Here is a 144,179-nt window from a genome sequence, read left to right as displayed (position 1 = left end):
TGAGTCTATGAATATTATTTGCTTGTTGTACAGACAAAATTTACGTATAACGGAACCTTTAATCATTTAAAAGTAACCTTTATCCAAATTGATTTCTTTATCAATTATCAATCTTACAAACCTTAAGAAACATTGATCTGTTTGATCAGGACAAATAATATCTCTTATGTTTGTACGATCTGCACTACTGAAGTAGTACTACATGAAAATCAAGCTTAAATGGGTAGCTTAGATCTTACGCTTCAGTGACTTCGAGATTTGTGAGCAAAACAATACGGATTCAATGTAATGCAATTATTGGGTTTTAATAAAATAACTACAGTTTACAAAGCTACGATTCATACGGGGAAATATGCATATATATGTAGGAGAAAACAAACAATATGGTACAAACAAGGAAACATGAAACTTAACGAATAATAAAAAGGGAAGAAGAATTAACGAGAGAGAGAGAGAGAGAGAGAGAGACAGAGAGAGAGAGAGAGACAGACAGAGAGAGAGAGACAGCTTCAGTCTTTTCGCAAGAGCCCACAAGAAATTCATATAAATTCATAATTCAGACACCCTTTTTCAAGCAGTTTGATTGTGAAATAGAATACTTGCATTACTACGGCTTCTCGTGTAAGTGTCTGAGTTCGAATCGTCGGGGAAGTTCGCTAAGGATTTGTGAGTCCCAGGTGAACTTCTTTGAAGTTTAGGAAAGTCACTCCAGAAGTCTGCCGGTTTCTCTCTCTGTGCGGGGAGGCCTTCTCTCAGGGTTGGGAAGACCAGGGATGGTCTTCCCCTCCATGGCTAAAGGCCAAGAGGTCCGTTCCTTGTGGTGGCGAGAATGCAAAGAGCTGACGGTCGGTTCCAGTTTTTATAGAGGGGAAGGCCGACGCCCAAAGAGTTCAACGGTCCAATCTCTTGCGGCTACATGATGCGGTTCGGATCTAATCAGCGTAACACACAGGCCCTTTGTTTAAGTATGATTTGATTAGACAAGTCACGAGGGCTGTGAGGTGTTCAGACTTTGGTCTATCCTGCCACATGACTGATTGAATCATTACTGTTACAGTCCCCCTTTTTGTCAGATGATGTCCTATGGTCATTATCGGACAACCCCCATCACAATGGTCGGATGGCAGGTGAATCGGGACGGTTGGATAGCAGGTGTTCGTTGTGGCTGAGGAGCCAGCTCGATGAGGTTCGCATCTGCTTCTGGCATGGGACCCTCCCTCCGGGGTTTCCATCGGAGACCTCCAGACACAGCTGTCGTGAGTTTGGCTGTAGCGGGTTCTCATCTCGTTGAACTTCCTGTACAGGAGAAAGGCTATGCCTAGGGTTAGGGTATTGCTGATGATCATGGAGATACATAGCGCAGTGTCAGAGGCTTGCATATCCGCAATGTCATTGTTGGACATCTGCGGAGTTAGCGATAGCGGCTGCGATGTGGGCATTGTAGCCGGGGCCGGTCGCTTGCTGCGGGTTAGCACTGCAACGTTGGGGCTGGATGTGGGTACCCACATGTCGCCGTGTAGTGCGCCCGACTTGGCGAGGGCGTCGGATTGGTCATTTAAGTCTTTGTCGAGACCTGGTAGCTTCGAGTGTGCTTTTACCTTCTTCCAGTACACTGTCAGGTCATGTGTTCTTGTGATGTTGTCACATTCCTGGAACAGGTGTTGGCGTTTGACTGGCTTGTTGTTAGCGGTCTTGAAACCATTCTGTTTCCAGCTTGGAAGGTGGCACACGAAACTGAGTCTGGCATAGTTAGAGTCTGAGCAGATGAGCAGTTCTCTGATGTCGTGTTTTGATGCAATCTGTAGGGCTATGAGAATAGCTGCTATCTCTGCATATTGCGATGACTGAGGACCCAACTTGAAGTGTTGTGGTGGGCACGGCTGATCGTTCACCCACAGCACTCCTGCACCTGCCTTGAGGACGCCGTCGTGGTTGTAGGAGCACCCATCGACGTAAGCCGTGGGCATGCCCTGGCACGCATTCGGTTCAAAGTATCTTTGACAGGTCAGTTGTTGTTGTTGGGGTTCTTGTGCATCCGCTGCAGCAGCAGTCGTGTTATCAGAGCAGTTTTGGCATGCAGCCAGGCCATTGCCCAGTGCAGACTTGTGATTCTGTGCGTACTGTGCCTCAACATTGCGTCCCTGGAGGGCCATTAACCACGTGGCTATACGTGAGTTAGTGACAAGGCCATCTTGGATGCGTTGGCTGTTGAGGAACATTATGGGCTGGTGGCAAGTCTCTATGATAACTTTCTGTGCCCCAATGTAGTTGCAGAATCGCTGAATGGCCCACACCGTGCAGAACAGGGCTTTTTCACAGTCTGAGAACTTGCAGTCTGGTGCGAGAAGCGTCTTGCTGGCATATTCGACCACCTTCTTGTCTTGGTCATGTCGTTGATATAGGCCAGCACTGAGACATTGGTCGGAAAACCCGGCTTCCAGGTAGAATTCCTTCTGTGGATCGGGGTAAGCAAGGTATGAAGCTGTGCATAAATGTCTTTTTAGTGCCGTCATGGCATATTCTTGAGCGTCTGACCAGACAAAAGGGCAGTCTTTCTTCAGCAGGGCTGTTAGAGGTCTGGCAATGTCTGAGTAGTTTTCCATGAACTGTCGGGAGTAATTGCATACCCCTAGAAAACTGCGCAGCTCAGAGGTGTTAGTAGGAGGCTTGATGTTTTGAATGGCATGAATACAGTTTGACTGAGGTTCAATGCCTTGGGATCCGATTAGCAGGCCCACGTAGTTGACCTTGGCCCGGCACCACTGTCCTTTGTGGAGGGCGATCTTGGCACCGGCTGCGGATAGTTGGTTCAAAACATAGTCTCTTTCTTTCAGGTGGTCGGCCACCGTTGTGCTCTTCATGAGAACGTCGTCTACATAGATCAGGTTGGTCTTGAGAGGTGTAGCAGGTTCATCAGTCTCACCGACAGGCTGGTGGGAGACTGTGTATACTGCGAGGTGACTGTCCTCAGTCAGCTCCGTTCGGCACACCTGGTCTTTGGTCATCGGCATGGCAGACGTGATGGCAATGAATTTGAAGGGTGCAGTGAACAGCGTGTTATCTGTACTCCCTTCTGGTATCAGTGCAGGTGGAATGGGCCCGATGATGGGTGGTTCAAGTTCAAAATCATGAAAGTCATGGCTCACTAGCCATCCCAGCGGGTAGGCCTTGGGAATGTTGATGTCAGTTGCTGTGCAGTTGTTGAAGAGGATGTAGACTACACAAGATGATATTTCAGTGAGGGGTGTGGCTTCAAGTGTGAGTCCGAGTTCCACACATTCAGGTGAGGGTTGGAAGAAGCCCAGCGTGTGGTTTAAGGTTTGGCCACATCGCATGTTGAGCCGAACAGCGACCCCTTTGGTGTATGCTGGTATCACCGTTCCCTGTTCGTTGACTAGGGTGCAGACCTTCGGGATGGTCTGTCCTGCCATGAGGTTGTCATGACTGATGGAGACGTGTGGCTGTAAAGTCAGTGGGGTTTCAAGTCGACCTTGCCTGAGGTCCACAGCAGCAATTAGCCCCTGGTCTGATTCTGGATCAGAGTGTTCGTGAATTAAAACTCGTCGTAGCTGCCAGTAGTCTGCTTTGACAGTCTCTGGTTGACGGTCTAGAAAGCTGCGTACGTCCCGGTTAGAAGTGATTCTGAGTAGGAACAATCTGTCCCAAGTGTTCGCGTTAGCGACAGTCTGCAGGTGAAAGTCTATGTCTTGCAAGTAGGCGTCAACGTCGTCTCCTCCTGCAGGGTCTGGGCTAAACGTAGGGATATTTCTGGCCAGCTTGTCAAGGTCTTTATGAGCTACGTGGCTGCTGGCCCTGACTTCCTGGAAGTGTTTCCCTTCCTCCGCTGCTGGCGGGGGTTCGTGGAGGCTAGTGGGTGACAGTCTTAGCAGTGGGTTGTCACCCCCCTTTCTAGCTCTTGGTTCTTGGCTAAAAGGTGCGGACCAGCTGGTCGGGGGAAACTTTGTGTGGTGCGTTCCCCCTTCCCGGTCACTTTGCAGTTTATATGAATGTTTCAGTTCTCTGTGAACAAGGTCAAGTTCATCTTTGAGCTCATGTCTTTGCTGGACCAGCTCATTGATCTCGGCTCGGGCAGCCTGCAAGTGGTTTTCGGAGGCTTTGGCTTTAGCATCTCTGTCTTTGAATGCAGTGTTGGCTCTCTCTAGGAGAGCTTCGCCTCGCCGGAGCTGTTCGTTGAGTTCTTCCCTGGTGTCTTTCTCTGACTGCTCTCTGCGGTCTGTGTCCAGACGCAGATCTTTCAGGGCCTTTGGAAGTCTTTTTACTTCTTTCTCTCGTTCTGTGTCCGTTTCACCCTTTTTCTCGGTCTCTAGAAGTAGCTGGTCTAGATGACGCTGGGTGAGGGCCTGGTTTCTCCGGGCCTCCTCGGCTTGGAGCTTTAATGTTGCCGCTTCCTGTTCCAGGTCGGTGTGGCTCTTTTCTCTTAGCCGTGCCTGGGCGACAAGGTTGTGGGCGAGGCTCCCGAGGATCTTGGCCAGTTCTTTGTGAGAGTAACTCTGCGTCGGGTCGTGTGCCGTCAGCTTGTCTAGCTCTGTGTCCAGTTCCTCCTGGCTCAGCTGTTGCAGATCACTGGTGTCCTCCGACGGAACAGTGCTCGTCATCGCTTCCAGCCATACCGCTAGGCGATCCCAAGGGACAGCGGGACTGGATGAACGGGGCATACTGGGTCACTGTGGGCGAGAGAAACACAGCACACACACACAAAGAGGCCAATGCAAGTTTGTTCTAAGGTTAACGAGCTCTTGTACGGACTATGCCGTCGACAAGAATTTTGGCTAACTGATGTAAACAGTTAGACAGTTAGGCAATTAGGCGGGCCAATTTTTGGGTCGGCCTGAAATAGAGACTTTGACAGGTGGTAGCCCTGTGGGTCACCTGGTGACGCCGGCTGCTTGGTTGTCACTCTATTACTTAGCTTTCCTTGGGGTCTCTTGGTGAACTGAGAGAAACAAGATTACAACAGTCCGGACAGTGAAGGTAGGAAAGAAACAAACACAAAAATGAATTGGTCTGCAATAAAAGGAAAATAAGCGCGAACGCTGGGAGTGTTAGAGAAACACTAAAGGGGCTAAGCCTGCTACCTTTCGTGAGAGTTTCTGGGGCCTACAGCATGTGTGGCTATCGGGTTAGGAAACCTAGGAAGAGGGTGCGGCTTAGAGAGGAAAGGTGGGCCAAACGTTTAGGCTATACTCGGGGAGTATCTAATATTCGGCTTATAATGTGGATTTTATCACATTTAGTTTATCCGGGGCGAGTTGAGGTCGCTCAGGTGGAAACCAGCGGCGCAGTCGGCCTTCCGGGCGTTCCCAAACACCCAACTGCCGTGTCCTCGGTCCTTCGTTACTCTGTATCGCGTTACGCCCACTCAAACAGTTTAGACTTTAAACACAACCTGACAGCACCCACCCGTCAACCGCCAGCCAGCACAGCAAAATCGGCACGTTCCCTAGAACCCTCTTTTTCAAGAGTGGCTCCCTATTAAGCCATGGTTTAGATACAGGTGCCAGACATTGCCTTGTGTGTGTCAGCTGAACTGGTTGACTGGCTTTGGAGTGTCAAATTGCTGATGTCGCCACTGCGGGCCGCAACGGCGGACAGAGGTAAAAGAAACCGAGATTCACACACAGCCAATGCCGGTTGGACAACCTTGCTCGTGGAGACCACGTTGAGACGATTCTCAATTCACCACCGATGCTTGTGAGCCCTACAATAAATACACAAAGAGGGTAAACAGGTGAAATCAAAAATGAATTAAGACTCGCTTGTTTACCGGATCAAGTGATTTATGGTTGCAGGTGAAAAGGAAGTGGGAAAAGAGAGAGAGCGAGCTGTAAGCTGACTTAGCAGGGTATGGCCACACGGTGGCGTCCTTCCTTCCAAGTGGACTGTCAGTAACTTTAAGAACCTAATTTCAATTTAAGCTAGAGGAAATTCATTTTTCCTTTTAAACTCAAATTCAAATAAGTGTGTTTAATCGGCGAGAACGGAGACCTGGTTGCTGCCTAATGCTAGTAAAATTGCATAAATGAAAACCTTTCTATAAGTAATCAATAAACAATTCACATGCTCTTCTTAGGAAGGAAATTAAGTTTGTTAAAACAAAATTTATAGCGGAGAGTAGAACTATCCGAAAATGCCCACGAGATGGCGCAGTCGAGTCCACCCAGACTAGAGTTAGTTAGGAGGAACGCTCACCAGATGGCGCTGTTGCGCCCGCTCGGGATAAAGTTTTGGTGAAGTGTAATTCGAGAGCTGTTAGGTCGCGCCCTCTGGTGTCTAGCACGCAGAGTTGCACCTGCTCGTGTGACTTGAAGACCAAAAATCAAATAATGGCCGCACACAGGATTAACACAAATCACAATAACTTTTTTAGACCACGTCGGATCTTTTCGTGCTATATTGGCACAAACAAATTGGCAGGATTCATTCGCTGCACAAGAAAATGTGGATACAGGAATAAACATCTGCTTACGTCACATTTAAAAGAACTCCAATAGACATTTATCAAACTGGCTGACGGTCAGTCAGCATTTATGAGTCAAATGTTTTAGGTCTCCGATTTGGGTAGCTAATCCAATGTTAAACCAGGAGTTATCGTTTATCTTAACGATTTAATATTATATTAGGCCTATTATTGAAGAGAGGAAACTCGCTCTATTTCAATCTTCCGCTTGAAAGAAGATTTCTTCGTTCAAGTCAAGCGGGATAAAACAATATTACGCATGTACGGACTGTACAGAGATTTCTTTATCTCTGCAGGACATCTAATATTGCTAAATTAGCATATGTTAATATGCTTAAGCTGAGCTCGGCGTTGTGCCTAGTCAGTGAGTGAGTTCGCTTTGAGCGATTTGTCTCACAGTTCGAACAAACGAACGAAAACGCGCGTGCATAATATTAATACCCAAAAATACACATGAATATGAATATTAATATTGCTCACAAAAACAAAGTTTGAAACTGTCCGCATTCTCCACCACTGTAGCAACAATGAGTTTCGGGGAATAATTAACTCAAATGGTATTAATATTCATGAGTCTATGAATATTATTTGCTTGTTGTACAGACAAAATTTACGTATAACGGAACCTTTAATCATTTAAAAGTAACCTTTATCCAAATTGATTTCTTTATCAATTATCAATCTTACTAACCTTAAGAAACATTGATCTGTTTGATCAGGACAAATAATATCTCTTATGTTTGTACGATCTGCACTACTGAAGTAGTACTACATGAAAATCAAGCTTAAATGGGTAGCTTAGATCTTACGCTTCAGTGACTTCGAGATTTGTGAGCAAAACAATACGGATTCAATGTAATGCAATTATTGGGTTTTAATAAAACAACTACAGTTTACAAAGCTACGATTCATACGGGGAAATATGCATATATATGTAGGAGAAAACAAACAATATGGTACAAACAAGGAAACATGAAACTTAACGAATAATAAAAAGGGAAGAAGAATTAACGAGAGAGAGAGAGAGAGAGAGAGAGAGAGAGAGAGAGAGAGAGAGAGACAGAGAGAGAGAGAGACAGACAGAGAGAGAGAGACAGCTTCAGTCTTTTCGCAAGAGCCCACAAGAAATTCATATAAATTCATAATTCAGACACCCTTTTTCAAGCAGTTTGATTGTGAAATAGAATACTTGCATTACTACGGCTTCTCGTGTAAGTGTCTGAGTTCGAATCGTCGGGGAAGTTCGCTAAGGATTTGTGAGTCCCAGGTGAACTTCTTTGAAGTTTAGGAAAGTCACTCCAGAAGTCTGCCGGTTTCTCTCTCTGTGCGGGGAGGCCTTCTCTCAGGGTTGGGAAGACCAGGGATGGTCTTCCCCTCCATGGCTAAAGGCCAAGAGGTCCGTCCTTGTGGTGGCGAGAATGCAAAGAGCTGACGGTCGGTTCCAGTTTTTATAGAGGGGAAGGCCGACGCCCAAAGAGTTCAACGGTCCAATCTCTTGCGGCTACATGATGCGGTTCGGATCTAATCAGCGTAACACACAGGCCCTTTGTTTAAGTATGATTTGATTAGACAAGTCACGAGGGCTGTGAGGTGTTCAGACTTTGGTCTATCCTGCCACATGACTGATTGAATCATTACTGTTACACTATTAAATTCTGTTGCATTATTTTCCTGTTACCATTGTGAAGCTGCTTTTAAATAATCTGCTTTGTAAAAAGCGCTATATAAATAAAGGTGACTTGACTTGATCTTCAAGCAGAAGGAGCTGGATAAAATATTCTGAATATCAATCTACAATCTGACTTGTGATGCAGCCTTGAATTATTATCACACCATGTTCGTTCATTTGGCCAGAGGAGAACTGGCTCACCGACTGAAAGGATTTTTCTCCATTTTTGTCTCCTGAGGGAGTTTGGGTTCCTTGCCACTGTCACCTTTGGCTTGCTTAGTTGGGGACACTTAAAGCCACAATATGTAATTTTTCGCCGCTAGAGGTCACTTATTCAAAACAAAGGTGTAGCTTGATGACGCCTTGTTTTCGAAGAGCTTTTATTATGCCGCAGACGACCGCTTTTTTTGGGCATGCATACCCTGTGCTTTATGGTGCTTTATGTAATGCTATGTAGTGTAAATGATAAATCTCATTTAACATTTGTGTTGGCCACTGCATACAGGTTCTGTCAACACATAACCAGCAGCCATATCACCCTGTAGCCCAAGACTGGTTTCCCACTGAAGCTAAGCAGGACTGAGCCTGGTCAGTACCTGGATGGGAGACCAACTGGGAAAACTAGGCTGCTGCTGGTAGAGGTGTTAGTGAGGCCAGCAGGGGGCGCTCATCCTGTGGTCTGTGTGGGTCCTAACACCCCAGTATAGTGATGGGGACACTATACTGTAACAAGCACCGTCCTTCGGATGAGACGTTAAACCGAGGTCCTGACTCTCTGTGACTCTATTAAACACTGCACTGGCTCCCTATTAAACATTGCATACATTTTAAAATCTTGCTTATTACTTACAAATCACTAAATGGTTTAGCTCCCCAGTACTTGAGCGAGCTTTTAACACATTATACTGCGGTCTCAAAATTCTGGCCAGTTGATAATACCGAGAATATCGAAATCAACTGCAGGCGTCGATCCTTTTCCTATTTAGCACCTAAACTCTGGAACAGTCTTCCTTACATTGTTCGGGAAGCAGACACACTCTGTCAGTTTAAATCTAAAAACACATCTCTTTACTATGGCATACACATAAAACACCTTTTTCAATTAAATGATTGTTAGGCTGCATTAACTAAGTCAGCCGGAACCGGGAACACTTCCCATAACACCTGATGTACTCGTTACATAATCAGTAGAATGGCATCTACGCTAATGATAGTCTCTCTGTTTTATCCCGAGGTTTACTGCAGTCAGCCGGATCCAGGCCGTATATCCAGATCAGATGGTGGACTTGCAACCAAACATGACCAAATTACCTCATCGACACGGCATCCTCAATAAACCCGTCTCCGGCGTGATGACTCAGATCGTTCGAATATTCCTATTTAATAATTGTTAAATCGACATGTCATCCTCAATAAACCCGTCTCCAGCCTGACGGCTCCGATCTTTCGAATATTGCAATTTAAGGATTGTTTAATCAATACGGCATCCTCAATAAACTCGCCTCCGGCGTGATGACTCCAATCTTTCGAAAATTCCGATCCATTGTGACCTCTGACCTGTAATCATACGCTGTTTGTTAATTGGCCAGAGGAGAACTGGCACCCCGACTGACTGGTTTCCTTGCCACTGTCACCTTTGGCTTGGCTTGCTCAGTTGGGGACACTACATTTTTCAACTAAATATCCAAATAAACATAATTAGTAAACTAAATTAACCATATAAACTAAATTACTGATCTAATTACTAATCTAATGCACACATTGTTACTGTATGATAATTGAAATGAGCTGGATGACGTCATCATTTTCTCCGGAGCGGCTGTACAGCCGAATAAAATTCTGTTGCATTATTTTCCTGTTTTAACACTGTGAAGCTGCTTTGAAACAATCTGCATTGTAAAAAGTGCTATTTAAATAAAGTTGACTTGACTACGCTGTGCTGATTTATCATATTAGATACATTATTTGAGTGTTGAAAGCTATGTAATAATGCTACTCTGTGATTCTTTGGCTTGCCCTATTTCCACCAGCTAACTTTAATAAAGTCTTCACTGCATATTGCAACTGCATCTCTGTCTCATTTGTCCCTGACAGTTGAATCCAAAAATCTTGCATATTATGCCTTTAGTACTCAGTAATATAGGTTTCACTGCACTGACACCATTGGATGAGAACTGAGCTGAATGATGACATCACTGTTTTCTTCAGAGCTGCTTTATAGATGAATTGAACTCATTTCATAATTTCATAAACTTTACGTTTGAACCGAACTGAATCAACACTGAACTGACTTCAGCTGAATAATGACAATATTGTCTTTTTTAGAGCGGCTTTACAGCAGAATTAAACTCTTTTTACACCATCGGTCATTATTTTCTTGTTTATCACTGTAAAGCTGCTTTGAAAAAAAAACATACCTTCAAAAACTGTTTTTAGATGCGACATTTTGCAGGCAAAAAATCCATTGTCAAAGCAATATATAAAGCACAACTCAGACAGAAGTCACTTTCAAACCAAGCACCTTTCCAACATTACCAACTGAACCCAATGCACAATTTATGTGAATTTCCCGAATGTGTAGATTCCAATTACAAATCTGTGAAAATTAGCTAAATGTGACCGCACTTTTTGACCATTGTGCAGTATCACGCTCACGACACCGGTCCAATTCTAAAAATTGTGGCACTCAAGTTAAAAATGCATTTCTGAAGCCCCTTTGTGAAGATATAATCCCCACTGTTCCCTTCGTCTCTATTGCATCTCAGTTACAAAGCAACTTCACAGGCTGCACATAAAAAGATCTGGCTTCATTATGAGCAGAAATCAGAGGAGAATGTAGACAGCAGACAGATATTCCCCCAAGGCACAGACAAAGACAAGAACATAGTTATTAGAGCTGTCCATGCATCGCATGTATACTCCTTCCTGCGAGTTTGCAATCAGCGCCTCAAGCACGGCCATTTCAGGACTATGATATCAAGATGAAACGGATCTCCCAGAATATGTTTGTGGTGCTGCCACTTCTGTCTTATGCTATGAGACGAAAAATACTCCCAGTGCACAAAACACACAAAAATCAATAACCGCGACCAGGGGGAGATAGAATTTTTTTCTGAGATGAGGCCAGAGAGGTATGATTAGAGCAGAGAGGATGGCAGAGATTAGAATGAAATAGAGAGACGGCCACTACAGTGCACAGATAGCAACCGGTGTACAGTTCAAAATGTCCTTTTGGATAGTATGGTGTGAAAGCTATTAAAAGCCTGCCATGGAAGACGGCTTTGTGCTCCGAATACTAAATGTGATCTAAAGCCCCTGCAGATACAATCACATACCCAGCAATCAATGCATTTCTCCTGCCACCTTGATTTGCTTGAGTGGTTGGCAGCATGTCTGCCCACAATCCCTTATGTTCTCTCGTTGTACAGTGCTTGCAAGGCAGAACTGCGTTAATATTCCTCAAATATTCTGCTCAGGGTTTGTTCTTAACCTCTAACCCTAAGCAGCTTTTTCGTATTGAGTCCAATTAAACTGTTTTGATGATTATCTCAGTTGTAAGTGTGCGGCACTTTACCATCCGTTACGCTCAGAAACAAGCTCAAAGAAGCTATTTGTCTCTTTTAATTCCGATAAGACCCAGGTAAACACAATTCAATAACACGCTGCACAAAGGAAACCGATGTGCTTGATTTTAATCATAAAAACCAGCTTAAAAGTGAAACGCCTCATAATCACAGATTTCATACTACAGAGAATCATTCTCTCATTTCACAGAACATTTGAACATTAATTAAAATGTTTCATTTATCCATAAATGACTCATTCTGAACATAAATGTCTTGTTCTGAACATTTCTTTTAAAAATCAGCAAAAATGTTCTGTGGCTGAAGATATATATCATTAAAATGACAGTCTGTAAGATTTTTAAAATACAGAAAAACAGTGTAATATTGTAAAATATTTGTACAATTTAAAAGAACTGTTTTCTATTATAATACATTGTAAAAGGTAATTTATTCCTGTGATGCAAAGCTGAATTTTCTACATCACTACTCTAGTCTTCAGTGTCACATGATCCTTAAATCTTTCCAATATTCTGATTTGCTGCTCAAGAAACATTTCTTATTATTATCGATGTCAAAACCAGTTGTGCTGCTTAATATTTTTGTTCTATTCTTCAATTAATAGAAATTTCTAAAGAACAGCATTGATTTGTAATAGATATATTTTGTAACATTATAAATGTATCTACTGTTACTTCTCAATTTAATACATCCCTGCTGAATAAAAGTAATAATTTATTTTTTAAAATATGTGGCAGGAGTTTTGAATGAAATTAACATGAAGTAAAATGGTAATTAATGAATCCTTTTATGGACCAGATACGGTTGGTCTCTTTTTAAAACGCTCAACAGATTATTGCAGAAATGAAAGCCGCTTTAAAAATTGTAAAAGGATAAAAAGTTGACATTTAAGATTACTGGAAAGCAAATACTGAACTAAACATTTGTATTTTACACAAAATGTATATTTTACAAAATAATTTGGGCTATAAGATTGCGTTAGGAAATCAAAGCCATATGTCTAACCAAAGTTGTGTTGCAAATTTGAAGTTCCCGCTATGCCCGTAATGCAATGTCCAATTTCAAAATGGTTATCATAGGATGAATTTTGGTTGGTTTGAAAACAAATTTATGACGATTACTAAAATATGTCATAGGGAAAAAGTCAATAAAAAAAGAGCATCTAGTGACCCGCTACTGGGACACTGACAGGTAACACAGCTATAGATGGGCAGCTCACTATAGCTTTTGAAACAGAGCTATTGTCATCCTGTATTGATAGATGGTGCTGATGACGACCAAAGTGTTATGCTTCATAATCACTTTAAATACTTGTCAGTATTTTCAATGCTGATCTCAAACCTACACTGTAAACTTTTTTTTTTTTTTTTTGTAAATAAAACAAAAATTACTGGGGATCATTTTACAAGAAAATACTATTTCAGTCCTTACTATTATTACAAAATAAAATATAATATAAATAAACTATAACCAAATATAATCAATAGCCCCATTTCCACCAAAATTACCCAGAACAATTTGTCCCAGGAACTTTTTTCCCAGGAACTCTTTTCCCCCCCAGACCTGCTGCTGTCTGCATTTCCATCACGGTCTAAAGTACGGCGAAGATTAGTCCAGTGACGTAGGACTGCGCACGACTTTCCAGAGCCCACTGGATTTAGTCCTCTGCAAATAAACTGACTTTTAGGTTGAAATAAAATGCTGCATGAACTCAACCAATCAGCATGTTCAGCGCCCAAGTCCCACCCCCGGAAGTTCCTGAACTTTGAAAAAGTACTAGCTCGCAAGCAGGGCGGTTTTAAGGGGGAAATCTTTACCCAGAACTTTATTTAGACCCCGGTTCCTGCAGTCAAAACACACCGAGTACCACCCCAAAGTCCCTAGTTTCTGCACTGTAAAAAAATTATTTAAAAAGTTACCTGGTTGCCTTAAAATTTTGAGTTCATTGAAATTAAAAATTTGAGTTAATACAATGATCATCTGAGAATCGACATCACCCTTTATTCAAATATTATTAAAAAATTTTGTTAGTATATTGCGTAATTGTGTTTTATTTGTAATAATGCAGTGAAACATGCCAAATTGTGCTATTTTCATGATTTATCAGAACATTTTTTATTTATTTATGAGGTTCAGATACAATAATATTTTGAGTTTCTATTTATTATACCAATTTCCTTCATTGTATCAACTCAAATTTTTAATTTCAATGAACTCAAAATTTTAAGGCAACCAGGTTACTTACTTTTTTAAGTTAAACCAACAATAATTTTTTACAGTGCATAGGGAAAGTTCCCGCGGTGGAAACGCGGCTAATGTGTTACTTGCAACTTTGCAATTATTTGTGAAACACTTCAATTTCCAAGTGAACATTTTTTCTACAACAATATTTTTCAGTGTATAACAATTTATCAATTGATTATTATTGTTACAGTTTGAATACAAGCAGCTGTTCCGAGATCAGCGGGTCCATCCACAGTAACGATTCAGTGTTTTCGTCCATGCAGGAGACTGAGAACAAATTCACCGACTCCTAGAAAATAAACCACCTGTACGATGCCAAACAGCGGAGCGATGACCAGCGCACGACAGTACGCCCCCTTCAGGAACGCAGAGGGACCCTCGTGATGGAGAATCTTACTGTTGGGAAGATTACGAGATGTTCAGGGAATAAAATAAGAAACATAGTGATGAAAGACTTTTTGTGTTGTGGAGGAAACTAAACAGTTAGTGTCGGTTTACCTGATACAGTCTTTGATTCCGCTGTAAGTGTCATCGTGACGTCCACGGGCCAAAGACTGAAGCCTGGTTTTTAGCACTACAGCACAAACACACACACATACAAATGATTAGTTTGCATTCATAAAATTCTGTCCTCTATAACAGACTAGCTGCATTTACATGGACCCTAATAATCTGATTGTAATCGGACTAGTAGCATAGTCGGAATAAAACGTTCATTGGAATGAATTGGCCAAATCCGATTAAATTTCATTCAGATTGTAAAGGGGTGGTTTAAACCTATTTTATTCAGTTCGTTAGGATATGTAAACACTTGATCAGATTGGAATGTTTGCATGTGCAATGATGTAGAAGTGACATATGACGCACTGAACGAGCTGTTGTTGTTGAATATAGTGTCATAAATGCTGTGTCAATTTAATATTCTCCCTCCGCTCATCGTATGTGAAGTGATGCAGGACAACGTTGTCCCATTAGTCCTTGCTCGGGACTCTCATCCACAGAAAGAAAACGAGAAATGGTTGGAGGATGGTTAGTTTGTGCCAAACAGCGGGAAACTGTATATTCGTGCAGTGTGTGAATGTCAAAAGATCAATTCCAATTTGAAGCTTGTGACATATAGTGTGTTTCTCAAACGGAAGGCTGTGTTGTTGTAAGGCTGCCACATCATAAAGCCCCACTGAAGGCCATCTCAATTTGAAGGATCATTGGAAGGCAGCCTTCATTTCGCGACCTTCATTCAGTTCATTTTGAAGGATGCATAGAGTCAGGGGCGCAGCTAAGGGGGGAAAAGTTAGGACGATTCTAAGGGCCCACACACTTTTGGGGCCCCCAGAGATTGGTTTTATTAGTAGTAACAGTACAAGTAGTAATGTAATGGAAATAATAAATGTATAATCTACCAGAGTTACAAAAAGCAAAACACTCCACTCATGAACTGCTCACGGGTTAAAACAACATTTGCTCAAATCCCACTCCGACATGAAATTTCTTTGTACTGTAGGCTACTATCATTGTTGTAGCCATTAAAAAAAAGTTATTTAGTTTTATATTAATGTTTAAATATTATAGTTATTTTGTATGTCTATGTTGTCAATCTGTCCATCTATGTTGATTATGAAAAGTGAACAGCATAAGTGAGAAAGGTCACATAAGATGTGCAATGACAGGAGACATGGAGTGGGTCAGACATGATTGTGACCACTTCATTAAGTTTTGTTTTGTATAAATTGTATCTTAATTTTAATCAATGTTTCATTAGCCAATTGGGGCATTCTGGGTAAAGCGAGCAGAGCTTAATTGGTCAGTATTATTAAATTGCAGACAAAGATTTTGGATAGCTAGGTTGGTGCAGTAGGGGGCCCAACATCATATTCTTTCATAGGGCCCAAAATTGCTAGTGGCGCCCCTGCATAGAGTGTATCCTTAATATCCTTCAATCACCCACAATCCTTTGCACATATTCCAATTCAACTGTAAGACAAAAAATAATGTTTTCAGAGATGAAGGCATACATGTTATCTTTTGTTTTGGTGTAAAATGAATCACCTAACACTAAACTGCCAATAAAGTGTGCCACTGTGATAACACAGACGGTTGTCACTTACTGTATTGTATTAATAAAAATCCAGTTAATATAAAGATTTTTAATACAAAATCTATTAGTATTTTCGTGCTATGACCCTGTGGGTGGGAACATGTGTGACCTAGCCATGTGCACTTACTAGGCCCTGTCCCAAATGGCACCCTAAACCCTCACGTCTTCCTCTGAGTCCGCTAATGCCGCTTTGACTGCCGGGAAGAAGTCCGCTGCGTAACCCGCACCAGTGCGGGCTTGGCAGAAGTGAGCATCGAGGGCGCATATCGACCTCAAAGGGGGCACTTGCGAGCACCCTTTTGAGACCTAAAATGACAAATGGGACACCCTGCAGTCTCGTGGACTTAACGGACACGCGCACGCAGCGGCCATTGTAAGTCTACAAGACCGAAAGTGCACATGAAGTGTGCCATTTGGGACAGGGCCCTAGACATTCTCATTCTAGCGTTCAGTGCTGAGGAGGAGCCTAGAAGGACTGGTATAGAAAGGACACACTAGGATGCAGCCTTCCTTTTGATCACATCAACCCGACCACTATATAGCGTTCATGTAAACACTTTGTTCGAAAACACAAAGGTGTCTATGTAAACATGGCTATACTGGCATTGCAATATGGCAAAAATTTTGATGACAATTATTGTAAATTGTAGGTTACACCTTAGTGTATGTGGGAGTTTGAATGCAAGAGACTGGACAAGATTCACATTTATGCATTTACTGTTTGTACTGTAATTTGTTGACAGACCATGCCATTGCGATACAGAAAGGAAAAGACAGCACTGCATAGCACAAAGAGAAAAGAAACAGAAAAACAAAAGTAGAAATGTGAACGTCTAATGGAAATGTATAGAAATATGCTTGACATTTTATGACAACTTGTTCAACCATTTTGCATGTAAAGACTTATGCTATGGGCTAATGCTTAAATGTTGTGGGGGGTTTGAGTATTCAACAGAGACCCATTACAATACATTTTGATCAACATGACATAAGCAATTGATAATGTAGGAAACAGCAGAGAATTGTACATAATCATTTGCATGGATGCACACAAGCATTTGCAACTTGTTCAAAGAAATGAGAAACTGCTTTTTTATGTGCACAAGTGACACAATGATGTGAAGATTGAACAGGTAGCTTTGAGAATTTCTATTCTGATCTTAGAAATGTACCAAAGCGACTGATAAAAACTGTAATAATACAATGTTAGCTAACTGTGTGCTTTGTATACACATTTCTGAAATACACAACTTGGACACAGTCTCCTCTAATAACAAATCTGATATGAAATTGCTAGAAAATCAAAGCCATATGTCTAACCAAGTTGTGTTTCAAATTCAAAAGTTTCAAAAGTTGATTTCACAAAAATTTAGTCCACGAAAAGGTCTTAAAATAATGTTTTCAAATGCAATTATTCAATATAAATTATTGGCTGATAAACCTAAATTTGGTGCTAAATTTTAAATATTTGTTCTTTATATACACTGTAGACACTGTTGACAGACAGACAGACAGACAGACAGACAGACAGACAGACAGACAGATAGACAGATAGACAGATAGATAGATAGATAGATAGATAGATAGATAGATAGATAGATAGATAGATAGATAGATAGATAGATAGATAGATAGATAGATAGATAGATAGATAGATAGATAGATAGATAGATAGATAGATAGATAGATAGATAGATAGATAGATAGATAGATTTTTTTATTATAAATATTAAAAATACTTATTCAGAAATGAAGCATTGATCAAAAGTAATATTACAGTTTTGTACTGTTTTTTTAACAAATAAATGCAGCCTTGTTGAGCATAAGAAACTTAATTCAAAAAGATTTAGATTTAAAGCTTTTGAACCATATAGTGTGCATCTCATTAAATGCATCCATTCATACAATGCAGACTATCTCACCGTCCACAGGGTTGACAGCAACAGCTGCAGTGCAGCCTGCAAGACAGCCAGAGAGGAAGGAGATGTAAAATGGAGCTGAACCGTCAGTGTTCCTCCTGCCTAGGCTATTCAGGTGAGCAAACAGTGGGAAGTAGATGATGGAAAAGGGCACATCCCTGAGGGAGAGAGAGAGAGAGAGAATTCACCAGTGTGAGATAAAGGATGGAGAGACAGCACATTATGACTAAAAGCGTCCCACAGTTTGAGTGACTCTGTCAGACCGTAATAGAGTGGCACCCAGTCCCGTGTAGAGACCAGTGATGCCTTTGTCCTTCAGCAGATCTCTAGAGAGTTGGAGAGCTGTGGGAGACTTCAGCTGATCAACAATCACTTTGGCCCCTTCTCTTCTGCCAATTAGCTTGCTCTGGGCCTCTGTCAGAGACATTGGCTATGTTCAGAATAGCATATTAATATATTTTTCTGCAGTACACTACTGTTCAAAAGTTTGGTCAGTAAGACTTTTTTTAAACTAATACTTCTATTTATTTAGCATTAAATGGATCAAAAGTGACAGTAGAAACATTTATAATAATACAAAAGATACCTTTTTGTTTTATTCTATTTTTCAAATAATCCTGAAAAAATGTATGGCAGTTCTCACAAAATCATTAAGCAGCACAACTGTTTTCAACACTGATAATAAGAAATGTTTCTAGAGCACCAAATCATCATATTAGAATGATTTCTGAAGGATCATGTGACTGAAGACTGGAGTAATGATGCTGAAAATTCAACTTCACGTCACAGGAATAAATTAATCAATATTTCACAATATTACATTTTTTTCTGTATTTTTGATCAAGTAAATGCAGCCTTGTTGAGCATAAGAAACTTCTTTGAAAAACAATAAAAATCTTACAGATAGTATAATATGCAGATTGTCTATATGCATGAAATGAAATACAACAGACTTTAATGCGCAGGATAGCAGATCCCGCAATGCAACGCAACTTGACATTTGTTTAATTTCTAGTGCGTATATAATGAACTAGCAGAATATATTTCGGACCCATTATTTGATCTAAACATGATCAAACTAAAAGGTGTTTTTATACCAAACATTTTATTTCTAAGAATTAAACTAAATGCCACTTGCTGAATTAAACATGCATATATATATATATATATATATATATATATATATATATATATATATATATATATATATATATATATATATATATATATATATATATATATATATATATATATATATATATATATTTAAATTGTTAGATAAATCGTAAGTGTGACATTATAAATACAACATATTGTTTCCCAACTTAAATTGGCTATACTTAATGTTGGATGTATAAACCTGAAGAGGAACATTTTCAATTAAAAATTATTTGTATAAACAACTTTCACAATAAATGTATGTAAGCAGCTTACATACTATGTTACGAATACTGCCTTACAACCCCAGTGAGCGAGATAAAGGGGACTATAGTGAGAAAAACTCACTAAAGATACAAAGCAAACATACAATTCAATTATGTATACAGCAAGAGAGGGAGATAGAACTGAAACAGTTGAAATGTTTGGTAGACTTTATCTATTTTTGCTTTGTCTTTTTATTCTCTGAAATTTTCTGGGGACCCCTTAGAACCTTCTGGAGGACCCGTTTTAAAACCCCTGCTATATGTAGTATAATGAAGTGTACAGCATGCAAGGTTTCATGTTGTTCTATGCTACAGTGTTGTCACATGTCCACATTTCATGTTTAATTCAGCAAGTTATAATCTATGGTGGATATTGTGGTCAAGGTCTTTGTAAGTGCATTGCTTTGTGGGATGGAACATTATTGCTCTGTTGTGCACGTCACATTTTTCCAAATGTAGTATATCATCCAGTGTCCCGTGCATACAGACATTTTGTATGTTGCACACAGAAATGGTATGCATGCATCCTTAATCTACAAGACACTATCAGTGGACATGAGACGTGTCAACAATGGCAGAACGTTTCATATCTTTACCTATTCTGCCAGCATCCTGCAACTGGATCTTTAGCATCTCCATAGGAGTGGTTACAATCACCTGCCAAAACACAGACCAAGTAGAGAAAGAAGTTAGTTAAGGTAGTAAGAATGAAGGAATGTTTAGGGTTCGATATAATTTAAAGGTGCAGTATGTAAGGCTAGGCACCACGCCCCCTTCTCTTCAGACTTGATGTTCACACAAGTTGGCAGTTTGCGGACATGCAACAAAAGCAACAATGGAAGGTGAGGAGTCTCACACACTGTAAGTTGATGAGTTGATTTATTCACGTTTTAATGTGCTTCCGTTCATAGTGATTTTTAGATGGATGCCAAGGCTTTTTAGGATGGGTAGAATCTGCGATCTCTGACCCAGTTTGCTGGCTTCCACTGCAATACGCTGTGTTTAATTCGTTTTGTTTATTTTGACAGCTCCAGGGCTCTCGTGAAAACTGCAGACTATACTTCTGCATTTGTGTATCCCCGCCCAATGACAGTTGGATTGATGTCAGTTATTGTATGGGTAAGTTTATCACTGAATATTGTATCATGTGCATTATGGGTTGTGGCGAGGTTGACGAGCGAGAGACGTGGGAGGAGCGTCTCGAGTCCTCTCATGAGGGAGCACGGAGGCATTTAAGGACGAGTGACACTACTGAAGGACGAGAGAGGACCAGGCCTGGACTTTACGTTTTGTTATGGGTGTGCGCGGCAGTCGTCAGTGAGGGGCTGCCGCTTTTACTTTCAGTTTGTTTGTTTTATTGATTTTATTGAGTCTTTGAATGTTCGCCGGTGTCACAATTCACCAGTGTGAGTGCCCATGAGAACCACCTGAGGGCACTCCACTCCAGACTGTCACTCCATCAAGGACTATCTCCCATAATCCTTTGCCCGGACTCTTCAACACCCATTGATTACATCCACCTGCACCCCATTACCTAGTTAGCTCACCCTATATACGCCTGTTCATTCTGTCAATCATTGCTAAGTCTTGTTTGTTGTATATACTGCATTTCTGAGCGTTTCCCTGGTTTCATGTCTCTGGTTTTTGGATTTCTTGCCTGTCTCCCGGATTACCCTTTTGCCTGTCTCTCCTGCCTTGTTTGCCTGTGTGGACTGCTTGCCTGTGTATGACCTTTTGCTTGTTTTTGACTACGATTGTGGATTACCCTCTCAATAAAGCTGCGTTTGGATCCTCAACCTTCTGACTCAGAGCAGTTACAGCCGGTTCTCCTTCTTCCTATAACAACAAACTGTATTACATGGGTGTTAAAGTTTTTCTATACCTATTTGGCAAAATGAATAACAACAGCATTTTTCTCATTTTTCTCTTGTCAGGTAGCACCTCTTTCTTTCTTTCTTTCTTTCTTTCTTTCTTTCTTTCTTTCTTTCTTTCTTTCTTTCTTTCTTTCTTTCTTTCTTTCTTTCTTTCTTTCTTTCTTTCTTTCAGCCAAGTTTTACTGAAAGCCCATTTTGCCCGTGGTAAATTTCCCCTTTAAGTATCAAACTTGCTGTCAATTACAGAGATACATTTCAGAAATTGTAATAGCAGAAATGTGATGATTATTTCATTATTCCAAATGTGTTATTTGAGCTGTAACGTTGTGAAAGTCATGGAACCTACACTACCATTCAAAAGTTTGGGTTCAGTAAGATCTTTTATTTATTTATTTATTTATTTATTTATTTATTTTAAGAAACGAATGCTTTTTGTCAGCAAGGATGCATTAATTTGATCAAAAAGTAAACAGGAAAGACATGTGCATTGTTACAAAAAATATATTTAAAATAAATCCTTCATCAAAGAATCCTGGGAGGGAAAAAAAATCAGTTTCCAAAAATATTAAGCAGCACAACAGTTTTCAACATTGATGATACATTTCTGAAGGATCATGTGACACTGAAGACCGAAAATTCAGCTTTGCATCACAGGAATAAATTACATTTTAAAATGAATTACAACAGAAAATGAATCATATTAATTGTAATATCTGTAATAATATTTCACAATATTACTGTTTATACTGTATTTTTGATATAATGAATGCAGCCTTGGTGAACATAAAATATTTATTTCTAACAGCACTGGAAATTTCTAGATTGATCTGGAAAACCCAGACTTGGACAGTCTACCAAACATCTGATGCAATTACATATATAAATGATGACAGAATTTGCATTTTGGCTGCACTATTCCTTTAAGTTGTATTTGAGCCAGAAACATTACATTAGGAAAGTAATGGTGTGTGTGTGTGTTGTGTGTGTGTGTGTGTGTGTGTGTGTGTGTGTGTGTGTGTGTGTGTGTGTGTGTGTGTGTGTGTGTGTGTGTGTGTGTGTGTGTGTGTGTGTGTGTGTGTGTGTGTGTGTGTGTGTGTGTGTGTGTGTGTGTGTGTGTGTGTGTGTGTGTGTGTGTGTGTGTGTGTGTGTGTGTGTGTGTGTGTGTGTGTGTGTGTGTGTGTGTGTGTGTGTGTGTGTGTGTGTGTGTGTGTGTGTGTGTGTGAGAAAAATGTCGGTCCTATGAGTGCATCGAGAGTGACTAACTTGGCAGGTACCCGCCCCGCAGCCAGCTAACATTTCTCCAACCAACGTCAACTTCTGTCTGGGAGAGAGCCAGAAAAACAGAAAGATAAAGAGGGAGAGAGAAGGAAGGAGCATTATTTTTAGATGATGATAAGCCCGTTTCCTCTGTAAACAAGAAGCTCTGGGGTCAGACCCTTACCTTGTGTGATGACATCACACACCCAAACACACACGCACACATTTATTTGAATAATTTATCTGTTCATTGCAGTCTACTGGACTGTATAAATCAATAATTTAGCAGGCTAGCTATTAGTCACCACGGAGATGCTCACACAGATCCAGGTATTCAAGGTGTACTGAGTTATACCTCAATTTCTATCTATAATGCAGAAGCTTATGGACGGCTTTTATCAGATCAGCTCTGTTTTCAAAACTCTGTCTGCAAATCCAGCGATCTGGTGGATTGATTCCCTTAAAAAATAAGAAGTAGATCTGAGACTTCATCAAGCCTACATTATGCCCTCAGCAAAAAAAGAATAAATTAAAAAATAAGCATTCCTCTTTCTAAATCAGTGCAACTGTTAAATAAGTTATGAGACTTCCATTACGTCCCACTGCTGAGCACATTCCCTGTAAATGAGTCATGCAAATTAGCAAATTAATTCATTTAAATGAATATGAATCACTATAACTATGAAGGTTTATTCTGAAAGCTTGACCTTTGGTTGTACTAAAAGGGCAATTCCATAAATGTCAGGTTGTTGCAGGTTGTTATATGTATTTTATAATTACAATTTCCATTGGCCAAACAATGTATTTTGTATTGATATGTTTGCTATTTTCATTATTTGATGAATTCTTTGTCATTTGATTAAATTTAGCAGAAAAGTCCTTTAAAAACCCTAGTTATTCCTAGTTGTGAGAACTGGCTATTTTTTTGATTAGTATTGCTTATTTCAAACAAAGGTATTCTTCTAAAATTATGTCAAATGTGTAATGATTTACCCCATAGAGTATAGGGTCATTCCATGTCAACTCAATCAGAGGTCCCGGTTAAACATAGATTTTGATCATTATTTTTCAGTAGAAAGAAATGCATAAATGAACATATTGAATGCTATGGATGTATATCGTCTGGGTAATCCACTATTTTGTCGAGAGGGTCAAAATGACAATTTTCACCTGAGAATTGGAGCCAAATTACAGGGGGGTAAACATGACGCTAGAAAGATGGCAGAATAATGATTTACATTTTTACACAGAGATTGGTAGGTCTTTGAGTTAAATTGGTTGACTTTAGCAATCTTTGTTGCATTATGCCAACGGTGACAGTTCAAAAATGGGAAAAAGCACTTCTTGTGTTTTTTGCCCCAAGTTTGCATGACTATAACTCAAGAAGTATTAAGGATATCTTGATATCCATTAGATTCTGGTTCTTAACAAACTTTTCTTTTGGCATCTTCGTTTTAAAGGCCCTATATGGTTCAGTCCCAGAGATATAGAGATCTTAATGCAGCTTTGTGAGTAAATTGGTCAATTGTGCACATTTTCAGTGGTCAAAAACCAAATGTTGGTCACTTTGCATACAGTTGATTTTTTTCTTTTAAAGAACCTTTTTGACTTCTATCACCATTTATGTTTGTCTCATGAAAAATATGAACAAAATCAAAATTTTAGCCAGGGAAGTTTCCAAAATTTGGTTGATTTGACATGGAATGACCCTATAGCAGGGGTGTCCAAAGTCGTTCCTGGAGGACCACTGTCCTGCAGAGTTTAGCTCCAACTTGCCTCAACACCTGTCTGAAAGTTTCTAGTGTGCCTAACAAGACCTTGATTAGCTGGTACAGGTGTGTTTAATTGGGGTTGTAGCTAAACTCTGCAGGACAGTAGCCCTCCAGGAGTAGGATTGGACACCCCTGCCTTATAGTGTCAAACAGTGTTTGTTTATATGATGGGGGGGGGGGGGGGGGGTGTTCAACTGCTTTTTTGTAATTAAGAATAGTAAGCTTTATTACAGAAATGTATCTAAAAAACTACCCATAGAAATTTACAGGATACATAAAAAAAGAAAAAATATGCTAACCGCATATAGTAATATAATTATATACACCGATCAGGCATAACATTATGAGAGGTGAAGTGAAGAACACTGATTATCTCCTCATCACGGCACCTGTTAGTGGGTGGGATATATTAGACAGCAAGTGAACACTTTGACCCCAAAGTTGATGTGTTAGAAGCAGGAAATATATGCAAGCACGAGGATTTGAGCGAGTTTGACATGGGCCAAATTGTGATGGCTAGATGACTGGGTCAGAGCTTTTTCAAAACTGCAGCTCTTGTGGGGTGTTCCCGTTCAGCAGTGGTCAGTATTTATCAAAAGTGCTCCAAGGAAGGAACAGTGGTGAACCGGCGACAGAGTCAAGGCTCATTGATGCACGTGGGGCTCGAAGGCTGGCCTGTGTGGTCCGATCAAACAGATGAGCTACTGAAGCTGAAGATAATGCTGGTTCTGATAGAAAGGTGTCAGAATACACAGCTCTGTCAGGACCACTATCGTCAAAGATGATTGATTGACTATTAGCATATAGTTTGGATTGCTGGTAGGCTATGGTTCTGTTCTGGGCAAAAACTCCCTGCGCATCCATGCAGCCTAGCATGGATAAGAGCAGGGAGAGCAGCAATAACCCCCCTTATGGTACACAGAATAGAACCAACATAATGTGTTGCAGATAACATTAATGTTGATATTACACATACAAAGTGATTCAGGAATTTAGTCTGATTCAAGGGAAATCAGAATACCAAATCCTGACTGACAAGAGGAGGAGCTGGGGGTGGAGGAGGGTAAATGAGCTCTGGAGAAACGCGACAGCTGCTGATACTGAGGAGCCATATAATATGCATGCGGTGATAGACCTCATATTCCTATAGGTAGACGTGATCAGCTGACAGACAGCTGATGCGAGTTTGACTAACATGACCTGCCAGAACTGACGCTATACGCTTGATTGCATCACATTTTGTTGTGCATGGGGCTGCATAAAGCGCCAACAGTGGGTATGTGAGCATCAGAACTGGACCACGGAGCAATGGAAGAAGGTGGCCTGGTCTGATGAATCACGTTTTCTTTTACATCACATGGATGGCCAGGTGCATGTGTGTCACTTACTTTTGGAACACATGGCACCAGGATGCACTATGGGAAGAAGGCAAACCGGCGGAGGCAGTGTGATGTTTTGGGCAATGTTCTGCTGGGAAACCTTGGGTCCTGCCATCCATGTGGATGTTACTTTGACACTTACCACCTACCTAAGCATTGTTGCAGACCATGTACACTCATTCATGGAAATGGTATTCCCTGGTGGCTGTGCCCTCTTTCAGCAGGATAATGCGCCCTGCCACAAAGCAAAAATGGTTCAGGAATGGTTTGAGGAGCACAACAATGAGTTTGAGGAGTTGGCTTGGCCTCCAAATTCCCCAGATCTCAATCCAATCGAGCATCTGTGGGGTGTGCTAAACAAACAAGTCCAATCCATGGAGTCCAATGCATTGACAGGTCAGGGCTGTTTTGGCAGCAAAAGGGCGACCAACACAATATTAGGATCAGTGTATATTCTGAATATAGTAATAAAATATAATTCTGTTCCGAATTGAACTGAGAATGCATTTAATTTAAAGCAATTGCAAATTCCTGAATGTACCTCAATGTCTTAAATCCCAGAATTCAAATGAAAGCATCTAAACAAGAGATGTGAGAAATTAAGTTCTGTTTGTTTTTGTTTTTCCCCCAATATATGTATAAAAGTGTTTTTATTCTCACCCATCCTTGGAGAGCTGGTGTCTGAAGAAATCATTGGCAGCCAATTTGATGGCCTTTTCTGGAGTAACCAGAGTCAGATTAACCGCAGCGCCTAGAAATAAAAGTGTGAAGGAAAGATATCAAGAAGAAAAAGGGGATAAATGATGGAGTTTTTTCAAGCATGAAAACGTCCAAATTATTTAAACCAATACAATGTGAAACAGATTGTGATCACCTCTGTACATCCCACAGAATCCTTCTGATCGGATGGTTTTTATCAGACAATCAGACCTGTGAATGAAACACATCCACACACATATATGCATGTAGCTACACAAGCACGGGTGTTCGTTTACTCAGACAATGAGGAAAATAAAACATACATGCTTGTGTAGATGCGAGATCCGTTTTGCTGGTTTTGGAGGCGTGTTTTTGCCAGATCAATCGGAAACACGCAAGTGACGCCAATCAATCCAGCAATGCCTCCATTGATGAGTTTAGCTGACAGGCTGAAACAACTTTACAGATTAGTGTACAAAAGAAATCATGCCATCTAAAAAATAAGTCCACCCTATTTGTGAAAGAATTGTGTTTAAAGGCCACATATGAGGTTACAATTAATACTGAAACTAATTAAAACAGTTGTACTGACGCTTCATCTAAGTGAACTGATTTAATTCAACAAAATCGATAAAATTGAACAAGTTGTCAGTAAAAGTAATTCATAAGGGTCAAATCAAGTACACTCAAAAAATAACTCTTTGAATGAACATCAAAAAATCATGGAAAGTATTTCCACATGATTAACTTGTTTTATTTCAGCATTATGCAATTATGTTATTCCAATTTAATGTACTTACGTTGGGTCAACTTAATTTATTAAGGTTGATTCAACTTATTTACTATGGTTATGCACAGCTTAATTTAATAGTGTCAGCCCAACTAATTTGCAATGTTTTGGACCAACTCATTTATTTAAGTTAGCCTAACAAAAGTGCTTAATGCTGAAAGAAAGCCAGTTAATCACATGGAAATCCTTTCCATGATTTAATTACATTAATTCAAAGAATAGCTTTTGAGTGCACTTACAAAACCTAATACAAGATTTTCTTGGCTAGCCAGAAGATAGTTTTGTTACATTCATGGCATGCCCAGAGTAGTGATGTGTCGTTCATGAACGATTCGTTCATTTTGAACGAATCTTTAATATGACTCGAGTTGTCTCAGAGAGTGATTCGTTCATTTTGTGTTGACCGCGCATGCGCAATACGCTGAATCTGTACTGGAAAGAACAAAAATGATTAGTTTAACTTTTGAGTCTCGAGTCTCGAGTTCGGGTTTGAGTCTTTCGTTCTTCCTGTCAGTCCCATAGAGTCTATGCTGTCAGTAGCGGAAACAGAAAAGATTCGTTCTTTCGAGTCTCGGGTTTGAGTCTTTCGTTCTTCCTGTCAGTCCCATAGAGTCTATGCTGTCAGTAACGGAAACAGAAAAGATTAGTTCTTACGAGTCTTTCGGGTTTGACGTTTGAGTCATTCGTTCTTTTGCCACGTGACTTGTCATGTATTGAACACTAGTTCACAACCGTTTTACTAACAAGCACGTAGTTATTTTTTTATTTTATTTTATTTTTTTTATATATAATTCTCAGTTAATATCAGACATATACAAATATGGGAAATATATTGACTATTCAAGTCTAACATCACAAATTCAAGTCAATTAGACTATTACTCGTTTTGAATCAACTGTATTTTATTTTTCTCTATTGAGTTATATATATTTTTTTTTGTCCTTGTGTTATTAATGAATAAAAATAAGCTTAAAAATGTTACCTAAACATTTGTGATGTTAGACTTGAATAGTCAATATATTTCCCATATTTGTTTATGTCTGATATTAACTGAGAATTATAGCCTATATATATAAAATAAAAATAAAATAAAAGCATAGACTCTATGGGACTGACAGGAAGAACGAAAGACTCAAACCCGAACTCGAGACTCGAGACTCAAAAGTTGAACTAATCATTCTGTTCCCGGACCTGTGTCACATGGCTCGGCCCAGCCCCATTAGAGTCAGACACAGATGAGTCGACAACTAACATCTCGAGGAGTTCGAAGACACGAGAGACGGAGAACAAACGTGATAAATATGAAGTTGCAAAAGAAAGAATGTCTTGGATCAGGAGGTGAGGTGAACTAACAGAGTTAGACAGCAATAGCCTGACCCAACAACTAATCAATTAATTAAACGTTTCAGTTTCTTATCATTTGGCTTTGGTTGCAGTACCCTATAGTTTATTTTATTTTAGTTTTACCAATGTAATCAACATTTTCATAAGTACTAGATGGGTTGGGCTATTTAACATGTCATTTTAATTATATTTTTCTGAAATGAACGAAATGACTCGAAATGACTCGAAAAAAGATTAGTTCATTTTGTTGAACGAGACTCAAAGATCCGAGTCAGTAAAATGATCTGAACTTCCCACTACTAGCCCAGAGTAGAATTTTATTATTAAAACAACTTTAATATTTATTAGGTCCTCACCCCAAGCACATGCTGTACACTTCACCACAATGGTAACCTCCAAAAACACTATCATAACACAAACTTTTAAATACCAACATAACAAAAAATTAAGCATTAAAAAGTATCTAAATTTTCTCATCTTGTTAAAAATGCATCAAATTGTACTTTATTTAAACATTTACTCTCCGAATTCAGCCCCTTTGCAAAGCATGATGGGAAGTGAAAGTCTTATTTCTTTGGGTTACTTGATTGAAACATGTTATTTCAAAATGAAAATATCAAGTTATGTCAAAGAGTAAAGGTTTTCAGTCAGTTTAACATGAATCAATTACATTTTTAACCAGAAATCTAATGTAAAGGTGTTAAATCAAGATGAATTGCTTAAATAAGTGTAGCAAAAGCTAATGGCCTGACTCTACAAGTACATTAAAAAACATCAACACAAATGCATCTAGCTACACAATCTCAAATTCATATGTTGTGTTCCAGAAAAGAGAATCATGAGAAAGACGGTTAAAGTATCCAAAGGAATTGTTTTAAATATTTGATAGTTTTGATTTTATGAGTTGTAACTCCCCCTGTTTAGGGTATAAAAAAGGATCATCCACAGTATTGACAATGAATGGTGTTTCTATTGCGAATTCCAGGGTGACGAGTGAGGGGTCGGTTGTGGGTGGTGGGAGGGCTAGTAGAAATCTCGTTCCAGAAATCATAGATTGAGAGGGGGGCTGTGTGGACCCAGATGCCTGGAGGACCTATAAGTGTCTTCCCTAAGGGCCCCGGTCCTGGAACGAGATTAACTGACCCTCCCACCACCCGCAAACGACCACAATAGTGCAATGACCAGTACCGGAAGCCCAGTTTACCCTGAAACACCATTCATTGTCAATACTGTGGATAGTCCTTTTTTATACCCTAAAAAGGCCACATGAACTGGGAGTTATATACTTTTCAAAATGCGGTAAATAACAGCATGAGTTATATATAACTTAATTTTCTTTTTCAACATCTTAAGACAATGTTTACAAATAATATTAGCAGTTGTTTTGTATTTTTTTCTGAAAAAAGTAAGATTATATTTACTTATCTCAAAATCTGAATGTCCTGCACCAATGGCGCCCATGTTGGGTTTAGGACAGGCTGACTAATTGATCACAGAAAACTTGAAAAAAATCATGTGATCAGCATTCTTAAAGGGTTAGTTCACCCAAAAATGAAAATTCTGTCATTAATTACTTACCCTCATGTCGTTGGACACCCGTAAGACCTCCGTTCATCTACGGAACAGAAATGAAGATATTTTAGTTGAAATCTGATGGCTCTGAAAGGCCTCCATTGGCACAATGGCACGGTTCACTATCAAGACCCTTAAAAGGTACTAAAGACATTGTTACAAAGTCCATCTCACTACAGTGGTTCTAAAATAACTTTATGAATCGGCGATAATAGTTTTTGTGCGCAAAAAAACCCTAAATAACGACTTAGTGATGACGATTCAGTGAGCCGAATCATGATTCGGATCGCGTATCAAACCGCCAAACTGCTGAAATTTGCCGATTCAAACCGCTGAATCGACTCGCTGATTCATAACGCTTCGAAGCTTCATGATGCCGTGTTTTGAAATCGTCAGCACTATGTAAGTCGTTATTTAGGGTTTTTTTGCGCACAAAAACTATTCTCGCCGATTCATAAAGTTATTTTAGAACCACTGTAGTGAGATGGACTTTGTAACGACGTCTTTAGTACCTTTTAAGGGTCTTGAGAGTGTAACCACTTGTGTGCCATTGTGCCAATGGAGGCCTTTCAGAGCCATCAGATTTCAACTAAAATATCTTAATTTCTGTTCCGAAGATGAACGGAGGTCTGACGGGTGTCGAACGACATGAGGGTAAGTAATTAATGACAGAATTTTCATTTTTGGGTGAACTAACCCTTTAAGACAGACCAGGCTATGATAAATGATAAAAGGATTTGACGAAAACATCTTTCTAACGCCCCAAACAAGACACTAAAGAGTATATAACTCGTGGTTCACAATTGCCTGGGTTAAATATAACTAGCCAATATTATATTTAATATAACTGTTTGATTAACAGTTGAAAAAAAGTGTTAGAAATGTAGAAAGGTAATTTAAAAAGTAATCAAATGTAATCAGTTACATTACTTTAATAAAGTAATTGTTACATTTTAAATAGGGTACATTTCCAAAGTAAGCTTCCCAACACTGCCGTTACATCACAGTAATCATATTAAAGGTGAAGCATATCATTTTTTTCCCATGTTAAAATACTATCTTGCTTTTGTGTACTTGTGTGTTTATATTTCTGGTTGTAGGGTACCAACTATTTTTACTCTACAGTGAGTATTGACCATTTTTCACTATAAACAAAACTCACCTGATCTGCTTTTCGGCCATTTTAAAAAAAGCTATCAATAATGTCACAGGGCAGATTTTATCTAATTACATTTGTACATATTTTGAGTGTCAAAAACTTGATGGAAACTGAATTAGGTGTGGCTGATATTGAATTCCAGCACGTTTCTATTCCTGTTCCCGGTTTTGCAGCAGGGAGGTCCAACACAACCAGAGAGAAGATGGAGATGATCTGAACTTCAGGCTGCTTTACAGACTCTCTCTTAACAATGCCTAGAAAAGTCACAATAAACCTCACCATTAGGATCAAGCCAACATGCACAGACAACATCTCATGTGTTTCTCTGTATACTACTATCTGTATTTTAGCATATGATTTTATCCATTTACAGTAGTGGCCAAAAGTGATGTCTGGTGACATCTTCACCCTTTATTCAAATATCATTAAAAAGTTGTTGAAGATTTTGTAAGCATATTCCATTGTTGTGCTTGGAGTCAATTGTTTTATTTGTGATAATATCGCAATGAAACAAGTCAAATTGTGCGGACATAATTTTTGGCCAGGCTGTCAAGAAATTATGAACACATGCAAAAACAAGTGAGAACCAACTAAATATTAATAACTGATTATGTTGTTTTTTCTTTCTGTGAGCCTTTTTTTTATCAAATAATTTTGTCAGAGAGAACCCTTAACCAAGTTTAGTATTAAGGTTTTCCTTATTTTTTGATGGTTTAATCTAACTTATGGTGTGAAGTCTTTATTTATTTATTTATTTTTTACTGGTTTACTATTTGTTTTGTCAGTTTTATAGTTTATATTGAGGTGACATTGTATTTCCAATTTCTTCATTTTACATTTTGAACCTTTCTGTTGTTGAATCTTTTTATATTGATGTTAATTTATATTCCTATTATTTGTGTTTATGCTTGTGAAGCCCTTTGAGTTGCATTTCATGTATGAAAAGTGCTATACAAATAAATGTTTATTAATATTATTAAAACACACACACACACACACACACACACACACACACACACACACACACACACACACATATATAGTACATTTGAATTTAGTAAATGTATTTATTGTTTTAGGCATGTTTTCACATATATGTTTACAGGACAACAAGACAAAGATAGCTACTGAGATTTATTTATTTATTTTAGTGCTGCATGAAACTGTAAACTGCTCAAGGATATAGAGTGAGTTTCTGAGTTTCTGTGGCCATGGCAACTGCTGACTACACTACAAACATGATACTGGACTTCAAAACCATGTGCAACAAAGTCAGGAAATTGACCATTTAGAGCAGTATCAGTGGTGTAGTCGGGGCCATACGCACGCATTCGGCCGTATACTTACTTTTTGCCCTGGGCTGTTTGTGTATTAGCCAACGACTTCTTCTTCTAAAAAGTTGAAAAGTAACAACACCAGAACACAAATGTATTTTGTGAATGAGAAAGGTGGTGGTGGGGTGGGGTATTGATTCGAAGATGAGGGGGTTCTTGGAGTAAAAAAGGTTGGGAACCACTGTAAATCATTAAAAAAATGGCACCTTGCTAATTGGTTACACAATGCTTTGGTAACATTAGCACAGCACTTACACAATACAATACATTTAACATATATCTGTTCTCAAACTAATCTCACGCTCTACTTGTTACCATGATGGTAACCCTACAAAAAAAAAAAAAAAAACAGAAACTCTTCTAGCATAACAAAACATAAAACACTATAAAATCTCCCACTTAACGTTAATCTTACACACACACACAAACATTATAACACTTAATTTTGGCATTTTCTGGCACACTTTTGGTTAGAGTGTCATGGCAAAGCATGCTGGGAAATAGAAAACCCAGCCCAAACAAGTTCATAAAACTCAAAACAATGAAACTTTTAAGATTACTTAAAATGTGTCAGCTTTGAGAACTCAGAAGAAAAAGAAAGTTCTAAATACTCATAGAAGTTCATTTGTTTGAACTAATTTGTTTAATTTGAGTTGGCTCTACTCAAACCCATTAATTATTTTGAGCGGCAGGGTTTACAGTGCAGCTAAACCTTCAGAAAATGTTGTTTTTCCAACTTAGTATCTTGTGTATCTGTATATACAGAGAGAATGGTTGACTCAACTTTTAATAAATAACAACAAAGGCAATACAAACTTAAAACTTACCTTTAACACAGGACAATCGACGGAGAAAAAAACTTAAAGCACATGTTGAGCTAATTAACTGGAACAGATATAGTAGCTAATAAGAAACTGGAAATTAATAATGACCGGGAACACAGGTAAAACGGAATTAGGGAAAACAATAACAAAACACAATTAAACTAAATAGACTCGTAACATTAAGGTGGTCAAACTTAGTACAGACTAAATTGTGTTTATTGATAAACTTACAGTATTTCCAACTTACAGTATGTTACAAATCTGTTGGCAAATGCTCATATTCAAAGAGACTTCAAATGCATTCAAGCTATAAAATTTAAGCAATGTTTGGGAATGAAAGCCAAGATCTTTGCATTGATAAAGCCATGTTCTAGTTGAGTTAAAGGAACAAAACCAGCCCAACATGAATCTCACAATTCTCTCAAACTCAGTTTTGCCATGAGACTGAAGTCTGCAACCAAATGTCAGTAATCTCAATTTATAATTGAGATTATATATACATAATTTCTCATCAAATTCCTTTAAAACCAACTGATCTGACCTGCTATTCATATTACATATATAAATCATATATTCATTTACAGCTTTATACAAACATCTCATTTGTATCTATTTCTATTAATCCTGAAAGAATTATAGGAGAAACATTGAGACCAAGTTGATACTTACAGGAAACCCAACTGAGAACTCCATTAAATCTCCTGAGCTGTGAACGAGCAACTCTGTGCGATATATTTTTCTTTTGGGTACAGGCTTTGAGGTTTTTATTCTGTGCACTACAGCTAAAACAAGCCTGTTGAATGATGTGACAAATAAAACTCTGGCAAAGCCAGCATGCTCGCATTTATCCTGAATCCACAGGCAGTCTCCACAATGCATCCCATTGAGAGATTATGTTCAGAAACCCAAAACCAGTCATTGATAAGACTTACAGGAACAGAGGCTGCTAGTGTACAAGGCAGGAAAGAGAGAAAGTAAATAAGGGTGTTCAAAGAAGACAGACAGAGAGAGAGAGAGAGAGAGAGAGAGAGAGAGAGAGAGAGAGAGAGAGAGAGAGAGAGAGAGAGAGAGAGAGAGAGAGAGAGAGAGAGAGAGAGAGAGAGAGAGAGAGAGAGAGAGAGAGAGAGAACCCGAAGGGAAGATGAGAAGATGAGAGCAGAGCCCTAAAAGGGTCCCACAGACATTAGCCTTCAATGTTCTCTCTGCTTTTCTTTTCGTTACACGTTTCCCCCAAAAGAAGCACATTAAAGCATTTCATTTTCTTATTTGTGTTTGCAGTCTGATTCAATACATCTGGCCCCTAAAAAGGTCTTTGTACAAAATATCTGCAAGCAAATGCTGCAGGACTTTTTATCCGAACGTCACTTTTCTCCATAATTGTTGTGGGTGTCTTACATCACATTAACCGTGCACTTTAAACATTTGCAACATTCGGATAAACATCATCACGATACAGACTGTCAAAGTGCGATATTGCTTTTATGCAACAGTTTGTACTGACTTACATTTTAGACACACAAAATTCAGTTTTTGCTCCGTCAATGAAAATAGTTCCAAACCAATCCAAAGCACAACCGAACAAAAACAGTAGTGGTGTTTTGATTCTAAATGATTCAGTGGGTTTGAACGAAACGGTTGAGTGATCGGTGCAATGACGTTTCGTTTTTTGAACCGAATCAGACTTTTTGAAAGAATGGGTTGAATGAATGAGTCAATAATTCACTTACAAAGACAGGTTTTGTTCCTGAATGAATAATGAATTGAATAAATCGGTTGAATTGATGATCAAATCAAGACAGTCACTTGTAGTCTCCTACAAGTACTTTGTTAAATTTGCTTTGTTCATTCGACTTATGTTTCTTATATTGCCGTTTTGGATTACGTTTGCCTTCAGTTGTATATTGTGTAAATATTATTTGTACTATCAGTTAAAAAGAAGTAGGGAGTGTGACGCCATGTTTTTAATTTCACTTGTTCTATGTTTTGGGTTAAGGGAGTTAAGGAAGCTACGTTTTTATTTATTTTGATTTAGAATGTACTAAAACTAGTTATTTTTGTTTGTTATTTTGGCCAGGTCCACTCCTTAATTTGATCCCTTTGTTTCAGGTTTTCACTATTTTCTTGTTAATAAATCCCCTTTTGTTTGACATTAACATTGTGAGTGAGCGCACATTCATTTATGTTATGGCTGGCCCTAGACGGTTGTAACATTTAGTATTTATCTCCGCATATATGTATATTTTTGTACACTGTTCATTGTATTCTGTCTGGCCTCATTCAAGTAAGATTTCCATTATACTTCGTTCACAGTACTTCTCATCTTTGAAAAGAGCAGTCAGGTCATCCTGTCAATAAACTCCTTTTGCATTTCAAAGAAATAAAGTAATCTAGGTTTGAATAACATGAAGGCAAATAGACTACGACAGAATTTAAATTTTGGGGTGAATTATCCATTTATTAAATCTGTCACAAATCCGCACCTCACATTGACATCAGACAGTCTGATGTGCTCTTTACACTGCTCACAATTTCTTACAAATCTTTCTGTCTGTCAGAAACATTTTCGTATTTTACCACTTACACACTTGCATGAGCAATTAAAACAACAGTTCACCTACAAAAGAGATTCTGTGATTGTTTTTTTGCCTTCATGTTATTCAAACCAGACTTAATTTTTTATATGAACTGCTCTTTTGCACAATGAAGGAAGATGGTCATTATTTTTATACTGATCTGCTTTTATTGCAAATATATTTTCTGACTCTGTCCAGGTGTCTGGTTTTGCACAATACAGTTACTGTGACAAGAACGGCATACATGGTGAACGTCAGGGCCGTGCAGAGAGTTCTTCAGAGGCAGGGGCTCAAATGTAAAAAAGGGGCAATATGTAAATATATATATATATATATATATATATATATATATATATATATATATATATATATTAGGGGTGTAACGGTACACAAAACTGACGGTTCGGTACGTATCTCGGTTTTGAAGTCACAGTTCGGTACGGATTCGGTACAGCAGTTTTACAAAATTGCGTTTTATTAATTTTTATTCAACAGTGGTTTAATAAAAAAAAATTGTCTGTCCTTAAATGAATTCAATTATAACTAAAAGTTTCTTAAAGATAATGCTGTAAACTATATAGGGAGCCCTTACATATTGCTATTAAAGATTAACAACAGAGCCCAAACTATTAGCCTAAATTCATTTGCTATTTATTTTTAGATATAATAATCAACACTCATAAGCTTCACATAAAGCAGTTTTTGCATTAATATGTAAATCTAATTATTATTATTTTTTGATTTATTTGTTGAAATATAATCATTTAGTGGCTGTAATTTTCATGACAGGTTTATTTAAACATACATTAAATAAACAAGATCACTAACAGGCTAAGTGGTATATAATGAATATATATAGGCTAATATAACGAATATATAGGCTAATATAGTGCATGTATTCAGTGAAAGAGTTAATCTCTATAGTGAACTCACAGCTGTGGACACTGAATGACTTCTGAGGTAAATGTGATTCTACATGACATTGTTTGTTTACAAACTGTTTTATTGTCTTTCCGCGGTTGAAACACCGATGGAGCGATTACACAACATATGATACGTTTCAGTAAGTTGTAATGTATCCTCAACATACCTTTAGATATTCATTTCTTTAGGAAGAGATTATCGCGTTCACTCGCGCGCCGCGCGCTGCCGCTTGAAGTTGAACTGATACGCGTCTATCTGTCACGTCACATAATAGAGCGTTAAAACGGCATTTATCGTTTGAATTTCGTGATAAAATGGAATGAATACTTAATATGTTCGTGTGGGAACTCGGATTGAAGTGTGTTCCGCGCTTTAAACAAGCCGACTGTTAACTGTTATAGATTACATTCATAACCGTTCGGTACACGCGCGCACCATACCGAAAGCCCGAAACGTTAGTTCGTCTGTCCATGTAGTTTTCAACCGATTTATGAATAAGAACAGAAAATTACCGCTCCACTTCACATGCCCAATGGAATTTGAACTTGCTTTGCCAGATTGGTTGGTGTATATACATGACAAACGGGCATTGGTGAATTGTGTAATACTTTAAAATATATAATATATAGATTTGTAATTAAATCAACACATTAGCTCTGATTATGGATGAAAAAAAATATTGGTTTACATTTTTCCCGTAAGGCCACATACTCTCTGAAAGGACCATATTTGGCTCGAGAGCCGCTTCCGAACAGAGGAAAATCAGCAATCAATCAAAACGCACGCAACCCATAGCAACGCGTTATGGCAACGCCTCAACAGAAATTGTCCGACTTTTGAGCCGTTCCTTACTATTGTATACATTGTCATCAATGTCATGTTATAATAATCACATTTATTTAGTTTTATTGACCACGATATTATCATTGATACTTGTCTGAGAGGGGCACTTTTGATTCATTTTGAAAAAGGGCAGGGGCTCAAGCACCCAAAGCCCCCCCCTCTGCACGTGCCTGGTGAACGTGATTTCACCAAGTACAACATGTTCCTGGATCAACATTCCAAACAAGCGATCAGATTTGAGGTCAAGTTGCTTAAACCGAGGGTTAGGTGATTCTCATCAGTGTTTAGGGGTAGGGATAGGGTTATGACAATTTTTTTTAATTAAAGACAGGAATGTTGTTCCAGTATCAGCAAAATATGTTCATCCAGGAACATGTCTTACTTGTCAAACTCACGGTGACCCAAAAGAAAGAGATGATAAACAATGACCTCTGCTGGCATGTTTTATTAGTAGACCAAAATTGTACATTTTTGCTTTTGAGGATTTAAATGATATAATAACGAAATGTATTGGAATGTATCAGATTAATTTAGTTCCTGTTGACTTTTAAAGGGAAAACAATTTACTTTTGATCTCCACTAAACGTGACCAACCCAGTGGACATGCATGCGTCACTCTGTCCTTTTTGCCATGTCTCTGAAAGTTATGAAAATTTCCATCAATTTGTGAATTTTGTGTTTCCTAAACGTAAATAGGCCTATAGGCTATAAAAAACAAAATAAAAAAACAAAACAGAAATAAATCAGCATTCCTGGCTAATTTCCTGGGCACACTGATCTATTATAGTTCAGTAATTGGTCACAAAAAATACTAGACAGTTTTATTGTGTCTCGTTTTTAATAGCGTAATATGTTGTGCGGAATTTTTTCATAAATAAATATTTCATCCGAGAAAAAAAGGATAGAAACCCCGCCCTCAGCCTCGTGATTGACGTGCTTTTCGTCCTTTCGATTCGCTCCTCGCGTGTGACATCATCGGTCGTGTCGTTTTTCCGGTTTTCGCTACGTTTCCGCTTCCTTTCTGCCTGCACGAGCCCGCTTGTGAACACGCCAGTGTCCCTCTCTCCGTAAAGTGAGTGAATAAAAAAACTGATTTAACAAAAACACATAACCGTCAAACGAGCAAATAATGAATGTATACGAAGCAATAAAGACCCTCAATCCTTTATTTGCGAGATTGGTGTAGTACAGAAGCTCGGATTGATGTATTGATACACAGTCCGCTAGCAGTAAAAACGTTACACTCAGCCATGTGGCTCATCACTTAGCCATCGTTTTATTTCAAGTACACTAAATATCAGCTAAATATAACTCTTCTGTAGATGGAAAGCTCAACTATTGGTCAGTTACGTTTTTGTGTTATGTACTTTTTCATTTAAAAAACTTATGAATTGAATAAATTGTGTAAAATTACGATTCATTTACATTCAGAACTTGTTTGTTATATTTCAGTTATGGGTAAAATCATTATTGTGGCATTTAAGCTGTCAAATATTTTTGAATTACAATTGCTCAGGTCAAAACTGTAAATGTTAATGCATTAATTTCTATTTATTTGATGTAGGATGCGTTACGTAGCTGCTTACCTGCTCGCTGCCCTTGGAGGCAAAGAGAGTCCCAGCACAGGTGACATCAAGAAGATCCTGGAGAGCGTCGGTATTGAAGCCGATGGCACCCGTATGGACAAGGTGAATATATTCATAAAACTGCATGAACACTGACAGGATCAAATGTTGTGCTTGTAAGGGATTACTTCTATTTGCCTGTTGTTAATTTGCTTCTCTTTAATGTCGACTTTTCTGTGTTGTAGGTTGTGTCCGAGCTCAATGGCAAAAATGTTGAGGAAGTGATTGTCCAAGGTAAGTTGGTAGTAGTTTTAAACTGGTAGCAAAGTGGTTAGTTGTAATGGACTTACGGATGTTTACATCCAGGCTTGGGTACCCATGGCCATGGAAAAACTGGAAAATATCAGGGAATTTTAATTTCAAAGTTTCAAAAAGTTTTGAATATGTCAAATCGGCTGACTATATAAAAATGACCATTCATTCTAAATACTTACCCTCCATAAGATTTTTGTTGTTTTTCGAAATTCATAGATATTATTCTTGAAATCTGAGAGATTTCTATTTTTCCATTGAAAGTCTATTCACCCGAAACTCTTACAGTTCATAAAGAGATTGTAAAAATGCATATGAATTCAGTGTTTAGTCTTCTGAAGATGTATGATTGCTTTATATGATGAACGGCTTTCATTCACATACAAACACTGGTCAGCGAACCTACATAGAGCATTCAAATTTGGTAAACAGAAGTGCAACCTAAAAACTTAACGTGCAAGAACCAATGAGGTTCATTCTCACATCAGAACAACATGTTTGAGCGATTATACCTTGGTCTGTCTGAATACTGTTCTGATCGGCTGAAGGTGTGCATGAAAGCCGTTTAATGCACAGGTAGTTCAAGTAAGTTTAATCACTGTTCTATAATAATGTGCTGTTTTCATTGAAGTGCATTCATATACGTCATTCGCACACAGGAGATTCAGGAGAACAAACCAGGGTTTCCGCGGGGTCTAAAAAAAGTCTAGAATTTGAAAATCTAAATTTTAGGCCTTAAAGTCTTAAATTCGCTGAAGTATTCTGTTCTAGGGCTTAAATAATTTGAAATATAATGAAAAATCAACATGCATTTTTTTTGAGATCCTGCATTATTTGTAAACCAAAACAAACAAGATTTACGTATTATATTGTCATGTGTGGCTGTTGTGCATCTAACACAATACATATGGTAAATGTGGTGTCCTAATTATGAAAAGTGTTAATTTCTAGAAATTACCACCACAAAATCAGTCATTTTAATCTCAAAAATCACACAGACACAATCCTGGTGGGATTGAGCTATGAGGAAGTGGAAGTTTGTCGATTTGTTGAATTTGAATAAATTAATTTATTTAGCAAGTAAATTTGTGGCTGTATTTCCTTTATAGGTCTTAAATTTCATTCAAAATGGTCTCAGCAAGGTCTTAAAACCCTGACAAACGGATCAATCTTACCCATGACTTTTGTAATAAAATAGCTTCACTGCTGAATCGTTACATTATATTTCTCATCGACGAGGGGGTTACATCACTTTAAGGAATTCAACTTGCAGCTTTTGTTGTTGAGAGAAGCTGAACCTGATATGCATCTTTCTCTCTCGAATTCAAATAAATGCTGTAATTCATTCAAATAAATGTAACCTTGCGCACTTTATCTCTGTCTGATTCAAAGCGTAATGCTAGATGAGGAAATTAATAACTTGAAGAAAAATTCCAGCTTTAAAATAGTTTCATAGGAATTGTTCTTTGAGTATAATCCTATAAAAAGCCTTATCCAGTAATCACTACCTAAAGTTGGTCAAAGAGTGCATGGGAACCCTGCAGAGTGTCCTGAATAAAAAAACAAGGGCTTTTTAATTCTTTCCCTGCCAAACACTGATTTTTCCAGGTTTCTGTGTTTTCACTGTTAGACGCTAGGGAGCTATTACGCAACTTCTGAATGAGTACAGGATCTCCTGATCAAAACACAGATGAAGACGCAAAAAAACAAGCTATCGTATGCAAGCAGATGATTATGTAAAATAACGTGATCACCATTAAACAGCATATAAATCAAAACTATCTAATGTTCTGAATGAAATGTCAGCCCAGACGAGCTCTAGGACTGTGCAAGCATTAGGGGTGTTGATGGACTCGATCTACTCCATCTGTTTGATCATCGTTCTGATCCAGATGTAGTCTTTGACAAAAATGTGATTTTTCTCAGCTTTTTGTTCAAAATGTTGCTTTTTTTATGAAACTTGCCCATTTTCAAGTGTTGATAAAGGAATGCATGAAGCTAGAATAAAACGTTTGTTTAAAAGCAGAGGGTCTGCTCTTTTGGTATATGGCCTGTTCAGATATTCATACAACAAAATATTCTATGGGCCATTACATTTTTGTGAAAACGATTTAAAAAAACCTGGCGGTGGTTGGCAACTACTTTTAAAAATGCTGGCGGGGAAAGTTAAAGAGGGTACATGATCAGTTTGGTGAATTGAATCATGTGTTTTGTCTCTGTCTTACAGGTTTCAGTAAGCTGGCCAGCGTGCCGTCCGGTGGTGCTGTAGCTGCTTCCAGCTCTGCCGCCCCAGCCGCTGGAGGATCTGCTGCCGCCCCTGCAGGTCAGTGTCTTGTTTTACCTTATACCTCTCCCTGTCTCTCTAATAGATTGGATGGCATGGCTCAGAACTTTTCAACCTATGTGTATTTGCTCTTAAAAAGCTGATTTTCAATCAACCTTTTCAACCAAATATTTATTATAGTCAAGTAGATTCAAAACGTTTAAAGAAACTAAACGATAAAAATATAGCTGAAAGTAATCAAAGTAGGTTTTCACTATATAAACACTATTAGATTATCAATCAACAAATGTTTTGTTATTGTCTTTAAATTTATCTTTTATTGGCATATTTGAGATCATATTTAGGGCAGTGTTTCATTAAATTTCAATGAATCCCAGATAAGTTAGCATACATTACTCATTAATGGGGAAAAAGTCCAAGTGCCAAAGGCACATGCTGTGACTGTTTGAACAGTGTAATTTTTCTGTTATGCTCAAATATGAACTTTTCAGGGTGGAGTGTTGGTTGGTTTTTTAGGTCCGGTAATGTTAACGTCTCTATCCCTTTTCTTTCTCCTGCAGCGGAGGAGAAAAAAGAAGAGAAGAAGGATGAGTCTGAAGAATCCGAAGACGACATGGGATTCGGACTCTTTGACTAATCTGTCTCCTCGGGACCAAAATAAAGTTTATTAAAAAAAATTTGCTTCCTTGTTCATTTCAGAATTTAAGTAAGGTTTATAATGTGGGAGAAGGATGAGTCATTAGAATCTGTACACCATGATCACACCCAAAAGCGCACGATAACTGCTGTCTTTTGAGCCTTTTAATAATGCCTTAATGTAAATTGTCTTGTAATTTGAAAATGGCTGCACTTTAATATTGGCTTACCTGAAGACACTTATGAATGTTACGTCAATCATGTTTAAACCTTTTGAGCAAGGAATGAAAAAATAGGTATACTGTTCGCATACATTAGATGGAGGTCGATTCTCTATATATTACCATTTAGTCAGATTATTAGTCATCGTACATTTTCACTGCTTTGAATCTGATGCAACTCAAATATTTGTTTTTCCTCCAGTAGTTTCTGCATGCATTCATGCAAAGATCCATTGGTTGAAGACATGAGATCAGTAGTCTCTCAGTGCACATAAATTATGCTAAACATTGATTACAATAAGCTTCATGACAGCAATCCTGAGCATTAAAAATTCTGTTCAATATTTCTCCCAGCAAAAATATTAAAGGCTCTCATTCCATATAGATTTATTGGATCTTTGCATATAAAGTGTAAACTAAAACCTTTCGAGCACGGCGTCCTTGCACTGTTGAGGCAGTTTCTAATCTCGTCTTTTTGTGGCGTTGGGTCTTTCATTGACCATTGGCTTGTGTATGGATTTGGGTTGGATATGGAGTTTCCCGGTTATAATGTGGCACAAAATGTTTTGGCTCTTGTGGTCGATTCCTAATTTTTTCCTGGAAGCCGGTTGTCCTTTGAGTCAGACATGATTATTTAATTTCAGTTTTGCTGTTGTTTGCACTCCCAAATATTAAAACGGCTTCATCTTACGGAGAATGCTTAATCATCCCAATTCATGGAAATTCCAGATGCCTGCAGTCAGATGTAGCCAACACTAGCAAACCCTTGTGTATGTGTATGATATAACCTCTCCGTTTCACTTTCATGAGATACATTGGAAAAAAGCATTTTGACTTTCAGTTTTATTGAAAGTTTGAAGTTTTACTGCAAAAGTACATTAGATAAAAGATCAACAAACATGCATAGAATGGATGCAAGATGGCAATATATTAAAAATAAAACAATAAAAACATTTAAAAATATGAAGCATTTTATGTGTTCATGAAGTCCAATTGAAATACAATTCTATATAATACAAAATACAATTAGTAAATGTTGAAATTAGCATTAAATAAGATTAATAAATGCTGTAGGAGTAGGCCTATTGTTCATTATTGGTTCATGTTAGGCTGGCTTAAAAGAGACCATTGTACTATTTTATATATAAATACAATTATTGACAAAGCTGAAGGTGGATTAGTGTTGAGTGACCAGTTGGAGGCGCTCCAACTTACTTTTTTTGCCATTCAGAATGCTCTTCCATTCAGTTTTGTATTATGTTATTGTTTTGAACTTAAGTTAATACATTTTCAACCGTATGTAGGCTAAGCATGTGCAATTTGGCCTGTAGGTACACAGAATTTTGGCGATTGTTGTGTCGAGAAAATAATTCATGTAATTTGAAAGATGTAGTCATATTGAATGAATTTTGTGCCAAAGCGATGATAAAATGATCCACAGTTTAAGCCCACAAAGATTTCTGTTGTGAAGAGTTCTGAAAAAGTGACCCAAGTATTGAGAAATGTGCCCTAGCGCTTGTAAACAACGAGTGACGCTAATGAAAAAAGACATAAATGAGTTTACTCAGATAGCCTACTAAAAACATAGGCCTATATGACCGTTTTGATAATTTATCGCACTAGTTCACATTGCCATGTTTAGGCTATTGCCATTTCGACTACTATGATGTAAAACAGATCAATGTGAATGTGACATTTGGATACATAAAAATTTGGTTGGTTTGCTATTAAGTGCTTGAATAACAAGCTGGAGGCGCTACAACATACAAAGTGAGTACAGATTTGTTTATTATTATTATTACAGTAGCTAGGATACATTTCTCAACTTAGGTAACTTTTTCAAAACTCTTCACACAGTTTTCCTAACAACATTTCAACATGGCACAGCAGTAAAACTCAAATCAAGTCATAGCTTAATGCCATAACAATAGCAAAGGTTTTCACCCAAACACACTTCGAACACTTATAAAAACGACCTAAAAAAAACAACAGGTAGAAGAAGTATACAGTTATTTTGTTTAAAAAAAAAATATTTACAAAAAAGAACTCTCTACTGCTTATAATTCATTTCAAAATGTTATGGTGCATGTTTACATTACAGTAGGCTACACACTTATTCCTAAGTTTCCACTTTTGTATAGATTGTAAAGAAATGCACCAAGCTAACACCTGCAGGTGTTAAGCAAGCTACATCGCTTTGATAGTATTTAATTGTTTAGATTCTGAATAAGCCTATATTTCAATATGGTATTACTGTAGAAATATAGCAAATGTCTGTCTTATTAAATTTTATATTATGCTAGGTTTTGAACTTAAGTTTAACAGTTTAAGAGAGAGAGAGAGAGAGAGAGAGAGAGAGAGAGAGAGGCAGAGAGAGTAGGATATGTAAACGTGAAAAAAATTGTTTTGCTGGTTTGTGTGTAAGTGAGAAATGTATTCATGTAATTTGAAAGATGTCATTGAAAGCATTTTGTGCCAAAAAAGATTAATAATCCCCAGTTCAGCTCACATAGACTGATGTTGTGCTCACTGAAGAGTTTTGAAAAAGTGAACTAAGTATTGAAAAATATGTCCTAGCAATTGTATATATATATATATATATATATATATATATATATATATATATATATATATATATATATATATATATATATATATATATATATATATATATATATATATATATATATATATATATATATATATATATATATATATATATATAGAAAGCCATTACATTAAATACTAAACAGAACATGAACGCTATGAACAATTTACAAAAAAATTTTGCACACAACACAAGCCTGGTCCCCTTTTTTCAATATTTCAATAGGAGAACTGATTCTCCTATTTAAGCACATGCCTAAACTCCACTTCCTTCAAATTAGTTGTCCTTTTCTTTCTTTCTTCCTTCCCGTCATTTTGTTTTCTTCATCTGTATACTGTTATTTTTTTGTTTTGTTTTCTTTTGGTTGGATCATGCACACGCACACATGCACATGGGTTTCCATGTTTTATGGACACTTTCCATAGACATCATGATTTTGTACTGTACAAACTGTATATTCTATGCCCTAAACCTATACCCATCACAAAAACACATTCTGCATTTTCAAAAACAAACAAACAAAAAACAATTTAGTGTTATTTATAAGATGTTTTCCTCATGGGGACCAAAAATGTCCCTACAAGGTCAAACATTTCAGGTTTTACGATCCTTGTGGGGACATAGGACCACACACACACTATTTATACTGTACTGTATATCTTATCAGGCCCGGTTCTACGGGAGTGCTAAGCACCCTCAACCGCAACTTCCGCAAGCAAAAGCACCCTCAGTTGATACTGTAATAATATTGGCGAAACAGATTTTGCAGATTTGCAAATTTGTGTCCGAGCTCTGGAGAGCGTCAAATGCATCTATTTACAGCGAGTTTTTGCAGGCGAGAGTGGGGTAAAGTGAGAGATTTTTTACATTTGCTCCCCTCTAAGCGAGCTAAAATGATATATCAGTAAAATTGACACTTTTCCCATTAATTCAGGATGTTTCAATGGAAATTATCAGAATGTATTTAGGAGAAAGGTCAGTGAAATTATGATTGTTTTTTAAAAAGTCGTCTTGTGTCTCACTTTACCTCAGCTTAGGGGTAAACTGAGACAGACCAGTGAAATCAAGGGGGTAAAGTGACTTACTTTTTACCACTTACTTTTTCCACTCTGAAACTACCATAACAACACATGTTGTAACAGTTAGAATCCTAACAGCTAGCTTGACAACCACACAGTCCAGAACTAATGTCGGACTAGTAACAGAATCATGGGGATTGGTCAATTAAGCACACTTTTTTTCTAACACTTGAATGAAACCCTGAACAAAATCAAATACAACATAATATAATTCAAAATGTTTTAATTAACATTCAAATGACAGATAGAACCAGTTAGACTAGAACACAGTCTGGGGGTCAGAACACAGGACCCTTAGGGCCAGCTAGTGTCTGGGGGTCAGAGCAAAGGACAATCAGAACCAGCTAGAACAGCCTGGGAATCAGAACCAGGGCCGTGCAGAGAGTTTGTCAGGGGCAGGGGCTCAAATGTAAAAAAGGGGCAATATGTAAATATATACATATTTTGTGTATATATATATATATATATATATATATATATATATATATATATATATATATATGTGTGTATGTGTATATGTATATATATATATATATATATATATATATATATATATATATATATATATATATATATATATATATATATATATATATATAGATATAGATATAGATATATATATATATGTATATATGTATATGTATATATATCCTTATGCTCATCAAGCCTGCATTTATTTAATCAAAAATACAGAAAAAACAGTAGCCTAATATTGTGAAATATTATTACATTGTGTTCTTTTTAACTTTTTATTAATCAAAGAATCTTGAAAAGAGTATCACAGTGTCCATCATTGACATTAAATCCTCATTTTAGAATGATTTCTGAATGATCATGTGACACTGAAGAGTGGAGTAATGATGCTGAAAATACAGCTGTGATCACAGGAATAAATTATATTTTAAATAATTTTAAAATAGAAAACCATTATTTTAATATATTTCGCAATATTGCTGTTTTTATCAAATAAATGTAGGCTTGATGAACATAAGAGACTTATTTCATAATGCTGCATAATATTCAAAAATAGTATAATAAAGTCCTTTCACATAACCATTTCGCCAGTCACTTGGGTTTTGTTAACTTTGATAGTTTCATGAAATAGTAAACGGTGTACCAATATACATAAAAGTGAATTTAACACTACTTACCATTAATGCGACTTTTGCTGCTGTGGTTTTGTGCAGGGATTTGTTTGTTGTCTGTTAAAATCCATTTTGTCAGTGATGCAATTTATAAAATGAGCCAAACCGCAGGAAATTGTTCCACAAACGTTAGTTCGTCTGTCCATGTAATTTTCAACCGATTTATGAATAAGAACAGAAAATTACCGCTTCACATCGCCCAATGGAATTTGAACTTGCTTTGCCAGATCACGATTGGTTGGTGTAAAGCCTTTACATGACAAACGGCCATTGGTGAATTGTGTAATACTTTAAAATATATAGCTAATATATAGCTTTGTAATTAAATCAACACATTAGCTCTGATTATGGATGAAAAAAAAAATTTTGGTTTACTTTTTTCCCGTGAGGCCACATGCTCGAGAGCCGTTTCCGAACAGTGGAAAATCAGCTGTCAATCAAAACGCACGCGACCCATAGCAACGCGTTATGACAACGCCTCAACAGAAATTGTCCGACTTTTGAGCCGTTCGTTACTATTGTATACATTGTCATGTTATAATAATCACATTTATTTAGTTTTATTGACCACGATATTATCATTGATATCTGTCTGAGAGGGGCACTTTTGATTCATTTTGAAAAAGGGCAGGGGCTCGAGCACCCAAAGCCTCCCCCTGCACGTGCCTGCTCAGAACACAGGACTAGACCCATCAGCCTACTGTCATACTCTACAACTAGGCCTACTCTACATTCCAGCCCTGAAGGTTACAGGGAAAGATGAGGAGTTGCTCTCTCTGTGTGGTTCCTCCAGGCCTTTTAGGTTGAGGCTGCTTCTTCACCACATCCCTTTTAGGAACATGTGCCCTATGTTGTCTTCCTGGTGTATTGCCTTGGCATGATGGCTTTTCTACAATGTTTATGCCATTAAAAATAAAACATATGTAATGTAATATTAGATTTAAATATGTTTAAACTTAACTTGTGCCTCATGTCTCACTTTACCCCACAGCATTTGTCTCACTTTACCCCAGCGCCACATTTTTTGAAAAAACAATCTCTCTTAGCAACTGAGGCTAATCTTCAGCTAGCATCATCACATGGTTTTATATGTTAGTAGCTCATCAACATGTAGGCTATGATATACGTTTTTCTACCTGAATCAGTTTGCTTTGGCACAGCAGTTGATTAAGTTGACAGCAAGAAAATTTACTTTTACATGCAAAAAAAAAAATATTTTTCTGAAAAAAAAAAAACATGCTTGCCACAGCACATTGAGGTCCTCCTTCATGGCCAAGGGCAAATTGGAGGGGCTTGAAAACATAAGGGTCATGTGACCATTCTCCCCTAATGTAGCCAATCAAAGATATAGTTATTGATTTATATGGATATTCTTATGAAATACAAGACATACTTATGAAAATATTATTACACGTCTTTTTACATTACATATTGTCCCAAAACACATTCATATGCAAATTAGATACAGTGTATGCATTGCCTAGAATGGGAATGATAATATATCAAATTATTCTGTATCTTTCATAACATTGAGAATCATTTTCATACAAAGTTGGGATTTAAAAAAAACTTGAAGCATAAAAATTGATTGGTGAATGAAAAACAAATCCCATTGTTTGTCTATTCATGTCTTTTAATTTTCTCAATAAATGTGTTCTGGTGTCCTCTACAGAGCAGAGGATATAGCATATAACAATCTAAATTCTTATATAGCATTAAAAAAAATCTAAATTCACAAAATCTTTTTTTCTGGTTCTCAGGAAGAGGACTAGCAACGCATTAAAGCAATGTAAAGGCAGACTAATAGATTAATAGACAATTTGCAGCAAAATATTTTTGAAATTCCAATCATTGGTAAATGTCTTGTAAATAAATAATCATACATTTCTCACTGTACACTGCTGTGGTGGAGTCGTTGCTTAGCCTATCTGCACTAGAGCACCCTCAGTAATTTCAGAAGCACCCTCAGTTATTTGATTCTGGAACCGGGCCTGTATCTTATCAATGCATATATGCACATTTTATTTTATTAAAAGAAATAAAATAAAAAAAAGTGAATAACTTAAATGAAAATAGACATACAAATGAGGAAGTTAGATTCTTTAATCAGACACTAGAATGTTATATAGAATAAATTATGCTAAAACAAAAGTCCATTTTGCATGCTCTTAAAACCCACACCATCGTTACTGTTCATATTACTCTGTACCAAGTGCTGAGGTAAAAGTTTGAAGTCTTCATAAAGTGTTGTACTGCAGCTATAAACACTCTATAAACTTAACATGTTTGCATTAATATCTTCTTATTAAAGTCTTCTTTGGTTTGCTCAGTTCAGTCACATCAGGTCTTCACTCATTGTAGAGACATTTTATAAACCTCGGATTGGGCTGGACGTGGATTTTGCAAACTGTGATGTGACGGATTACATTAGGAAAATCTGACTAATTTGCTCCGCTATCTGGGAAAGCCTGAATTTGTGAAACATTAATGTTTATATTGTGTAAAAAGGCAGCAAAAGACCATTATTTACTTGATACAAAACATTCTGAGATGGAGCACTTTACTGAAAATGTATTAGAACGTCAATTAAAGTGCATATTTGTAATTCGTAATTAGTAATTACAAACTTTGTAACCTTCATATAGTGAGATGTACAATACAAAATGAAACCATAACTAATAACAATTAAATACACTCAAAGACAAGCCAGTATGGCAGAAATGCAATCGTTTTGTGATATAAAAAGTAGGCTATATTAAAATAAGTATTATGGATTTATTTAAACCAGAAATAAAAAGGATAAATCATATTTTTATCAATAAAATATTTAACATTGTATATCAACTAAACATAAATATTATAAATACTATTTTTTAATATTGTGTGTGTGTGTGTGTGTGTGTGTGTGTGTGTGTGTGTGTGTGTGTGTGTGTGTGTGTGTGTGTGTGTGTGTGTGTGTGTGTGTGTGTGTGTGTGTGTGTGTGTGTGTGTGTGTGTGTGTGTGTGTGTGTGTGTGTGTGTGTTTGTGATATATGAGGACACAAATTTGTATAATGACACGGGTATTACACTGGTATTACGACGTAAACATGAAATAAGAGGACATTTCATATGTCTTCATATTTAAAATAGCTTTAAAAACATACTAAACAATGATTTATTAAAAATGTAAAAAGTATGGGTAGGTTTAGGGGTAGGGGTAGTGTAAGGGGATAGAAAGTACAGTTTGTACAGTATAAAAACCATTTTGCCTATGGTATGTCCTCACTTAGATAGCAAAACAAACCTCTGTGTGTGTGTGTGTGTGTGTGTGTGTGTGTGTGTGTGTGTGTGTGTGTGTGTGTGTGTGTGTGTGTGTGTGTGTGTGTGTGTGTGTGTGTGTGTGTGTGTGTGTGTGTGTGTGTGTGTGTGTGTGTGTGTGTGTGTGTGTCTGTGTGTGTGTGTGTGTGTGTGTGTGTGGTGTGTGTGTGTGTGTGTGTGTGTGTGTGTGTGTGTGTGTGTGTGTGTGTGTGTGTGTGTGTGTGTCTGTGTGTGTGTGTGTGTGTGTGTGTGTGTGTGTGTGTGTGTGTGTGTGTGTGTGTGTGTGTGCGTGCGTGCGTGCGTGCGTGCGTGCGTGCGTGCGTGTGTGTGTGTGTGTGTGTGTCTGAGTGTGTGTGTGTGTGTGTGACTACCATTTCTAGGCGGACAAATTTGTATTTATGTCATATGTATTACTGTTAAATGCAAATTAAAAACAACAACAACAACAATGAAAACAGACAATCAAATGAGTTAGTTGCAGTCTTTAATCAGACACTAAAGCATGTTACATGGACTAAATGATGCTCAAATCAATGAGACATTAAAGATGACTTTTTGTTGCCATAAATGCAGATTTAATTCATGATAAACGTCAAGATGTAAAAAAGAGAGTGAAAGAGAGTGTTGGTTTTATATTTGTTATGGAAAATGAAATCGAGCGATTTTAGATGGCACTGATGATTTCAGACCTTTTCTGTTTTCAGTATTTTTCGGGAAGGCCTTTCGGTCTGTAGCGGTTGGGGTCTCCACCGTTGCGCCCCCAGCGATTGGCCTCCTGGTCAGCTGCAGCATCAGAGTTGCCGCGGCGACGGAGAGCCTGCAGAGCCTCTCTTCCATCACTGCACACATCATTAACATATGATTCGAAATTGATTTCCCCAAATCATTTAAACATCCATTTTAATGACACAATGAGCTGCTGTTTCCATGCAGAGTGTGAGGGAGAAAGAATTCTTGCTCTTATCAGGAATAGAGTAATCAAATCTTCCATAGTCAGTATGATTTTGTGCATACCTTATGACTGCAGCTGCCCACTTGCCTCCTGGGCCCCTTTTTGCAGCATCATAGTTCCCACGTGCATGGAAATACTTGTCTGAGTCCCTCCAGTTGGCAGTCACCATATCCTTGTAGGCCCGCAACATGTCCTTTCCACCTACAAGAAACAGTGAAAATGATTCAAATGCGCCTACAACTTACTGCACGTCTCAAGTTAAATAGAGGTAAAAAGGGAAAATAAGTGACCTTCATAGGCTTGCTTTGGGAATTGGTGCCACTGCGCCTGGGCCTCAGCCACCAACACCACCACCAGCACAGCAAGAATAAGCTTCATGATTACAGAACTGAACACATAAACATAATTGGACAATCCTTAGAAAATGCTTTTATCCAAAGCGACTTATCGTACACTCAAAAAGATCTGTGTGATCCCTATAAGACTGCAGATTTGCATCAATATAGAGGTGAAGTTAGTCAGTCTCTTACCTCTCTGGTTTGTTCAGTTCAGTCACATCATGTCTTCATCCAGCTAGATCCATTTTATAAGCCTCAGACTGGGCTGGACATGGGTTTTCCCAACTTACGTTACGTGACAGATTGCATAAGGAAAAACTGACTAATTTGCTCCGCTATTTCTGGGAAAGCCAGAATTTCTGAAACACGACTGTTTATATTTTTTAAACATTGTGTCCAAAGACTAACCATTACTTCAGACAAAACTATCATACAAGATTTTATAATCTTCATACTGAGATGTACAATACAAGATGAAAGCAAAAAAAGCTCAATACAAAATGAAATCATAAAAATCTGTTTGTATACTTTTTCTTAATTAATAATATTTAAAAATATGCAAAAGAAGTGTAGTATGGCAGAAAGAAAATAGTTTTGTGGTATTAAATTGTAATTTGTGAGACACTCTATTGACAGTCTAAGCTTTATAGGTAGATATTACAATACAAAATGAAACCATGATATAATAATAAATAATAATAAAATATATGCAAATGAAGTGTAGTATGGCAGTAATTAATAAGTGTGGTATAAAAAGTACATGTTTTAATCTAAATAAATAATTTAATCAATAAAATGTATAACATTGTAATTCAACTTAATATAAATATTATAAATGCTAATTCTTTTGTATAAACCTTTCTGACTGATGTTTCAAATTCATGCAAAAATTTCAGTTTCACTTCTTGCATGGTTGTCACTTCAAGCTCTCATTGGAGATGAAACATCTTTCAAAAGGTCATTCTGGGAGAAGGACCTCTCTCTCTCTCTCTCTCTCTCTCTCTCTCTCTCTCTCTCTCTCTCTCTGTGTGTGTGTGTGTGTGTGTGTGTGTGTGTGTGTGGGTTTGACTATATAAATTTATATTTTGTTCAATATTTTGTGTTTAATTATTTACTTATATGGCAAATAGCTGCATAATAACTCTGTAAGTAGCTTTTTATAACTGCACCCCCCAGTTTTGGTTAGGCCATAGAAAATATCATTCATTTTATATCATTCAAGTCCTCACTGAGTCCTCACCGCCTTAGTTCAATTAGGGCATATAGCTTTTTTTAAACATGCCCTAAAAACATAACTGGTGCATCTTGAGACAAAACAATGGCACTGACAGATTTTAAGATATGTCAATGCAAGTTGCTTTCAGTTAAAACAGCTCAAACATGCATTTTAGTCTGGGACTAGCTTAAGCCTTGTCTGTGTGTAGTGTGTGTGTGTGTAGTGTGTGTGTTCATGTTCTTATATCTTCAACCTGAATACACACTGACCCTAAATTGAGGTCCCCATGAGGAAACAAGCTTATAAATCATACAGAATTCTTTTCTTTTTTTTTTTTTTTTTGCTTGAAAATGTAAAAATGCAGAAAGTATTCTGTGTAGGGTAAGTTTAGGGGTAGGGTTAGTGTAAGGGGATACAATATACAGTTTAAACATTAATAATAATAATAATAATAATAATAGTAATAACTAAATAAGTGTAGTATTGCAGTGTAGCTTTGTGGTATGAAATAACAAATGTTGCTTATAAAAAGTATGTTTTAATCAAAATAAATAATAATTTAATCAATAAAATGTATAACATTGTTATTCAACTTAAAGCTGCAGTTCGTAACTTTTTTGGGTTAAAAATTATCCAAAATAATTTTTTGAGCAAGTACATAACCAGCCAGTGATCAATACTATCTGCTTACAAATTTTATAAATATAAATAAATAAATAAATATTTGACTGAAGTTTAAAAGTCATGCATATCATTTTAGTTTCACTTCTTATACACTTCTTATGTAACTTCCAGCTCTTGTGGCTGCTGAAACATCTTGATAAAGGTCATTCCAGGAGAAGGAAATTCCAGATGTCTGCACATGTACACCTCTCTCTCTCTCTCTCTCTCTCTCTCTCTCTCTCTCTCTCTCTCTCTCTCTCTCTCTCTCTCTCTCTCTCTCTCTCTCTCTCTCTCTCTCTCTCTCTCTGTGTGTAGATATGGCTATAAAAAACAATATAAATAAAATATGTCAAATTAATATTTAATGTTTAATTATTTACTTATGGCAAGTAGCTGCATAATCAGCCAGATAATTACACAGTGGGGTCTTGTATCACCCTGAAGAGGTTTCTTTTTGCATAACAATCTGTTTACTGTGTCCCTTATCCTTGCCACATCCCCCAACCACAGACTTAGACCATAGAAAATATCATTAATCTGATAAAAAAAAATCAATAGAAGTCTATACAATGTCTTTACTATTAAAATGGAAGAATTTTGTAGATTTTACACATGATATGATTTTCAAATCTGAATGCAAAAGCATTGCCTGATAAAGTTGACCCACACATGGAGAAGTGGGTGATTATGACCTGAGTGTTTTATCAGACAATAAATCAATTATTAGCTAAACTACAAATTCAGACTCCTAATCTCTGAAGCGTACAACAGCTACTTGTTTCATTTCCATGTACCAAAACAGAAAAGAAAATGAGAATGCATGACAGTATTGTACAAAATAGGTATTTTCAAAAAAATTCCCAAGCATTTCTTATCAATGTTGAAAACAGTTGTGCTGCTTAAAGGTCCCATGGCATGGCATTTTTCTATTATTTTATAATGTTTCCTGAGGTGTACTTATATTGTTAGTATGATTTTTACATCATAAAATGTCATAATTTCAAGTTTCAAGTTAATACGGAGCCCCTAAAGGGACGTGGTGGTGGAAAAAAATTAGGATGGGAGGATATTTTTTTTCCAAATCGTTTGCGTTCCCTCGCAAAACTTTTGCGTTCCCCCGAGAAACTTTGCGTTCCCTCGCAAAGATATTTGCGTTCCCCCGAGAAACTTTGCGTTCCCACGCAAAAGTTTTGCGTTCCCTCGCAAAGATATTTGCGTTCCCTCGCAAAAGTTTTGCGTTCCCTCGCAAAGATATTTGCGTTCCCACGCAAAACTTTGCGTTCCCTCGCAAAGATATTTGCGTTCCCTCGCAAAGATAGATGTCCCACGGGCCGTTTCAAACAGCTCAGTAGGCTACGTTAACAATATTGTATCCATTAATGGAGCGGTTAGAGTTATTTTGAACTTGGGCTTAAGTAGCCTATAAATAATACAGTGCTTCGGAGTTCAGTAGTTGGGTATACACAGATTTTAACTTCCCGGATCAATAACTCGTGAGCTAAAAACGTTCAAAACACAAATGACACCTTTAACGTAGACAACGAGCTGCAACATAATTTTCCTCAAAACGAGCCTTAATATATGAGAGACAAGTAAAAAGGGACCGTCTGCAAAGTGCAAAACCCGAAAGGCGTTACTAAAAAATAGGCAATAACAATCAATGCTCTCCTACTACAATATACTAATACAGTAGGCTATACAGTGTAATGCCATCAAAATTAGTAAGCAATTATCATACAAAAGCTATGGAACTTGCAACTACTGTATTTTAGCTGGGTACCAACATCATTTGTGTAAAGAATAGGCCTATGGCTATGTGCTATTACTTTTATTATTTTTATGTGCTATTGCCAAACTAAGCGTTGTAGTACTATAACCAGCAGGAGAGCGTGATGTGTGAACTGAATTTGGTGACAGTAGGCTACAGTACAGTGCATTTCAGTGAAGTTTGCTGAACATTTTTCCTAATAAAATAATCCTAACAATTATGCAAAAGCAAATTTTATCAAACTAAGTGTTTTTATCAAACTAAGTGACCATTGATGTGTAAACTGAATTTGGAGACACAGTGTGTAACATTGAAGTTAATGGCTGCGTCCGAAATCGCGTACTTCCATACTATATAGTATGCGAAAAACAGTACGCGAGCAGAGTAGTATGTCCGAATTCATAGAATTCGAAAAACAGTACGCGAAAAGTACCCGGATGGCCTACTATTTCCGGCGAGATTCTGAAGTGCGCATACGATGGACACTTTACTATCCCATGATGCCACGGGAGAGCGGAGTTGTCGTCATATTTGAAAATGGCTGAAAACGGAGATGCGGCTGTTTTCAAGTGTAAGTTCTTTAGAAACAATTTTTTGTTTATTTGTTGTTAAATTGTATTTGTTTAACATCATATAAGTAAACTATTGATTGTTAAAAGTTTAAATAATGTAAATTGAGGGTGTCCTTTTCCAGAAAAATGATAGTTTTATCATTATTAGACCGAGCTAATGTAAATCAGCTAGCTAACACTGTTTTCATTAAACAACGATGTTCGTTGTTTAGCAGTTTAATGAGATAGTTACACAACTTCAGTAAATTAAAACGATTATATTTCTCTTTTAACAGTGTTGATATTATCAAATATTTGTTGGCTACATAGCAAACTACTGTTAACAAGTGTAAGTTACCTCAGCTTGTCCATGTAACATTAATAGATTGACCATGGTTGTTCATCACATGTTAAAATCTGTGTTGGTTTTGCTGGGGAGAAGTGAGAGAGAGAAAGGGAGACAAAAGAGAGAGGAAAGATTCCTTCAGCTACTAGAAATAATTGCTAAAAAATAATGTTAATAAAGAAATCAAATGAGACACTCTCTTTCCATTTATTTGTTTGTAAGTTCAGTGTCATGCTGTTTTAGCAAGTTATATTACAAAACACTTAATTCCCAGGGATTTACAGTATCTAGATTGTCAGTTTTAAAGTGCTTAATATGTGGCATTGAGTAATTCATAATTTTTAAAGTGTTTTGTGTATGTCCTTATTTTGTTGCAGATTCCAGATGGTTTTATAACTGAAAAATATGCTGTCTGACTCTGAATATGAGCGCTGCACTGTAGAGAAAAATCCAGACACCATTCAAATCTATTTGCTTTATTTTTGTGTATTTAAATTTCAAATGGATGCAGGATACAAAGCTTAAAACAAAATCACATAACTTTGGCATAAAGTAGTATAATAGAGCTTACAACACCACCAAAAGAAAAAGTATTAAAACTTTTTATTATAGTGTCATCATGAGGAAAGAAAATGAACTTCAACAGTTTCAGTAAGGTAACTTTCACAGAATGCTGCATGGGCCAGCCAGTTAAGGAACACCAGCACCTCGATGTCCTTTTCCCAGCCGTGGTCGCAATCAGGGACTGGATGGACTGCCGTGAAAGTCGGAGGTTGGGGCGGAGGTCAGCTCCATCTTCAAAATACAGCCGAAGAATTGGCACAGCACCATTCAGGTGGCAGTAGGTTGTAGGGCTCACAATCTGTAAATGTGTATATAGTTTTATTTCAGAATACAGTTTTAATACACTTGAAGACACTTGTTTCCTGTGTTGGTTTATTTATAAATATAATTGATATGTATATGATACAATTTCTTATGTATATTTGTGTATTTATATATATATATATATATATATATATAAAAAATGAAGACTTTAGATGTCTTCTGAAATGCCATCTGAAATTCTCATAGAATTATCATTTTTATTGAGCTTGTATATTTCCGTTCAGTTATTTCACTGTAATGACAAATATATATTTCTAACTTCATCCTCTAAATAAAAACAGTTATATAATAAAAGAGTTATGAGGACTCCCTTTACCTGAAGATATCATGTTCATATCATGTAATGACAGTGAAAAGGACATATTGCCATTAAAATTAAATTACTGAACCTAAACATACGTGCTTGATAAAATTGTCATTTTAGAAGAAAATTTCAGACGGCATTTAGAGGCTTTTACATCTGAAGTCTTCATATGTAACGTTACATATGTATACATGTGTATTGTACCTGACAGGCTGAATGAATCAATAGAGACACGCACACATATATTTATCTCTATTGATTAATTCATGTTTATTCATTGATGATAATATCACAAGCAAATAAAGTACGTTTTCCTTGCCAAAAATCAACATCTGTCATTGTTCACATGTTTGTGTGTGTGTGTGTGTGTTTTCTGAGGTAAAATTTGATAGCTAAATAAATTCTAATACTTACGTTATTTGAGAAATTCCTCAAAAGCTCTCGATGTAGGCATGATCTGCGAGTAGCTGACCGACGCTTCCTCTGGATTGTGAGCTCGAACGACGTAAAAAAAGGTTAATGAAAGCGGAAAGCAGAACTAAAAACATCGCTCGAAGTTGATTCAGTCAGTGGAATAGATGACAGCGTTTGTCACGTGACATGCGCTGTTATGACACGTGACCATTCCATCATGGCGCATGTAGTACGTCCGGAATCCATTCATACTACCCGTATTCATACTATATAGAACGTACTTTTTTAACGGTCGTGAAGTACGTTCTAATTCAAATGCAGTACATACTCACATAGTACGCGATTTCGGACGCACCCAATGACTTGTAGTAGGCTATACGCTTTTCGGGTTTTGCACTTTGCAGACAGTCCCTTCGGACTTGTCTCTCAGCCGCCTGCTCATATAGACCCAATTAATTTATATTATAAGGCTTGTTTTGAGGAAAAATAGGTTGCAGCTTGTTGTCTACGTTAAAGAGACATTGTGTTTTAACAACGTTTAGCTCACCGAACTCATTGAGCACTCGCCTAGGCTATAGCCTAAGCCCAAGTTCAAAATAACTCTAACCGCTCCATTAATGGATACAATATTGTTAACGTAGCCTACTGAGCTGTTTGAAACGGCCCGTGGGACATCTATCTTTGCGAGGGAACGCAAATATCTTTGCGAGGGAACGCAAAGTTTTGCGTGGGAACGCAAATATCTTTGCGAGGGAACGCAAAACTTTTGCGAGGGAACGCAAATATCTTTGCGAGGGAACGCAAAACTTTTGCGTGGGAACGCAAAGTTTCTCGGGGGAACGCAAATATCTTTGCGAGGGAACGCAAAGTTTCTCGGGGGAACGCAAAAGTTTTGCGAGGGAACGCAAACGATTTGGAAAAAAAATATCCTCCCATCCTAATTTTTTTCCACCACCACGTCCCTTTAGGGGCTCCGTAATTTATTATTTTATAGAGCACATTTAAAACAACCTTGGTTGACCAAAGTGCTGTACAGAAATTACATGTCCATTACTGAAATTTAAAAAAAAAAATAGACATTCACAAGACATTAAACGCACAAGAAAACAGATAGGTTTTCAAAAGACTTTTGAACTCAGATACTGTGGGTGCAGTTTTGATCGATAAAGGCAGTTTGTTCCATAACTTTGGGCCAGCTACAGCCAGGGCTCTGTCCCCCCTGCATCTCAGTCTAGATCTGGGTACCCGTAATAGGTGACTAGTCTGTGATCTGAGTGCTCTGAGTGGATTGTGCGCAGTAAACAAATCTGACAGGTATTGAGGAGCAAGACTGTTTGTGGCTTTGTAGACAAATAATAAGATTTTAAATTCAATACGATATTGAATCGGTAACCAGTGCAATGAATGTAAAACTGGCGTAATGTGGTCCCTTTTTCGACTGCCCGTTTGCATTTTGGACCAGTTGAAGTCTATGAATAGACGAGACAGGCAGCCCGTGATACAGCGAATTGCAGTAATCAAGCCGTGATGATATAAAAGCATGCATTACTATCTCAAAACTCTTCCTACTTTGGAAGGGTTTAACTTTCGCTAATCTTCGTAGATGGTAAAAGCTGGAACTGACAACATAATTTATTTGTTTGTTCAGTTTTAATCCACTGTCTTTTAATCCATCCAGATCTTTAGCCACAAAAGAGCGATACGGAGTGAGAGAGCCCAAATCAACAGTGCTCAGATCTGTTCCCTTTCGTTCAGTCACTACGACGTAACGTTAGTGACTAACGAATGGGGGTTTCGCTTAGAAGCCTATCAACTTCGAGTTTTGAGAAAACGCCCAATGGCGTGCCAATGCCATGGGCATGCGGAATTTGCATGCGTAACTCCGCCTCACTGCGTGAGTATATAAGGAAGTACGAGGCAATATCGCATTATGTTACCTGCTTGAGGAGCCAAGAATACCTACCTCTTCACTCCTACAGCCTTCTGAGACTCTGTCAGCTTCTTCGAGACGAGCAGCTTTCCAGTCGGTGTTGGTGTGACGGCGCGTTCCAGTGATCGCATACTTCCTGCCTGCTGATCTTTGACAGCTGGTGTGTGTTTCCCTGGGCGCTTCGGCATCGACTGCGAGGCTTTCCTCTCACAAAAAGAGCTTGCGCGTGGCACGTCTTTTTCAAGACGGCTCGCCCGTGCACTTCCGGGTGCGATCGATTTTCCGCTGCTGTCTATGGACGCATTCACTGCTCGAGCGTGTTTGGGCTTCAGCACGTTCGGGCAGTGTTTGCGGATGTGTCACGTTTCCATTGCGGGGGCGTGACCATCGCGATGTCGCGGTCGAGACTCAATGATCTCCGTGAGGAGAGAGAGTCCCCTCTGCCACACCCCAATCTACCGTCCCCGAGTGAGATGGTACTTTGGCTGGTGGCCAGGGTGACCTGAGGGCGGTGCTGTGGTATTAAGAACCCCGACGTTCATTCCTCGGGCCACGCCCCCCTCTTATACATCGCTTCCGTGAGTGTTGGATTGAATCTACGGCCCGTCTCTGACGCCCCGTTCGTTCAGTTCACGCTCCGGATAGCAGTGAGATGTCGATCGCCGCATCCCAAGGTGGGCTGGAGTCCTTTGGGGATGACGATTAGGTTGTGCTCCGCCTCCGGGTGTGTTAGCACTGCCTGATCTGACCTAAAGTTGACAGCCATGTTATCTCGGGCAGCCGCGAGTCTCGCGCTGGTGTGGAACTCCGCCCAGTCGCGGGTGCTCGTGGTTGCGCGATTGGTTTTTGGGGGCGGCACCCGACAGCTGTTGGGCCCCGCCCCCAATGCCTTTCGCTCCCGGGTGCATGAGGAGATCACGCGGTCCCGGAAGTCCCCGTGCTTCCCGTGACCGTTTGGTGGCCTCCTCCGCCTTCTCTGCCCTTGATGGGGCTGCGGCCTAGGGTACACTGGGGCCCCCTCCCCCCCACTTTTGAACTCTCTGTTGCGCACTACGGTGTCCACAGAGGGCTTTGACGTGGCGTGGTGTGGCTGTCCTAAGCACCCCCCCCAAAGCCTGTGGGCTCGTCTACTTCGGTGGCGTGGTCCCGCAGAGCTACGGGCAGGCCGCCGCCCCTTTGCACATGCACAAGGGTGGAGCCGACCCAGGGCTCTTCATTGAGCTGCGTGCCACAACTGACCCCGCCCCCGGGCGGTGAAGGTGGCCACACGCTCCCTGGGTCGGGCGATGTCCACAGCTGTGGTCCGGGAGAACACCGGGCCTTACCTGGTGATGTGGAGGACGTTGAGCGGGCCCGCCCGCCTCCTCAACTCACCCATATCCCAGGCTGGCCTCTTCGGCGGCTGGCCTCTTCCCCAGAGCAGACTGAGGCTGTAACACGTACTGCCCCGGCGGCCAGCTGCTGCACCAGTCGCCGGCCCAGTCGCCTCAGTCCGCTCGCCGCCGAGGGCGCCCTCCCTCTTCCCGCCCGGCCCCAGCAGCAGCCTTCACCTGGGCCACGCCGTGGAGGTGGTTGAGGATGTCGCCCAGTCCGCTCCCCAGACTGGTTAAACGCCAGGATGGAGGTGGACAACTCAGAGATGGGTTCCAGTTCTTCCCAGGGGATGGTAGCAGGGCCTCTCCTTCCCCCGGTGGAGGGCCGGGGGAAAATCCTTCCGCTGCTGGCCCCCGGGCTAGCAGCGCTTGGGAAGAACTCATGTTCCTGTCTCTGAGCACCCAGAGACCGGTGATGACAGTGCGCGCCACCCTCGGGTCTCGCCACTCGCATCCCTCTCTGTCGCCAGCCCCCTGGCAGAGCAGACCCCAGTGGAACGCGAGTCCTTCCCTGGTCTCCTCTGTCAGGGCGCAGCCGTTAACTGTGCTCCGACCCCGGGACGCCCAACAGCCTCCCTTGTCCGCGCCGGTAACGCTGCCTCGCTGCCCCACCCAGGGTACGTCTGTCGTCCGTATGACCCCGTTGGTGCAGTCTCTGGAAGCTTGGCTTCAGCTTCCGGGGCTGTCCCGCTGGGTTGCCCGGACCGTCAGGCTCGGCTACGCGATTCAGTTCGCGCAGGCTCCTCCCCGTTACAGGGGAGTCCGCTATACCGTGACCGGGGCCCATGCCCCCGTCATGCGTGCGGAGATTGCCACTCTACTGGCGAAGGGTGCGATCGAGCCTGTCCCTCCAGCCAAAATGAGGTCGGGGTTCTACAGCCCCTACTTCATTGTACCCAAGAAAACCGGTGGGTTACGACCAATCCTGGACCTTCGCATCTTGAACCGATCCCTTCACCGGCTTCCGTTCAAGATGTTGACTGCGAAACGCCTTTTCGAATGCGTTCGTCCGTACGATTGGTTTGCAGCGATCGACCTGAAGGACGCCTACTTCCATGTCTCCATCCTTCCTCGACACAGACCGTTCCTACGGTTTGCTTTCGAGGAGCGGGCATACCAGTACGCGGTTCTCCCATTCGGGTTATCTCTGTCCCCTCGCGTCTTCACGAAGATCGCCGAGGCAGCCCTTGCGCCCCTTCGGCAGCACGGGGTCCGCATCCTGAACTACCTCGACGACTGGCTCATACTAGGCCACTCTCGAGAGCAGGTTTGCGGACACAGAGATCTGGTTCTCCACCACTTAGCCCGTCTGGGCCTTCGGGTCAACTGGGAGAAGAGCAAACTTTGCCCCGTGCAGAGGATCTCTTTTCTCGGTATGGAGATCGACTCGGTCGCCATGTACGCGCAGCTTTCGAGCGAGCGCGCGCAGTCTCTGCTGACTTGCCTCCGACAAATCGAGAGCAAGAGTGCGGTTCCACTGAAACTATTTCAGAGGCTCCTGGGGCATATGGCATCTGCAGCCGCGGTAACGCCGCTCGGATTGCTTCATATGAGACCGCTTCAGCACTGGCTTCGCGATCGAGTCCCGAGATGGGCATGGCAGTCTGGCATGCTCCGGGTCCAAGTGACTCGGGCCTGCTTACAGACGCTCACCCCGTGGTCGAACCTCAGTTTTCTACGGGCCGGTGTGCCCTTAGAACGAGTTTCCAGGCATGTTGTCGTATCGACGGATGCCTCTGCCACGGGCTGGGGTGCCATGTGCAATGGACAAGCAGCCGCGGGCTCCTGGACAGGACCCCAGCGCCTCCTGCATGTCAATTGCCTCGAGTTGCTGGCAGTACGGTTCGCCCTGCACCGCTTCCGAGCGCTGCTGAAGGGTCAACATGTGCTTGTCCGGACAGACAACACGGCCGTAGTAGCGTACATCAACCACCAGGGCGGTCTACGCTCCCGCCGTATGTCTCAACTCGCCCGCCAACTCGCCCCAGTCAATTAATTGATTTATAGCCAACCTGTTGTTGTGCTTGATAATTTAGAAATAAAAGGCATTTTTTCTATACTGCTGTTTGCCCTGTGGCTGAATGCCCTGTTCCAAGGGGCGTGTCTCCTGTGAGACTTCAGTAAAAACGCCCACTGTTGTGATTGGCTGACATCTTTGCATTTGAAATGAGCGGAGGGGGCGTGGTTTAACTAGGTCTACGAGGCACAAGCCTGCTGCCAAAGAGACGGATGGACCTGAGTTCACTTCTCATCAGTTCTGTCAGTCTCAGTTCAGTGAACTGTTGTAGTTACTAGAATATACTTCAGGTTATTCGTTTATTTCTAGTCGGAGGGGCTGTCACTCATGTCAGAAAGTTAGTAACTTTAGTAAATTATGGATCAGCGCTGACTCGAGACGCGAACCCTTTAGAACGATTCAGTCCGATTTGGTGAACTGATTCTGTTCACTAAACAGAACCGGTTCAAAAGAATGATTAGTTTGCGAACCGGACATCACTAATGTACCAGAGACGGAGATGAGTGATTGCTAACAAAGTTATTTATAGTAACTACTGAGTTATGAGAGCTGCGCTGACAGCACAAGTTTATTGTGTTTGTATCTGAGAGTTCTGAATAAACACGAGTCCCAGTCACGCCGAGTCCGTCTTCATCATTATTCTACCATCTTTGTAACACATGCAATGTACCATTACAGCTGTCGAGATGAACGAGTTAGTAAGTGTTGATTATAGCATTATTTTTAGATATTTTCCTATCATATGAAAAGCATCAGTGACGCGCATTGAGTACACAGCGCAAACAAAGACACAACAGCAGGAATCGAATGTAATCCAGTTTATTGTGGGGATAGCTGGCTAGCCTAGCCGGATACCCTGACGCTTACCCCCCTTCTGCTTAATCTCACGCAGCGTTTGGTGCCTCCGCTGTGGGCCAGATGCAGTACTGGGGGTCAGGGATGTTGAAGGCCGACCGGTCAGTGCAGCCCGAGCCTCGGCGTGTGTGAGGTTTATCTCTAAAGAGATGTGAGTCTGCCGATGTTGAGCAGAAACTCACGACTGTATGTAGAACAGATAGACGCGACGAGGACGTACAAAAACACTGACTCACAAGATAGAAAACACGAAAACACCGTTCTGTCGGGAGAGAGAGAAGCCGCAGTGTGTGCACGAATAATAAATAATTAGCTACAAATAAGAAATCACTGATCACAGATCAGAAGGAACTGAAAAAAGACTTCTGTTTTCATTTGTACATCCAAACTGTCAGCATTCACTCGTTCACAAGCCATGATCTCTCGAGCGTTTGCATGGGCGTGCCAGATTCTCTGGGCGGAGGAAAGGGAGGTAACCGTTCCTGCTTGGACGTCAAAACAGGAGACTTCAGGATTGGCTAGTCTGGCCTGTCATTTTCTCAAAGGCAGAGAAAGACAGCCAGAACTCGGGTTTACACCGATCAACATTTCTATCCACCTGGGGACAATATTCAGGCTAGGGGAACTCATATTAATGTTGAAAAACCTCATAAAATAAAAATGTCATGCCATGGGACCTTTAATATTTTGGTGGGAACCACAGGATTCTTTGATTGATAGACATTTCAAAAGAACAGCATTTATAAAGGAAATATAAATCATTGTAACATTTTAAATGTTTACACTGTTACTTTTGATCAATTGAATGTGTCCTTGCTCAATAAAAGTATTAATTTCTTCTTCTTCTTTTTTTAAAATTCTTACTAACCCTAAACTTTTGAATGGTATAGTGAATTGATAAAATTGGTAAATCCCAATACAGACTTTTATTGTTAATATATAGTTTAATCGACCAATATAGTTGAATCTGCTATTCCCTGCTGAATGTGCATGACCTTACAAAGTATATGACATTAACCATGTCTGTAAGAATGAGAGAAAAATATTTTAAAGGGATGGTTCAACCAAAAATGAAAATTCTGTCATCATTTACTCACCCTCAAGTTGTTCCAAAGCAGATAGAGCAACCATTGACTACCATAGTAGGGAATAAAATACTATGGCAGTCAATGGTTGCTCTATCTGCTTGGTTACAAACATTCTTCAAAATATCTTCTTTTGTGTTCAGCAGAACAAAGAAACTCATACAGGATTGGAACAACTTGAGGGTGAGTAAATGATGACAGAATTTTCATTTTTGGGTGAACTATCCCTTTAAGCACATAGACATACCAGTCTCACCACATACTAATGCTGATTTGCTCATATCTCTTTTGTTGACAATCTAAAAAGATTATAAATTAATTATTCAGTCATGTTTAGTCTTATACTTTGTGTTCATGGGTTCTTAGTCACTAAATGGGATTCAGCTTCTAATTCTGAATGAATAAACACTGACCAGTTCAAGCAGTGGTGTGTGTGTGTGTGTGTGTGTGTGTGTGTGTGTGTGTGTGTGTGTGTGTGTGTGTGTGTGTGTGTGTGTGTGTGTGTGTGTGTGTGTGTGTGTGTGTGTGTGTGTGTGTGTGTGTGTGTGTGTGTGTGTGTGTGGGCATGTTTTCGTGAAATATCAGGACACAAATGTGTATAATGACATAGGTATGACATAGGTATTACAAAAAGAGGGTGAAATATGAGGACGTTCCCCATGTCCTCACTTTTCAAAATGCTTATAAATCACACAGAATGAGGTTTTTTTCACAGAAAGTGAACTGCACAGTCTCCTGTGAGGGCTAGGTTTAGGGGCAGGGGCAGTGTAAGGGGATAGAAAATACGGTTTGTACGGTATAAAAACCATTACGCCTATGGAATGTCCTCACATTTCACAAAAACAAACGTGTGTGTGTGTGTGTGTGTGTGTGTGTGTGTGTGTGTGTGTGTGTGTGTGTGTGTGTGTGTGTGTATACACCGATCAGGCATAACATTATGACCGAATGAATTGAATAACACTGATAATCTCTTCATCACGGCACCTGTTAGTGGGTGGGATATATTAGGCAACAAGTGAACATTTTGTCCTCAAAGTTGATGTGTTAGAAGCAGGAAAAATGGGCAAGCGTAAGGATTTGAGCGATGGCTTGACGACTGAGTCAGAGCTTCTTCAAAACTACAGCTTTTGTGGGGTGTTCCCGGTCTGCAGTGGTCAGTATCAAAAGTGCTCCAAGGAAGGAACAGTGAACCAGCGTCAGGGTGCAAAAGGCTCATTGATGCACGTGGGGAGCGAAGGCTGGCCTGTGTGGTCCGATCAAACAGACAAGCTACTGTAGCTCAAATTGCTCAAGAAATTAATGCTGGTTCTGATAGAAACTGCATCACAGTTTGTTGTGTATGGGGCTGCATAGCCGCAGACCAGTCAGGGTGACCATGCAAACCGGCAGAGGCAGTGTGATGCTTTGGGCAATGTTCTGCTGGGAAACCTTAGGTCCTGCCATCCATGTGGATATTATTTTGACTGCTGCTAACATCTTGGTGTCAGATACCACAGCACACCTTCAGGGGTCTAGTGGAGTCCATGCCTCAATGGGTCAGGGCTGTTGTGACAGCAAAAGGGGGACCAACACAGGACATAATGTTATGCCTGATGGGTGTATAAGTTGATAGAAGAGGAAGTGTAAATACTGATATACTCAGGTTATATAACACCTGCTTCTTATGAAAAGAGAAGTAGGCTGTTTTTATTTCCTTCTTAACCACTTTTGTTCTTTTGACGTGATGACTACAGATATCAGATGCTAGATCTGGCTGAAATATTAACACTTTCACCACTGCTTCTTGATAAATCTTTACTAGAATATAATATAACTGGCTTAATAATAACAACATCAGATCAGTGGGTGTCTGGTTTCACTGGCATCAATGCAAGTCTACTCATATATAGCTAACCTATGACTTTGGTCACATTTATCACTACAATCATCATTACCATCAATATTTTACCTTAATGAGTTGAAAATTACCTTAATCACTGGATTAGCCATGACACACACACACACACACACACACACACAACCTGGTACTAAAGTTAAAAAAAATACACTATATTGCCAAAAGTTTTGGGATTCCTGCCTTTACATGCACATGAATTTTAATGACATCCCATTCTTAATCCGTAGGGTTTAATATGGAGTTGGTCCACCCTTTGCAGTTATAACAGCTTCAACTCTTCTGGGAAGGCTTTCCACAAGGTTTAGGAGGCGTTTATGGGACATTTTGACCATTTTTTCTAGAAGCGCATTTGTGAGGTCAGGCACTGATGTTGGACGAGAAGGCCTGGCTCACAGTCTCTGCTCTAATTCATCCCAAAGGTGTTCTATCGGGTTGAGGTCAGGACTCTGTGCAGGCCAGTCAAGTTCCTCCACACCAAACTCGCTCATCCATGTCTTTATGGACCTTGCTTTGAGCACTGGAGCGCAGTCATGTTGGAACAGGAAGGGGCCATCCCCAGACTGTTCCCACAAAGTTGGGAGCATGAAATTGTCCAAAATGTCTTGGGATGCTGAAGCGTTAAGAGTTCCTTTCATTGCAACTAAAGCCCCTGAAAAACAACCCCACACCATAATCCCCCCTCTACCAAACTTTACACTTGGCACAATGAAGTCAGGCAAGTACCGTTCTCCCTGCAACCGCCAAACCCAGACTCATCCATCGGATTGCCAGACAGAGAAGCGTGATTGGTCACTCCAGAGAACACGTCTCCACTGCTCTAGAGTCCAGTGGTGGCGTGCTTTACACCACAGCATCCAATGCTTTGCATTGCACTTGGTGATGTAAGGCTTGGATGCAGCTGCTCAGCCATGGAAACTCGTTCAATGAAGCTCTCTACTCACTGTTCTTGAGCTAATCTGAAGTCCACACAAAGTTTGAAGGTCTGTAGCTATTGACTACAAGAAAGTTGGTGACTTCTGCGCATTGTGTGCCTCAGCATGCGCTGACCCCGCTCTGTTACTTGGCCTACCACTTTATAGCGGAGTTGTTCCCAATTGCTTCCACTTTTGTTATAATACAGTTAACTACTAATACTTAGTAGTGAGGAAATTTCATGAATGGACTCCTTGCACAGGTGGCAACCTATCACGGTACCACGCTTGAATTCACTGAGCTCCTGAGAGCGACCCATTCTTTCACAAATGTTCGTAGAAGCGTGCCTAGCGCTTGATTTTATACACCTGTGGCCATGGGAGTGATTGGAACACCAGAATTCATGCTGTTCAATGACCTGAAAGGGGAGTTTTATTTTAACATCCTGATCGTATGTGCATTGAGCGTTTGCAGCACATGTTGCCAAATTATTGCAGCACATGTTGCCAAATTAATTTTGTCTGGTGTTTTTTCTATTTGTTTGTTTTCTTCAGTTGCAGCGTGTTGAACCCACACTGTAGTAAACTGAAGGGAAGATACGGTTACAACCATGAATGTGATTTATTGTCAACCTACACTACCATTCAAAAGTTTGAAATCAGTAATGCTTCAACAAGGAGGCATTACATAAATGTAAAGTAACTGAAGGATTGTGACATTGAAGACTGGAATAATGATGCTGAAAATTCAGCTTTGCATCACAGGAAATTAAATATATTCAAAAAGGAAACAGCTATTCTAAAAAGCAATAATGCTAAACATTGATATTTTTGATCAAATTAATTGTGAGCACAAGAGACTTTAAAATAAAAATAAAAAATCCCAAACTTTGTATATGGAGCTCAAACCAGACGAAATTATTTTTAGTTTATTTCCTCTTTACTGGTTAAGGGACAAACTAATTTACCTGCCATTAGTTTTAAAAAGATTCACTTCTTGCCATTAGTTTAAAAAGGTTTTACACCTCTTGCCCTCAGACCATAATGTTATCTAATAATACATGTATATACTAAGTTTAAATATATAAAACATACAAAATTGCATATTGCATACATTCCATAAACAACCCCTTTTTAAAGTTCAAATCAAAGCCAGGAAACACTTAAGAGTCACAAGTCATGTTCAGATCCCAGAGGTTTCCGTTTATTGATTTGGAGCATAATTTCATTGATGCATCACAGCACATGCAGGTAGGAGACAGATATAGACAGCAATGGCTTATGAGAAGTGCAAATTTAGACAGCAAAGCAAGCTACAAGCTTTTTCTGCTTAAATAACTGGACACATAGGATGACCAGTCAGTCAAACAACAAAATAAAGTTTGATGGCATGTAGGGCAATAATCACTCCTATAGCATAACTAATCAGCAAAGGAAATGGATGGAGCCTTTAGCTGCTCTCCTTGCCAAGTGTGAGCTTGTCAAACATGTACTCGGCCATGCCGTTCTGGGGGGCGCCCATGCGGCGCAGGTTGGTCACCCAGTCGCCCAGTTCTTTGATGGACTTCACCTGCTCGTCCAAGTAGTGTGTCTCAATGAAATCGCACATCTGTAAGAAACAAGGAGGGTATGTTTGGAATAAGTTTCGTTTGTGAATGAACTTGTCTAGTGGCATTGGTATCTGAGGTTGCACACTCACATGAGGGTCATTGTGCTGAGAGGCCAGCTTATGCAGCTCCAGGAGGGAGTGATTGACGCTCTTCTCCAGCTGCAGGGCACATTCCAGGGCTTCCAAGCCAGTTCCCCACTCATCCTTTTCTGGTTTCTGTCATGCATAAATACAAAGGTTAAAAGTGGCATGAGCAAAATCTTATATTACAGTACAAATATATGTAGTAACCCAGCACTAGTGTCATAAAAGCTGTTAATTCATGCATTTAAAAAAAAAAAGTAATGCATTTTTTTATATAAAGCAGAGAATTAAATACGGTCTCAATTAATTCTCTTATTAGAGCTTGTTGGATGTTAAACAAGACGCAGGTCAGTGGAATTTTATATAAAAAAATATATATTAAAGTGCTGTGTCATGTGCACGACGCAAGTGCAACAAGTCATACCAAGCGGTAAACTCCCTGTGGTCTCTTAAAGCTAACAGAAGTGTCAAACTGCAATTCAATGACTGGCCGCTAGAGACAGGCTCCAAAAGGAGGCAAATCTGTATCTCCCCCCTAGGTTAAAATGCCCAACTTTACAGCAGAAAATATGTTTACAGCCTGGTACAAAAACTGGTTTTGGTCTATACAGCTAATTTTGGGCTTCATGACAACTGTGAAGGGGTGAATTTTATTTGTAACTCATCCGTTTAAATTATATTAAGCCTTAAAATTCTGCATAAATAAGTTTGTGGCCACTCGAGTGACAGGTGGATTGCCACTAGTTTCAGCAACCATTGATAGAAAGTGACAAGAGTAATCATTTTCCAAAAGTCAGCAAGTGATGCGAATCTTCACAAACATAACTGAACGAGTGCACAGAAGCTAACAAAATGTTTAATTTTGTCTATAACATTGTTCTATCACATTGTCTATAATTTTGGGTTACACCATTTTAAGGTGTCATTGTTACAGTGTAATTATACGTTTAAGTACTTAGTAATATTAATTAACTACATGTACTTACTATAGGGTTAGGATTTGGTTTAAAGTTAGTTGCATGTAATTATGCATAATTTATAGTTATTACTATAGTAAGTATATGTAACAAGGACACTGTCAAATAAAGTGTAGCCAAATTTTATTTAAAAAATTAACTATTTTATTAAACTAAAAATAAATAACTGATTAACAGATAATCAAAATAATTAGTTGCAGCCCTACGATCAATAGGCAAATAAATAAACAATAGGCAAAATGCAATTAACTTGTGACACCAACTAGTCAGATGCCAAGCCAACTTCCTAAAAGCATCTCACGTGAACCAACCATTTTTGCTTTACCAACGAAACTGGTAATCAGTCCTGCCCTCATGCAAATATCAAGTGTTGTTGCAAAATCTGTACCAGTCACACGATATAACGTCACAGCATCTGGTCCTAAGAGCATTTGTTGTTGCCGGTTATGCTTTTTCATCTAATAAACAGCTCACGGTCAGTTGAAGTTTAGTCAGTGTCGGTTAAAGATAAGAACCCCACCCCAACCCTCTCCCCTCTATCTCAGCGCCCTTGCCTTGTCCTGTCAAACTGTAATGCTATCACATAAACACACCACACAGACGTACCTTCACATCCTGCAGAAAGATCCTCCCTCCCCTCTGGTTCTGGAACTTCATCAGTTTCTCAGCATGTTCGCGCTCTTCGTGGGACTGATTGCGGAAAAACTTTGCAAAGTTGTTCAGTGCCTTATCATCTCGGTCGAAGTAGTATGACTGCATGAGGAATAAAATAATCAGCACAGACTATTAGCAATAAAGGAAATGAATCATTAACCAAGCTTTCAAGCAAAGTTCATTCAAATACTGAACTCAATGCTCCTTCCCATCATCCATTTCACCTAGAACACTATACTTTACTAAAACAAATGGGAAAGGGATGTTGTAATGGCCTTGGACTCTCACCATAGAAAGGTAGACGTAGGACGCATACAGCTCCATGTTGATCTGACGGTTGATGGCCGCCTCGCAGGCCTCCTCGAAGTTTTGTCTCACCTGAGAGCTCATGTTTCTGTAAGAGAGGAGACAGATTAGATCTCTTGATTGTATTAAATAAAAAAAAAGCCTCCCCTCTGACATCCCTGCTATTAAGGAGCGCATTGTAATCTCTCCAACGTCAACTTCTGCATTAACACGCACCGTTGCTCACCACAGACCCACTAATAATAGGGTCTATTGTCTGTCCCAGACACAGCAGCAGGCGTTTATGCCACAACTCTGTAATATGCTGTACCGAGTCGAATACATTCTCAGGACAGGTGGTGTTAATGTTCCGCCCTCTTATTTCTTTATGAAGAAAAGCACATGATTGCATGCCACACATTTCCTGGATCACTTATTTAATTCCACTCAAGGTTTGGCCTTTTGGGCCAACCTCATCTACTCATGAGATCTAGCCAACATGGTCTAACCTATAATTATGACATTGATTTAAAACCACTCACGAATAAAGGCATCTGAAATTAGACCTGGGGCAACACCTCAACATGTTCTACATAATGCTAGACAATATCGATGTTTACTAAATAAAGGATTAGGAAAAAACCTTTGCGGCCAGGGAACATTAAACCAAACCTGCTGAACGACTTAACGATGCTTTGAGCGTTTTGGATGAACACCAGTCCCTAGCCACTTTCATTGCATTAAAAGAGCATTAACTTACTCAAATAAATGTTCGTCACATGATAGTTTGTTAAATGTTAACGCCAGGTTAGCATCGATGCCACTTACATGGCAAACAAGGTCAATATCACAATCCATAATTTAAATTACTATATAAAACATTTCGTCAAATGAGATTAAATTAGCCATGAAAACACAATTGAAACAACTTAACTTACCGAAAACAGTTGTTAAGCAAGCCAAAACAAACAGCTAACGTTAGCGTTAGAAGATAAAGCATACGAACGTCGTGAGTATTTAAACAGCCTTTTTACATTTTATTCAGAAAAAAAAAAACGTCCAAAATTTGCAAACATTTAATAAAGGCTATCAAAAAGTAAAGTTGTTTCACGGTAAACTTTGAGCTCGACATCTCCAGTCCACATCCACTTTCACTGGCAGTCACCACTTTTCAAATAAACTGTTTAACATACGTTATTAAATATTTATTGTGCTCCAAATCCAATCTTTCCACACGCGGCAACGAACGCAAAAGGGTTAACGTTAGAATGGTAACGGTAACGTTAGCTAGCGGCGGCCATTTGATAAGACCGCGGCCTTTACAAAGATTACATCCATTCAAATGAAATGAACGACAATTCGGCAAAAGAAACGAATTCGGATTAATTTAATTCTTAATTAATAATTTTTTGCCCTGCAGGACTAAATCGATCAAAAACAAACAAACAAAGATGGCGCCTTTGCATCTTGCTCGCTTGTGATGGATGCCGCAATCTCTATGCAAAGCGAGTAATTCATGTATCAAAATGAAAACAAACAATCTGAATTGAATATGTGAATAAATGTGTTCAATCTCGTGGAAGACTTACCTTTAGATCGGTTTTACTGCTTTTAATTGGGGTTATTAGCACAGATGGTCAACGACGCTGGTTCGCGTAGATTTATGTTTAAAGCTAGCGTCTTAAAACTAAATATTCGATTTTGACCGAAAACAAAATGACTGGAATCAAAGAAGCTGATTGATGGAAAAGCGAAGAGAAAGACAGAAGTTCGGTTGCCGTTCAAGCACTGTTGAAGCAGGTAACCTTCAGTCCGTCCTCGTGGCTGAAATGATTATGAATTCATGTGTTGTGGCGCAGTAGTATTTGTATGACGTACGCCAGAGTACTTGTGTGACGCAACACGCACGAGGTGCAGGATCCACCCCGAAATAAAGCCACAGGCAAGACAAATGTGAAAAACATAACACCAATTAAAACAACATAATGTAATCTAAAACATATAGAATATAATAACAAAAAAAAAAAAAAAAAAAACACCTCAAAATTATTTTCATTAGCGATTCAAGACAATTTGTAAACACAAGTAATATTTTTTTTACATTTAACCTCTAAGAGGTATATATATATATATATATATATATATATATATATATATATATATATATATATATATATATATATATATATATATATATATATATATATATATATATATATATATATATATTTATTAATACCTCCTTAAAAGAGTGAAGACTTTTTCCCAATACGTTTCATATTCAATTCAAATGCCCTCCAATAAGTTCAAATCAAAATTTAAATTATACGATATCCAATATGCAGCAACAAGATGAGTCGAAAAGGGACATGTACAGTTTCTATACAATAATTAGAGTTTTCCTTTTGCCAGCACCTATATTTGAGAAGCATTAATGATATGCTTTGGAAGTGCTGTGCTTTAAAAATGACCAAAAATTGCAGTCCTTTTAAAAATACAGGGGAAGCAAAAATGTCTAGACGCTTCAGTTTTGTCCTTTTACGTGTTAGTGGTATATATAATAAGAGGTTTTAATTCAATAGCTTGCTGCTACACCCAGGATGTCAGGAGATCTGAGTATCTCGCTGACTCAACAGTCATGTTCATCGGATTACAGGACTTTTTTGTGCAACATAAAAAAAACCTCTGATTTCATGCCTGAAGAACGCCAAAATGATTTCAATATTATATTGAAATCAGTGTGAGTTGTTCTTCAGGCATGAAATCAGAGGGATTTTTTCAGCATCATTTCTCCAGTCCTCAGTGTCACATGATCCTTCACTCAAAAAAAAGACTTGTTGAATTTACTCAAAAAAGCAGCGTCAAGTGGTTCCACACAACTATATTGAGTAATTTTTTTACAAAAAACAATTTAGTTATATGAACAAAAGAAATTCAAGTAAAGTTGACAAAATTTCTTATAGTAAATACAAAGAAACCATTTTAATTAGTCACTGTTACATAATATTTATATGTGCAGTTTACTTAATGATGTTATGTTAAATTTATAAAAGTTTATTATGTTAGGTGAACACATTTATCGATTTAATTTACCTTAGTAAGTTAACTATTTGCTCTAGTGGAAAACTATTAAATAACAACAAGCATATTTTTAGATACAAAATGACAAAATTACTCATTGGACAAACTTAATTTAATTGATAAATTTGAGTGCCCAATGCCTAAACACAGGCACCACTCTTCTACATAATGGTAACCACAAAATTACAGAAACTCCTCTAATGTAACAACATAACTGAACATAACACTAACATAAACTAACAACATCTTTCCCTTTACTGAAAAACACATAAAATAACACTTTAATCCCTACATGTACTCTCCTTGCGAAGCATGGAAGATCCAATGCCCAGTTTGTTCTTTTCACTCAACAATGTTAAGTTGACCGAACAAACACTTATTAAGTAAAGCTGACAATACTCATTTTTATTAGAAACAACTCAGTAAATTTCAGTTCATGTAGTTTCATGAGTTTTATAAGGAATGTGAACAAGGATGATTTGAGTGCATCTAACAACAGTGGAAGTTCATTTTTTTGAGTGTACACTCTCAGAAAAAAATGTGTAAAAATGGTACATTTAGGGGTACAACAGCGTGTCACTGGGGCAGTATAGGCCTACCCTTAAAATGACATCTTTGCACCTTTTTCACCCTTAAAATTTGCATATTAGTACCCTAGAGTACATACCTTAAGGTATACTATGAACCTTTTAGGCATGTAAAAAAGGTATAAAGATGTCCTTTTAAGGGTACTGCCCCAGTGACATGCTGTTGTACCCCTAAAGGTACTAATTCTAATAGCTTATTTGTTTAACAATATGTATTATTAATATCATTATTATTATCATCAATGTGGAAAGCATTCAGAAGTTCAGAAAATGAGCATTTATTATTGTAAATCTTTTTATCAATTTAAAGCATCCTTGCCGAATTAAATTAAATAAGATACAAATAAGTATAAATTTTTTTGTGCCATAAGCAATGTGCCATAACTTTTTCATATTGTGCCAAAGCAATGCTATTAGACGGTAACAGTGTAGTGGATCATAGGATCACTGGCCACTGGAAAACATAATATTATAAAGTGCTGAAATAGTTAACCAAACGGTCACTTATTCACTCCTTACATTGGTCAAGGCAGTTTCGCAGTCAATAACATGTAGCATATGACGTCACATGGTGGATGCCAATGTTTTCCAGAACTCGTTGTGTAACAGTAAATGTCTGAGTCAGAGATGCAAGCGGGAAGAGAACGGTTTTGGCTGTGCTTTCTACAGTTAAGGGAACTATTAGCCTAAATTATTATTATTTTTAAATCCAAGAAACAAAAAACAAAGTGTAGGCTACTGTTTACCCTCCTGCATATTTATAGCACCATGCTTCATATATTCCATTTAGTTAAGAAATTTGTTCTAGTTTGTCTTGAGCAAAGGTCATTTTACCAATCTTTCACAATCTGTCCAAGAAGATGACAAAAGGAAAAGAACAGAGTGTGAAGTCACAGATCTTCCCGTTTTGTTGTAATACTCATTGTGAAGATATAAGCATAAAATGAGTTGACAAAGCATTTTAGGTTGGCCATTAGTAAAACATAACAGGGCAGATTTTGTACACACCAAATTGTTTGTATGAACTGTAGTGGATCATTTGAAAGTGCAGAAGGTGTGATCGCTGAACAAACATAATTTGTGGTAAATGTCATCTCAAAATTGTTCTCACTCATAGGCACCACCTTCCTTAAATGGCTAGGAAATTAGTAGTATTTACAAAATGATTACATTTAATGAAACCACTTTGAGATAATTATTGTCACTTTTGTGTGAATCACCAATACTTTTGAATGGTTTCACTAAGGAATAGTGAATCGTTTTAGAGATACTTGTTCATGACATACATTTTTGCAAATATATAAGCAGAGCAAATAAACAGTCATTATACTCTTTTTTTAATGCCATTGGTTCTGGCAATATTTGAACCCATTCATTTTCTCCACAAGCATTTGTAAAAATTCTGATAAACATTTAAGTATACAATTTCTGAAAAGACAAAGATATAAGACAGGATATGACAGTTTTCCTTTGCTTTTGTTCTGTTCCTGTTTCCATTCATTGTTAGTTTCTTTGGCTACTGATTACCCATTAGGTCCAGCTGTGTCTTTGGTTTCCTTTGTTCAACCCCTGTATTTATAGCCCTGTGTGTCCGTCGCTCATGTTCAGTTCTCGTTTATGCTTATGTGGTTTGTGTTTGATAGTTTTCCGCTCAAAATCTCTTGCGTGTTTATTTTGATTTGTTAATAAAGAGTGTTCATTTTGAAAACTTCTATATTGTGTGAATTACACATAGGAATGAACAAATCCACAAACATTGCAAAACTATGACGTTTATTTCAAAATATACAAGTAGATAAACTCAATTAAGTATTAAAATTGTTTTTAAAAATTAAAATATTTATTCATTTTCACTGGGGATTTTCTGTTCCTGATTCACAAAAAAAGCGAGACAAAAGCAGCAGTGTGAGAAAATAGTGGCTGGACTTTCATCTATGGGCCACTAAACTTTCTATGAGACAATAGTAATGGAAATAGCAATGTTTTTCTTATTAGGTTTAGTCATCTTGTACTTCTGAAGGCTCTTGGAAAGCCTGGGACAGAGCAACTCTAATCTTTTACATAGCCGCTCCTTTGCCTAAATCATAATCCTGGTTTTATAATTGCAAGGCAAAATTGTCAGGGTATGGTACATGAGAAGGGAGCGAGGACTCAAATGCAAATTAAGATGGGATTTATTAGGAAAAAAATAAAACAAACACAAACAAAACATCCACGAGGGGACAATCAAACTAGAAATACTTTAATACAAGGAACAGGAACAAGGAGCAGAGAACAGACGACTTAAGACAAAGATCAAGCACTGGACAGTAGACGCGAAGAATATAAAGGATGACAAAACAGGCAGGTAATGGGGAAGAACAGGTGGGGCAAATTAACCAATAATCAGATAACAAGAGGGGTGGGGTCAAGACAGAAGACAGGAGCACACATGACACAGAAATAAACCAAAACACCACATGTCCTAAACCAGACCAGACAGACAAGTGACAATAATGTAACCTACTTTTTACTAAATGTCACTTGACTTTATACTTCAAAAAGGTAAAAACAAAACATACATATATGGACTTTACAGTTTTTCCTCAGTCACTTAGGTCAGGGGTTTTCAAACTGGGGTCCGGGGATCCCCAGGGGTCCTCCAGAAGGTTCTAAGGGGTCCCCAGAAAATTTCAGAGAATAAAAAGACAAAGCAAAAATGGATAAAGTCTACCGAACATTCTACCTGTTTCATGTTAAATGTTAAATCTCACGTTATATCTAAACGTTTCTCTCCTTTCTTGCCGTAAACCTACTTTCCAGAATTGTATGTTTGCTTTGTATCTTTCTAGTGAGTTTTTCTCCCTATAGTCCCCTTTATCTCGCTCACTGGGGTTGTAAGGCAGTATTCTTAACGCAGTACGTAAGCTGCATACATACATTTATTGTGAAAGTTGCTTGTAAAAATACGTTTTAATTGAACATTTCTTCTTCGAGTTTATACATCCAACATTAAAGGGTTAGTTCACCCAAAAATTAAAATTCTGTCATTAATTACTTACCCTCATGTCGTTCGACACCCGTAAGACCTCCGTTCATCTTCGGAACACAAATGAAGATATTTTAGTTGAAATCTGATGGCTCTGAAAGGCCTCCATTGGCACAATGCACGGTTCACTCTCAAGACCCTTAAAAGGTACTAAAGACATCGTTACAAAGTCCATCTCACTACAGTGGTTCTACAATAACTTTATGAATCGGCGACAATAGTTTTTGTGCGCAAAAAAAACCTAAATAACGACTTACATAGTGATGACGATTTCAAAACACGGCCTCATGAAGGTTCGAAGCGTTATGAATCAGTGAGTCGATTCAGCAGTTTGAATCGCCAAATTTCAGCAGTTTGACACGCGATCCGAATCATCATTCGGCTCACTGATTCATAACGCTTCGAAGCTTCATGAGGCCGTGTTTTGAAAAAACTATTGTCGCCGATTCATAAAGTTATTGTAGAACCACTGTAGTGAGATGGACTTTGTAACGACGTCTTTAGTACCTTTTAAGGGTCTTGAGAGTGAACCGTGCCATTGAGCCAATGGAGGCCTTTCAGAGCCATCAGATTTTAACTAAAATATCTTCATTTGTGTTCCGAAGATGAACGGAGGTCTGACGGGTGTCGAACGACATGAGGGTAAGTAATTAATGACAGAATTTTCATTTTTGGGTGAACTAACCCTTTAAGTATAGCCAATTTAAGTTTGGAAACATTATGTTGTATTTATAATGTCACACTTAGTATTTATCTCTGTTTTTTCATACATGTATGTAGATGGATATATAAATGGATTTTAGGAAGAGGGTCCCTCATACAAGGCTCAACATATTGGGGGTCCTTGCCATGAATAAAGTTTGAAAACCCCTGGCTTAGGTACATTTCTCTGATCAGAATTGAAATTCTCAAAACTACCCGTTCAATCTTCACATCATTGTGTCACTTCTGCACATCAAAAAAGACGTTTCTCATTTCTTTGAACAAGTTGCAAATGTCCTGGTACATCCATGCAAATGATTAGGTAAAATTCTCTTCTGTGTGTCCTACATTATTAATTGCTTATGTCATGTTGATCAAAATGTATTATAATGGGTCTCTGTTGAATAGTCAACCCCCCCACAACATTTAGGCATTAGTTCATAGCATAAGTCTTTACATGCAAAATGGTTGAACAAGTTGTCATAATATGTCAAGCATATTTCTATACATTTCTGTAACGCACTGCTCTGAGAGGTTGAGAATCCAAACGCAGCTTTATTGAAAGGGGTAATCCACAATCATAGTCAAAAACAGCAGTCCAAACAGGTAGGAGAGACAGGTGAAAGGGTAACCCAAGACCATGAGACCAGAAAGAATGCTAAGAACATACAACAAACAAGACTTGGCAATGAATGATAGACATTAGTGATGGGACATCTGAAGCGAGGCTCCGGAGCTTGTGTCGAGCAAAAAGGGGCGTTCCAGATGAAGCCCCGATTCGAGGCTTGTATCGTTTCCGTGAAAATCACGTGACGATGACAAACGAGGCCTCGGTTTCTGTTGAATACGTCATTGCTTCATTCTGAGTATCGCTTCCGGATAAAAGTGGTTCGAAACCTCGCACCTCTTGTGGGGTTTGCAGTAGGCGTTTGCATTGGTGTTGAGGTGTTGGTTGTACGTAGTAGCGAGTAGTAGCGTGTTTGTAGTAGCATAGTTATCATTATATATCATAGCTTGTATTATATATTATATTACATTATACTTAGTTTAGTAGATTATTAGAGTAAATTAGTTCAGTAGATTATTAGAGTAAATTAGCCTATATCTAGTTGTAATACCTATAATACGTATATATTATTATTATTCATTTTATTTATAGGCGCCTTTCATGACACTCAAGGACACCTTATAAAGTTCACACAAAAGATAAAAGTTTCATCAAACAATAAAGACAATACATATATATATATATATATATATATATATATATATATATATATATATATATATATATATATATATATATATATATACATATATATATAATATTATTATATGTATAGCCTCCCAGTTCCATGCACTATTGCACTCCCAATCAGCACTGCACACACAATTTCTTTACAATCATTTGGGCCATTCACTGTCATCACTAACCCAAAGAACTACTGAATAGTTTAACACAAAGTTGTGTGTTTGTGTGAGTTGTGTGTGCATAGGTTAATACAAGCAGAGTAAAATACTTTATTTAATGCACAGGCAATAGAAAAAGGGTGTGCCCACACTATGACAATTTGGTTGCTCAGGATGAATAGATTTGTGTGCGATACATTGCTTTGCACAGCAGGTGTCACTAGGGAGCACACTGTTTCATGAGGCTTCAGCTAAATGAACCTTTTGGTGAACCAATGGGCTGGAAAGCCTCAGTGGTTCAGAAAGCCTCATTTGGCCATCACTAAGGCTGCGTTCACACTGCAGGCTGAAAGGACCCAATTCCGATTTTTTTGCCCTTATGCGACCTGTATCTGATCTTTTCATGACAGTCTGAACGACACAGATCCGATCTTTTCAAATGCGACCCAGGCCACTTGGGTATGTGGTCCAAATCCGATACATATCCGATCTTTTGAAATGCGTCTTCAGTCTGAACTGCCAGGTCACATGTATCCGACCCACACGTCGTTGATACTCTACAAACGTCATCATTGTACGTTGAAGTAGGCGGCTCCGCACCCACACGTTTCTCTGTACCGACGTTGCTACCACTGCTCCACAAAACGCCATGGCCAAAAACCTTGCTCTCCTCCTCTTTTTTAATTTTCTTCTTAACATGAGAAGGTTGTAATGGTGCTGGCTCCGTTGCGAAAATAACTTTAATAAAGCTAAACGAACTCCAATGCTGACACCCATATTTGGGTACTTCCGTAAACAACAAGTGACGTCGTTGACCGTTGAGTACTCTTCTGCGCATGCGGGTCACTTCTGGGTCATTTCACGTTCACACAGGAGATCACAAAAGGTCGCATTTAATTGGAAATGTGAACGGCCGTGCAAAAAAATCGCATTTTTTCAAAAAATCGGAATTGAGCATTAAGCCCTGCAGTGTGAACGCAGCCTAATAGACATGACCAGGCTTATATAGGGTGAAGTGAACAGGGAAATGAGACACAGGTGCATGTAATCAGGGATGATGAGGAGCAGTGTGTTATGGGAAATGGTGTTTGTGATTGAGTGACAGTCCGGGATGGAGTGCCCTCTGGTGGTAACCACTGGCACTCACACTGGTGAATTGTGACAATTTCCATTTTTTGGACCCACTTTATATTAGGTGGCCTTAACTATGTACTTACAATTAAATTAATAATTTGATACAATGCACTTATTGTGTACATACATTTTTTTACATCGTTCTTACGTTTTAAAAATTACCTGCATGTAATTACATCTGTAATTAATTTAGTTACATTTATAATTACACTGTTGACCCTTCCCTTACACATAACCCTACCCTTAAACTTACCCATACCACCACACCTGTCCCTTTACCTGTATCCCACCTCAATATCAGCAAAAGTGTTTTGCAATACAATATGAACACAATATGATGTATGATGTAAGTACATAGTAGTTAAGGCCACCTAATATAAAGTGGGACCGACTTTTTTTCTGAAGGTATTTGTTGTGATGTGGATGAGAATTTGTGGCCCAACAGACAGGAACGTCAGGAGGTGTAGGAAGACTGCACTGTAATTCCTCCAGCACTGCATGTACAGTTTTCCCTATTGTCCTATATGTTCACATTTCTACTTTTGTTTTGTTTTCTTTGTGCTATGCAGTGCTGTCTTTTCCTTTTCTGTATCGCAATGACATGGTCAGTCAACAAATTACAGTACAAACAGTAAAAGTGTAAATGTGAATCTTGTCCAGTCTCTTTCAATCAAACTCCCACATACACTAAGGTGTAACCTACAATTTACAATAACTGTCATCAAAACTTTAGCCATAGTTTACATCAGAACATCCCTCCAGAGTACACTGTTATATTGACAACATTACCATGTCTTTGTTCATACACAATGTCACAAGGACTTGTCATTCTGATGGCACTGACATGTTCATTGACAGAGATATTTACTTTTGAGAGATGAACTAAGGATTTTGAGCAAGAGACTGGCTTTTGCAGGTAATCCATGGTGTTTTTCTATTTGTACGAGTTTTGTGAAATGCACTTACTGTTTTGCAAATGTCGAGGATGATTCGGGAAATGTACCAAAGCGACTGAGAAAAACTGTATTACAACGCCGATCATTTGAAGTCAACAAAACAGTGTTTTTTTTTTTAATGACTGACTCTATGCCCAGTAGATACCAATATACCAATATCTGAAGAGCAGGGCAACCGCCAATATAAAGTACAAATTAACTTGCTGAAGAATGAAGGGGATAGATTGATAAGTAGATTCATGTTGTGTTACATATTAATGAATAATCAGCTAATATTTTTGAATGAAACACACACAATAGCCTTCTTTATATAGAGCTGATGAAGCTGGGAATAAGAGACAGAAACAAAAACCCATAAAGAATAATATCGCCAGAGAAAAATATTAGTATTGTGTACGACATCTATTGGTGAACTTGTGAAGCTACAGGTTCGATAAAAGATTAGATAGATAGATAGATAGATAGATAGATAGATAGATAGATAGATAGATAGATAGATAGATAGATAGATAGATAGATAGATAGATAGATAGATAGATAGATAGATAGATAGATAGATAGATAGATAGATAGATAGATAGATAGATAGATAGATAGATAGATAGATAGATAGATAGATAGATAGATAGATAGATAGATAGATAGATAGATAGATAGATAGATTTTCAGCATCATTACTCCAATTTTCAGCATCATTACTCCAGTCTTCAGTGTCACATGATCCTTCAGAAATCATTTAGGTTATTATTATTATTAATACAATGTTGAAAACAGTTGTGCTGCACAATATTTTAGTGGAAACCTCGTATTTTCAGGATTATTTGATTAAATGAAAGTTCAAAAGAACAGCATTTATTTGAAAGAGAAATCGTTTTGTGTCATTATAGGGTCTTTACTGTCACGTTTGATCAATTTAATGTATCTTTGCAGAATTAAATTATCTATTTCTTTTAAAAAAATCTTACTGACCCCAAACGGGATACAGTAGTGTATAGGCCTATACTTTTATCATACAGTGACCTACAGTATATGCCGCAAGACCAGAAGGATTAAAGCTAACATTAATAGGCTACTTAACACTTTTAGACCAAATAGGCCAACACACGTTTTTTGCAGTATTTTTAAACATTTTATATAATATAATTTCATTAAATAACTCACATCTAGATCTACATATCAGTACTTCTCACCGACCTTCAAAGAAAGAAAGAAAGAAAGTCCAGATCTAAGTGAATTAACTCAAAAAGAAGCATTCCATTTACAGGCTCATAAATCAATCATACATTCATATTTATATAGCCTAAAACACATGGAAATGTATGATTTTAAAAAATCTATTTTGGAAAAAAAAATCAAAATAAACAAACAAGCATTTTAATCAGATCTTTTCATGCTCAGCTTTTATTGGTAAACTCTTTACAGTGTGTGTAGAATATAAAGAATGTGGAAGTCCTGAAAATTACACACCCATATGGAAAACGCGAATTTTTAAGCTGTTATGCCTATGTTTATTGTTTTATTTTTTTTAAAGTAGGCCTATGTTTTTAAGTAATTAGATAAGAACGTTTGAGGTGCGAGTGTGTGCAGTTTACCTTGTAGAACGAAACATCCACTTATCAGTTTGTCAAGTTGATTACCACAGCCCTTATTTTACTTATACATTGAAACCCCCATTTAAAACCATATGTTTAAAACCCATAGGAACATTTTGAGGGAACCGCGTGGCGAATCGTCTTCCGGGTTTTGACGTCGTCCACGCACTTACACATTCACACCAAACATCTAAATCTTCCTCAACATTCAAATGGTACCCCAATGCAACATTGACGTTGAGCATTGTTTATTTCAGAAAGTTCAGAAAGTATCCAATGTCAACACAGTGAAACAATTTGCAACATGAACATTTTCATTATTTCACAACGACTGATTTTCACTATAGTTGTCTCAGTGTATCCCACAAGTTATACACCGATCAGGCATAACATTATGTTCACCTTCCTAATATTGTGTTGGTCCCCCTTTTGCTGCCACAACAGCCCTGACCCGTTGAGGCATGGACTCCACTAGACCCCTGAAGGTGTGCTGTGGTATCTGACACCAAGACGTTAGCAGCAGATCCTTTAAGTCCTGTAAGTTGCAAGGTGGGGTCTCCATGGATCGAACTTGTTTGTTCAGCACATCCCACAGATGCTCGATTGAATTGAGATCTAGGGAATTTGGAGGCCAAGTCAACACCTCAAACTCGTTGTTGTGCTCCTCAAACCATTCCTGAACCATTTTTGCTTTGTGGCAGGGCACATTATTGAGGCCACAGCCACCAGGGAATACCGTTTCCATGAAAGGGTGTACACATGGTCTGCAACAATGCTTAGGTAGGTGGCATGTGTCATAGTAACATCCACATCGATGGCAGGACCCAAGGTTCCCCAGCAGAACATTGCCCAAAGCATCACACTGCCTCCGCTGGCTTGCCTTCTTCCCATAGTGCATCCTGGTGCCATGTGTTCCCCAGGTAAGCCACGCACATCCACCCGGCCATCCACGTGATGTAAAAGAAAACGTGATTCTTCAGACCAGGTCTCCTTCTTCCATTGCTCTGTGGTCCAGTTCTGATGCTCACATGCCCACTGTTGGCGCTTTCGGCCATGAACAGGGGTCAACATGGGCACCCTGACTGGTCTGTGGCTATGCAGCCCCATACACATAAAAAAACTGAGATGCACTGTGTATTCAGAAACCTTTCTATCAGAACCAGCATTAACTTCTTGAGCAATCTGAGCTTCAGTAGCTCGTCTGCTTGATCGGACCACACGGGCCAGCCTTCACGTGCATCAATGAGCCTTGGCCACCCATGATCCTGTCGCCGGTTTACCACTGTTCCTTCCTTGGACCACTTTTGATAGATACTGACCACTGCAGACCGGGAACACCCCACAAGAGCTGCAGTTTCGGAGAAGCTCTGACCCAGTCGTCTAGCCATCACAATTTGGCCCTTGTCAAACTCGTTCAAATCCTTACGCTTGACCATTTCTCCTGCTTCTAACACATCAACTTGTGTTCCCTTCCCAACCAATGTTCCCTTCCTGCCTAATATATCCCACCCACTATCAGGTGCCGTGATGAAGAGATTATCAGTGTTATTCACTTAACCTGTCAGTAGTCATTGTTACGTCTGATCGGTGTAAACACAGCACAATGCGCTATCTTGGTAGGGTTCATGAAGAACCACTAGGGGGCAGCGGATGGCTGTTAATGCTCTGCGGGTACTCGAAAACACAAAATCAGTGGTCCCCAACCCTGGTCCTGGAGTACCCCTGCACATTTTTTATGTTTCTCTCTTTACTAACGAGCTGATGAGTTTAATAAGATGTGTTTGATTAGGGATACATCTAAAATGTGCAGTGCTGGGGGTACTCCAGGACCAGGGTTGGGAGCCAGGGCCACTACACTAAATCACACAGTTTCACACACACAGATATCCTGCTGACTCCTAGATGTGCACCTTTCGAAATGGCAAATATTTACATAATAGTCTGGATGTGCGCTTCGCGGCTGAAGGTTCCTCCTATTTCTGTCAAACCCTGATATATTGTGTTTTTGTAAGTAAGGGGGTTCTCCGAGATGCTGCCGTGACGTATGCGCCTCTCCGCCAATCACAATCCCCGGAACAAACATAACCGACTAGCACTTGTTAGTGAAGAAGAAAAAAACCCACCGCGAAATGCAGGTCCATCTCCCAGCGGCGGTGAAATAAACCGAAAGCATCTCATATATATTCATACTTGTGCTTTTCTGAAGGATTGGATCACCATCTGTTGCCCCCTGAAGATATTCTTGTCATCTCTCTGCGTGTTTCATTTTATATAAGGATGTCGGTGGCGGGGTTTAAGAAGCAGCTGCACAAAGCGAGTCAGGTAAGGAGACGCCCGAGTTATTACGCTGTTTATGTTATAGCCTATTGCCCAAGTTATGAGGGTCTCAACAGATGGACGTGGAGAAAGCGCTCGTGTATGTTATCTGAAGTGGTCTGGATGATTTGTGTGCTTTAAGGGGCCCGTCAGAGCGGCAGAAACGCATCAGAGCCGCTTGACTTCATGTCTGAATATTTCTGTCAACTTTGTTACATTTGTATCAACATTTGTTGATACGTCTCCGCTCATTGTGACGTAACTCTATTGTGAATTGTGACAATTTTGCGGCTTGCTGTTTTGAGGCCTGTTAAATTAAACTAATTGTGTTCATTAATTGATGTTGAATTTTTTTTTATCATAATCTTAATCGTTATCAGCTATCGGGATGCGCAGGACACTGAAGTGTGGAGATGTTATCACGACTCATGTTGCGTGATGATGATGATGATGATGATGTCATTTTTTGATTAAGATTATTATGATGTCACGTGTGGCCAGGCGGTCTATGGCAAACCGTTTGGACATGTATTGCTTTAAACTCGCTAGTGTGTTGTAGGTTTAAATAAAATAAAAAAAAATACTATTAACCTACTGATTCCGATCCACGTCCATCTGTTGTAGGCCTATACTTATTCCGATAAGTTGGCTACTAGTATCTATTCAATAGTCACAAGGACTTATTCATTACATACTATTACTAATGTAGCTTACTAGTACATCTGTCTTACAATTTACTATCCCAATAGTGACACATTTTTTGTTAGTGTGTGTGTTTGTTTGTTGATATCAGCTATTCCATTCTGTGGTGAGATGTATTCCAATTATTGTTGTTACCTATTCAAACAGTTATCCATTGAAGGAATAGTTCTCCCAAAAAATGTAAATTCTGTCATCATTTACTCACCCTCAAGTTGTTCCAATCCTGTATAAATGCCTTTTTTCTGCGGAACACAAAGGAAGATGTTTTGAAGAATATGGGTAACCAAACAGTTGTGGGGCACCAGTTACTTCCATAGTATTTTATTTTTCATACAGTGTCAATGGTGCCCCACATTTGTATGGTTACCCATATTCTTCAAAACATCTTCTTTTGTGTTCAGCAGAAGAAAGAAACTCGTACAGGTTTGGAACAACTTGAGGGTGAGTAAATGATGACAGAATTTTCCTTTTGGGGTGAATATCTTTAATACTTGTTGATTTGCCACAAGTATGTTTCCCAGTTGTTACTGGTAAATGTTTTCATTTTATTATTGTGGTTTTTATTTGAAGTTTTTGAACGTTACTAGTTTAACTACTAGTACTAGTCACAATTGAATCAATAATCTATAAAAATACAGATGGAAATTAACAAACAATTATCAGCTTTGGTGAAGTGCCATTACACAAACTTCGTGTTTCTAGGAGTCAGAATGAGAAAAATAAGAACCGGCTACGCGTAAACAAAAAACGTAGTGGTTTCACGTTAAATGTGCTTGAAAATTGTTGCCCAAAGTCTAGAAGGATGCCAATAATTAAGCTGCAGTCTGTAAGTTTTACCTCTTTGTCGCCATCTCAGTTTGAACCCTTAAAGTGCAGTTTTTTACAGACTTATCTTTTTCTCATGGGTTGTGCATCCAGGGCTCCAGACTAACTTTTTTTCACTAGGAGCACAGTGGCCCCCCAACTGAAAATTATAGGGGCACAACCAGAAAATTTAGGGGCGCACACCATAAATCATCATGCTAACCAAATCTACTAATTTCCACTGTATTACTAATAAATACTTTAATGGGATAGTTCACCCAATAATGAAAATTCTGTCATCTACTCACCCTCAAGTTGTTCCAAACCTGTACGAGTTTCTTTGTTCTGCTGATCACAAAAGAAGATATTTTGAAGAATGTTTGTAAAAAAGCATATAGAGCAACTATTGACTACCATAGTAGGGAATAAAATACTATGGTAGTCAATGGTTGCTCTCTCTGCTTGGTTACAAAGATTCTTCAAAATATGAAGAGTTTCGTTGCAAAATGAGATATATCCATTTTGAGAAATGTTGGTTATTTGACATTATTATTTAAGACATCAACAGTCAAGTTCATTCACAATTTTTTGTACATTAAACTATTACTTTAGCTCAGTGAAGGCCAGGGACACAATATTCTTCAAATCCAGGATTTTTTTTATTTAATTTTATGTCCATAAATAGTTCATAAATAAGTCAAAAACCATGCCAAAATGCAACATATTTATCTTAACATTGTCAAACATCTTAAATTGGTTAAAAAAACAATACATCATAAATATATGGAATAGTATATACAAAGATTGATTAATAATAATAAGATTCCGAGTTAGTTTTGGCCAGAACATACACAACATAACATTTTTTTTTTTTTTGCAAAACGCTATATATCCACCTTAGGCTTTATTCTACTACTGTAATACCATTAAGAAAAGCTAGTGAATCAATGTTATCCTGGTCCACTTTTGTAGCGTTTTTATACATTTTTGTGAAGTTGAAGGCCACATCTTCATCTGACAGTTTGTCGGCATGACACAGACCAACATTACTCGCAGTCGCACGATGACCACAATTCATCTTTGAATGTTTTCCCTCCCCTGAATGCCTTGCCCGTTTGGTCTTCTCCCTTTGATGATTTTCTTAAGATGCCTTCCTCTTTCTCCCAACAGCAGCTGGAATGACCGGCTCCAATCCGTCATCGAAATCCATAACGTTAGTTTGACTCTGAAGCTTTGATTCTCTGACTGACAGACAGCTGTTGATCAGTGACGTAGCCTACGTGACTGACAGCTCGCCTACAGTATAAACAATTAAATGGTAAACGTTTAGTTAGCCTATTGAATCCTCTTTTTAAAAATATGTTTTTTTGTTTTGATATTATCGTTAAATCACTGAGCAAACTCGGAGCACTTCACCGGCGGTGACTCTCTCCTCGCGTGACATCCTGAGCTCGCGCAGCAGAACGTTCTATATCGCACTTTGTAAAGAAACTGGGCTGGCGGATATCGCGTTTTGTGAAAAAATACATTTTGTAGTAGGCTTAAAATGTACATTTTTAAATCTTATTAATGGCAGCAATTCACACATAGATTAAGGTACATCTAAACAGTGATTTCCAATAATAAAACCCAAATGTCAAAAAATGGCGTTTATCGCGTTTTGCAACCGAACTCTTCAAATCTTCTTTTGTGTTCAGCAGAACAAAGAAACTCATACAGGTTTGGAACAACTTGAGGGTGAGTAAATGATGACAGAATTTACATTTTTGGGTGAACTATCCCTTTAATAATAGATGCAGAAATTACAATGTGCTGTTTAAAATTCAGTGTCACATTTTATTGTGCACTTTTGAAGATGCAACAACAAGGTAAACTGACAGCACCATCGCTGTCATGACAGTACAAATATTAAACAAATATACCATACATTCAGAATAAAAAAAAGTGCTTAGTAACCTTTTGGTCATTTCACAGTTACAAACAATACTTAACAAATGTATGTAAACAACGAAGTAGGCCGTGTTAAATTTCAACGTCATCTCTGCCTCATCTGCGCTCTGATTTACAGCCACTTGTCTTCTATAAGCAACCAGCAGTGCATTGCTTTTTGATTTATTAACATGTGACGGAATACTCTATGCTTTAGGCTAAGATTGTGTTTAACTAGTGTATTGTGTTTAAACTGCGAAGTGCCTGCACTGTCGGCAAACTTCGTGTTCCCCGCAGTTCTTGGGTAGCGACTGCAACATTCGCAGTTCATGGAGTCATAATCCTGAATCATAATCCTACTGTGACACTGTAGACTCTGGCACTGGCACACTAGCCGCAGGTCGGAAGAACGAATCAATAGTTTGCTTACTCATTGCTACGCACATAGCAGGTTGTGATATTTGTCTCCGTCTCCTTCCCACAGACATTTACGCGCGCTCGATTATCTCTAGGACCCTCCCCCTCCACACATTAGCCACTTACAATGGCCATTCCCTATTCTTCTCACACTCATTGGTCTGCCACACATTCTGGATTCATTGATGTGCCCCTTCCACGTTTAACGTGTAAAAAAAATAAAATACTGGTCGCACATGTGCAACACTCACAAATTTTGGTCGCAGTCTGGAGCCCTGGCATCGGAATAATCCAATGTTTTGAGGTGTATGTGTGCAACAGGAAGAATCCAACATTTTGAAGTGTATGTGTGGGTTGTTTATGTGAGATGTATGTGTGGGTTGTTTATGTGAGATGTATGTGTGGGTTGTCTATGTGAGGTGTATGTGTGGGTTGTCTATGTGAGGTGTATGTGTGCAACAGGAAGAATCCAACATTTTGAGGTGTATGTGTGGGTTGTCTATGTGATGTAGGGCTGGATGATTAATCGAAAAGCAATCGAATCAGAAATTCAAAACCTCTAACCAATGTAATTTTTAATCCTGTAAATATTTTCCCCTTTAAAATGCACTGTCGCGCGTGTAGTCACATGAATCGGTCCCGTCCCATCCAGTCAATGGCATGGAAGCAACATGGAGGAGAACTCAAACTGACCACGTTTACATGCTTCCTCATAATGCAATTATAAAAGGATTTTGACAATATTGCGATTAAACCATACTTCATGTAAACACAATATTTCAATCAAACTAATGCGATTAAGCTCATAATCGTAGTATAGTCGCATTAATCTAGGTGGCGTACGCCAATTTTAATCGCAATAAACAGGCATGTAAACGCCTTAAGGCCTGTACACACCGGGACGAATATCGCACGCGCTTATCGCCAGCGTTTTTCGTGCCGTTTTTCGGCGCGTCTTGAGTGTTCACACCCAAGCGATTTTCACTGGCGCTGCGCCGAGTGAACATGCACATTCAGTCGATGCGCTCCCGGTACACAAGATGGTGCTGCGGCACTTTAAGCCTCTGACACTCGCTTGTCACACAGAAGGAGAAGAGAGACAGTATTTACGTGCTTGCCAAAACCATAGACATATTATGTATATGGACAAAACCATTCACACACTTTTTGCTAACTGGCAAGCAGCATTAGCAGTTCATCTTCTTCTTTGTCTACTTACTACTTCTTCGTCGTATCAATGCGTGCTCGGCAAGACCGTTTTGTGCTTGAGCGCCACCAAGTCGTGTTTTACTGTCACTTCAGCAGCTCCAGGCACGTGAACAAAAGCGCCGATCTCATTGGTCGACCAGTTTTTTACGCGCCGCGTCAAAATAAAAAAACGAACCCGAGGCGTTTTTTTAAAAATGACGCTTTTACGCCTGGCGTTTTGCGCGTCGGTGTGAACACTCACATTGGCGCCCATTGTTTAGTCCCGAGGCGTTAAACGTCGGCGATAAACACGTGCGAAAATCGTCCCGGTGTGAACAGGCCTTTAATCGCATTACCATTCTGACCAAAGTGCGCACTGACCTTGTCAGTGAACTATGAGGGCAAAAAACAAACAAAATAATCGTTCATTGATCGTAATCCAGGTAAAGTATTCAATAAATCGAGGTTTTGATTTATCATCCAGTCCTAATGTGAGGTCTATGTGAAGTGTATGTGTGGGTTTGTCGTTTTGAACTTTCTGGATTACAAGCTGCCATCAAAATGACAAGTTTACTTACATTCCAGCTGCTGTAAGAAGAGGCCACAAATTATCCGCCACCTGCAGCATCCACACACGCGATATAGCTTACTAGCCCGGACTCCTTTATGCATACAGACGTGACGTAATGACTCAAAGATGAACGGCGCAAACTCATATTTCCCGCGGAAAACTAGAAGTACCACTCAAATTATAATACATTATTTCAAGCTTACTGTTGTGAATCGAGATCGTTTTGAACACTGGCTGGTTACTTGCTCAAATTGATTTTGGATCATTTTTAACCAAACAAAGTTACAGACTGCAGCTTTAATGTATTGATTACTAATTTTTATTAGAAACAATAAAGTCTGCATGAATGAAAATTGACCTTATCTTTTTACCCCATCTAAAATTCTCAGATTTTCTCTGATCTGATTCATCCATGTATATTTCACTTGTAACATTTTTGTTGACCTTGTAATTTGTAATGAAAATCTCATAACTTCCTGTGAAACTCCAGTCGCTTAAGCCGCGCCCCTGCAGTCCTGTGTTCATCTGCCTCCACTTTAGAGTGCAACACCCACATCTCACAATCCAATCAACAACCGATGCATAGACGCAAGTCTCCGCCCCCTACATTTTTTTCCTTTTTTTTCAATAATCCGCAAAAGCTGTTTACTATGTAAGTGGTTCTTTATGACATAACAAAGGGAAAAAACTAAATATATCATCACTTAATGTTGTAGAGTTAAATGAATAAAGCTGTAAAGACGTCCTATTTTAACTGCTGGATAGACCCCCAACAGTAGACAAGTTCAGACTAACTGTTTTACACTTTCACTTCTGTGTGAGTAGAATAGCCTTCTTTGTTTAGCCATTCCGAGTTTAGCATCCTCTTTTATATTTTTAAATAAAGGCATTCAGTGAAGGATGTGTTTGTTTGGGAGAACTGTCAAATCTCTCTTTACTTGATTAATGTTTTGCCATAACTCGGGTAGTAGGTGGTTCTGTATCATTAGGCTTCAATGTTTAGAGCAGGTGTAGCTGCTTTAACTGTACATCTCCAATTATAGTGCTTTGATGCTTTACTGTAATTCCTGTAATTTACAACAGTAGTCATCAGAAACCATAACATAAGCTTAAATGCGTAACACTTCGCAATCTGCAATCCGTTAGCATTACATGCATAATTAGCAGACTTGATCTAAAACCTGTAGTGTCATTCAAAAATTGAGATCATGGAGTCAGATTCATGTTACGATTTTTTCTTTTCTTTTACATGTTTGGAAGAATTCTTGTCGGTGACAAACTCATTGCCATGATGCCAGGGTGCTGCTATGCAGTTGCTAAGGTGCTCTGAGTGGTTTTAAAGTGTTGCTATGGTGTCTATATGACATTTTGGTCTTTAGATATGACTCGGATCACCCCTTTTGTCCGTTTTATTGTACGCTAGACAAAAATGTGGATACTTAAAAAAGTAACAGTGATTTGAGGTATCATTCATGTCTGTAGCACAAATTGTGAGACGAGATATGCCACAAAGTTAAAGGTGTAAGTTGTGTAACAGATTTTCAGCCCACTTTGTATTGTTACAAATTCTGACCTCCCTATAGACAGCAATGTTATTACCACAGGTCCAGAAAGGTAGTAAAGGCATTGTTAAAACAGTCTGTGTGACTACAGTGGTTCAACCTTAATGTTATGCAGTGACAAGAATTCCTTTTGTGTGCAGAAACAAAACAAAAATAACGACTTTATTCTACAAATTCTTCTCTTCCCTGACAGTCTCCTACGCTGTTCACATGGTAAATATTGCAGCACTTCCAGGTTCCACGCCAGAACGCCGGCTTATTATTGGGCGACGGTGTTCACGTGAGCACAACGACGTATGCGTGTGATGCTGACACAGGAGCTGCCGTTCTGACGTAGAAACTAACCCTTTAAGACAGGGGTGTCCAAAGTCAGTCCTGGAGGGCCACTGTCCTGCAGAATTTAGCTCAAACTTGCCTCAACACACCTGTCTGGAAGTTTCTAGTATGCCTAATAAGACATTGATTAGCAGGTGTGTTTAATTGGGGTTGGAGCTAAACTCTGCAGGACAGTGGCCCTCCAGATGCAGGATTGGACACCCCTGCTTTAAGACATAACCAACTGTGTTTACATGAATACTCACCAAGACAGGAATTTTGACAAAACTGTGTGCGTTTGACTGTTCAAGTGCAATAACCCATGAAAGAGAACTGAATTCGGGATTGCACACTGTCTGAGAGGTGGTTTTCTGCGTGCGTGTTTCGGGTGTGTGTCAGACAGTGCGAGTTCTGCAATGAGTTGTGTTCCATCAGTTTAATATCTTAGAGAGCAAGGTGGTGGATGGCCGATATATATATATATATATATATATATATATATATATATATATATATATATATATATATATATATATATATATATATATGTATATATATATATTCTTGATTCTGTAATCCTATTACAGTATTTTTCACAAATAAAGAAATTGTTTAAAAAATAATGAATAAAAGGGTAAACCCTGTAACCAACTCACAACTCAACCAGCACTAGACAGACGTGCCGGTAAACGGTAATACGAAATACCGCAATAATGAACATGCACAATATTGTTATCGTGGGCACTTCAAAATACCGTGATGTAAACAGACCGTGCATGAGCCGAGCACATGGCGGAACGAGTGAAGGAGATGCGCTGAAGTGCACATTCACTCTTTGACAGCAGAGGGGCTGACGGAACAGCAGAAATGCAGCCGTTTCCCTGGTAACCCTCATAAACAAAACAATACAGCACATAACTTAATACTTTAAAGACTTAAGGCTATTCATTTTCAAACTTAAACATTTTATATTTTAATCTGGACTAAATTACATGCCCTAGATATTGTTTGAATATGTTCTGACTGTTGTTCAATCACACACTTTACAATAAGGCTCCATTATTTAACATTAGTTCATTTATTAACAAACTGACAATGAAAAATACTTCTAAAGCTTGTATTAATAGTCGCTTTAGAAGTATAGTGTGTTAAATGTACATTTCAGCATTTAATAACACATTATTAAAATCAAAAGTTGTAACTGTATTATTTAATGGACCTGAGCTTACACTAACAGTTGCTTTTTTAAACTAACGTTATCAAAGAAGAATAAGTTCTGTAAAAATGTAGCTATTCATTCTTTGTTAATGTTAATGCATTAACTAGTGAGACATTATTGTAAAGTGTTACCTATTGTTCTTTATAATTCTTTTGCACTTCATCTGTTTTAAATATTTGTTCACTTTAAAAAAATTTGTGTATTGCTTATTTGTATTTAAATGTTTGGTTCTTTTGTTTTGTTATAAGAAAGTTATTAAACCTGTTATAGTATGACAACACTTTTTTTGCAACTTATTTCAATATCGTGATAATACCGTATACCGCGATAAAAGCTTCAGCAATTAACCGCAACATGAAAATTTGATACCGGCACATGCCTAACCAGCACTCACTAATCTGGTAAGTTTGTGGACACTGGGAATCATATTTTTTTTAAATAAAGACAAGGTAACACTAATTTTACAAACAGTACAGTGAAAATGACAATGAGTATATGATATACTGGGAAACTATTTTGTTGTTTCTTTATAGTAGTAGTTTTATAGTTTTTGTGCAACTATGAATCAGAGATTCATTGATTTTGTGTGCGTTTTGATATTCTCATTATTTCATATCATGATATTGTTTTTCTTTTTGAGCTGTCTAGTCAATGTTGATATTTTTATGCTCCTGGTTGGTCGTTGTGCTTTGTTATGATAAGGCACATTATCGCACAAGCTAAATAATAATCATTCCAGTCATGAACTGAACAAAACAGAATTTTTTTATTGACATATGTAACATCACCAACGGTAATCTCCAAGCGTGGCCGTTGTTTCCCATTTTTTTTGTTTTGGAACCCCATGCTGTGCCCACCTGCAGATCTGCAGTTTGCAGTTTTTAAAAAATATTATGACACACTTGTTTTGCCATCTTAAAATGAATATTTTCCATTGTGTGCTACAATGGCTGTTGAACACTGTTGGTATATGGAGTGTAGCTCAGTTTTCAATTATCTTTTTTTTGGGGGGGTTTATTCTCTGTCTGTTCAGATAAGTTTGTGTACAAGGCCACTGTAAAGCCCAGTGTTTTAGTCTTTAATGACCAGCGCAGTATAGTATGAGCAGCTTTTTGAATATGGATGGAAGCTGCACATTTGAACCACCTTAACTACAGGTTTTTTGATGGTTGAAATGCAAAAGAATGGAAGGAAAGGGAAATTCAGATATTCAGCTGAGATGTTGCTCAATCTGTTAGTTTAGAGAAGTGAACAAGCACTTTATTTAAGAATATAAATGGTGTTGAAAATCATATTTTAATAATATTTTGGTTATCCGGCTTCTGTTCCCTTCATGGATAGCGAGACGGTATCCAAACTTCCTTGGTTGGCACTTCAGTCTATTACTAATACAAAGTTCACTAGTTGTTGTTAGTTGACGTCATTGTTTAAACAGATTTATAGCTGATAAGTATTGGGCAGGCAAGAGCTTGTTTCAAATTTTTCCCTCCTTTCCCAAAGGCTCTATCCTCTCCATATTCAACCAATCACTGAATGCATCTGGTGCCAATGGCTCTTTTTAAGCGATTATTTCACTGGAAAGCTGAACTCAACCTTCAAGAGTCAATGAGTTTTAGGAGGGATTTTCCCAGTTAAGCAATACACCAGGATCAGAGTAACTTAGTAACCAGTTGTCAACATGAATCAGGGATAGGCATGTGTGATTTCATTAGCTATATGTAAACCTGGCAAACTGACTCACTGCTGTTGAAAATGAAGTTAGGTACAAAGGTTTTTCTTTCTTTTTCTTTTTTTAAAAAAAATGTATTTATCTACATTAAGGAAGTCCTTCACATTTACACATGCAGCTATTAGAAGGAAATAGATGATTGGCCTCTGTATTTTAGAAAATTTCTCAAGTCTGTATGTACTGTAAAGAGCACATTTAGGGCTTTGCAGAGCTACCAAATGTTTGGAGGTTTCACATTGAAAACTCCGCCTCCTTTGTCTTTAAAAATGACTGAATAATCAAATGTAGCACTCTAATGGAAATATGAGACTATTTTGATAATTATCATTTATCATTTGTAATTATCATTCTGACTAATTTTGTTTGTCAGAAATCAACATCTCTGGAAAATGTTATGAGGTTTACAATCAGAATATGACTTTCTGTTATGAAACAGGGTATCGATTTCATACATGACCACTGTGGAGGACACCATGACTTACATCATGGCATAGATATCAGGCATTTTGGAGACACAACAAATGAAAAAGGAAAGAAATATTTATCAATATTTTTATGAAAAATTCCTCTTATTGCTCCCATTATTACGCGTCTTTTTTAATTACATTTTGCCCCAAGAACACATTGATATGCAAATTAGATACAGTTATGCATGGCATAGAATGGGAATAGCATTAATGGCCATGATTACTTTACACGCATATTGCATAAAGTAAAATGTTATATCAAATCATTCTGCTATATTTTTCATAACATAGTTGGGAATCATCTTCATACTACGTTTGGATAAAAAAGTTTGAAACCTAAAAATTGATTGCTGAATGAAAAAAACATTGTTTTTGCTTTTCATTTTCTTAATAAATGTGTCTTGGTGTCCTCTACAGAGGACATTGCATGATACAATATGTACATTATTTTTTTATGATTTTTTTTATTCCATTTGTTTATTATGCTCCAAAATATGTAATGACCTAAACACATCACACAACTTTTTTTGGTTCTCTTTTTGGATATAGAAGGATACAATGTGTAACCACTTTTACATATACTCAGATAAGATTTTGTTTCTATATTTCTTGGTTGGCTCCTTGCGTAATGCATAATACTTTCTGAATAATTGTATGAAAACAGTTCATTCCACTGTTGTTCAAGGTTCATTTCACAATTTGAAACACAAACATTAGGGTCAGGAGAAGCTGAAACTAGCTGATTATACAGGCCTTCCTTATAGTCTAGTCATTCAGGCAACTCAATGACTAATTGATTTTGTAGTTTCACACATGAATGGAGCAGAAAATCTAGTGGCTGCCTCTTTATACCTTTTCATTTATGCATTTAACAGATGCTTTTATCCAGAGCAATTTCAAGGTATATGTTTTATGCATTTCCTGGAATCAAATCCACGACAATGGCTTTTTGTACTGAGTGTTTGAGCCTAATGGTGGGTAAAGGCGCTTTCACACTTAACACAATTATTTGGCATGCATTTTATAGGGGTGTAACAATATTCAAACCAAACCGAAAAACCACGATACACCACCCACGGTACGAACCGCGATACTCTCATGTTGAACCGAACCTTTTGCTACAAAATATTTTTTTCTTCCTTGACATTTGATTAAATAGTTATTAGTACACTTTTAACAACTAATAAGAGTTGTATTTCTTTTTTTTTTACAAAATATTATTATAATAATATTATTTACACTAACTTTTGTCTTCCAAGTGCATGTCACGTGACATCGCTCAAGTTGCATGGTGGAAGGACAAAGAGAGCCGGTTTCCCCATTTAGCCAGGTTGGAAAAGAAAAAATCTCTTTCACCTCAGAAAACCACTGTCCTGTTATGTCAGCCGTTATACTGTGCTCGTTCACTCGTAGAGCACACGTACACGTGCAAATGCGGCAGCGTGCGCATCACTTCATAAAGCACAAAAGAAACTATGAGCAACATTACATTTGTAAGTCATGAAATAAAAGTGAAGTACCAATAAGTCACATAAGTGGTTTGACATGTATGAGCTGGGAAGGCATGCAGGAATGATATTCATCAGGAGCAGTTATATGATTCATTAACAGTTCATAGCCCCAAAATGCCACTTTATTTTCACTTATGTTATTTTGTTTATTTTTAAATTAGTGTGGAGGCTACTTTATTATAGTAACAAAAACTGCTATTTAATAGCTTTAACTTTTATAGGCCTATTTATTCATCAGTATTACTCATATTCATACAGTTTATGTGTTTAAGTAGGCTAAAGTGGGACATTACGTGTGTGTGTGTGTGTGTGTGTGTGTGTGTGCGTGTGTGTGTGTGTGTGTGTGTGTGTGTGTGTGTGTGTGTGTGTGTGTGTGTGTGTGTGTGTGTGTGTGTGTGTGTGTGTGTGTGTGTGTGTGTGTGTGTGTGTGTGTGTGTGTGTGTGTCATCAATTTTTATGAAATAAATTAGCTCGTTTTGTTTTTTAATACATTATGGTAAATGGTAAAATGAGTAGATTATTTCTGGCTACTCAACAGTGGAGGCATTTATTTAATTTTAGTTTACTCAGGTATGCTAACTGCTCTAGAGAAAACATGAAGCCAATGTATAAAGTTAATCAAGATAAAGTTAATAAGTTAAATTATTGTTGTTGTTGTTGTTAAGTTAAAAGTAAATCTAGTGTTATTACTGCTGGTGCCCTGCCATGAACCCTGCCTCCATAGGAAACAGAACCAAACCGAACTGTGGCTCCAAAACTGTGATATGAACCGAAACGTGGCGTAGGTGTATCCAGGGGCGCGGGAAGTGGGGGTGCTGAGGGTGCTGCAGCACCCCCTGGTTTCAAAGGATTGCAATGCACATTTTTGTTCATTTACATTTATTCATTTTTAGGATTTAATCATTTATTTGTAATAAACATTTTAAGTGGCCCATTCAAAAGTATTATTTATATGTTGAATTATGTTTTTAAAACATAGCCTACATGAGGTCATATTGTGACCATTGCGGTGTGTGCGTATAGAAAGAGCGGTAATATTTCCTCCAGTGGAGAGAGCGCGCCTTTCTGGAGATTCCGTTGATTTCTGAAGCTCATTCCGCTCAGCACCGCGCGCTCAACCCAGAACTCCCTTTGTGACATTCTTGATCAAATATAGGCCTATCTGAAATAGGGCTGCCCCAGAATAAGGTTTTGTTTTCTTTTTTTTTCTTTTTTCTAATAGTTGTTCATTTAAGCCGTTGTTCACGCAGCGCGCCGCCTCCATGTCATTGTCTGTTATAGGCTATTTGCTTATTATTTATTAAATCCGGGCAATTTGGTTGATCAAATATTTATTAAAATTAAGATACAATGTATACAAAACGAAATTCAATGTAAGGCTTTCAACAAAACAAAACTTATTGCAGTATTATTTAACTTATTGAAGACCCCCGTCTTCTGATAAAGACTATTATGCATCTTATGTGTCCTGTTCACTTTTCAACGTAGCCTACATTTAATAAAAAAAATAACATTATAATATTTAAACTGAAACTAAATACGTGTTTTAATGGCTACAAGCAGTGTTGGGTGTAACTAGTAACTAAGTAATTAGTTACTGTAATTTTCCCTTGAAAAAGTAAAGAAAGGGGATTATTTTTTCTGTAATTTAATTACAGTTATAGGCTACTTCTGAAGTAATTGAACTAAATACTAAATACAATTATATATAATAAAATAATGGAATTAACATCAACATTTAAAGTCTAACTTTAAAATGCATGTTTTTATGTATCCTTCTAACATTTGTAATACTTTGGTCAGAATAATTGATGTAGTTTTATATTATTTATTTTAATGAATTAAAAGAACCGTTTCAAGTCTATCCTTGAATCGCTTAACTAGTCGAGGTTGATATAGATTTGGGAAGTAGCCTAATTAGTAATAAGTAATTAAATACATTTTGGAGAGAGTAATTTATAGCTACAGTAGGCTAATCAAATTACACTATTGAAGATGTAATTAGTAACTAGTAATTCATAACTTTTTTAGAGTAACTTACCCAACACTGGCTACAAGTAGGCCTATAGTAGGCTACAGAGAAATGTCATATCGGAGCGGGATTTGAGCGCACGTAATTTTACCGGTGAGCGGTTGCTTACATGCTCTGGTAAGGTAGGCAGTTTTTTTGCGTCAATTTGTATTTCCTGTAATCCCCCCCCCCCCCCCCCCCCGTCAAAAATCACAGCACCCCCAACCTAAAACATCTTCCCGCGCCCCTGGGTGTATCGTTACACCCCTAGCATTTTATTAAAAAAAAGATTTTGAATCTAAATACAGTTAACACTTGTGACATTATTATATTATTATTATTATTATATTTTTATTTATTAACACTTCACACAATTAACACAATTTTGTTTCTTCATTCGGCATTGAAAACTAACTGATGAGATTGCAGCCTTATTATGTACCATTTCTGGAGGTCATACAGCATTTTTTTCATCTCCAATGCAAAGAAAGGCACAAATAAAATGTTTCAATATCAGCCTAGTTTAGCCGTTTATTACAGAGTCTCAAATTTGATCATTTCCTTTTTATGTGGCAGCAGAAAACTAAACTTCAAATTACAGAAAGTAGCCTACTGTTAAAGCATAGTGCATTTTCTTCAGCACAAATTAGTATCAGAAACCAACTGTGAAATCCGGGCCCCACGCTATGCAGGGAACACACAGTCCTCTGGCTGGCAGAGAATGTGACTTAAAAAAGCAGTTCCTCTTCACAGCAATGAGACCAGGCAGTCGGCAGATGTGTTTACACAAGTCTTCAGCTCAGTTACTGCCACATTCATTATTGATTATGTCATATCGATCCGAGCACCCACTCCTGCAGAGTAACATCATTCTGATGAGGCTGATCTATGTTTATTACTCCCATTAGCGAGTGCTCCCACGGTCCGTTGGCACAGTAAGAGTTTTACTGCAGATGGTTGCGAACGGACGCTACTGGAGTTATTCTAGCGCACAATGGAATGTAAACCACTTAGATGGGCCACAGTCTGTTTTGGACTGAATAGTTGTTTTCTGCCCTGCCTCAGTCAAGAGCATAAGACATTTTAAGACATTTACTCTTTGGACTGTATAACTGAATCTCAATTTTTAAATATTATGATTAGTGCATCCTAAATCATTATGTTGGAAGTAGTATTTTAAAAGTGCATGAATTGTGTACAATGTTTGACGGATAAGCATTTATACATGGTTTTTCAAATGTTATTTTACACAAATTGTTGCACAAACTTTTGTGTAGAAATATGATGAAACATGTATTTTGTTTCACCCTCATCATGTTGTTCCATGTTATTATGAATATGGCTGTTGTGGTCGTTTTCTAGGGCTGCACGATACTGAGGAAAAATACGATACGAGATCACTTGTTATCCAGGCCATGGATATTTGATATGCAATATAAGTGTGTAAAATCCATTTAAATTATATTTAAAAACTGAAAATTATATAACCCATAAATATGATTCAGAGAGCATCACTACAACTTCTGAAAGTAAACAGCAGCGTTTTAGCATCACATAAACAGTAATGTCACAAATCTGACAATGTCATTTTAACATGAATAAAAAAAAAAAAACAAAAAAAAACATTTAAATACAAACAGCTTTTTGCTCAACTTGGTAATGTAAAGCTATAAACCTGAAAACTTAACATCAAGAACACCCAGGTAAGAGATTGTCAAGAGCAGTGTGTGATTTATTTTCTTTATCTTTTGCTGTTTGACAGACAGCAGCAGGTTTACTGTATTAGGCTGCTGTCACTTTAAGATCTAATGCACGGATCCTGTTGACATGCATCCAATTTCTTTCCCAAATGTTTACGTTCACTGAAGACATAACCATTTGTGCTAGGGCTGGACGATATGACGATTAATTGAATACTTTACATCGATTACGATTAATAGACGATTATTTGGGGGGGTTTCATAGTTCACTGACATGGTATGTACTCACTGTAAATATGCTTGTTTCTAAGCTACTTTAGTGATAAATCACAGGACAGCGTTGACAATGAGTTTCTAAGCTCCTCTCAGTGCACGCGATCTTCACATGATTTGCGACCTACTGTCTGTGAGTGTTTGTGTATCAGTGTATCAGCGCAGTAGCTCAATATAATGATACACATTCGATTCCATGCTACTGACTGGACGGGGCAGAGTCACGTGACTACACGCACGGTATGTTTTTTAAATGGAAAGTATTATCAGGATTAAAAACCGAAATAACCGACATGGGCAAATAACGTCGGTTAGAGGTTTTGAATTTCGGTTGCGATTTACTTTCCGATTAATTGTCCAGCCCTAACTTGTGCTTATATGAATAGTCGCCAAGAGTGGCATTTTGACATAACTGTGTGTGTGTATTTGACCGTTTGAGTGTAATAACCCGCGAAAGAGAACTGAATTCAGAATCGCACGCTGTCTGAGAGACGGTTTTCTGTGCACGCGCTTCAGGTGTGTCAGACAGCGTCATTTCCGTACCTTTTTGCACTTAATAACTGTTTTTAACATCAAGTAAGTCACACGTAAGTAACTGTCATGAATTGTGTGCCCAGTCTATTCTCTGCTATATGCAACTTTTTGAAGTGGCCTTAAGCCGTTGCGATATGCATATTGCAATATTTGTATAATTTTGATCATGCAACACTGTCTTTTTCTCACAAAAATGCCTTCAGAAGAGTTGGAATATAGTGCACAAGTCATAAAGACTACATTTATGATATTTTTATGGTGCTTTTGCATTTTTTGTGAAGCTCGAAAGTGTCATTTTATTATTCATTATGTAATTAAAAAAAATATATATATATATATTATTAAATGTATTATTTATTTAGTTTTTACCTGGTATTAAGATATGTTTTGGTCGATCGGATCACAAGTTCCCATAATGTTTACACATTAGGTCAGTAGGATGTTTGAATGCTTTCGACCACATGAGCATCTACAGTATGATAGCAATCCGGTCTAATGTGTTTTCGACTACATCTGGAATTGGAATCCATCCATCCATCCATCCTAATGGTTAAGCATTGATTGAAATTGCAGTATACCATACTAATGCATTATTTGATAAACATAAAGAATTAAGATTCTTTTTTTTTGTCTCGGACATCCTGGAGATGTTAAAAAAAGTGTTTCTCATCAAGCACCCTGATGTAACCGATGTTACTTCACTTTCTCTAATGGCAGTTATATGAACTTTCCCACACGAGGGGAAGAGGCCCTCTCTGCGTTTCACTCTGCCAGGCTGTTTAAGTGACTTTTAAAGGTGATGTTAAAAGGTTGTCCTTTCCTGAGGTTCTGCACTTGATGGATGGGGTCATTTCAAGTTTTTGGCTCTCTATCTCGTAGGCCTGTACGAATTAAATGTCCTGGCATCAGATATGAAGGTTAAGGAAGTGAAACAAAACAGGCTTTCTCTGAGGAGGGCAGAATATTCAGAAAGTTACTGTGGTCAGAGGTTTGCATGGATATATGATATTACCGTAGTAAGGCAGGGCGGTATATGACGATATATATTGTGGCGATATAAAGTATCTATCGTTTGTGATTTTTTAAAAAAAATTTTTTACATTAATTTTATTTTTAAATGTATTTTATTATTATTATTTTTACTTTATTGTTTTAACTATCATCTTAACGATTCAAATCGATTCATACACTTCAAAAATCGATATTCTAAACGTCTGTTAATAACCTGATGTTGACGGAACAAAGAACAGTGCTGCACTCGGACAGTTAAGGGACAAATTAAGCTTACTTGACAACATCAGCTCCATATCGTTATTTTAACGAATAGAAAATTACCTTAAATAACGTATAATTACCAGCAGTCTGCTAAACATCAACCTTGCGTTCAAGGGCTTACTATGAAAATGAACAATATATTTTTAAAAGCAAATGAACATATCCTGTATCGGAGGCTAAATCAATGAATATTCATTTTGATGATGCAAAAGACATGCATGCTTACACTGTGATAGGTGAATATGAATGGCTGAGCAGCAGCCTTGAGTAAAATAATAATGCTGTTACAAGGTGTGTACAATTTAAACTACCTAACTCCACTAACAGTAGCTGCTGTTCAGTTTGCATGCTGCTGCTCTCCTTAGTCTCTTCTCCCTGCTTCCCCTAAAAAATGCAATATAAACAGACATGGCAAAACTGTGCAGGGGAACAAATATAAACAATATAACTAGTAATACCAATGTCCTAAAAAAAATAAAAGGCAGGAAATGTTATTTATTTTAAATAAAATAGTTCAATATAAAATATTTGGATATTATACATTGATTGATGAAGTAAAACAATAACATGTGTCACAGACACGTCAGGTTCCACCCTCCACCAATCACAGCGCACTCCATCCCCAGAGTACTGATCACTATCACCTGCACCTCATCATGGCACTCATCACCAGCACTACAAGAAGCACACGCACACAGCACTCCACGTCTGGTCTCGTTCGCATATACTGCTACCTATACTTACCTCAAGGACTCTACCAGCGATACTACCTGTCTCCAGCGTGTATCCCTCCTTCCGTGTTTCCTGTCTGCTGTGTGGGTGTGTTCCTGTCCGTCCCTCTGTCCTCCAGCGATCTCCAGTCTCCAGAAACCTCCAGGCTCCAGCGTCATTCCACCTTCGATACAAAAGACAGTAACTCTCTCTCTCATATCACCTTCCTATCTACCATCAACCGGTTTACTCACCTGCTCCACTTCCCATGCTCTACTGTGGTCAATAAACTACCATTCCTGTTAACATCTGTGTCTGCCTCCTGTCTACTTGTAACAACATGAGATTGAAAAATAATAATTGAACAAAACGTTAATTAAAGTTTAGTTACACCTATAAAATCCATCAGAAGGGGCAGAGGTTTTCTTATATACAAGGAGGAGGACTTCAAGGACAATAAATTAAATAAAATTCAAAAACAAGTTTGAATCAAATCTATGCATATATCAAATCAAAATTTGATTGACTTCAAGAGTCGTGACCCCAAGAATTGAATTGTGAGAGTCCAAAAGATTCCCACCCCTAATATTGTTTATATTGCAGTATGTAAATAGGCAGTGGCCATTTGCAAATAGTGAAAGTGAAAATAGCAAAATTCTTTTGCAATCTACTATTTACACGAAGTGAAAATAGTGATATATTCTAATTACACTATGTAAAAATAGCAGTATTTTCTTTGCAATAAGTGTAATCGTTAGATATTTTTTTACTTCTAAATAGTGGCAGATACTATTCGTACCTCAGTGTTGTACATTAAACGATATGCAATAATAGTGTTAATGATATTTATTAAAATAATTAAATGGATGCACAGTATTACCTAAAGTTATTGACACTTTAGAATGATAAAGGTTATACATTTGATTATTCAATTTCTGTAGTATTTTTTACTATGTAACATTCTGTACCTAAAAACTTAGTTTGTTTAATTTTGTATCTTTGTTCTGTTGTATTTGTTATTGTGATATATATCGTTATTGTGAGATAAAAAATATATTTTATGTTGTGAAATAAGATTTTGGTTATATCACCCACCCATAGGGATGGCCAATAGTTTTTGTGTTCTCAAGTGCTCAACAGATCAATGAAAACTCAAGTAATCCTCAAAGACTATAGATATACAGTGAGGAAAATAAGTATTTGAACACCCTGCTATTTTGCAAGTTCTCCCACTTAGAAATCATGGAGGGGTCTGAAATTGTCATCGTAGGTGCATGTCCACTGTGAGAGAGAGCCCGACCGATATATCGGCGGGCCGATATTATCGGCCGATATTAGGCTTTTTCCAAACTATCGGTATCGGCATTTATGATGGCCGATAAATGAATATTTTTAAAAAAAAATAAAAAAAACCGGACGAAACACCGCTCAAACACATTGAGTGTTGGCGTTTCATAGTTTGTCCACCAGAGGGCACCCTACAACGTGCCGGCTGGCAACACCACCAGCTGATCCAGCAGAGTCATGCTGAGCTTCAGCGCTGTGAGCGCTGCATTCACAACACAGATCATCCGCGAAGTGCATGTAAGTTGGCAACAAGAGCCATACATTGCTTGAATTGAATAACAATTAAAAGAACATCCCCATCAGTTCTCTTAACTCAAATAACATGACAATTTGTAACTGCCAAGTCCAGTTTTGCTGTTACATGTAAGCCAAGAGAGCTGGTAATTACGCTAGGTTACAGTTGACTGACTAAGTTTAACTCGGACAATGTGACTGAATAAGATGTATTTCTTTAATAGTCTGACAGTTTGACAGCATGAGACGCATCATCTCTCCCCTGCCCGTTATTTTGAAAAAGTATACATATTTCTAAATTATAACTTATCATAGACGCTAACCACAAAGCTAGCTAATGCCATGGCTATCAGTGGGAGACCGCTAACATTAATGCGCCTTGGAAATCACAACAAACTTATTCTGCCTAAATAAAGTAATGATTACTGTATTTATAACTAGTATATTTGTAGTTCCAGTCCCTGCATTGTAAATCATAAGTTAGGCTCGTGAAGAGTGAACAAAAGTGCGTGACTTCGTTCAGACGCAGCATTAACAAGTCAAATAATGGATACTGCATCATCATAAGTAGTAGATTTTAGAAGGCAGGCAGCAAATGATGATTGAAAATGGTTTGTGGTAGCTTGATGGATAGAATTAAAAGAGTGCATGTAAAGGGATAAGCAAGTTGACATTGTAATTATAAGGTGGCTCATATTTATACTGTATATAGTTTATATTTTGCTGTTGTTGTTATTTATCAGAACTTCTAGAACTTAACTGAATATTTTTTTCCAGTCTTGCTCAAAGTTATATTTATAAAGCTTACCACATCTATTAATACTGGTAACTTTGATTTTTTGTTTTTGTTATTGTGTTTTCGTCCAAACGACTTTAAGTTTCATATCTTAAGTTTGTATTTTTATACATTTTATTTATCAGAACTTTAATATATTTTTATGTTCCTCTGTTCTGTTGTGACAATAAAACAAGTTTATTTTTAAACTGCATTATCATGTTATTTTAGAGAGGCTGAGGGATCATGAATAACTACTTATAACTAATGTATAAGAGAAATCTGTTTAAGTGTTTTTTACGCGTTTCTGTTATTTTATTTATTTATTTTTAATATATATCGGCTGATATATCGGAATATCGGATTTTTAAGTGACCAAATATTTGTATCGGTATCGGCCTTAAAAATCCTTTATCGGTCGGGCTCTATGAGAGACATAATCAAAAAATCTAGAAATCACAATGTATGATTTTTTAACTATTTATTTGTATGATACAGCTGCAAATAAGTATTTGAACACCTGAGAAAATCAATGTTAATATTTGGTACAGTAGCCTTTGTTTGCAATTACAGAGGTCAAACGTTTCCTGTAGTTTTTCACCAGGTTTGCACACACTGCAGGAGAGATTTTGGCCCACTCCTTCACACAGATCTTCTCTAGATCAGTCAGGTTTCTGGCCTGTCGCTGAGAAACACGGAGTTTGAGCTCCCTCCAAAGATTCTCTATTGGGTTTAGGTCTGGAGACTGGCTAGGCCACGCCAGAACCTTGAAATGCTTCTTACAGAGCCACTCCTTGGTTATCCTGGCTGTGTGCTTCGGGTCATTGTCATGTTGGAAGACCCAGCCTCGACCCATCTTCAATGCTTTAACTGAGGGAAGCAATACATGGCCCCGGTCATCCTCTCCTTAATACGGTGCAGTCGCCCTGTCCCATGTGCAGAAAAACACCCCCAAAGCATGATGCTACCACCCCCATGCTTCACAGTAGGGATGGTGTTCTTGGGATGGTACTCATCATTCTTCTTCCTCCAAACACGTTTAGTGGAATTATGACCAAAAAGTTCTATTTTGGTCTCATCTGACCAAATGACTTTCTCCCATGACTCCTCTGGATCATCCAAATGGTCATTGGCAAACTTAAGACGGGCCTGGACATGTGCTGGTTTAAGCAGGGGAACCTTCCGTGCCATGCATGATTTCAAACCATGACGTCTTAGTGTATTACCAACAGTAACCTTGGAAACGGTGGTCCCAGCTCTTTTCAGGTCATTGACCAGCTCCTCCTGTGTAGTTCTGGGCTGATTTCTCACCTTTCTTAGGATCATTGAGACCCCACGAGGTGAGATCTTGCATGGAGCCCCAGTCCGAGGTAGATTGACAGTCATGTTTAGCTTCTTCCATTTTCTAATGATTGCTCCAACAGTGGACCTTTTTTCACCTAGCTGCTTGGCAATTTCCCCGTAGCCCTTTCCAGCCTTGTGGAGGTGTACAATTTTGTCTCTAGTGTCTTTGGACAGCTCTTTGGTCTTGGCCATGTTAGTAGTTGGATTCTTACTGATTGTATGGGGGGGACAGGTGTCTTTATGCAGCTAACGACCTCAAACAGGTGCATCTAATTTAGGATAATAAATGGAGTGGAGGTGGACATTTTAAAGGCAGACTAACAGGTCTTTGAGGGTCAGAATTCTAGCTGATAGACAGGTGTTCAAATACTTATTTGCAGCTGTATCATACAAATAAATAGTTAAAAAATCATACATTGTGATTTCTGGATTTTTTTTTTTTAGATTATGTCTCTCACAGTGGACATGCACCTACGATGACAATTTCAGACCCCTCCATGATTTCTAAGTGGGAGAACTTGCAAAATAGCAGGGTGTTCATATACTTATTTTCCTCACTGTAGAAAGATGGTTCACTCTTATTACTTATGAATGGGAGAAACTGCAATGCACAATATGGCGGAGTAGTCCCTCCTTCTAAGTAAAAGAGCAATCGCTGATTGGTAAATTCATTGCATCACTGCTGCCGCCTTTAGAAGCTCCGGTTCCCATAGAAACCTAAAACTCACACTTAGGATTGCATATGCACATTAGTTGGTCCAGCCTGAAAAATTAGCTTTTTCAATGTTATTTGAGCATAAGAAACAACATTAATGGGACAACTCATGTCAGATTGTATTGCTGATTTGAAATATGTTATTTAATTGGGAGTTCTGGCAAGCAGTTTTTGAGATTTCAGGATTCCCCAATTCAAAAAGATAGGACTTGGTCTTGGATGACCGAAATAGCTGCCCGGAAGCATTTAGCGCTAGTTGCCACATAAAATAGTGCTGTAATCAATAAATCCAAAACATTAAAAAACAAGTTTGTGCATAGTTGTTACCAAGGATGGACAAAAAATTGTTTGCTGTTGTGCATTTAAAGGGAGACATAATTCTCAAACGGAGAGATGCAACTTATCTTAGAGTGGTTTATTGTGCTGATAGCCTGCTGTATTTTACCACGAACAATCAGCATGATTCCAAATCCCTCTTTGAGAAGTTTTGTCTCTGAAGTCATCTCCAAAGCACCATCGCCACAGCCATCGAAACACTGCTTATGTACAAAACCATTATCACAGTGTTCCTGTAATTATGCCGAATGCACAGGTTTATGTGTGAGGTGTTGTGGAGCCTAAAAGACTGTATTTTGCATTATGGTGTGTTACCCGCTCCTGGGTGTCTTCCAGAACACTGCAGTAAATGTTGTGCTTGAGTAAATAGTTGCAGTTGTAAAAAACAAATAAAAAGGCCCAAAAATGTGTTATCTAGATGCTTTGCATTCACAATATTTTTTATATAAATGCCAGTCTCAGTGCGTGTTTGTATATGTATGTATGCGTATATATATATATATATATATATATATATATATATATATATATATATATATATATATATATATATATATATATATATATATATATATATATATATATATAATTTTTTTTACAATTATATATATATGGATTGCAATACTTAATATTTTGTCAGAACTTCTAGTAAATTACATGTTATTTTGTTTAGTTTTCTGTTCAGAATCGTGGGAAAATCATGATCTATATCTTTAAATAAAAAAGTCATTCTCAATTTATCCAGAATTGTGTAGCTCTATATTAAGTCATCGCTGTCACTTCTCGGATACTTGTGGGCTTCCCGGCTATTTGGCATGTTATTCTGGAACAGGTGACATTTTAGGAGTCTGTATGGAGCGTTCATGTTTTTGTGACCTTTTATTGAAACGGCATTGATGAATCAGTTCTTGAAAAGATAGAATAGGAAATCATTCCCACCTCCCACCAATCAAAAAAACAAAGCCGTTGTTGTTGTTTTATTGTTTTGTTAGCTTTTTACCCGTAAAGAAAAGGCGCTTATCGCTTAGAGTTGTTCCATTGATCATGCCGCAGTATTGTCTTTATTCTCTGGGGAGGAAAAAGGTCGGAACGCTCATGCTGGGAAACTCTTTCACAAACAACTGTATTTTTTTACTCTGGTACCCTGCAGGAAATTACACATCTGAGAGAACATTGAGTCTTTGACTGTCATTGAGTCTTTGACAGTCAAAGACATTGAGTCCTTGACTGTCTTTGACTGTCTTTTCTCAGATGTTTGACATATGGAGCTGTATATGTCCATTGAAGTGCATTTTTGTCTGTATGTCCATTGAGGGTCATGAATTGAGAAATCAAATTTTCCTTGAGATTTTAACATGTAACTAAGGTCATTGTACAATAAAAACAACCTGTAAGTTCTTGTTAGTCCAAAAACAACTTTAAAAAAAAAATCCAAGCACAGAAAACGACTAATTTGGAATTTTGTCACATTATGAAACAATAGTACCAATCAAATCAGTCGCAATTTCAACACAGGCCTTCACTGTAAGATTTGGACCCGACAGTAATGCCACAACATGCAAGTAACCATGTTAATTCTACTGTCTAAAAAAAAAACAGGTTCTAAATGGCACCAAAAATGTTTTTTCGTCGTAATCATAGAGGAACCACTTTTGGTGCTATATAGCACCATATTTTAGCATGTTCTGTATATGGTAGCACCTTAGTTTGGTCAAAGAACCGGTGACGAACCGCTGAAGAACCACTGAAGCACCAAAATTGGTGCTATATAGCACTTAAAAAGGTTCCCCTATGATTACGAGCCAAGAACCATTTTTGGTGCCATATAGAACCTTTTTTTTTCAGAGTGTAATAGCTAATCTGTGATCAGCGATTTTATGATATGTAATGATACTGAATCAAGGCACTGACTAAACGATCAACTTCACATTGTTTCTCTTAGTTGCATGAAAAATAATCTGTTATTTAAATTGTGATTAAAATGATATACAGAAAGTGATCAAAGAATTATAATCGCTGGAGCTGTCAATCAAACAGCGCAAGTTTATGAGTGACTGAGTTCTGGACTCTGGCTGTTATAATCAATGATGCTGTCTACACTACACAATGTATCTCTTATTTAGCCTACATTGTGTTTGCACTGTTAGTTATGATGAAAGCATTCCGGAGTACAGAAATCGAGCTGCAATGATGAGATCACTGCATTCATGCGCTCAACAAACATGTCTGTCATCGGCTACAATGCTCATCGCTGCAACCTTTCATGCCACAGGAGTAGATCTATATAATGCTTTACGCAACACTTTTCACAGTTAGTTAATCTCGACAGCTGTAATAGTAAAAACGTAAACGATTTCGAGAGAGTTCCGTGTAATACTTATTTCATATGCTAACAAAGATGTTAGCCAATCACAGCAGTGGGGGTTTACACTGAAGTCTCCTACACTGAAAAAAATTATTCGTTGAATTTACAAATTTTTTTTATTTATTTTATCTCAATTTAAACAAAAACACATGCTATTTCCCATAAAACCAATTCATTTTTTTTATTAAATTCAAAAAACTAAATTTAAATTATTTAAACGAGCACAAATTAATTATGCTTAATTTAATCGGGCCATAATAATTTTTTTCAGTGTAGCAGACACGTCCCTTCCAACAGTGGCTAAAATCAGATTATAAAATTGCCTTTTATTTCTAAATTATGACAATTTTTCATGTAAAAATCATGCTAGCTTTATAAGTGCACCTCATGAAACATAAAATAATACAAAAATGCAGTTCATTACCCATTTAACTACTTTGCCTTGAATTTGATTATATTTGATTACCCACCTCTGAAATGACTGTTACTATAATATTAAAAAAATAATATTATTAAATAAATATTTATTTTAACTTTTAAGCTTTTATTATATTTTGTGTTTTCATTTTAATCATAGTTTTAAGTTTTAGTGTTTTTGTTATTTGCTGCTTCTTTTTTTATTTTATTTTTTTATTTATATTTAGCTTAAATTTAGTTTTAGGAATTCTGCCCTGATATCTAGGAATATATATAAAAATATATTATTTATATATAATTATATAATATATATATATATATATATATATATATATATATATATATATATATATATATATATATATATATATATATATATATATATATATATATATATATATAATATTTCTAGATATCATGGCAGGGCTCTCTTCTGTGAGCAATTCATCAGTGCACATAAATCTAAAGGAAAATATTTGTTCGTCTTTCATCAAAATGTAATAACCTTAAATGATAATTTTTTAATTGAATATCCTGTTTCACATGGATATGTCACATTATGGCTGTATAATGGATTACGAGTGGCGGCATGATATTCTCCTCTAGTTGAAAGTCACACCACACCGACGTCAAGTTGATTTCACACTTGCTGCTCATCATACGCAGTGATAATAAAGCACTACTGGATCCGTAATGGAGTCACGGTTTCCTGCTGCCTTCAGCAACTGTTATTATCACAAGCACAGCTGTGTTCTGTGATCATCATCACCACTAGACTTTCAGAAGCCGGTTGTTTCTATTGTATGCAATAGTGAAACTCAGCCTCAGGTTACAAAGCTCACTTCATTCCTTCACTGGCAAACGACCAAAAGTCAACAAGGAATTAAAGGAATATTGCAGGTTATTTTCTGTTTTAGGTCTACGGATCACAACTGTGGCCTGCTTAGTAATTTTGTACTCATTATTAATGTGCTGCTGTAAACACACCTGTCTTTTGTTTTTACAAACTGATGGATGACTCAAAACTATACTATTATATTACAGATGTAGTAAATAGACATTAAGTAGAAAATAACCCTTTTTATTGTAATGTAAATGTAATATAATTTATAGTCAGCCAGAAATTACAGTCTGTGGATGTTTGCATGACCAGAGAGTAATACATAGATAAAGAATTAGAAATAAATCTTTGTTATTAATCAAATGGTGCATTAGTATTTTGAAATCTAATTCAAATCAATCAAATAAACATTTCAACCATAATTTTGAGAGAAATTTCTGAAATTCCATGCATAATACAGGGGTTAGCTGCATTTAAATTGGGAAACGTGAAACATATGGCGTGCCATTTTTTGTTGTTGTAAGTTTTAGATGTTGAACTGTCACCTTATCGTGGTGGAGAGGTTTGAGTACCCGAATGATCCTGGGAGCTATGTTGTCTGGGGCTATATGCCCCTGGTAGGGTCTCCCAAGGCAAACAGGTCCTTGGTGACGGGCCAGACTAAGAACAGTTCACAAACCCTTATGACCACAATTACACCAAGGACAGTGACGTCGCCCGGCATGGCGCAGCCGGGGCCCCACCCTGGAGCCAGGCCCGGGGTTGGGGCTCGTATGCGAGCGCCTGGTGGCCGTGCCTCCCCCCATGGGGTCCGGCCGGGCTCAGCCCGAATGAGTCACGTGGGGCCGCCCTCCTGTGGGCTCACCACCTGCAGGAGGGAGCGTAAGGGGCCGGTGCTTTGTGAATCGGGCAGCAGTCGAGGGCGAGGCCCCCGACGACCCGATCTCTGGACACGGAATCTGGCTTTAGGGACGTGGAATGTCACCTCGTTGGCGGGGAAGGAGCCTGAGCTTGTGCGGGAGGTCGAGAGGTACCGACTAGAGATAGTCGGGCTCACCTCCACGCACAGCTTGGGCTCTGGAACCACACTTCTCGAGAGAGGCTGGACTCTCTACCACTCTGGAGTTGCCCATGGTGAGAGGCGGAGGGCTGGAGTGGGTTTGCTTATAGCCCCCCAGCTCAGCCGCCATGTGTTGGAGTTCACCCCGGTGAACGAGAGGGTCGCTTCCCTGCGCCTTCGAGTCGGGGATAGGTCTCTCACTGTCGTTTGTGCCTACGGCCCAAATGGCAGTGCGGAGTACCCGGCCCTCTTGGAGTCTCTGGGAGGGGTGCTGGAAAGTGCTCCGACTGGAGACTCCGTCGTTCTACTGGGGGACTTCAACGCCCACGTGGGCAGTGACAGTGACACCTGGAGGGGCGTGATTGGGAGGAACGGCCCCCCTGATCTGAACCCGAGCGGTGTTCTGTTATTGGATTTCTGTGCTAGCCACGGTTTGTCCATAACGAACACCATGTTCAAGCATAAGGGTGTCCATCAGTGCACGTGGCACCAGGACACCCTAGGCCGGAGGTCGATGATCGACTTTGTGGTCGTGTCATCAGACCTTCGGCCATATGTCTTGGACACTCGGGTGAAGAGAGGGGCGGAGCTGTCAACTGATCACCACCTGGTGGTGAGTTGGATCCGATGGCGGCGGAGGAAGCTGGACAGACCCGGCAGACCCAAACGTACTGTGAGGGTCTGTTGGGAACGTTTGGCCGAGCCCCCTGTCAGAGAGATCTTCAACTCCCACCTCCGGCAGAACTTCGACCGGATCCCGAGGGAGTCTGGAGATATTGAGTCCGAGTGGACCATGTTCTCCACCTCCATTGTCGCTGCGGCCGCTCGGAGCTGTGGCCGTAAGGTCTCCGGTGCCTGTCGAGGCGGCAATCCCCGAACCCGGTGGTGGACACCGGAAGTAAGGGATGCCGTCAAGCTGAAGAAGGAGTCCTATCGGGCCTGGATGGCTTGTGGGACTCCGGAGGCAGCTGACCGGTACCGGCAGGCCAAGCGGACTGCAGCCCGGGTAGTCGTGGAGGCAAAAAATCGGGCCTGGGAGGAGTTTGGTGAGGCCATGGAGAAAGACTATCGGTCGGCCTCGAAGAGATTCTGGCAAACCGTTCGACGCCTCAGGAGGGGGAAGCAGTGCCCTACCAACACTGTTTACAGTGGAGATGGGCACCTGTTGACCTCAACTGGGGAGATCGTCGGGCGGTGGAAGGAATACTTCGAGGATCTCCTCAATCCCACCGACATGTCTTCCGTTGAGGAAGCAGTGGCTGGGGACTCAGAGGTGGACTCGTCCATCACCCGGGCTGAAGTCATCGAGGTGGTTAAAAAGCTCCTCGGTGGCAAGGCACCGGGGTTGGATGAGATCCGCCCTGAGTACCTCAAGTCTCTGGATGTTGTGGGGCTGTCTTGGCTGACACGCCTCTGCAGCATCGCATGGCGGTCGGGGACAGTACCTCTGGACTGGCAGACCGGGGTGGTGGTCCCTCTTTTCAAGAAGGGGGACCGGAGAGTGTGTTCCAACTATAGGGGGATCACACTTCTCAGCCTCCCCGGGAAAGTCTATGCCAGGGTACTGGAGAGGAGAATTCGGCCGATAGTGGAACCTCTGATTCAGGAGGAACAGTGTGGTTTTCGTCCCGGTCGTGGAACACTGGACCAGCTCTATACCCTTTCCAGGGTGCTGGGGGGTTCATGGGAGTTTGCCCAACCAGTCCACATGTGTTTTGTGGATTTGGAGAAGGCATTCGACTGTGTTCCTCGTGGCATCCTGTGGAGGGTGCTCTGGGAGTATGGGGTCGGCGGCCCCCTGCTTAGGGCTGTTCAGTCCCTGTACAACCAGAGCAGGAGCTTGGTCCGCATTGCCGGCAGTAAGTCAGACTTGTTCCCGGTGCATGTTGGACTCCGGCAGGGCTGCCCTTTGTCACCGGTTCTGTTCATAATTTTTATGGACAGAATTTCTAGGCGCAGCCAAGGGCCGGAGAGTGTCCGGTTTGGGAACCACACGATTTCGTCACTGCTTTTTGCAGATGATGTTGTCGTGTTGGCTTCCTCTAACCAGGACCTTCAGCATGCACTGGGACGGTTTGCGGCCGAGTGTGAAGCGGCTGGGATGAGAATCAGCACCTCCAAGTCCGAGGCCATGGTTCTCAGTCGGAAAAGGGTGGCTTGCCCGCTTCAGGTGGGTGGAGAGTTCCTGCCTCAAGTGGAGGAGTTCAGGTATCTTGGGGTCTTGTTCACGAGTGAGGGAAGGATGGAACGGGAGATTGACAGACGGATCGGTGCAGCTTCTGCAGTAATGCGGTCGATGTACCGGTCTGTCGTGGTGAAGAAGGAGCTGAGCTGCAAGGCAAAGCTCTCGATTTACCGGTCAATCTACGTTCCTACCCTCACCTATGGTCATGAGCTGTGGGTCATGACCGAAAGGACAAGATCCCGGATACAGGCGGCCGAAATGAGCTTTCTCCGCAGGGTGGCTGGGCGCTCCCTTAGAGATAGGGTGAGGAGCTCAGTCACTCGGGAGGAACTCGGAGTAGAGCCGCTGCTCCTCCACATCGAGAGGGACCAGCTGAGGTGGCTCGGGCATCTATTTCGGATGCCTCCTGGACGCCTTCCCAGGGAGGTGTTCCAGGCACGTCCCACCGGGAGGAGGCCCCGGGGAAGACCTAGGACACGCTGGAGGGACTATGTCTCCCGGCTGGCCTGGGAACGCCTCGGGGTTCCCCCGGAAGAGCTAGAGGAAGTGGCTAGGGAGAGGGAAGTCTGGGCGTCTCTGCTTAGACTGTTGCCCCCGCGACCCGGCCCCGGATAAGCGGAAGATGATGGATGGATGGATGGATGGAGTTTTAGATGTACAATAATTTGTGCACCTCTAAGGAGAAAAGGCCTGTTCACACCATTGACTATATTAACGATATTAAGTTCTAAAAATTATTCAAAATATATGCAAATTGTCCAAACCACAACTGTAACGACAACGGCACAGAGGAACAATGTCTTTAGAATCACTTGATTATTTCCAGCTGATGAACAATAAAAACAGTGTCAGCCAATCAGAATCCTTCCTGCTTTAAAGAGTTCAAGCATTTTAAGGACAATTGTGCAGCATGCGCTTAGAATAAACAGAATGATAGTGTCCACTGGTGTGAACGCTAATATAGTTATCATTATAGTTATCATTTGTTTTCTGTGGAATTTTCGTGCACAATGAAGCCAGGAATGTGCATTAAAAAAGGTCCATTTTGATTTCAGTCCGAGTTTAATCATACATTGATGTGTTTATTTTTAAATATCTAATGCATATCATAGTGTCCTGTTTCAAGGTTCTTAAATATTGTCATTGAGCAGTGTAATTCAAAAGCAATACTGCCATATGAGGCTCATTTCCTTTGTGTGTTATGGCTAAATTTAGCCTGACCTAGTTGGTTGCTAGTGAGTGGAGTTCGAGGAAGCCACAGAGACTGACAGGATCATGGGTATCTTGGGTAAGAACCTTATTTCAGGGAGTCACCAGCTGTTATTGCTATTTAGTAAAACTTCATGAACTTGATTATATATAATATTGTAAAATATTATTACAATTTAAAATAGCTGTTTTTCTATTTCCAAATGTAATTTATTCATTGTAATGTACAGACAGCATCCTCTGAGGTAGAACTGAAACATTAAAGGTGCAGTGTGTAGTATTTATGAGGATCCATTGACAGAAATGCAAAATAATATACATAACTATGTTTTCAGTGGAGTATAAAGACCTTACATAATGAACCGTTATGTTTTTATTACCTTAGAATGAGCCATTTCTATCTACATACACCGCGGGTCCCCTTACAGTGAAGCCACCATTTTGCGCCGCCATGTTTCTACAGTAGCCCTAAACGGACAAACTGCTCTACAGAGCGCTAGTAACTCTTTGCTCTCTCAGACGACAACATTTTTGTCCTGTGTCGGCCCCCGTAGCTTCTCTATGCGCTCCGAAAGGGGGTGGGGGGATGTGCAATTCACAACCTAAAATGAAAAGTTTTGGGATAGCTCACCCAAAAATGAAAATTACCCAATTATTTACTCACCCTCAAGTCATCCTAGGTGTATATGGCATTCTTCTTTCAGACAAGTTATATAAAAAAATGTTTTAAAATGTTTTTATCTTCCAAGCTTTATAATGGCAGTGAATGGCAGCCCAAAATTTGAAGCCCAAAAAAGTACATCCATCCATTATAAAATGCTCCACGCGGCTCCGGGGGGTTAATAAAGGCCTCTGGAAGCAGAGGTGGACAAAGTACACAACTCCATTACTTGAGTAAAAGTAAAAGTACTGCTGGTCAAATATTACTCCGTTACAAGTGAAAGTTGTAAAAAACGATTTTTACTTAAGTAAAAGTACAGAAGTATTTGTTTAAAAAAGTACTTAAGTATCAAAAGTAAATGTCCTTTTTTTATGTCAATGCATTATTGTATTATTGTTGTATGAATGCACTCTATGCCATCATGGTGGTTTAAGCCAGTCAGTGATGCTCCATCCGACATAGCATACGACTACCTTAAACTCATTTAAATACTTGTATAAAAGTTACAAAGCTCTTTACTAAGCTGCTGTCACATTAAGGCAGAATTCACAAATCCTATACACTGATACACATCCGAAATTCCCCCAACTGTTTACGTTCACTTAAAGGGATCCCCAGGTATTAAGACTTGTATGGCTTAATATAACAAATGATGTCTCTTACTGAAATATGTAGTAGAAAACCCATGAAAGATCCACATTATTTAAAAAATCCATTATACATTTGGACAATTAAGCCAGTCAGTAATGCTGGGAAGCTTCAGATGACCCTACAAAAGTGATTCTTGATAGGCTGTTTGCAAAAAAAAAAAAAAAAAACTTTTAAAGAAGAAAAAAAATCATCCACTGTCTTGCACAGCTGCTACAGAAACGACTTTCACCTTCGAGGACCTTGATAGAAATGTAGTGGAGTAAAAAGTATGATATTTGTCTTTCAAATGTAGTGAAGTTAAAGTAAAAGTATCCCTAAAAAATAATACTTCAGTAAAGTACAGATACTCAAAAAGTGTACTTAAGTACAGTACTCAAGTAAATGTACTTTGTTACTGTCCACCTCTGTCTGGAAGCGAATTGATGGGTTTTTGTTAGAAAAATATCCATATTTAGTATGTTATAAAGTAAAATATATACCTTCCATATTCAACTTATGAAGAAAGTGTAACGCCTCTTGCAGTTCAAAACGCTTACGCTACATCCAACGTCATCGTCGCACCAGTTTTGCCAGTTTGTAAGTTGAAGACGGAAGACGGTCCCCCTGGAGCCTTGGAATGGATTACTTTTATAATGGATGGATGCACTTTTTTGGGCTTCAAATTTTAGACTGCCATTATAATTCTTGGATTAGCCTGGACAAAATGTATAGCTCTGTGTTCATCTGAAAGAAGAATGTCATGTATGCCTAGGATGGCTTGAGGGCGAGTAAATCATGGAATAATTTTCATTTTTGGGTGAACCATCCTTTTAAGTGCAGCACATGCATACAGAATAAGTTTAACTACTCAAACAAAATATTCCAAGTGGTTTTTTTTTTCATGTTTGAAATGATCATTCTTTGATGTGCGTTTTGTTTCATCTTCCACTCTTTAGATGTGTGTAGTGACCTTACATAAAGAACACAGCAGTAGTACTGCCTGAAAAAACATTAGGAGTGTTATCTGTTCGGTATCCGCTTGCTGTTGTGAAACAGCCGCCCAACATCAGCGACACACAGTTCAAAGGGGCAGGTCAAATCTATTGTAGTTTATTAGACAAGAACAGTTTGTGCTGATGATATTGTGTGTTAACGCACAGACAGATGAAATTCTCAGTCAGTGAAATATCTACGGTCACCATAGAGTGAAATAGATATAGATGAGCAGAGCAAAGGCCTTGGGTTTGAAGGAAAGCTTTGTTCGAGGTTTACTAAAGTCTTAGATCTAATATTTATGATCAGAAGTCAGGTCCGTAACCACCATAGTCGTTGAAGGGGACAAGTCCCCCTGAATAATTAGAAATGGCCAAATTGTCATGTCCCCCCAATATTTGATATTCTTGATGCTGTTCTTCGGTACTCCATTACACACCGTTCTGTTTGTTGCTAGGATGACAAAAGTGAAATGCTCCATTTTTAGTTTGGTCTGCCGTAGCGATCTAGCAGCGCTCGTCACTGTCAGAATGAGTGAGATGGCCAATCAAATCAAAATTTTTTACATTGTAAGATGTAAGTAGCTAACATTTAATATTTAACTGTTTTACGATAAAAAACGTTCAGCGACCAAACTACTGATGCAAACTACTTGACATTTTTTTAAATGAAACTTCACAATTTTGAATTGAAAATGACATTATTTATGTAAATCATAACCGAATTTGATGTGACAAGAAACATTTAGCACTTTTACATATTAGGAAGACGAAAATAAGTGTGTGCATATTTAAAAATATATATTATTTGCAAATAGTTAACTTCATAACTACAATAGAACCATTCTTATTTCTTTTTTCTTTATTTCCTTAAATCCTTTTTAATTCTTTAATAATTTAATTCCTTTAAAGTACTCCATAAGACCAATACCCCCCCCCCCCCCCCTTTCGGAAAAAACTTCCGTCCCCTCCAATATCTTAACATGGTTAAGCCTTGCCAGAAGTTCATTTAAAGTGACCAACAGTTTCTTAAATGTATTACAGATGTACAGATCTGTTATTGACTTGATTACAATGTACAGTCATTTTTGGCACTAAGGCTGTGTCCACCAAAGCCTTTTTAGCAAACACCTTGCTGTGGACACTTGAGAGCGTTTTTTCAGTTGAGACGTTTTGCTAGCTATGATACGGAATATGGCTGCGGAAGTGTTACTAGTACCTCATTTCACAGATAGTTTGTTTCTGGATTGTCTCTATAATAAAATGTCGATACAATGTCAAGTATTTGCTCTGGCCCTTGTTTTAAATCATTTTGTTCCATTAATATGTTTGTAGTTGACGTTGTACAAGCAGAATGTGGTGGTTGGTCGGTGGTTTATTTGTTCTGCCCCTCCTCCACTGTGATTGGGCGGCAGGGTAAGTGACAGACGCTACGTTTTACCCAAAATTGAACATTCAACTCTCGCCAACAGGTGAAAATAGACGAAAAAAGACACTCGGCACCTTGTCACACTGCTGCCGTTTAAAAAACACTGCTCTCCCATTGAAAACAATTGGAAAAATGCGCTAACCTCAGGAAAAAATGCTTTGGTGGACACACAACCTTAATCAGTTTTTGTGAAATTACAAAAGCAGCTTTGTTTATCATTGTGCAATACAAATCGACCAAAAAGCTGTCTGTCCAAAAAGCGAAAAATATAAACAAACCAGAAGATGCTAAAGTCCCTTTTTTTTTTGCAGTTGTATATTAATATTAAATATTAATTTGTACGTTTTTTGTTGCACCATATTGGATTATGCTGGATACAGTCTGCTGGATGTGTGTAGGTTTGGATGTCACTCAGTCATGTGTGTTTGTAACAGAGCAACTGAGTGTGTAGGAGGATTATGCTGCTGTGTGCAGCACTAAGGGGCATGATGTTACATAATATTATTGAATCCCTTAATTACTATTTAAGCGATGCTAGGGTGAACATTTGTCTTCCTAAATGATGTTCACTACAAAACATTCTGCCTTAATACATCATCTTACATCATTTAGTTACATCATATGTCATCATTTCTGTTTTCTCACTGAGGAAGTTACAGACATTTCTGAGATTTGACTTGTGTTGAACGTTGTGAAATGAGCCATTTCGTACCAGTTCTGGTGTGCCTGCTACATGCATGCATGCATACATACATACACACACACACACACACACACACAGTTTAATAATGTACATCCAATTTGTTTTTCAAAACTGTTTTTATGTTCACTTAAGACATAACCAACTGAGAATACTTGGCGAGATGGGTATTTTGACATCATTTTGTGTGTCTGTGTCCATTCAAGATGTGAAAGAGGAATCAATGTGTTGTTTACGTGCTGTCTGAAACGCATCTCTCTGTGTGTGCACATGTGCGCACAGATAACAGCATGCAAGTACCAAATTGATACTCTTTTGCATCTCCATGGGTTGGAATGGTTAAACATTAATTTGAAAATATTTATATAGTGCTTTTCTAGGCACTCAGCGCGGTTTACATAGAAGGGGGGAATCTCCTCATCCACCACCAAAGTGCAGCATCCACCTGGATTATGTGACGGCAGCCATATTGCGCCAGAACACCCACCACACACCAGCTGATTGGTGGAGAGGAGACAGAGTGATGAAGCCAATCGTATATACTGTATATATGGGGATGATTAGGAGGCCATGATGGACAGGGGCCAATGGGCAAATTTGGGATTTTTAATGATTCAGAGAGTCAGGACCTCGGTTTAATGTCTCATCCGAAGGACATTGCAATTAATCCAGGAATCGCATGCATGCCAAACCGTGGGGCCTGGTCTGAACGGATCACGGATCAACTACGATCCGTTAACCCCTATTCCTCATCATGTTCTTCAAACTATTCCTGAACAATGTGTGCAGTGTGGCAGGGTGCATTATCCTGCTGAAAGAGGCCACTTTCACCAGGGAACACCACTGTCATGAAGGACCTGTTTAGGTATGTGATACATTTTACATCCACATTAATTGCCGGAACCAGGGTTTCCCAGCAGAACATTGCCCAGAGCATCACACTCCCTCCACCGGCTTGTTGTTGTCCCACAGTGCATCCTGGTGCCATCATTTCCCCAGGTAAATGGCACACACATACACGGCTGTCCACATGATTTAAAAGAAACAGGACTTATCGCACCAGGCGACCTTCTTTCACAGCTCCATGGTCCAGTTCTGACACAGAAGTGTGTCGCACTGTGTGTTGTGACACATTCCTCCCATAATATCATTAAAATGTTGTGTGACTTGTGCCACAGTAGACCTTCTGTTGGCTCGAACCAGACGAGATAACCTTCGTTGCCCTTCGATGAGCCTTTTTGTCGCCGGTTTGTGGTTTGCCCCTCCTCGGACCACTGTTGGTAAATTCTCACCTCTGCTGATCAGAAACAACCAACAAACCTTGCCATTTCAGAGATCCTCTGACCCAGTCGCATTGCCATTACAATTTGGCCCTTCAAAGTCAAAGTCGCTCAAATCTTTATTTCGCCTATTTCTCCTGCATCCAGCACGTTGCAAATGAGAATCTACTTAGACCTTAATATGTGCCCTTGTTAGGAGATGATCAGTGATATTCGCTTCACTGGTCATAATGTTCTGGCTCATCAATGTGTGTACAATATAGTTATAGTACCTGAGGCAGTATTGCATTATGTTTTCAACTTGCAGGTTGTAAAGTTTACTGTAGCTATGTTTTTTCTGTCATTTGAATCTCAATCTTATTAAATACAAAGTGCATTGCACAGGCTATTTAAAGCCCCTTTTGCACTGGGTAGTTATAGGAACTAGCCACCAGGGTGGTTCCCTGAGAACTAAATGCTCCCCTAGGTCCATTTTCCTGGTTGCATTCGCACCACCAGTAGGAACTCTGAAGTGACGTAAGCCGTACTTGTTGTTGTGACATTTATTTTGACGGCTCTGAGAATGCCTGAGCACACAGCGCTGCAATCCTCCGTCGTCATTAGTTTACGATTTGTTTAACAGTCCTGTCTAATACGCTATTAGATAGAACTGTTATACAAAGAAAGTAGACAGTATATGACAAAGTATTAGTGTTTGCCGTGTGGTTGATGCCCAATGTTGCCAGCATCATGTTTCGTCGGCCCCCTCAAAGTTGCGTTGGATTTTCTCCTTAGTGTAAAAGGTTAAAAGGTCTATCTATCACTGTTTTCAATGTTCATGGAGTAAATATATAGGCTATAATCTGTGTGTGTACACTGCTTTAATTAAAAAGGGCGGGTTCTGGTGTTTTGTGTTCGACCAATCAATGTACACTTACGTCACTGGTAATTCCTATTATGCTGGGTTAGATCTTACTCTGTAGTAGGAGGTCATTTAGTCCCCGCGAAGGCATTTCTTGAACTAAAATAGTTACCAGTTCCTGCAGAACAAACACGTAAAAAAGCTTTCAATAAACTCTTTAGCATGTCAATCTGTAAGACACCTTTCACATTTCCCAAATGACTGCGGTTCATGGTGACGTCACCGCAGTAGTTTGATATAGCTGCTAATTGGACAGATGGCAGTAAAGCAGTTGCTGCTTTAAAAGCATTATCACTCTTTCTATTCTGAGCCTCCATTTCACAAGGTGTCATACCTCTGTCTGTCAGTGCTAATTAGCGAGTGCTTTGCTATCTGTCTTTCTTTTCTTTTTTGCAGGGGTTGGTTTGCCTGTGCTTTCTGTGGCTTTTCACCCTCATAGACGGAAACGTTTTCATTTGACTTGTTGACTCTAACAAACCTCTACAGTATTGAGAATGTCTGTGACCTTGATTTAATTACATGGTTTTTTTTTAAGAGAAAGCGCAGCATGCTGGAGTCGGTGTCATCACTGTCTGGACTTGTGTTGCAATTTCCTTCCTTATTCAAATGTAGGAACGCATTGTTCATTCCTAAGTAAACTGAATGCATGTCTATGAAGAGGAAATGAGAAATAGGGATTGTGTGTGTCTTTTCTTGTGTAGAACTGCTGTAAGTCAAAACTTCTGTCTGGTGTTAATTTCACAAGTAGCAGTGGGTCATCATTAGCCTGGTCTTACCAGACTCTCGTACATTTCATTTGTACATAGAGTCTGGCCACTCTCCATTGACAAGCGTTTACTTCCTTGAAGGCGGGTACTCTGTTGAAGTTTAAAACTATTGGATCTGCCAAGAGCCACTCTGGATCTGCCTAACCAATCGCTAACGTTTGGTCGTGACGTATGTCACGCGCCGTTCGCCTTTGATTCTCACATTAACTGTGCACACCATCTCAGTATCAGTGATAAAACCTTGTGCATTCGGATTGTGATTTATTCACGGTGGAGAGGAGAGTTTTGTGATCGGAACGCGCTGCTCTCGTGGTGCATATCTCGTGACATGATTGTATGCTGTAAATAAAATGTCATATGCTTGGTATGATAAGAATAAATGCTGCCGTAAATAACAGCCCAATTCAAATGTTTACGTGCTTTTCTTCTTTTATTTTTTGAGCGGTGATGAAATATTTTCCTCTTGTAAACACTTGCCAGCATTTAAAGAAATACAAGTCTAGAAATGCATCCAAATGACAGCTCACGCAACCGCACGGTGCTCTGCAGGGGTCTAAAAGGATATAAGTTAAACAGAGAATTTTGAAGTGATATATTGTTGAAAACTCAGAGATGTGGATTCGGAGAGCAATTACATTACCACACGACCTTGGTGTTCGTCAAAAGCAGTCGGTAATTCAGCCTGGGTTTTTTTCGCGGGTGGTGGGAGACGGACGGCTTCAGCCAACTCCTTCACCACTAACGGAGCGAGCTGAAAAATACTTTTCCCGGACCACAACATCATGGCCACCAACAAAACTCAGCAGTGATAGTTCTTGCTCCGTGTAACGGGGTTCGTTTGTTCAGGGAAGAAGGAGGCGGGAACCGGTGAACGTTTAACAACTTTGAATCAAATAATGAACACAAAAGGAAAGTAAAAGCGGCAGCCCCTCACGGACGACTGCCGCGCACATACATAACAAAACGTAAACAAAACACAACTTAAAATCCAGGCCTGGTCCTCTCTCGTGCCTCCGTGCTTCCTCATGAGAGGACCCGAGACCGGTGTGTCTCATTCTCAATCACGCACACCGATCTCGCTCACTACTGGACTTTCATCAGCGTTGCCACACACTCGCATCTTTCACCGCCGCCATTACTGAACTACAACTCAAACTAGCTCACGACATCAACGTCATCGCTCTCAGCCACTCCGTCTGTTCGCTGGACCGGTAAAAAATTGTTCGGGAGAAAACCTAAGCATATACAGCAGTCCCAGACGTAGTACTGAAGGAAAATGAAAATTGAGTGGAAGTACGTAGGAGGGCGGAGCCAGGCTAGGTCATCATACTATCACCAAGGAAAATACTTTAAAGGGGTCTTCTCTTACTATCTTTCTATTCATCCATCCATCTGGCCGTCTGTCTGATCTATCTTTCTGTCTGTCTATCACAAAAATTAAATGTATCAAAAAAAGTGATATACTGAAACATCTTTTGGCAGTTGTTGCATGTGCTGCTGTTTGAAAGGAATTGGGCAAGGCAAGTTTATTTATATAGCACATTTCATACATAATGGTAATTCGAAGTGCTTTACATAGAAAAGGAATTAAAATAGTGATAACATATGCATAAGGAATAAAAATAAAAACAAGGATAATTAAAACAGTTGTAAAGAGAATTAAAAAGAATAACATGATGATAAATAGATCCCTAACTGCCTGATTCTCTAAATTCGGGGTACCCCTATCTGAGATGGAAGAGATGGAGCAGGTTCGCAATGTCTCCTGGACCTTATAGTCGGTCCAGTACGGGCTCCCGTAGGGGACGTTACCTATGCCCCGCAGGGCCTCCCCTTTCTTGAGTCCGCTTCTTTGCGCTGTCTGGTACCGAATTATAGGCTTTGTTCTTTTGAGATGAATGAAAATGATCATGGAAATCTTCCAGCAGGTTACAACTAAAAATGTGTAAAAATCACAAGTTGTGTCCCAAATGACATACTAATATACACCAATGATTCCCAGCCCTGTTCCTAAAGGCACACCAACAGTGCACATTTTGGATGTCTCCCTTATCTAATCCATATATTTATGGGCTGCATCCGAAAACTTAGGCAGCTGATCAGGCAATTACTTTGCAGGCAGCATTTGCGCATGAAGATAACTAACAAAACTGATTTCAGGCAGACTTCTGAAGATCTAAGGCAGCGTAGAGGTTTAATGATTTACACCAAAATAGAGAGAGGTATCTCAGGAGACAGGGAGTAATGCTAACATCGGATTCGGACATGCCTTGATGCATGATCTTCCTACCTTGCAATGCATCATCCGAAGGAGGCAAGTTTTTTCAGATGTAGCCCTGGTCTTGGAGTGGAATCAGGTGTGTTTTATTGGGAAGAGTTTGAAAATATTTCACGAGTTCACACTTACAAATAATCAGATAGTAAATAGCATGCATAATAGTATGCGTAATAGTATGAATATTCGGTGTGCTGTCCGAGGAGAGGGCTCTGAGCTCGGTATTTGGCCCGAACCCAGAGTGTACTCCCCCGTATCTCTGGTTAGGAAAGTAACCAGGGGAGTGTGAGGAAGACGGGATGGTGGAGGGGTGCTGAAAAACTGTCGAGGAACATTGGTGAGTTGACTGGGTATTTATATAATCCTTGCACTTGTGCTTGGTAGACATGTTGATTACTGATTGCTGACAGCTGGATGGAATGACATGATGATTGGATAGATCATTTGAACGTGTTCCTCCCGAACTTTGTTAATAAAACATGTAGTGAACAGGGTTGGGAAACACTGTTGTACACTATGAGCATTTATTCCTGAATTTGATATACAGTGTATATAGAATACTGCATACGGATGCAAATTAGGGCACAGTTATACAGTAACGGTTCTTGGTTATTTTGACACTTTATTTTGAGAACCTGCAATTTAGTGAGTAAGATTTAGTCACTAAGGATCCTGTGATTTAATTCAGTAAACTCTTGCCAACTATCATGTCGCTTGTGACAAACTTGTCATTTAGAAGCACGTTCTGAACAGTGTGAATGTTTCATGTGGGTGTTTGAACAACCTCTGCTCGCAGTCATCCATGCATTAAAGAGAGAGAGTTTTGCAAAGACCTTTCTGACCTCACGCCTTCATCACTCGTGCACAGCACTATGGTAAACAAACTGAAGTAGGTCAGTATTCTGACTTCTGAAAAGGTGTTGGTATAAATGTAGGCTACTTCATACGGCCACAGTTGGTGCTTTGTGTTACCAATGTGGAAACATGAATTTCTGAGCTTAGATGATTGGTACAGTAGGTGTGAAAAACTGCATATTTTCAAATCAACTTGTCTTTCTTATAGCTCTGTATAGTGAGATAAGTGATGATTTGTAGTGTAAGATCAAAATCAAAACTTCTCTGACATGATTTCAAAGATTTTTGAGGTTTGACAAAGATGCACACATGGTAAAAGGAAATGAATTTTCTTGTTTTGAACACATCTGCAAGGAAAATAGAAATGTACCCATAAGTCAATGTGCAGTGCTGTTCTCTACCTATTACTCCAATAATCTGATATATGTGGCGCCGTATCCACCATACATAGGTTTATTAAATAAACATTAATTGCAGATTAAAAATCGTTGAAATTGTGTCTGAAATGTTCATTTTACACTTTTTTTTCAGTCTATGCTCACTGACCTGAATGGCAAAAATGTTAACCTAATTTATGTCCTGCTATGCGAGATATGTTAATCCTCTTAGTGATTATTAATGCTGCTTAACTAGCCTGGATTTTTATGTTTAGCATCATTTGATACGTCTCGCCCATTCACATATACTTAGATAATTGTGTTTCCTTTGTTACATAATGTACTACTTTAACTTTAGTCTAGTGTGTGTTTCTAAATAGTTTTCTGAGTCACAACAAACAGTCTAATGGACTATATTTATATAATAACATACAGTGATATTGAGATTCTGTCTAATATAAATTAAGTCAAGCGTAAAGCGTCAGTTCTGGAAGGTCACGCTAGTCAAGCTTGCGTCAGCTATCATGATCAGCTGATCTATGTCGACCTATAGGAATACGACGCCTATCACAGCATTCCTATTTAAAGGGGACATATTATGCAAAATTCACCTTTATAAGGTGTTTGAACACAGATCTGTGTCAACAACCAGCCTATAATGGTGAATGTCTGTGCCAAAAAAACATTACATGTGTTCTGTTATTGGATGCACCAATGAACAGCACTATCACTGAGTCTCCGTAGACCCCTGGCATCTGAGCCACTGAGGACACCACGGTTGAATTTCATTTTTTTTTAAGGAAATTTGCTGAAGAAAGTCATTAAAGTGTTATATATTTGCGCAAATCATTTTATGCCGGACTGTTTCACAAACAAGGGTCAGTTCAATGCTGGATTTGCACAAAAGTTGTTTCTGAAAGATTTTTAGATCAACTTGGCAGTACATGCTATCGATGAGTTGAATCAACTTAACTCCACAACAAAATGTATCCACTAACCATTCAGAATCGTCCAGTTGCATTCAGTCTCTCCATCAGTGTCTGACTCAGTTTGAACATGTAAGGGTGAACACCTCTACTGATTTCTGACATTTTGGCTGCGTGACATTCTCCAGTTTTGTTGCCGGAGTATCTGAAGCACGAGCTGTAAAATCTCCGCCTTCTGGAAACGAAGAAGCTAATTTGCATTTAAAGGGACACACAAATACGGCGTGTTTTTGCTCACACCCAACTAGAGGCAAATTTGACAAGCTATAATAAAGGATTTGTTGGGTATTTTGAGCTGAAACCTCAGACACATTCTGGGGACACCAGAGACTTATATTACATCTTGTGAAAATGTTCTATAGGTCCCCTTTAAGTCGTCTTTTCAGTTATCCTTCAGCTGCTTTCATTGTGTTGCTCAGGAGCTAATTACCCTCCACCATCCCCAGCTCCCCCTCATGTCAACAGTCAGGATTTAGCCTCTGACATTCCTTAATGTCATTGTCATCAAGAATATTAATGTATTACAGATATGATTAATGCTGCTTCGATTCTGTTCATGGCGGGTTATATTGCTGCCCAGAAAAGAACCATACCACCAATCCAAACTGAATGCTAATTGTCAATTTTCTTTGATAAGTGGTTCTGACAGAACTTATCATTATTTTGTACTTGTGATGGTTGATAACTTATAAATAGCGGAAATTATAATAATCTAGTGATGTAGAACTATATTTGAAATGGGGAAAAACAATATCATCCAGTAATGACCAATATCGGCTGATTAATGTCCATCTGTATCATCTATCATGTATCATGTATCATCTTATATGTATCATCTTATAACTGCTGGTTTCAACACATACACACACACACATACACACACACACGAATTGAACCCATGACATCAGGTATCATTTCTATAATAGGCTAAGATATAGGCTCTTTATTGATTTCCTTTTCTTTTTTTTCTTTTTTACTTCTGCCCTCCCCAGTGTGCACAGGAAAACATCATGTGATATCATCCTGCCTAAACTTCCTGTCATTGATCTAATCTGTCTATCTCTCTCTCTCTCTCTCTCTCTCTCTCTCTCCCTTTCTAGTTATTAAGTGAAAAGATAAGCGGTGCAGAAGGGACAAAACTCGATGAAGACTTCATGGAAATGGAGCGGGTGAGAACTGCAGAAACGAGCCCCTCACTCACATGTGATTTATGTTACAAGCATATTTACTCTTACCATCTTTAATCTTACTCTATTTATTATTTCTGCTTTTCCCACCAGAAAATAGAAGTCACCAACAAGTCTGTTTTTGAACTTATGACTAAAACCACAGAATACCTTCAACCAAACCCAGGTATGAGTCAAAAATCGGACTGATTTACAGCACTTAACTCACATTACTTCTGAAATTAGGAAGCAAGACAGGACTTGTGGAACACCACAACTTTACACTGTCAACAAGTGAAACAGGAAAATAATGATTAATAATGCAAACAGAACTCAATTCTGCTGTACAGCAGCTCTAAAAGAAAATAGTGTCATTGTTCAGCTCAAGTCAGTTCAGTGTTGATTCAGTTCCATTTTAAAGATCATCAATTATTAAATTAGTTCATTACATCTATAAGAAAACAGTGAAGTCATCTTCCAGCTCAGGTCAGTTCTCATCCAGTAGTGTCAGTGAAGTCAAATCAATAATATTGTTGAATATTGTCACATTTTCTCATTGAAATAATGATCACGTTGAACTCACATCCCTCTGAAACTTCATCACTGTTGCACAATATTAATTTATTTAAAAATGTTGTTTACACTGTTTTATCTAGTTTTTGGATATTGTATTGTTTTGGTGTTGTTTCTTTTCGCATGCATTATATTTATTTATTTATTTATTTATTTATTTATTTTTATTTATTTTTTGAGTAGGCCCTGCTTCCCTTCCCTTCTCGAGAAAAACACTGCTGCTACTAAATGACTGTAATTTCAATTTCAATGACTCATGTTTAAAGTGCAGTGTTATGATTAATGGTTTGATCATGAGTGTATGTCGTATATGTCCGCACAGCATCAAGAGCCAAACTGGGAATGCTCAACACCGTGTCTAAGATCAGAGGGCAGGTAAAGACGACGGGTTATCCTCAAACTGAAGGGCTATTAGGAGACTGCATGCTGCGATATGGACGGGAACTGGGGGAGGACTCCACTTTCGGTAACGTCCGCACATACCAACAGTCAAGTTCACACATGCACAGACATGAGAGACAAATCTCTCTCTCATTGAGTCACACAAACTTGCACATTGTGCATTATGAAACGTGTTTCCTGTAATAGGGCTGTCCTTATAACATTTAAACACGAGGCTGACACCTTGTGGCGCTTTGTTGATGCCAGACACAAATGTGTCTTCTAAAGTGGATTATCCAGTCAGAATTTTAAGGCAGATCTCTCGGTGTTATAAAATTAGCTTTAGTGTTTTATGTATTCTGCTACATACATTTGAAGCGTATCTTTCGGAGAAATGCCTTTTATTTGTAAAGTCTTTTTCCATTGAATTTCAAAATAAATAAATACAAATAAATATCACGATATGCTTTTGTATATAGGCTACACCGATCATGCATAACATTATGACCTAATAATGTGTTGGACCCCCTTTTGCTGCCAAAACAGCCCTGACCCGTCGAGGCATGGACTCCACTAGACCCCTGAAGGTGTGCTGTGCTATCTGGCACCAAGATGTTAGCAGCAGATCATTTAAGTCCTGTAAGTTGCGAGGTGGGGCCTCCATGGATCGGACTTGTTTGTTCAGCACATCCCAAAGATGCTCGATGGGATTGAGATCTGAGGAATTTGGAGGCCAAGTCAATGCTTCGGTAGGTGGTACGTGTCAAAGTAACATTCACATGGATTCACATGGATTGCCAGAAAAACATTGCCCAAAGCATCACACTGCCTCCGCCGGCTTGCCTACTTCCCATAGTCCATCTTGGTGCCAGGGAAGCAACGCACATGCACCCGGCCGTCCACGTGATGTAAAAGAAAACGTGATTCATCAGACCAGGTCTCCTTCTTCCATTGCTCTGTGGTCCAGTTCAGATGCTCATGTGCCCACTGTTGGTGCTTTCGTCAGTGGACAGGGGTCAACATAGTCACCCTGACTGGTCTGCTGCTATGCAGCCCCATACTATGCTATGCAGTGTATTCTGACAGCTTTCTTTCAGAACCAGCATTAACTTCTTGAGCAATTTAAGCTACAGTAGCTCGTCTGTTTGATCAGACCACACGGGCCAGCCTTCTCTCCCAACGTGCATCAATGAGCCTTGGCCGCCCATGATCCTGTCGGCGGCTTACCACTGTTCCTTCCTTGGACCACTTTTGATAGACACTGACCACTGCAGACCGGGAACACCCCACAAGAGCTGCAGTTTTGGAGATGCTCTGACCCAGTCATCTAGCCATCACAATTTGGCCCTTGTCAAACTTGCTCGAATCTTTACGCTTGCCCATTTTTCCTGCTTCTAACACATCAACTTTGAGGACAAAATGTTCACTTGCTGCCTAATATATCCCACCCACTAACAGGTGCCGTGATGAAGAGATAATCAGTGTTATTCACTTAAACTGTCAGTGGTCATATTGTTATGCCTGATTGGTGTATATTAGTACTAGTGTTAGTATTTTCATTAAGTGCTAAAGTTCATAATACCCATACGCAGATTCCACCAGTACAACAAATTCAAACATATGAAATAGAGACAACAATTGTAAATGTTTCGAATGAGCATAAAAAAAATACAACACATGTACAAATTCACAACACCCGCAGTCCGTTCAGAATACTTTTAGGAATGCCCGTTGAGCTTGTGTATTGTTCATAGCGTTAGGTGCACAATTTCTTTCCAAACACGGCTTCAGCGGAAGAGCCGAACATCAAGGAGAGGAGCCATGTGAAACTCCACTGTTATATATCCACATATATATGTTTTATATATGTTAGGTATATGTTATATATCCACACATAGATGTGTTATATATGTGTACACATGCTTGTGTTACCTATTAAATCACAGTTTTATCTTTACATGGAAGTCAAACATAGCTTCAGTAGGTCTACATCATCTTCTCAGGGGCTGCACTGGTGGACATTGGGGAAGCCATGAAACAGATGGCCGATATTAAAGACGCCCTCGATATCAATGTGAAACAGAACTTCATTGACCCACTTCAGACTCTACAAGACAAAGACCTCAAAGAGATCGTGGTATGACACAGTTTTGATGTTCATTAACACTTCATTTTAAAGAATTATTAAAAGTGCAATAAGATTTTGCATTTAAAAATGTTTTATACTTAAAGGTCTTTTGAAATGAGGATTGAAAAGATGTGAGATGAAGAATCCAGGCATATCAGTGGCCTAGAAAAAGCTGCTTACTTGGAGCACATCACCCCCTCATGGTGGCCGTTATGTTGACCAAACAAATACAACTTCTTTTATTTCCCTGATTCCCCCTATTCTCAGACACTATCATTTACAGAATGGAGTTTGTGTTTAGGGTTTAACATCAATGAGTTTGTGCACTTGCAGTTTGTGTTTAAGTGAAATACAGCTATAATGTCTAGGCTGGTTAATTGATCAATGTTTGGTCATTTCGAGATAATCAGCCAATAATTTTGCCGCCTTGGCCTATTACTCAGTGAAAGCATGTTGTGTTATTTCCCTGATAGCATCATTTGAAGAAACTGGAGGGTCGACGGCTAGACTTCGACTATAAGAAGAAGCGTCAAGGCAAAATTCCTGATGAGGAGATCAAACAGGCTGTGGAGAAGTTTGAGGAATCCAAAGAACTTGCTGAAAGGAGCATGTTCAACTTTTTGGAGAATGATGTAAGGGGAAAAAAATTACAGATGAGAGCATTTTACTTTGGTAACACTTTATGGTATTTACAGTAATGTAATAACTAACAAATACTATTACAATATTTAATAATCTTTGTTAGTTAATAAATATTAAATTGTACCTTAACTTTTTTATTTTACCTTTAACTTCTGTTTTATGTTTTGACATATTAATATATATATTTCTACTTATTCACACAATATTATGTCTTTAATCTCATATTTTTAAGATTGGTTCGAGTGTCCAAATCATAAACTGTAAAAAAAAAAATACAAATACATTTTGGTGCCACTGTATATATCTGTAAGTTCTGCTCATACCCTTTTCATGTATATTGCACATATTGTGCATTTGCACATACAGTTTCTTGTATGTTCTATAACTGTACTTGAAACAATTTCAATTGCCTTGGCTTCATGGCAGTGAAGTTTGTGTTCTGGGGTAAACCTCTGTAAACATCATGTCTTTCATTCACCTGTAGGTGGAGCAGGTGAGTCAGTTATCAGCTCTGATTGAGGCAGCGCTGGATTACCATCGACAGTCCTTGGAGATCCTGGAGGAACTCAACAGCAAAATACAGAACAGGTATCTTCAACTGCACATGCTGGTAATTTAAAATATGGAGCTAAAATCAGCTTGAAAACATCCTTTATTCCTAGTCAACATTCATAATACTTTTTCATATATATGACAGCGCATGTTTTTATATCTACTGTTGGTCCATCTTCATTGGTAGGCAAGAAGGGAAACACATTTTGTGAAAATGGAAAAAGAGGAATTTCTCTCTCTGTTTTGTTCCACTATTCAGACATTGTTGGTGATTTCCTTGCTTTAGACACCAGGCAAACAATTGTAATGTTATCAAAGTGTTAAAAATAAAAAGGTTTCTTGCTAATATACAATTGAGTTTATGCACATATATTGGCATCTGCTCTCACAGGATATCTACCGCAAGCAGTCGGCCCAAAAAAGAGTTCAAGCCAAAATCGATCGTGTCCAGTTTGGAGACCGTCGAGAACACACAGCACAATGGACTTTCTCACACCTCATCAGTCAAAACCACAGGTATCAAAGAGGAAACATCTCGACAGCTCTCAAGAGAAGAGCTTCTTATGTGCTTCAATCTAAGCAAGAAAATCTGCCCCAGAAAAAGGGCAGAATATTTATTATACATGTTGTATTTTATCAGAACATTTATTTGTTAAAATATATTTAAATCCTAACATATTCTCTTATTGTCTAGGTCTAAAATAATACATCTTTTAAATGTGGTTTAATTTGGAATAATATTAATAAAATAATGCAAGTACACAGTGCTTATGGTTAGTAATATGTCTAGGTTTAAATAATATTTTTGTTTTAATCTAATTATGGATAGTATATTATTTATTAATCATAGTTCATGGTTAGTAGCAGGAAAATATATTTATTATATTATATTATATTATATTATATTATATTATATTATTATATTATATTATATTATATTATATTATATTATATTATATTATATTATATTATATTATATTATATTATATTATATTATATTATATTATATTATATTATATTATTGATTTACCAGCCATTCACTTGTGGAACAATCATATTTTCTGCATTTATTCTTAATAGAATTACAGTCCATTTTTTGTTTTTTTTTATTCACCTGTTGTTTGTTTCATTTTGTGTTTTTTTTTTTGTGTGTGTTGCTCACAAATTTCACCACCATCATGTTTTCTTACATAATTCCTTCATATTGTTTTCAGATATCCAGGTCATCCACACTGTAAATGGAAAAAGTAGGTGGTTATGTTTATCATAGAAATTGTATTACTCTTACCTGTTTGTGAGAAGAGTAGGACTATTTATATATGTTAGTTACATGATGCATGTGAATCAGACTTGTAAAGTATTGTAGAAGTATTGGGAAGATTTAAAACATAAAGGGGTGGTGAAAGTAAGCAAAGTAAAATAATCCGAATCAAAACCAGACAACTTTACAATTCCCATCCATAATTCATAGATCACATGGGTGTTTTTTGTGGTCATGTTCATGTTCATCAACTGTGTTTTATTTGCTGAATCGTGTGTGTATGTGTCTGTGTCTCATGTTTGATCTCATGTGTTTTTGCTCTCAGTTGATCAGTTCACACACACAGCACCCACAGAACCCAATGTATCATGGCCTGAAAGCCCCAATGGTAATGGCAAACGTGAGTATTGTCCTGTAGGATCATGCCTAGACGCTCACTAAATGTAAGGTGGTTGGCAATACCCATCCCTATAAAAGGCAGGAGATGTGTAGTATTTAGTCAGTAATGGCTATTTGAATTCTGCAGAAATATGTAGAGCTTTTGTTGGATAACTGCGATCACAGATTTTATGTGAACCTACTCATCTCATCAACCCACACATCAACTCTCAAACTACATTATTCCATGATTTTCTGTTACTTTCCTCTCAATAACCTGGTGCTATTTTAAAACGAGTTGTTCTGGCTGTTTGGAAGCAGCCCATAGGTGTTAAATATTTCATTTTAAACCCAATGGTTTCATCCTCATGTGATTTCAAGAATTGAATGATTGTTCTTTGGAAAACAAAGAGATTTTCTGAAGAATATTTTCAATATTTCTTTCAAGCGACCAAAAAACATTATGAAAACCATGCAACTTGTTCACTATTTACAAGTTAATGAACTATATGAATGTGAATTTTCGTTAAATGTAATGAGAACTTAAATTCTGATATGTTTCTCACACAAAGCTATTATATGACTTGGAATATAACATGAATATAACACAATACTTTTATGGTGTTTTGTAGTTTGACAGGTTAATAATGTAAACCTAAATCTAAAAACAAAAACAAATCATTACTTGAAATAAATAAACATTAAAAGGGTTAGTTCACCCAAAAATGAAAATTATGTCATTAATTACTCACCCTCATCCCAAACCCGTAAGGCTTTGTTCATCTTCGGAACACAAACGAAGATCTTTTTGATGAAATCTGTGAGCTTTCTGTCCCTATATTGACAGTCCACGCAACAGCCACCTTCAAGCCCCAGATATCATTAAAATAATCCATAAATAAAATAAAATTATCCAGTGGTTTAGCCTCAATTTTACGAAGTGATGTGAGTGCTTTGTTTGTCGAAAGAAACAGCATAATGTATCACTTTATTTACAAAATATTAATCTTGTTCACGTAACAACGCCCGCTCTCATGTAAACAAAATATGCATGCGTCGTGGTGCTCTCTTGAATGCGCGTTGTTGTAAAATAAAGTGGCAAATTATGTTTTTTTCCACAAACAAAGCACTTGTGTTGCTTCATAAAATTGAGGCTAAACCACTGGAGTCACATGGATTACTTTTATGATGCCTTTACTACCTTTCTAGGGCTTGAAAGGGGTAGTTGCGAAGGCTGTCAATGGAGGGACAGAAAGCACTGATTTCACTAAAAAGATCTTAATTTGTGTTCTGAAGATGAACGAAAGTCTTGAAACGACACGAGGGTGAGTAATTAATGACAGAATTTTCATTTTTGGGTGAACAATCCCTTTAAAGGTACAGAATGTAATATTGACAGCTAGCGTTGAAATGGGTTGTCCAAAATTCTAAATATTGGAGAGAGTTAGGTTAGCCCTTGTCCTGCCCTCTCCTCCTCAGACTCAACACTCACATGGGTTGCCAGATTTTAAATTTAAAATGTAAATGTATATTTATCTGTGTTTTAATCTCTGGTCATAGAGCTTTTAAGGTATTTCTCAAGCCTTTTTAGGTCGGGAGGAATCTGCGATCTCTGACCCAGTTTATTAGCTGGCGTCCATGGCTGCAATACGCTGGGTATCACACTAACTGGCAACCCGGGGTGTCGAAATACTATTGGGTAAACTGGCAACGCACAGACCAAAACAAAAACAGAATTTCCGACACATTTCAAAGTAGAATAACTGGCTGTAGCCTTGTTTTTAAAAAAAAAAACAAGTATTTGAACTTGGCATGTTTCCAAACATATATGCTTTAGTACAGTAAAAAAAAAACAAAAAAAAAAAACATACCTTTAACTGAAATAAAATACAATTTTTAAATTTTATTTCAGCAACATTTCTCATTTCTGCTTAATGTTAAAGTGCAAAAATAACTAAAACTAAATGAACTAAAAATAAAACTTCAAAAAAGACACATAGACATTAAAAATGATTTGAAAATGACTGAAGACAGGAAATATAAAAATAAAATATTGTTCAAAATATAAACAAAATCTATAATAGCATATAAATAATACTAAAATAACACTGGTTTGACAGCAATGGTTACTAGGAACGTTGTAGCATTAGAATATATAATTATTCCAATGGAAAAAAGGAGTAAATAATGTCAATATTTTAATTTATGGGTGAACTATTCTTTTAACAAATGTTTAAAATCTGTGGCATGGTTGTGTTTTTCTCATTACAGAGGTAGATTCACACATGGACCAGCCCTGCTGTCGATCGCTCTATGACTTTGAGCCGGAGAACGAGGGTGAGCTGGGTTTCAAAGAGGGAGACATCATCATCCTCACCAATCAGATTGATGAGAACTGGTATGAAGGCATGATTAATGGCGAATCAGGCTTCTTCCCCATAAACTACGTAGAGGTCCTAGTGCCCCTGCCTCAATGAGCCGAGCCAACAACCACTGGTCACTGACCTCACAGCCAAACTAGACTGTCTCAACCGTCCACTCACCCAACGCATTCTCACCAATGAAAGCCTTGCGTTTTACCACAGACAATTTGGAAGCTTTTACGTTTCAGTATTTATTTATCTTATTACGTTTTCCAGGTCTCATGGTGCAACATCTAGATTTTTACACTGCAAAAAAAAAATGGATCAGTATTTTTGCTTTGCTTTTTTTAATTATTTTTTTTAAGTAAAATATCTAAACATCTTTAGAACTAAAACAGACCTGGCTCAGACCTGTACGTCATCTTAGGGCCGGTTTTCACCTGGTTTTAAGATGCGTTTTGGTCGATCAGATCACAAGTAGATAAGAGAGACACATTCCTGTTTACAACCGTTTTAATTTGTCTCTTCTGTCCACTTTCAACCACTTCTGTTCTGATTTTTCAGAGAGAGCGTCTATGGGCGGGTAAATCTATGGACTTTTTCAGATCTTTCGATCTAATGGATGAAATAAGCTCACGCAATTTCCACTCAACGCGAGATGACCGGAGAAAATTAAAGCAGTCCCAGCAGTTTTCCTTTCTGCTCTGATAGCCGTTTCTTAAAGGGTACATAACACACACAGTTTCTGCCAATCTCATGTTAATCTTGAGTAGTATTGCATCCTTCATATCTCATAAGAATCTTTGGTTTTATCATATTTATAAAAGACAGATACACTGTACCGATTCTTTCCGAAAACAGCCACGCTCGTGGAGTCACAAGCACACACACACACACAATACATTATGGCATTATCCCTGGATAACTTCCAATTCACTATATGTTCGTGTTGTTTACATTATATGCACTTACACACTTATTGCCAACAAAACACAGACATTTGATGCAGTTTCACTCACCGCCTGCGGTTTCAACTCGTGACCGGGAACAAACAAACACACTTGCAGAACTCTGTTGCTGCTCTGGAAAAACAAACTGCATCCACTGTTCCCTTAACACTGGGTTATTTGGGAAGCTGACCAAGGTTATCTTTCCCTCACAACCAAAAACACACTTCTTTAGTGACATTTGTTGATTTCGTGGTTCAAAAACAAAATGGCAGCGCTGTCGATGGCTTCCGTAACCCGAATTAAGCTCGTTGATGTGCTCTTGCTCTCGCTCTGGTTGATGTGCGCACACGCTCTTCTGGGAGAAGAGCCCATACAAGCAATTCCGACCTTTATGACGTCATACAGGTCCATACTGGAAAAAAACTTTCTGAAACTCAAACAAATCTGTGTAAAAACGTGTATTTGGAACAGAAATACTCCATCATACATCCAACTCATTTTTTGAAACTTTGGCCATGTTTATCATAAGAATCCAACTCTTTAACAGTGTAAATATGTCAGAATGCATGAAATGGCATTAGACACCCCCTTATATACCAGGTATAGAGCCTTACATATCATGCAATTTAGAAGGAACATGATGCATGGCACCAACTGACTATGTGATGAAGCCTATTAGAATGCAGCTAAAATGGCACTAAAATTCAAGATACGAGGGGTTTTGCTTTATTAATATCATACAGAAATTGATTAATTTGCGAGTGATTTTATTAATTAATCACACATCATAAGCTTGTCTATTATTGCACAACCAATTTTTCAACAAACTTAGTTAGATTTTAGGATGTTTAGCTATTTTTTTATATTTAAATATATTTATTGCAAAATACTGATTTTGAAAGTGATTTTTTTTTTTGCAGTGTAATTTTAATGCACATGTTTTATTTCAACTTCAACGCAGCATTCACCTTGTTCATTTAAAAATGTGTTGCATCAAATGGGGTGGAGTTGTATTTAGCTGTCTCCGTATGTTTTTTCTTTTTTTTTGGCTCTGATATGGGGTTTACCTGCCTGCGGTGGTCTTATGTGTTTTTTGAAACACAATTTTTCTATAAACTGTGACTATCTTGACTGCTACTCTTATGAATGTCTTACTCTTACTCCCTCCCTGTCTCCGTTTACAGACTTATTGTGATCTTGGGTATCATAGTAAGTATCGCGGGTGTTTTAATGGGTTTTGCTCTCTTGCGCCTTCAAGTGCTTTTTTTGAACGGTGGCTGTATTGCACTAAAGCTTTAGAATAACACACCCATTGATGTGCACATTTTATTTTTGTGTTGTGTTTTTTTTTGTTTAAGGACATTGCACTTTCTACTGTATCTCTTTCTGCCATGCCGATGAATACAAAATTTTATCAGTCTTATCTTATGGAGTGCTAAATATATATATATATATATATAAATATATATTGATATGGTTCACAACTTCGTACTGTATGTAACAAGAACTTTTTGCTCGACTATGTTGTTTGTTTGACCTATGTCGTACTCTGAATGACATTTTTAAAATTCGCCCTAGTTGAACCGTCCTGTGCTTATAAACTAAATTGGACATCTTTCGAATTCAGACCAATTTAGTTTGAAATGACAAAATTTGTCTCTGTGTTTGTCCATCGAAATCAGACCGTATTCTAGTAATGTCAAACGTTATTTTTGTTACTCTGAGCAGTGTTTCTTGTGCATGAAATGGAACTTTGAATGACTGTTTTTGTCTCTGTATTGGCCAAATACTGCCATCGACCGTCACAAATGTTTTAATCGTTTTAGACCATTAACATTTTGACTTGTCATTCCATATTGTATCTTTTTCTGGACAAATGAAGCAGAAAAAGGGAAAAAAAGAAAAGGTTGTTTGACACAAATTATGCTTAAAGCTGCAATGTGTAACTACTGTGCCACTAACCGCACCAAACTTGTTTGAGTTGCTAAAAGTACTATATTTTTGCATTTTTTGAAAAAGAAAAAAAAAAATGCCAGTGATTTATTCATGACCGTTCAAGACCAATTAGTAGGCTAAGTGTAATTCCTAGGGTTACAGGTTGATTTAGATCACAAAAATATGAGCCATAATAATAGTGATGCTTCCCTTAGCAAATACCACTAAATATTTTCAAATCAATAGGCGTGGGTAATAATAAATATTTCCTGATTCAATTGAAATCACATTCAAAATTCTCTCTCAGCAATTACTATAGATGCCGTGAACATTCCAACTTGGTATATTACAAAATTATAAAAAAAAAAAAAAAAAAAATAGTCCAAATTTTAATGATTCAACAAAAGGACCAGCTCAAAAAAGTCACTTGGAAAACACTGGTTTACTTGACGCTATGTTTGTTTGTTCAGACCGCAAAGACACCTCAACAGAAAGATTGATTTTTTTGCCATTATTTCATGGTACAGGAATGTTTTATCTCATCACATTCAATTCGCACTGCAAGCTCTCGATAAAATATCACTGCAGATTTAGCAGCGGGATGCACAGTTACTGAAAAACAGTGCAGCAAACATTGGCACAGAATAAAAGGATCAGTCTTGGAATTTTAAAAACAGATAGAGATTGTTTAAATATTTTTACTCGTCCCTATATTTCAGAAATGTTTATCAAACGCATATCTTCCATTGTTTGGAAAAAACGTGTTCTTCCCAAATCGACTCTACTGGTTGAGCCAAAAGTTCATCTGTCAGACCACTTAAACCAAATTGAGCACTATTCTGAGAAAGTGCCACAGTGTTTACAATCCTCAGGAAGTCAACCTACTTACATAGCCGTTCAAAAGTTTGGGGACGGTACTTTAAAAAAAACAAAAACAAAAGTATACTTTTGTTCAGCAAGGACACATTAAATTGATCAGAATGACGGTAAAGACATTTGTAATAAAAATAAATATTGTTCTGTTGAACTTTCTATCGATCAAAGAACCATGAAACATTGATAATAAGAAGAAAAAATTATGGATCAGCATATTAGAATGATTTCTGAAGGATCATGTGACACTGTAGACTGGAGTGATGATGCTGAAAATTCAGCTTTGCATCACAGGAATAAATTACATTTTAAAATATATTCAAATAGCAAACAGTTATTTTAAATTGTAATTATATTTCACAAAATTGCACTGTATTTCTGATTCAAAAACTGCATCCTTGGTGAGCAGAAGAGACTTCTTTCAAAAACATGAAAAAATTCTTAAAAGCAATGACCCAAACTTTTGAACGGTCGAGTGTATAATTGTCTCAGCACAAAATACAGAAAAAAATAACACACGGCAGCTTTAAATCGATGTTCTAGTAAAC

General features: G+C 38.5%; 5 protein-coding genes across 5 annotated transcripts; 2 read left to right on the top strand and 3 right to left on the bottom strand.

Annotated features, from left to right (window-relative positions):
- Positions 1-13,102: 13,102 nt before the first annotated feature.
- Positions 13,103-34,292, bottom strand: slc25a22b (solute carrier family 25 member 22b). The gene is made up of 11 exons (XM_079840828.1): positions 34,087-34,292; positions 31,263-31,513; positions 26,718-26,843; positions 26,570-26,625; positions 26,356-26,446; positions 22,551-22,608; positions 20,010-20,070; positions 18,253-18,403; positions 17,993-18,147; positions 14,474-14,549; positions 13,103-14,371 (listed from the first exon to the last, which is right to left on the bottom strand). Exons 2-11 carry the CDS (start codon positions 31,280-31,282, stop codon positions 14,218-14,220), a joined length of 948 nt encoding a protein of 315 aa, XP_079696954.1. The 5' UTR covers positions 31,283-31,513; positions 34,087-34,292; the 3' UTR covers positions 13,103-14,217.
- A 4,421-nt stretch (positions 34,293-38,713) lies between these two features.
- On the top strand, positions 38,714-42,595 carry rplp2b (ribosomal protein, large P2 b). The gene is made up of 5 exons (XM_079843000.1): positions 38,714-38,829; positions 39,322-39,445; positions 39,568-39,616; positions 41,862-41,957; positions 42,479-42,595. Exons 2-5 carry the CDS (start codon positions 39,323-39,325, stop codon positions 42,553-42,555), a joined length of 345 nt encoding a protein of 114 aa, XP_079699126.1. The 5' UTR covers positions 38,714-38,829; position 39,322; the 3' UTR covers positions 42,556-42,595.
- Positions 42,596-51,375: 8,780 nt separating this feature from the next.
- On the bottom strand, positions 51,376-52,412 carry saa (serum amyloid A). The gene is made up of 4 exons (XM_079844612.1): positions 52,390-52,412; positions 52,150-52,247; positions 51,922-52,060; positions 51,376-51,746 (listed from the first exon to the last, which is right to left on the bottom strand). Exons 2-4 carry the CDS (start codon positions 52,235-52,237, stop codon positions 51,608-51,610), a joined length of 366 nt encoding a protein of 121 aa, XP_079700738.1. The 5' UTR covers positions 52,238-52,247; positions 52,390-52,412; the 3' UTR covers positions 51,376-51,607.
- Positions 52,413-69,592: 17,180 nt separating this feature from the next.
- Positions 69,593-73,930, bottom strand: fth1a (ferritin, heavy polypeptide 1a). The gene is made up of 5 exons (XM_079810867.1): positions 73,614-73,930; positions 72,028-72,133; positions 71,692-71,838; positions 70,115-70,240; positions 69,593-70,024 (listed from the first exon to the last, which is right to left on the bottom strand). The coding sequence occupies exons 2-5, from the start codon at positions 72,127-72,129 to the stop codon at positions 69,866-69,868; spliced, it is 534 nt and encodes a 177-aa protein (XP_079666993.1). The 5' UTR covers positions 72,130-72,133; positions 73,614-73,930; the 3' UTR covers positions 69,593-69,865.
- Positions 73,931-86,605: 12,675 nt separating this feature from the next.
- sh3gl3a (SH3-domain GRB2-like 3a) lies at positions 86,606-140,183 on the top strand. The gene is made up of 11 exons (XM_079802072.1): positions 86,606-86,836; positions 131,530-131,598; positions 131,710-131,782; positions 132,491-132,634; positions 134,553-134,686; positions 135,151-135,309; positions 135,804-135,907; positions 136,263-136,387; positions 137,086-137,118; positions 137,458-137,532; positions 139,782-140,183. Exons 1-11 carry the CDS (start codon positions 86,792-86,794, stop codon positions 139,985-139,987), a joined length of 1,167 nt encoding a protein of 388 aa, XP_079658198.1. The 5' UTR covers positions 86,606-86,791; the 3' UTR covers positions 139,988-140,183.
- The last annotated feature ends 3,996 nt before the right edge of the window (positions 140,184-144,179 follow it).

The sequence above is a fragment of the Gobio gobio genome (assembly GCF_949357685.1).
Source record: "Gobio gobio genome assembly, chromosome: 2".
Classification (NCBI taxonomy): Eukaryota; Metazoa; Chordata; class Actinopteri; order Cypriniformes; family Gobionidae; genus Gobio; species Gobio gobio.
Note: the sequence above shows the minus strand (reverse complement) of the source record. Positions and strands in the feature narration are given on the sequence as shown.

Excerpts from the sequence above, each read along its gene's own strand:
- slc25a22b (XM_079840828.1), bottom strand. The coding sequence starts at position 31,282 with ATGGCCGAAAAGCAGATCAG. Across the intron at positions 26,447-26,569 it reads ATTCTGTGGGATGTACAGAG|GCGCTGCGGTTAATCTGACT; the intron begins GTGATCACAATC and ends TTTTATTTCTAG. Across the intron at positions 18,404-20,009 it reads GCAGGATGCTGGCAGAATAG|AGGCCCAGAGCAAGCTAATT; the intron begins GTAAAGATATGA and ends TGTCTCTGACAG.
- sh3gl3a (XM_079802072.1), top strand. The coding sequence starts at position 86,792 with ATGTCGGTGGCGGGGTTTAAGAAGCAGCTGCACAAAGCGAGTCAG. Across the intron at positions 131,783-132,490 it reads ATACCTTCAACCAAACCCAG|CATCAAGAGCCAAACTGGGA; the intron begins GTATGAGTCAAA and ends ATGTCCGCACAG. Across the intron at positions 132,635-134,552 it reads GGGGGAGGACTCCACTTTCG|GGGCTGCACTGGTGGACATT; the intron begins GTAACGTCCGCA and ends TCATCTTCTCAG.
- saa (XM_079844612.1), bottom strand. The coding sequence starts at position 52,237 with ATGAAGCTTATTCTTGCTGTGCTGGTGGTGGTGTTGGTGGCTGAGGCC. Across the intron at positions 52,061-52,149 it reads CCCAAAGCAAGCCTATGAAG|GTGGAAAGGACATGTTGCGG; the intron begins GTCACTTATTTT and ends TGTTTCTTGTAG. Across the intron at positions 51,747-51,921 it reads TGGGCAGCTGCAGTCATAAG|TGATGGAAGAGAGGCTCTGC; the intron begins GTATGCACAAAA and ends TGATGTGTGCAG.
- rplp2b (XM_079843000.1), top strand. The coding sequence starts at position 39,323 with ATGCGTTACGTAGCTGCTTACCTGCTCGCTGCCCTTGGAGGCAAAGAG. Across the intron at positions 39,446-39,567 it reads ATGGCACCCGTATGGACAAG|GTTGTGTCCGAGCTCAATGG; the intron begins GTGAATATATTC and ends TCTGTGTTGTAG. Across the intron at positions 41,958-42,478 it reads ATCTGCTGCCGCCCCTGCAG|CGGAGGAGAAAAAAGAAGAG; the intron begins GTCAGTGTCTTG and ends TTTCTCCTGCAG.
- fth1a (XM_079810867.1), bottom strand. The coding sequence starts at position 72,129 with ATGAGCTCTCAGGTGAGACAAAACTTCGAGGAGGCCTGCGAGGCGGCC. Across the intron at positions 71,839-72,027 it reads CCTACGTCTACCTTTCTATG|TCATACTACTTCGACCGAGA; the intron begins GTGAGAGTCCAA and ends TTCCTCATGCAG. Across the intron at positions 70,025-70,114 it reads CTCAGCACAATGACCCTCAT|ATGTGCGATTTCATTGAGAC; the intron begins GTGAGTGTGCAA and ends TGTTTCTTACAG.